The following is a 139,113-nucleotide window of genomic DNA, read 5'->3' on the forward strand; positions in this document are numbered from 1 at the left end:
CTAAACATCCTCATCCACTCTTTATCCTTCATTCAGGCAACCAAAAGTCATCATCAGAATCCAAGGACACATTCCTGCTAGGCAAAAACATCCAAGGAGCATGTGAAGCAGGACCAGTGAGAGGTGTGGCTGGGGAGGGGTGAGGTTGGCAAGAGCCAAACCAAAGCAGGACCACATTCAGCCCCTGCACCTAAGATTCCGAACCATTTAACTGAATGCTGCAGAGATCATTCTCCCCAACTCACAGGTACGTATATTTCAAAATGAAAGGTGCACCCTCATTTGTAGAATTTGCACCTGTATTGTGCTTGAAATTGTTTTAACCTATGAAATTGTGTCTATTTATGACATGGTGTTTAGGGACGCGGGTGGCGCTGTGGGTTAAACCACAGAGCCTAGGACTTGCCAATCAGAAGGTCAGCGGTTTGAATCGCCGCAATGGGGTGAGCTCCCGTTGCTCGGTCCCAGCTCCTGCCAACCTAGCAGTTTGAAAGCACGTCAAAGTGCAAGTAGATAAATAGGTACCGCTCCGGCGGGAAGGTAAATGGTGTTTCCGTGTGCTGCTCTGGTTCACCAGAAATGGCTTAGTCATGCTGGCCACATGACCCGGAACCTGTACGCCGGCTTCCTCAGCAAATAAAGCGAGATGAGCACCGCAACCCCAGAGTCAGCAACAACGGGACCTAACGGCCAGGGGTCCCTTTACCTATGACATGGTGTTTATGACATTGTTTTTTGTTTTTATTGTTAAGTCACTTTAAGATGTTTTATTGGATGTGATTGGAAGGAAATAAAATAAAATAAAATGTATGAACAAGAGGCCTACATCTGTGTGACCAGGTGAAATATGAGAGGTTGTCAGCTGTGGCAACATGATCCTCTTTTTGTTCAATAAAATATTGTCATGCTGCCAAATTTCCTCTAATAGCACTTGTGTGCTTTGCAAAGAAGGATTGATTCTTGATGGGAAAGGACAGTTTTCCCTTGCTCTTTTAGAAAATCAGTTTCCTTGACATGCAGCAGAGACCAGCAGCCAGCAAGGGAGAAAGTTGTCATCTGCAGCAAGTCTTGTGAAATGGGCAGTTACCCAACAGAACAGTTATTATCACCTCCAATTTTGCACAGGCCACTAAGCAGCCAAAGGAAGTCACTAGGGATGATTTCTTCATGTACTCTGCTTTGGATAATACCCATGGATCTGTCACGTAGCTTAATGCTCTGCTCAGCCAAAATAAACTTCGTGGCAACTACCACTTGGAATGCTTCTCACCACATAAGAGAAAGGAAGCAAACTTTCCAGCTGAAGAATTCTGCAGTAGTTTATATGCTCACCATGTAAAAAACAACAACATTGTTGTATTCCTGGTGGGATTGATTGCATTTAAATTCAAACCTCGATCCTATAATTCGGGTCCTTTTCCAGGTTTGCCTGCCATCTGGGGAATAGAGAGAGGGCCACCGTGAGGATGCTGAATTAAATGGGGCACTACTTACATTCTTATGAACTAGGCCTGTGTCCATAGAGGAAAATCTGAAGGCTCAGTTGAGAACATTAAAATTTCAAAGAGTTCATAGCCAGTGAGCTAGCAGATCCAATTCAAGGTGTTTGTACTAGCGTATAAAGCCTTAAATGGCTTGAGACCCAAGTTCCTAAAAGACTGCCTTTCCCAGTATCAGCCACATTGAACTCTACAATTGACAGGTGAAGTCTTGTTGGTGGCACTACATGCCGACCCATGACAGAGCCTTTTCAGTGGTGGTTCCTCAGTTGTAGAAATGCCCTCCCTAGTGAGGTGAACCTACTGACTTTCAGGAGTGATTTGAAAACGTTTACCCTGACATTTGGTGGCTGAAACATACTGTTCCTGGCAACCACAAGATCACCAGATGGAATAATGCTTTTAACTGAAATTGCTTTTAGAATGTTTTGACTGTTTTAAAATGTTTCTGTTTTGTTTCTGTTTTAAATTGCACATCCATTTGCCACCCTGGACTATTTTGGTGGGGCTGGGATATAAAATAAATAAATAAATTGTGAATTACCAATTCATTTGCAGGTGGGATTTGTTGTGCTCAGAGACCAGATTCACACATAATGCTAAGCTATACCATGGCTTAGTCCTGGATAGTATTACAGTAGTAGAACTGGGCCATGGACTTCTCTGGGAACATGAAACATTTGCTCATTTCCACTAAACCTTGGTTTGGCTTAGCATTCTGTGGAAACTGAACCAGAGTAAATTGCAGGCTTCAGAATATTGGAACAGGAGACTGGACCAGATTTCAAACAAGTGATTTTGAATGTTATTGAATACTTAATCAGGGGGAAATATAAGTACATAAGAAGAGCCCTGCTGGATCCTGAATTTGTCAAATCCTCTTTTAATGCAGTTCAAAACTATCCCCTTTTAAAACAAGGCAAGCTCTGTTTCAGATATACGCTGGTCTTTATGAACAGAAACAAAGGAGAAAATATTTGGATTTCCAACTGAACAAGCACAGTTTAGTTTGTAGAATGGACACAGTTGAAGACAGGTGAGGAGGAGAAGCCACATAGATAAGGACAGATCTCCCAGAACATTCTGTCTCCAGGAATTGAATCGCGTCGTGATCAAAGGGCTAGATGTGAATAATTTGCTTCCCATGCACTTTCCAGAACAAAGACCATCTCTGTCTGAATATTTAACCTTTGGCAGTTATAAGCTCGGCATTTTCTATATACAGAAACAGCTATGTTTCCTCCCCCCCTCCATAAACATCATACAGGGCAAAGAGGCATTGGGTGAGATAATGGGATCAGTGCGGCATGTCCCCAAACTCAATGCCCAACGAGGCCTCTAGATCATAGCTGTCAACTTTTCCCTTTTCTTGCGAGGAATCCTATTCGGAATAAGCGAATTTCCCTTAAAAAATGGACAACGTTGACAGCTATGCTCTAGATTGAAAAGAACATGTTCAGGGGCTGCCACTGTGAGGCATCTATAACATATGAAAGCTACACCAATAAGCTGAACAACAACTGGTTTTATTTCTTGGCTTCTGTTGCGCAGTTTTTAGTCTGGCATCCATCTTGGAACCACAGGATTCGAGCTTGCAGAATTCCACCTTTACTCAAGAAACACTGCTGCCTTTTGGTCACTAGGTGGCAGCCACACAAACACATCTGCAGGCGCCTGCACTACAATGGAGGAGGTACAGTCCATTGTCAGACACCAGCACTGTGGCCCCTACTATTCTTTTAATTCTTCACCTTTCCTAGCCAAGCAGGTGACAAAAGCAAGGAAAGAGCATAAAAGCTCAAGGAGGAGACCTGTTCAGCCAAAGGCCCAACACACTCAGCAGGGCGGCACCAAAATACGGGCCTCCCAATTTTCATCAGGGGATTGTTGCAGGGGCATGGGTGGCACTGTGGGTTAAGCCACAGAGCCTAGGATTTGCTGATCAGAAGGTCGGTGGTTCGAATCCCCACGACGGGGTGAGCTCCCGTTGCTCGGTCCCTGCTCCTGCCAACCTATCAGTTCCAAAGCACGTCAAAGTGCAAGTAGATAAATAGGTACCATTCCGGCGGGAAGGTAAACGGTGCTTCCATGTGCTGCTCTGGTTTGCCAGAAGTGGCTTAGTCATGCTGGCCACATGACCCGGAAGCTGTACGCCGGCTCCCTCGGCCAATAAAGCAAGATGAGCGCCACAACCCCAGAGTCGGCCATGACTGGAGCTAATAGCCAGGGGTCCCTTTACCTTTACCTTTACCAGAGAGCATTCTTGATCAAGGGCCCTCCACAATCTGGACACGGGGACATGTTGTCATCTAACAACAACAACAAGCAGAGCAATAAGCCTGCATGAAATTTCTCTGCACCCAAATAACAGTGACAGCAAAATTGGGAGAGCACCTGTAGCCACCAGTTTCAATGCTAGATTAAGAGAGAGCAAAGGAGGACATGTGCCCCTAACAGCAGATTGGGAGACAGTGGGCAGCAAGCAGCACCCTGCTCTGACCTTTGTGGGTGACAAAGTGATAGTCCTGCAAAGCAGATTCTCTCCCTCTGAGTACAGACCTTTCTCACCAATCCTAAGTCAAGTCTTCTATATCCTGTGCCTCCCTCCCCAAGGCATACTGCTAGGGACTGTAGATTTCACCCTAAGCCTGAGTCACCTTCCTACTTCCCCATCTATCATTATGGGCTGGGCCCATTGCAATTCCTTTTAGCATCAGTTCAATAGACTACGTATGAAGCTTCCCCACTCTGCAGCAGCAGCAGCACCTTTTGCCCTGTTGTCGACTTGAAAGTACTAGCCTCCCTCTAGGAGAAATACGAAAACAAAAACTGAAAAACCCCTGATGACATGAACAACTCACATCTGTGTCAATTTGTAGAAGCATAAAATCCTTCAGAATAAATCAAGAGTGGAATACTCTTAGCTGACAGCTCAGTCAAGCTTGCTAGATGGGTAGTTATATTGATTCCCCAGCAGTTACAAATAATGCTGTTTAAAGATCTCTGCAGTGCATCTGTCAAGTCTGAAAGAAAATCACAGATATATTTCAATTGAAGGGTCTTACACCTGAGCATGCATCCCCCCTACTTTTCAGTCTCCTTAAAAGGTAAAGGTAAAGGACCCCTGACAGTTAAGTCCAGTCGCGAACGACTCTGGGGTTGTGGCGCTCATCTCACTTTACTGGCCGAGGGAGCAGACGTTTGTCTACACACAGTTTTTCCAGGTCATGTGGCCAGCATGACTAAGCTGCTTCTGGCGAACCAGAGCAGCGCACGGAAACACCGTTTACCTTCCCCCCGGAGCAGTACCTATTTATCTACCTGCACTTTGACGTGCTTTCAAACTGCTCGGTTGGCAAGAGCTGGGACCGAGCAATGGGAGCTCACCCTGTCATGGGGATTCGAACCGCCAACCTTCTGATGAGCAAGCCGCAGGCTCAGTGGTTTAGACCACAACGCCACCCGCATCCCTTTCAGTCTCCTTAGCTCTTTGCAATTCTGAATCCACTCAACAGCTTTTGTACCAACAAAAACAATCTTCTTTAATATAAATATAAATATATGTATAAAATCAAGGAGAGAGAGAGAAAAATAAATTTGCTAATTTGTTTAGACATTGTCAGGAAAAAGTGCCCATTGGAGTGAAAAGTTGTTTTATTAGGCTTTCGTGACCGTGTGTAATTATGGAGTACTAGAAAATGAATAAAGATGAAAATGTGGGATGAATAAATCTCACTGTGTGTATTTTGGGCCTGTAATGAGTTATTAAATTTCTTGAAGGTTCTAAAGCCAAAGCAGAGGGTTCATCCAGACATTCCCATGCCCTGCTGCCTTCTCCCAGGAAACCTCAATCTTTACTGCTGAATTGGAACAAACATCAATCAAGTTTTACCCAGATTATCATTTGCTCCAATTTAATACTAAAGAGCAGGTTTTCCTGGGGAAAGCATGGGGCAAGAGAAAAACCAATCAGACCCATGCTTTGTAGGCATGGGACAAGCAGAAGTCTGCGATTTGCAGACATTTAACTTTGTCTACAAGCTGGGGATGGTCACATATTACTCAACAAATGTATAGTCTCTGTACACAATAGAAGAGCTGCACAAATGAACAAGCATACGCTTTCACACAGTGTGCAGAGACCGTTTGACAAGAATCCATTGCCTAGTAAATTATGACCTTGTAAGAATTCCCATGCTGTGTCAAACCATAGTCTTGTTTAGTTCATCAGTCTGCTTCCATTTTCTTTTCTTTTTAAAAGTTGCATCCCTCTGAAACATTGCAGACCTGCCTCCCGCAAATTGGTGCCTTCCAGATGGCTTGGACTACAACTCCTCATCTGATGGGATTTGTATTCTAAAAGATCTGGATGGACCAACTTGGAGGAGAGCCTGATGTAGACATACAGGGCTGAATCCAGAGGAAGTTATGGGCCAATCCTAAAAGGGAGAGAGAGTTAGGGAGCCGATCATTCACCAGTTCCAAAGCCTTCTTGGTTTGTTGTGACCAGGAACTCAGTGCAATCATGGTTCCTGATCACAGCAAGACTGGTAAGTATGTTCAGGGCTCGCTGCTGAAACATGGCATGATTGGTGATGGAGTAAGTGGGTTCTGCCTCCCATATATTTGCACGTTAATGATACCTGAAGGGACTTTAGCCACCTGTAGATCCTCTTGTTGACATTTTTTTCTTCTGCTTGATGCCTTTGATCCTCACAGAACTGACTCTGAAAGCTCCATTTTTCAGACCATTTCCCCGGCAAAGGCTTGGAAAAGTCAACAATTCCCTGATCTGTGAAAGTATTCATACTTAGGGCCACCCATGCTTGGCATTATGCAAGGGCTTGGTGGTTTCCAAGTGATAAGAGAAGGGTGGCATGTTACAGGGTGGAGGAGGGGAAGCGCAAGGAGATGAATAGAAGAATTGTCATCTGCGTGAACACAGAAGAGCATTTGTCCTCTAGCTGTTAAGGACACCCCCAATCAAAATTCGGATATAACAAACGAATGCTTTATCTCATCACTTAAACGCTTTCTTTGGGTCATGGCAAGGCCAAACCTCATTTGCTTTAAAAAAAGGAAAAGGAAAAAGAATCCTAGAAACCTTCAATTTGCTCAAATTGTTTTATTTTTCACTATCTTTTAGCCGCTGTTGGTTTAAAAATCAGAAAGTGGCAATGAGCAGCGCCATGTTAAGATCACAATAAAACCAACATCTACTTTAACCATTTAAAAAGAGAATAAAAGGGAGGACAGGAAAATATATTGCTAATGGCATGCTTACCAGTGCCAGCTCCAGGTTTCAGGAGTTGAGTGTCTGTCATCCCTGTGTAGGTCCCCCGCTTCCTCTAGGGATGAGGAGGAATTTGTTACATTCACGTTTTAAACTGAACTCCCCCAATTTGCATTTCTCAGACTAGGAGAAAATTGGTTCCATTCACGTACCTAATTCACTCTTCTCAAAACAAGATACTAACCAAAATGGCCCTATCCTTTAAAAACCACACTTCTTGGCATTTTGTGATGCAGTTCTCCAGCCATAAATGTGTACAAAGATACATCTATTAGGGGAAATATGCACAGAAATGCAAATATGGGTGAAAATAGCATACAAAAATGCATTATGTTAAGGAACATTCATTGCATGCACATATGTATATGTATATGTATATGGCAAAATCATGCATAAACATGTTCACAAAAATACTAGTGAATTTTCTTGAGGACTTTAAAAACAAACAAACCACCAACTGGTGCATACTTGGAGTGAACTGAATTTTAAGGCTGGAAAAATGAGAAACTGAATTTGATGAATCCATCCATCTCTACCCCAGACCTAGAGATTTGCAAATGGCTTCTAATGTCTCATCAGAGAAGATGCTCCCTGTGCCAATCCCATTAGTGTCAGCAGATACACAACTTCAGATGAAATATGGGGAAATCAAGCCCAATTTCTTTTTTGGTTTTATTTCCCTTTTCTGACTCACCGTTAACAAGGGACTTTTGAAGTTTTGGCATGGAAGGAAATAGTCCCATTAACTAAAACTGACAAAAGGAACGGGTGTGCATTCACTTGGGGGTATGACTCAAACTTCTGCCTTCTTAACAGCTGCTGTAATATGATTTGAGAAGTGGAGATGATCAGAAACATACAGAAAATTGTGTTCTTTTTTTCCCCTAGTGAAGATTAAATACAGGAAAATATTGCAGCTGCATACAGTCTGTTCAGTTCTAAAAGAAATAACCTGGAACAAATAAGAGGCAAACAATGTGGAAATGCTAATCTAACCAGTCTTCTTGGACTTGCTCCTTTTGGTCAGATCCCCCCCCCCCCCAGGCTCCATATGAGAATATAAGAAGGGCCTGCTGAATCGACACATCTAGACTGAATTTACATGGCAGTTTATTCTATTTTCATGACTTTCCCCTAAAGTTCCACATAATATTTGAGCTTTCACATGATGCAAAAAGCCACTTCTGGAACTACAGTGAAATCTATTTGTTTCTTTATTGTTGCATTTGCAGCCCATTATGTTCTCCAGGAGCTCAAGGAGGCACACATGGTTCTCCTCTAATTCCCACAACAACCCTTTGAGGTAATTTTAACCCAGAGAATTTCTAAAACTGACTTCCAGTTGGCACAAGTGGAACCTCCCACACTTGTAAGTTTCCATCTTATTTCTTACAAACAAGCATTAGTGGGTGTGTACGTTAATGAACAACACAGCCCCTTGGTGCCCTTTTTTTACACTGCGATTGAATCAGCATACGGACTGGTGTACAATGCTAAACTGTAAGGAGAGATAAAAAGGAACACATTGAAAACCCTTTGTAAAGTGCACACATGGTGTTCTGGATGGGCAGAATTTTGTGCACATTCATACTCAATATCCAGTCTAACTGATAGGTGTGATTTGCCTCCCAGAATAAGTTTTTAGACAAATGGCAGCTTTCATTGCTCTAAGGAGGGAGCCACTGTGAATAACAGGGAATAACTGGGTTCTCAGCTACAGTAGTGCAGACTGGAGAAACTTCCCCCACAATTAAAGGGCTGAGCTGTCATCATTCAGAAGGAAGACGTTCCTGTAGAAACACTTAGATTCTTGCTGTAATTTTAGCACCTTTGCTGTCAAAGCGAGATTTCCACTTAACAGCTTTTCTCCCTCTCAATGGATATAATGAATTGTTCAACTCCGATTCTGTGAGCTAACAATTTTCCTCTTGATATTCAGCTGTGATGTGCATTTTTCTCCAGCTTTGGATGGCTTATGCAGGGGGATCTAGGTTATTATCTGGTCTACAGTTTAGGTATTTATAGGCTGTGTCCATCTCTTTTTCTACTTCTAGATGGAAGAGTTCTACAACTGAATATTATGTAAGTTCACTTAAAATTCTGGTTGTTGTATATGAGCAAAGCCAAAGAAACCCACATCTTTCCCCGGTGAGACTTACTGCTGCCTTCTACTTCTGACTTTCTGCTTAATATTAGCTGATCTTTTGTGTCTCTTTTGTAACCTCATTATACACAGCTTAAACACTATGTTGTTAAGTGGTATATATAAACTGTTGAAATAAAATAGAGCTTTAGGAAAAGTAGGGGAAAGGTAAAAGTCTTAGAAGTGTAAACGAGTACTTTAATGCCTACAATCTAGATATGCTAAAATCTGACTCATTCAACAACTGCTGTCCACACCCAACTTATGTGATGCTTGCTTAGATTTCTTGTGCATTCTGATTCTTGGTTTTTCTCTCAGGTACTCCCAGGAATTTCCACGGCTCTCATTGGTTCCCACAGATGTCCTGAAGGACTCATGGAGGGATTATAGGAAAGAAACCGCTGTACCTGCTACATATTATAATGCACTTTATATGTGTAGCCATTTGAACAGGTGTTCTGTGCATAATATTCTCCATCTTTCCCACTAGGTGGCCTTGCAGAATCATTCAGCACCTCAGTAGCTCATCTACTGTATACCAGGCATGTCCAACTCCCAAGAGACTGCGATTTACTCCCAGTATATTAAAAAATTGTCATTGGAGGGAGAAGGAGTGTGCATGGGGTGGTTGGATTGCCCAGAGTTATTGAGCTCTTCAGGGAAGGATTGCACAGAGGGTTTTTTGCTTTCCCCCATAACTTTTCGTACACAATAAGGATCCCGCGATCTACCAGGATCAGCCAGGGATCTACCAGTAGATTGCAATCTACTGGTTGGACATCCCTGCTGTATACAATAGACCTTGACCACATAAGAATAGCCTGCTGGATCAGGCCAACGGCCCATCTAGTAACCTCACCTCAAAAAGAATATTGTTTCCGTACACCCATGTACAGCCCATGTCTTTAGCGCCTGCATGGGCTGGGTGACGGGTGCACCTTCTCTGACTTTCAGTTAAGAACTGTGTGGAAATAAATTACTAACCAAGGACATAGCTTGTGGGAACATCAGGAGCAATGAAAGTTCTTTATGACGCAGTTATGGAGAGAGATTTACTGCGGCAGGCCTGCCCACAGGAGGATCAGGGGGAGGAGGACCATGGCTTGTTATTATATCAGAATGTGAGTCAGACCTGGCAGGGCTCCCTGAGAAAATTGATGAGAGACAGGCAGGCCTGTGGAAATCAATGGACAGATTGGGAATGTTTGGTACGGAGGTGCGGAAATGGCGTCTGTCTATTTTTGATATGGCTCTTGGACGAGTGTAAAATCCACACAGGATATAACAACGTTTGTTTTCAACCCGCTTGTGGAAACTATCAGAGATCACAAAGAAAGGAATATATGATAACAACAAGAAGATGAGGAAAACAACAAAGAGAAGATTGAATAGAACTGTGAATATTATTTGGACAGAACTGTGTACATTAAAGCAGCAGCAAGAGAGATGTTTGGGTCCATTTTGGATCTCGAAGCATGGGTACCCCCAACAAAAATTTAAAAATTTGGCTGTGTAATTTGGAACTTTTTCTACTTCTAGATGGAAGAGTTCTACAACTGAATATTATGTAAGTTCACTTAAAATTCTGGTTGTTGTATATGAGCAAAGCCAAAGAAACCCACATCTTTCCCCGGTGAGACTTACTGCTGCCTTCTACTTCTGACTTTCTGCTTAATATTAGCTGATCTTTTGTGTCTCTTTTGTAACCTCATTATACACAGCTTAAACACTATGTTGTTAAGTGGTATATATAAACTGTTGAAATAAAATAGAGCTTTAGGAAAAGTAGGGGAAAGGTAAAAGTCTTAGAAGTGTAAACGAGTACTTTAATGCCTACAATCTAGATATGCTAAAATCTGACTCATTCAACAACTGCTGTCCACACCCAACTTATGTGATGCTTGCTTAGATTTCTTGTGCATTCTGATTCTTGGTTTTTCTCTCAGGTACTCCCAGGAATTTCCACGGCTCTCATTGGTTCCCACAGATGTCCTGAAGGACTCATGGAGGGATTATAGGAAAGAAACCGCTGTACCTGCTACATATTATAATGCACTTTATATGTGTAGCCATTTGAACAGGTGTTCTGTGCATAATATTCTCCATCTTTCCCACTAGGTGGCCTTGCAGAATCATTCAGCACCTCAGTAGCTCATCTACTGTATACCAGGCATGTCCAACTCCCAAGAGACTGCGATTTACTCCCAGTATATTAAAAAATTGTCATTGGAGGGAGAAGGAGTGTGCATGGGGTGGTTGGATTGCCCAGAGTTATTGAGCTCTTCAGGGAAGGATTGCACAGAGGGTTTTTTGCTTTCCCCCATAACTTTTCGTACACAATAAGGATCCCGCGATCTACCAGGATCAGCCAGGGATCTACCAGTAGATTGCAATCTACTGGTTGGACATCCCTGCTGTATACAATAGACCTTGACCACATAAGAATAGCCTGCTGGATCAGGCCAACGGCCCATCTAGTAACCTCACCTCAAAAAGAATATTGTTTCCGTACACCCATGTACAGCCCATGTCTTTAGCGCCTGCATGGGCTGGGTGACGGGTGCACCTTCTCTGACTTTCAGATCACAGGAACGTAGGAACAGCAACACAGCATTCCCGATGAATAGGTCCTGGTGCAGTGGACTCACATTTGCTCATGTGAGCACCTCAAATGCAGCAGAGCAATGGAAGCAAAGCTGTGGAGGTTTTGTTGCATACCTAATTTATTTCTTCTAATTAACCAAATAAAAGAACATAACTGTGGCGTTTGTATGGAGCCCCCAGTCGTCTCACAGACTATTGACCTGTGCACCACTAATCCGCTGCCACCAACCAGGTCCTCCCCAGTAAATCACTTCGTCTTTGTCAGGTTCTCAAGTTAACCAAGAAGAGTGTAGTTTATTTCAGACACAAACAAACTTTAACTGCATTCCAAACGTTGTTACTCCTTCTTAATCTTATTTTATCCTGTCTCTATCTCTTCTACCGCCCCTCACACAAGAACCAACTGTACTAACTGCCTCTCTATTTCCAACTGCCTGCCAACTGCTTTTCCTTTTTTTTTTTATCTTTTTATTGAATTCTTGAAAACAACATCAAAGAGCACAAAGACATTTAAAAAAGTAATAGATAAAAGAGAAAAAAAATAGTGTCAGCAGAGAAGAAAAACTGAAGTAACACATATAGACATAAAACAAACAAACTTACAAACGCCACTCAATTGACTTCCTTCCATCTCAGTTTAGGCTAGGTAAACTCGTAACCTTTCTGCAGTTGTATTATATCAGTTCTATACATAGCAGGTTTTAAATTCTGCCCACTGTGATTTTGGTAATACCCAAATTAACTTCAATGTAACTTAAAAATTTATTCCAATCATTCATGAGCTTTACATTTTTTTGATGCCTGATCTTTTGTCATTCTCGCTAATTCTATATACTCGAATAGTTTCATTTGCTATTCTCTGACGGTGGGGATATTAGAGGTTTTCCAGTTTTGCGCTAATAAAATCCTGGCGGCCACCATTGCGTATTGAAAGAATGTTTGGTCTTCATTTTTGATCTCCTCTCCGATCATACTTAAAAGGAACGCTTCAGGTTTTTTGGGGAAGGTATATTTCAGTATTTTTTTAATTCATCATAAATTTGTCCCCAAAATCTTTTCACTTCATCACAGGTCCACTACATGTGGAAGAAATTACCCTCTTTAATTTTACATTTCCAGCATGTGCTGTCTCCGGTCTTATACATCTTCCCCAGTTTTGCCGGGGTGATGTACCAACGATACATCATTTTCTCCATATTTTCTTGGAGAACTGGGTTCGTGTCTCCACTCCTCCACATGCAGCTGCTGGGTGAACTTGGGCTAGTTACACTTCTTTGAAGTCTCTCAGCCCCACTCACCTCACAGAGTGTGGGGGAGGAAAGGAAAGGAGAATGTTAGCCGCTTTGAGACTCCTTCAGGTAGTGATAAAGTGGGATATCAAATCCAAAACTCCTCCTCATCCTCCTCCCCCAGGAGGCAGTGATGGCCCCTGACTTGGATGGCTTCCAAAGAGGATTAGACAAACCCATGGAGGAGAAGGTAAAAGGTGAAGGTAAATGACCCCTGGACGGTTAAGTCCAGTCAAAGGCAACTATGGGGTGCGGCACTCATCTCACTTTTCAGGCCAAGGGAGCCGGTGTTTGTCCACAGACAGCTTTCTGGGTCATGTGGCCAGCATAGCTAAACTGGTTCCAGCGCAAGGGAACACCGTGACAGAACCAGAACGCACGGGCTATCAATGGCTACTAGCCGTGATGGCTATGCTCTGTCTCCACAGCTGGAGGCAGCAATGCTTCCAAATACCAGTTGCTGGAAACCATGGGAGGGGAGAATGCTCCTGTCCTCGTGTTTCTGCTCCCTGGTTTCCCACAGCCATCTCATCAGCCACTGTGAGAACAGGATGCTGGACTAGATGGGCCATCAGGTATTACTCTGCTTGGAGCATTGCATGATATAATAAAACAAAAGGGTTAAAGATTAAAGAAAAGTAGGGAGAAGATAAAAGTCCTAGAAGTAGAAATATGATGTGCTAAATCTAAATATTTAATCTAGATATGCTAAAATCTGACTCACTAACTCTTCAGCAACTGCTGTCCACACCCAACTTATGTGATACTTGCTTAGATTTCTCCATCATTTTGGTTCTTGGCTTTTCTCCCAGGAGTACTGTACTCCAAATATGGTTGCACCATAGATTTGTATTACAGCATTATGGTATTGGCAGTTTTATTTTCAGTTCATTTTCTAATGATCCCTAGCATGGAATTTGCCTTTTTCACAGCTGCCACACTGGGTCAACATGCTCACTGAGTTACCGTATTTTTACATGTATAACATGCCCCCCCCATGTATAAGACACCCCCTATTTTGGGGGACTCAAAATTAATAAAATGAAGGGAGATTTCCCACAGATGTTGAGCTTGGGGGGGGGTTAACAAAAATTGCTCATGCACATCACATAGGCCTTAAATCGTCTGCCCGCTCGCAACCAGCAGCCGCCAGTCACCAGCCCAACTGCCAAAGCACCAGCCAATCAACAGCAGCCCTTGTCACTGCCACCAATCAACTGCACAATCATCGCTGAAAATCTCCTGCTCACAGCAGAAACCAATCACCCATCCCCACTCTGCACTACTCATGTATAAGACGACCCCCAATTTTAGAGATTATTTTATCAGAAATTAGAGGCTTCCAGAGGCGGCGCCAACGGCAATGGCGGTCTCCTTCTAATCTGGAAGGAGAAGCTCCGCGGAAAGTGGGTCTGTCCGCTACGGCGAAGCGGAGACCCTTTTGAAAATCACAGGCAGGAGAAGCCTGTGAACGTGGGACTCGGCGGGCACCTTTAGCGCCCCCCGAATTGGCGAAGGAACCCCGCAAGGGGCTCCGGAGCGTAACGGGAGCTTGGCGCGGTGCTGAGAGTCAATTGCTCCTTCTGTGGGGTGAAGCCGCACAGCTGTTGCCGGAGAGCGCTGACCTTTTTCCTGTGACAATTCGGCTGCTAAACAACTACCCGTGAGTAGGTGAAGCTTAAGAAATTGGGACTAAAGGAAGAAAAAAGGGATTAATTTGGCACTGAAGCGGGAAGGCGTAAACAGGAAGTCCGCCTTCCGTTTCTGTACACAGATCAAAGCAAAGACGTTTGTAAGCTAAGACCTGGAGAGCGGTGCTTTTAAAGCTCTAAATCTGAACGTCAAAGTGAAAGAACCCCCCCCCCAGGTTAGTGGAGGGGGGGGGGAAAGAGGGAAAAGTGACTTTTTTTTCTTCTGGGAAAAATAGAGACAATTATTTAACTCCTGGGAACAGACTGCCAGGTTCACTAGAACTGTTGCATTGAGAGTCGCACTATTTATAGACATTGTAACTTTTTAATGGTTAACTCTGCAAACGAGATACTTGTTGAAGGTCTTCTCTGGACTTGAAACTGTTGCTTGTTTTTTTGAGGGGACCTAGGAAAGTGGGAAAAGATTCTTTATTGTAACTTTAATGACTGCTACAGTGTCCCCCTAGAGGAACATTGAAGCTGTACACCCAGCTGGGGGATTTTTCCATTCTGGACTTTGGGGATTTTCCACGGCAAGACTTGACCGTGGGACCGACCTTGATTCATAGACAAAAGTGTGATGACTGATAGGACAACAAGATCGGGCAAGGCCAGAGTGCAGCAGCCCAGTACAGTTTCCCAACAACGTAGATCATCTGTTCCCGGCCCTCCTGTGACACAGGGGGAAGATTTTGCACAAGCTGGGACAAAAGGAATGGCTTCAGAAGGGAATTTTACTTCTGTGTTAAATAAAATTTATGAAAAATTGGAAGGCCTAAGCAAACAAGTTACGGAACAATCAACTAAAATAGACAGGAATACTGCCAGCATTAATAATCTGGGACAGAAGGTGAACTCCAATACAGAATCTATTGAAAAATTGCTGGAAGAATCTGCGTCTAATCGAAAAATAGCTGAGGAAGCAAAAGAAAAAGCAGTGGCTGTAGAGGAAGAAATAAAACCTATGCGCAAACAGATTGGGGATCATCAGTCACTTCTGTCTATGATTGAACTGAGGGAGAAACAGACCAATCTGAGGATCAGGGCAGTACCGGAACTTGAAAAAGATAACCTAAGTGACTACCTTACGCAGGAATTTGGAAAATTTTGGAATTTGGAGCTGGAGAAAGACTTTAAGATAGTAAGTGCGTTCAGACTCGGAAGAGGATGGAGAAAAAACAGCGTGAGAGACTGTTTGGTTACCCTCTGAACGAAAGAAGAGAGAGATAAAATACTGAGTGCGCACTTCCAGAAGACTTTGGAGATCAACGACTCGAGAGTGGAGATTTTTAAGGATATACCGAAACATCTATTGGGTCTTAGAACCAACTACGGAGATCTGGTGGCCCTACTGAGAAGAAACAGAATTGTTTTAAGGTGGGAATTCCCCCAGGGACTATCTTTTACCTTTAAAGGGGAAAAGTTCAAAATAAGATCAGTGGAAGATAAGGAAAATTTTTTGAGAGACCACGAAGAAGACCTGCAAAAAGAAGTACTAGAAGAGCCAAGAGCTTTAAGATCAGGAGTACTAGACATAGTACCACCACCTTTGGGACTGGACAAACAAAAAAAAGTGATACCACCGTCAGAACAAGAAGAACTTTTGAGAGCAGTTGGAGGAAAATAGAATAACCACACCATGTCTCTGCAATTATTAAGCTGGAAAATTCATGGATTTAATTCCCCGGAGAAGAGGAAGAAAGTCTTTCATTTATTGAAAAAGGAACAATTGGACTTAATTTGTTTACAGGAAACTCATGTGATAAGGCTTCACAGGAAAGTACTGATTAATAAAAGATTGGGTCAAGAGTTTATTTCATCGGACAAGGTTAAAAAGAGAGGAGTTGTCATTTATGCCAAAGAGAGCCTATCACCGAAATTTGTTTTTAAAGATGAACAAGGAAGATTTGTGGCAATTGAGATTCAATCACAAGGAGAAAAATTTCTGATTGTAGGAGTTTATGCACCAAATGAGGGGAAATCTGAATTCTTCAGGAAATTGCATGAGACATTGCTTGACTACATGGACTACAACATTATTATGATGGGAGATATGAATGGAGTGGTATCTACAAATATGGATAAGTCGCAGAGACAGGTTGTAACTAAAGATGGCAGACTACCAAAAACCTTTTTTGAACTGACTGACAATATGGACTTGATTGACATTTGGAGAACTAAGAACCCCCTTGGAAGAGAGGGAACATTCTTCTCTGAAGCCAAAATGACATGGACAAGAATTGACCAAATATGGATAACTAGAGGATTGGCACCTAAGACTCGAAAAGTGGAAATTTGCCCAAAAACTTGCTCCGACCATAATGCGGTGAAGATGGAGATGAAACTAACACCAATCGGTTCCTTCAGATGGAGGATGAATGACACCTTATTTAGAGATCAAGAGGTTACCAAGAAGGCCCAAAAAATCTTGAGAGATTATTTTGAGATAGATTTGAATACCACGGTTGAAAAAAGAGCAATCTGGGACGCAAGCAAAGCGGTTATGAGAGGGTTTCTGATTCAACAGGTCTCAATAAAGAAGAGAATTCAAAATGAGAAAAAAGATAAAATCTTGGAAAAAATAAAAGGAGAGAAGAAATTAAGAGTGAAACCAAAGTCGCAAGAGATTCTGAGAGAAATAAAGCTATATCAAGTACAATACATGAAAATGATAAATCAGGAAGTAGAATGGAAAATTAAGCAGATGAGACAAAAGACATTTGAATCGGCTAATAAATGCGGGAAACTGCTAGCCTGGCAGATGAAAAAAAGACAAAAATTAAACACCATCACAAATTTGGATGTGGAAGGAAAGAACATACAGAATCCATTGGAGATTAGAAAGTGCTTCCAGAGATATTTTAAACAACTATATACACAAGGGCCACAGAAAGAGACTGATTTAGACCAATTTTTAAGAACAAATGGATTACAAAAAATCTCTCAAGAAAATAAGATAATATTGAATCACAAAATTACAGAGGTTTTTTTCCTCAAACATGCATCACTTTACACTTGCTTACATTGAATTGCATTTGCCATTTTACTACCCATTCACTCAGTTTGGAGAGGTCTTTTTGAAGCTCTCTGCAATCTCTTTTTGTTTTTAACAACCCTGAACAATTTAGTGTCATCAGCAAACCTGGCCACTTCACTGTTCAGTCCTGACTCTAGATCATTTATCAACAAGTTAAAGAGCACAGGTCCCAATATCAATCCTTGTGGGACTCCATTTTCTACTTCTGTCCATGGAGCATTTTGATCAGGGGACAGTAGCACGTCCCCAGTACTAACTTACTATTGGGGCCCTGTATCGCTACTCACAATGATTCTGTGAAGGAGTCAGCCCCTTGTGAGATTTCTAGCTTGCTGGACTCATTACTGTCTTTGACGTACAGAATGACACCATCTTGGGTACATCCTTCTTTATCCTTTCTATAGCATTTATATCCTAAGATAACCATGTCCTGCTGGCTCTCTCTGTCCCATCAGGTTTCCATTATGCTCATTATATCAATGCCATCCTCAAAGACCAAGCACTCCAGTTCTCCCATCTTGACTCTGATGCTTCTAACATTGGCATATAAAAATTTGTATGCCATTTCTCTGTTCAAGTGCCTTTGGCACTCACATTTTGACTTGCAGTTCTTTGGTCTCTCTGTGTTGCTATCTTGCACCCCTGTACTTACAATGCCCAGTTCTCTGCAACTCCCGTTTGAATGTTTGAATTGATTTGAATCCCGTTTGAATTGATTGATTTTATCATCTGCATCCTGGGAGTGCATTCATACTGAACCAGAGCCTCCTCAGCTTCTGTTGGCTTTCTCCCCATAGTCAGTTTAAAAGCTGCTCTGCAACCTTTGTGAATTCAAGTGCCAGCAGTTTGGTTCCATCCTAGTTCAATTGGAGTCCATCCCTTCTGTACAGACCTTACCTGCCCCAGAATGTTCCCCAGTGCCTAACAAATTCAAACCCCTTCTCCCAACACCATCGCCTCATCCACACATTGAGCCCACAAAGCAGCGCCTGTCTTGCTGGCCCTGAGTGTAGAACCAGTAGCATTTCAGAGGAAGTTGTCTCGGGGGTCCTGGCTTTTGGCATCCTACCCAGCAGCCTAAATTTGGCATCCAGGACCTCATGAATACATTTCCCCATGTCATTGGTGCCAACATGTACCACAACCACTGACACCTCCCCAGCATTATCTACCAGCCTACCGAGGCAACAGCCACAATCCTCATGCCAGGCAGGCAGTTCACACCCACAATTTAATTGCCCACTACTATGATCCCACTGCCCACTAGAAAGGTATCCTCAGCATGTGAGGATACACTATCAACAGCCAAGGAATGGGTGCCTTCTAAGGGAATAGAAGGTGATGCTATCCTTTCTCTCTCTTTTTTTTTAAACTTCTTTTTATTAAGTTTCATGAAGAAGCCTGAAAGCGGGAGGGATGGAGGTCAATAGAGTGTAGAAGAATGATTTAAGTTCCTAAGATGCTATCCTTTCTCAAGACCTTCATTCTCCCTGACAGCAGGGGAGCTGTCATTGTGGGAAAGATATCCAGCTATCACATCCTTTGCTCACTTTTCCTCTCTAACACTTCCAGTTCCGCCAGGAGCTCATTGCACTTCTGACATGCTCACAACTTCTGCCCCAAGGAGAGACATATGGCAGAGGGAGCTAGGAGTGTTTTCCTAGTAGTGTAAGACCAATGACATCCTTATTTTGATCCCCTAATTTGCCAAGTAGTAAACTCTAATTTCACGTAATTGCAATATGTTGTTGCTGGTTATTAAGAAACATTACCACATACAGATTACAACAGACCTCTCAAGTGTTCTGACAGGGAGCATCTAAGCTTTAAAACCAATCAAAAATCCCATTGCATTGCCTCGCTTCCATGAAGGTGGTTGCTACAGTAGTCTTCCCTGATTGCCAAGTGATATTAAAAAAATGTTGGATGGACATCTTAACACAAATGGGACAAATTGGTCCCTCCCTTTGATGCAGGAGCTTTTCTCTAGGCAGGATGGAAGACTGGCACATCTTGGGGAACTATTGGGAGAAGTATTTAGGACATTATCTGTTAATCACAGTAACTTATATATTTGGATCCAGAGCCAGCTTGTGTGAAGTTCTGTTTGTGCGCTCTCCTTTATAGTTATAAAAGCATCAGTATAAAGTCTACCCAATGTAAAGTCTATGGATTAAGAGATATATAATAAAATATATTATATGTTAATTATTGGAAAATTATTATTTCTACTACTAATAAATTATTATCACTATGTTAATTATTAGGAAAGAAGAAAGGAGGCACATTGTTTCAATTGGCTCTGGAGATTGTAGAAATGTGGCTGAACAGTGTTGCTCTAAGAGCAGTTGGAGGAGATTCAGTTAGATCACTTATAAACTGAGGATTTAAGGAAACGTGGGAAATCCTTGGAATGTGATGAAAGGAAGTAGTCCATTTATAAATTGCAATAAGGTCCGTGTCTTATAGGGAAAGTAACAAGGGCATTAGCTACTGTAAGGCAGCATTTTGTCCTGTTTTATATAATCTGCTTGGTTTGGTCAATTTTCTGCAGAATGCTATTAAGCTGTTGCTCTTATTTAAAATGCTTCCTTGCTCAACAACCAGCAGTGCAAGGTGAAAATTGTTGGGGGGGCCGCTAGGGGCGCATTGGAAGATGGCCGACAATACCATCTCTCCGGCTCACACGAGGTAATTAAGAGGCTGTTATGGGAGTATGCAGCCTCCTTGTTACCCCAAGGGAATGGGGAACACTGCCTTGCCTGCTGTGGCCATAAATCACCCCCAGATTCGAAAGAAGGGGGTGAAGGCACTAGGCACAAAGCCCTTCTGTGGGTCCGGCTCTCCTGGACGCTGTCTCTGATTGCGCAGCTAGTTGCAGGGAGCTCAAAATAAACAATTAGAAAATAGCAAATGCACATACTTTGAGTGAAGATTGGGAGTCAAGAGTGCTAATTAAAGGGATCTCTGTGAAATGGAGCGACGGGCTGGATTTAACAATAAATCAAGAAGAAGACTTATCAAAGGATCGGTATGTCAGAGCGAAACTGAAAAGAGGGGGGGACTTTTCTTTTTTTTTGGTCTTATGTGAGTACCCAATAAACCCCCCCCCAAGAAAGAATCGTTGCAATTACTGATCGCAAGCAGGAGGGTTAAGAACTGTGTGGAAATAAATTACTAACCAAGGACATAGCTTGTGGGAACATCAGGAGCAATGAAAGTTCTTTATGACGCAGTTATGGAGAGAGATTTACTGCGGCAGGCCTGCCCACAGGAGGATCAGGGGGAGGAGGACCATGGCTTGTTATTATATCAGAATGTGAGTCAGACCTGGCAGGGCTCCCTGAGAAAATTGATGAGAGACAGGCAGGCCTGTGGAAATCAATGGACAGATTGGGAATGTTTGGTACGGAGGTGCGGAAATGGCGTCTGTCTATTTTTGATATGGCTCTTGGACGAGTGTAAAATCCACACAGGATATAACAACGTTTGTTTTCAACCCGCTTGTGGAAACTATCAGAGATCACAAAGAAAGGAATATATGATAACAACAAGAAGATGAGGAAAACAACAAAGAGAAGATTGAATAGAACTGTGAATATTATTTGGACAGAACTGTGTACATTAAAGCAGCAGCAAGAGAGATGTTTGGGTCCATTTTGGATCTCGAAGCATGGGTACCCCCAACAAAAATTTAAAAATTTGGCTGTGTAATTTGGAACTAATGTGATTTGGAATTAATGTGATTTGATTGGCCTGTTAATAAAAATTATTTTAAAAAAAAGAAAAAGAAAATTGTTGATCATCCCCATAACTACAATGGGGGAAAAGAATTGGCCAAGCCACACTGAATAAGCAATGATGTATTTTAAATACATCACCCTTTGGCTGCTATAACTGTGAGCATGGCAGGATGCTTAAAAGAAGTAACTTAAAGCATGAGTAGGCAACTTCTTCAACCTCAAAAGATTTCATAGAATCATAGAATCTTAGAGTTTGGTTTCATCTGCAAATTTGATGAGCATCCCCTCAATTCCTTCATCCAAGTCATTTATAAATATGTTAAACAACAACAGGCCCAGCACAGAACCCTGTGGCACCCCACTTGTCTCTTTTGTCCAGGATGATGAGGAACTCTTTGGGTTCAATCAGTCAACCAGCTACAAATCCACCTAACAGTTACCTCGTTCAACCCACATTTTACCAGTTTCCATGAGAGAATATCATGGGGGACTCTGCCAAAACCCTTACTGAAATCAAGATACACTACATCCACAGCATTTCCCTGATCCACCAAGTTTGATTTTGAATGTTTGGTAATCTGCTCTAGAAAGGCATCAAAGTCTTCAGTCTGGCTTGGCAGTCTATAGCAGACCCACACAGTAAGGTCACTGTTCCTTTCACCTACAATTTTTACCCATATGGTCTCTACACTACTCTATACAGTATCTTTGTCTATAGCATTATTATTATTATTATTATTATTATTATTATTATTATTATTATTATTATTATCTATACAGTTCTTCATCTGAGGATCATAGGACAGTTTACAGTATAAAAACACAAAAATATATAACATAGTAACAAACATGGATATAGCCAAGGGGAGGCAGGGGCAGCAGCTGCTTCCCCAAATCAATAAAATTCAATATAAATTTATTGCAAACTGAGGTTCTAACCCCCCCCCACCAAAAGGCCTGCCCCCCAATCAAAAGTCCTGGCTATGCCCACGGTAACAAACAAATACAACAGCCCCCTCAATAATCTATCTGACGACATCTGCAAGCTGATCTATGCTATGCTTTAGAACATAAAAATGTCAAAGAGTTCAAAGTTTCTAGGGCAAAAATGTGCAAGCTGATGGAAAAATGTGATTCATTTCTGCTCCAGTTAGAATTTGCTTGTGCTAATTGTTGAAGCGATGCATCTCTATAATGTGAACAATGGATTTAGGTAATTGTCTTGTTAGTTCTATTTCCTTCCTCCCCAGTCTGGAACTATGGGGATAGAAAACCTAGCATTAGCTGTGGAAATGTATGCAGCTGGATTTGTTACTAAATAAGTACCTTTGAAGCTCAGAAGGGCTGCTGTCCACATGGCGTAAAACTAGTGATTCAAGCTAGCACTGTTTGCTTGGTAAAGGTGGGCCCATTAGGGCTACTGGTGCACAGCCCTCCCAGTGGAAATTACAAGCATTCTTTTTAATACCCTCAAAATCTCAAAACCACTCACTCTTTCCTGTCCCCGTTTTATACTTCTATTCGAACTCACAGAAGCTCTGCAAACATTTCTGTCAATCTGTTGTTCTCTGGCCAATCAGCAATCTTTACCACTCAGCCGATCCTAATCCAAAAGTACAGCTATGGCAAAAAAAGGTCCCTCCTATATGGTTCTAAGCAGAAAAAACATGTGACTGATCAGACGACCTGAAATCTAGCCCCTCATGGAATGCTCTGTCTCTTGTTATGAGGCCTGTCCAGGCCTCGATTCTTGGCACGCTTGACAGGCGGACACCCAGGCAGTGATGGCATCGTCCATGTTAGGCCACCAGACGGAACACCGAGCCAATGGCTTCATTTTGACGATTCCCGGGTGGCCAACGTGCAGAGCCTCCAGGACGCGTTGACGGAGCCTTTGGGGAATCACGACGTGGTCTCCCCACAGCAGACAGCCGCGATGAGCCGAGAGTTCATGTTGTCTGGTTGCGAACGGTTGGAACTCCGATGTAAACGGCCCTTGTGGCCACCCCCTCCACACCCAGTTGAGCACACTGCTGATGGTGCGATCCTGGGCAGATGTGGAGGCCACAGTGGCAGCCGATACAGGCGCTGCCGGAAGATCCTCAATCAGGAGGAGCGATGAAGCTGGAGCCAGGTCTTCCACAAACGCTGGAAGAGGGCAACGGCTGAGGGCATTGGCATGGCTCATCGATTTCCCCGGGCGATGGACGAGCCGGTAGTGGTAGGCAGCCAGGAAAACAGTCCATCTCAGCATGCGTGGCGAGAGGACCGGTGGAGTTGGACGATCACCGGCAAGGAGGCCCAGGAGCGGCTTGTGGTCAGTGATGAGGTCAAAAGTCCTGCCATAGAGATATTCATGGAACCTCTTCACTCCAGCCACAAGTGCCAGTGCCTCCTTGTCTAGCTGGCTGTAATTCCGTTCAGTCAGAGATAGCTTCCTGGAAAAGTAGGCGAGCAATGCTTCTCTTCCGTCTGGAAAACGGTGACTAAGGACAGCGCCGATGCCAAAAGGTGAGGCGTCACAGGGAAGGACCAGTGGCCTGGCTTCACTGTACTGTACCAGCACACTGTCCGATGAAAGGAGAGCCTTGACCGCGTTGAAGGCCGCCGTCTCCCAATGACCCCAGGACCAAGGCATCTTTGTGCTGAGGAGTCGGTGAAGAGGCTCAGCCACTGTGGCTTTGTGGGGCAGGAACATGTTATAAAAGTTCAGCAGCCCCAGGAACGCCTGCAACTCTGTCTTGTTCTTTGGGATGGGGGCCTGCTGGATAGCGCGGATCTTGGATGTGGTAGGGTGAAGGCCGGAGGCGTCGATAAGATAGCCCAGGAACTCCACCTGTGGAACAGCGATCTGGCACTTCTCCCTCTTTACCTTGAGCCCAGCCTCTTGGAACCTGGTCAGCACGGCACGGAGGCGCTCGAACAGCTGCTGGTGTGAGTCTGTGGACACCAAGATGTCATCAAAATATGGTACCACGCCCGGAAGCCCTTGCAGGAGACGCTCCATAAGGCTTTGGAAGATGCCAGGAGCCACACTCACCCCGAACTGCAACCGGCGGCAACGGAATGCCCCTCAGTGGGTGATAATCGTCTGGGCTTCAGCAGTGGCATCATCGACGGGCAGTTGTTGATAGGCTTGGGCAAGGTCCAGCTTAGCGAAGACCTTGCCCTCACCCAGGGAATGCAGCAGGTGTTGGACAACAGGAACCGGATAAGCGTGCTGCTGAAGTGCCTTGTTGATTGTGCACTTGTAGTCAGCGCAGATTCTGTCTGGCTTGACAGGCGTGACGATGGGGGTTTCCCACTTGGCGTGGTCAAACGGCTCCAAAACTCCTTGGGCGATCAGCTTGTCCAGTTGTTCATCCACCTTAGCCTTGAGAGCAAAGGGAACCCGGCGTGGCTTTAGCTTGATGGGGGCGACTTGTGGATCAAGGCTAAAGGAGATGGGCGTACCTGTATATTGCCCCAAAGTGCCGTCAAAAACCTCGGCAAAGTCTTTGACCAGACCCTCAGTCTCTGCGTTAGAGATGCTGTTGATGCTGGTGACTTCCAGGCCGAGGGCATCAAACCAGTCTAGCCCTAGGAGGCTTGGCCGCTGACCTTCGACCACCACCAGTCGGAGCAGGCCCGAAAAATCCTTGAAGGCAATCCGGAACCGGCCAACGCCTACCACGGGAACGTCGTTTCCCTGGTAGTCTCTCAGGTGTACGCAATGAGAGTCGAGTTGCCTTTTGGACACTCTGGGTACCAGTCTTTTGATGGTGCTCCAAGACACGATGGACAGGGCGGACCCGGTGTCGATCTCCATGTCACATGGAGCTCCTTCAATGAGCACCGTGACGTTCAGCTTGCATCGCGTAGGCGAGTCGGTTTGGCCAATCGTGGTTCCAGATGGGCAGCGGCAGTTGGTGAGAGCGAAACAGCTTTCCTTGGCAGACTGGAGTGAAGACTTGGACTTGCGAGTCGGTGAAGGGGGGGTGTCAGACGGAGCCGATCGGCAGACCTTAGCGATGTGGCCCCTTCTGGAACACGTTTGACAGATGGCATCTCTGAATTGACACTTGGCACGGGAATGGTTGCCTCCACAGCCGGCGCATTTCGGTTGGCCCTTGGACTTCTGTTGGAACTTCCTGCGCTCCCGCTTTGTCTGGTGCACATCATCATCTTCACTGGAGGATGCCTCATCACTGCTGGCCTCTTCGTGATGCACTGGAACTGGCTCCCTAGCAAGACGCGGGCTGCTGGCCTTGCGGATCTCCTGGGTGGAGCGTTCAGCAGCTTCCGAGGCCACAGCCTCCTCAATGGCTTTCTGCAGCGTGAGGTCTGGCTTGGTGAGGAGACGCCGTTGCAGATGGATGTCCCGGACCCCGCAGACGATTCGATCCATCAGGGCATCGTCTAAGACTCGGAACTCGCAGTGCATTGCAGCCTGTCGCAGGGTGGTGGTGTAGTTATTGATTCACTCCCCCTCTGCCTGGTTCCGGTGGTAAAACGCATGGCGGGCAGCAATCTTGGATGGCTTTGGTGCATAGTGGTTGCGGAGCTTCTCTTGGATCGTGTCCCACGGTGTTGCCTGGACTGCTTCAGGTGCAACCAATGCTCGGGCCGTCTCAAACACCTCAGGCCCTGCTTCCGCTCCTTTGATACTTCTGTCAGCTCGTTGGCTTGGAGGTAGCAGTCGAACCGAGCGAGGTAGGAGTCCCATGATTCAGAGGCTGGCGCAAACGGCGGTAGAGGCACAAGTGAAGCCATGATTCCGATGCCGGCGAGAAGGGCGATGGATGGAACACCATGCTCTAGCCAGAACAGTCAGCTCTGAATTGGTTCTGTTCAGTGATTTTGCTCAGTGATTCAGCTCTGCTCAGAGGGTGGCTGCATCTGGCTGTGCTCTGATGTCCATCGATCCCATCCTCGTCGCCAGTGTTAAGTTGTGGGCGAACATGTCAGACGACACAGCAATTCTTTAAACAGCTCTTCTTTATTCAGATGCCAGAACAGAACTAGGCTGAGGAGCTCAGTAAGTCTGCTTATATAGAGCTCCAGAACAATGCAACTGTTGCCATTTTCTAAAACTATCCAATCACTGAACGTCACTTTTCAATCCTTCATTTGCATACAAAACTATCCAATCACTGAACGTCACTTTTCAATCCTTCATTTGCATAACTATCTACAGTATCCCCCTGCTGGCCCAGGGTGAGAACTTCAGTACATAACACTTCCCATAGCCACAGCTTTGGATTTAAGCAGAAACCAAGCGTGGCTCTATCTCTTTAGCTTTTGTTTGCTTCTAGCTTGTAACTCACACAAAACTCTGCTCTGGTTTTTGTCCTTCTAACTACCAGCCAGGCGAGGGAGAGAAAGAGGTCTCCATGCATTTGCCCTCTGGGGGTAACTTTTATCTTCTTTATCTGAAAATGCAAAAATTATTAAACTTGCTTTGGCACTTCTTTTGAATGCGTGTTAAGCAGTCTCTGGTACTTTTAAAACAGTCACTTGAAGGACTTTATGGATGACACAGTAGTTTATAAATATAAATAAAAGTAAGGCTAAACCAAACTATCTTTAATAAACCTCGCATCATGCAGGATTGCTAGATGACCACTTTAGCTATGTAATTCTTATTTCTGAGATCCTGTATAAAAGGGGTGATACCTTCACTTTCTGAGAGACAGTAAAGGTATCACCCCCTTTATACAGGATTTTAGGAATTTTGCTACCATTAACAATGGCCTCAAACCTTAAAGGAGAATGGAATGTGGCTGGTTTTAGTTTATACCATTATAACTGAGATCAGGATCTGCCTATCATTCTTCATTCGCCATTACACTCCCCATTAATATTTTTTATTGGGTGATTAATCATGTGGCGTCATGAGGTGCAGAAAGTTATCAAGCTCTAAACTGCAAATTAAATTTTTCATAAGCAGATTTTACTTAGTCCACAATCATAGATGGATTTCATAATAAAAACCAAAAGTTCTTGCATAAATTGACATGAAAGGACGGCGAGATAGATGGTTTTTCTGCATCAGTGGTCTATCGTGCACTAATGCTTGTTTCATATGAGTTTAGCACATCTCTCACTTGCAGCATTTACCCTATGCCCAGACAAAAATTTGTACAAACTAGGCATTTTGGCCCTCATCCAGCTCCAGTTATGGGCACCTAGTCATGCAGAACAACTATAAGCCCCAGATGGAAACACAAATTCCCAGCTACATCAAATTCCCAGCTAGTTCAAAGGACTCTAGATAAATGCTGTGCTGTGTATGAGTGCTGGATGTGCTGCTGAAAACATGCCAGTTCTGTATACAGAAACTTTCTTCTGCTTGCACATTTCCCTTGCTAGATTGGGGCACTTGTTTCCGAAAAGAATGGTGTAGCACAATGAAGGTGTTCCTGCTATAGGATTAGGGACAATGAAATGTAGAGAATATTTCCAGGACTTTGTTTATTGTAGCAGAGTCATTGAGGTGGATCTCTTTTTACCTTCTTTGTTCCTTATATTCTTTTCTAGGTACTAGCACCCAGTGGGAGTCTTTCTGTTTTTATTTTAGAAAATGGGAGTTAGGGGAGATGATCGAAATTGCTTAAGAAATAGTGGCACAGAATATACATAGGGTTTATGGTTGTGTACACACCTTACATTTAAAGCACATGTGTACACACCTTACATTTAAAGGACATTTAAAGCATATTTTCTCCTCCTAGAGAATCCTGGGAACTGCAGTATGTCAAGGTTGCTGGGAATTGTAGCTCCATAAAGGATAAAGTAAAGTTTCCATGAATGTTTGGGAGAGAGAAATGTGTGTTAAATGCATGGTGTGTACACAGCCTAAGGATTTATGAGAAGTATCCAGAGTTCCCATGAGTTGTACTTCACTCATGGGACATTGTTGAGGTTGGGAGGCAGTTTTTTTTTGCCAGTCCCTCTTTTCCCTGAGGCCCTCTGTGCCAACTGAAAAGCCAATTGGAAGGTTTGGGGGACACTCTGTAATGATGTGGGAGGAGATATGAGGAGTGGCATAGAAACTTACCTCTTTCTGCTTCCACAAGCAGAAATTTCTGCTGGATCTCAGTGCCTTCCAAAAACTGAAGGCGTGTTTTCACTCTCAGAAGAGACACTCTGGATCTAACCCAATATATTGTGTTAGTTATGTAAATAAGATTAATGATATTAAAATTAATGAGGACTGTAAGGGAAATATACTGTTGGCCGGGGTTAAGTCAATATTGACACTGAACAAAGCAGGAAGATTATTGCTATCCTATTTTACCAATACAAGAATTTTCAAAATACTGCTATCTCTCATGACATTGCCTAATCCACCGCTAAAGCCATCTAAAGCCCTCTCAGTTTAGTGCTTAGAGTTCTGGGAAACTAGGGTTCAAATCACCACTCACCCATGAAGCTCACTGGGTGACCTTGGGCCAGTCCCAGTCTCTCTCAGCCTAACTTACCTCACAGGTTGTTGTGAAGATACAAAATGGGAAAAGAAGGGAACGATGTACACCACCTTCCTGGCAGGAAAGGCAAGATATAAACATAACAATAAATAACATAAATAACATTTGCCTGAAGGCATGAGGGTTAATGTCAAGGCTTTGGGAAAGCTATTCCTCCCCTGGTTGCAGCAAGAGCAGAGAAAACAAGGTAGAGTCCTTTTTTTAATGAGTTTTACTGAATCCTAATAGCAAGAGACAAAAGAATGCAACCAGCCTCAACAATGGCGTTGCTCCAAACTGGGCTCCTCCTTCCTAGCAACAGCATCTTCCCTACGGTGGCCACTCATGGTCAAATGTCTTTGAGTCCTTTGTTCCTGTACTCTTAACGAACGTCGCATTCTGGGAGAAGGGGGATCAGAAATACTTTCCAGTGACAACGTGTCATCTAGCTGCCCTGCTGCAGTCCACCCCCCTTTTTCTAACACGTCCCAACTTTTCTGTTTGTCTCTCTCTGAGCTGTGACTTTCCTTAAACCCCTCAAACCCTTGTTGTAAATCAAAGCTGTCTCCTTGCAGCATCAGGAGAAGGGAAGGGGATGATCTCCACCATCCCTCCTCCTCCTCCTCGCCCTCTTGAGTTCAGTCCCTGATATTTGCAGAGGATCGTGGTGTGCATACAAGCCCCATCCCATGGCTCCCATCTGCTCAGACTTTCTTGCTCCGATCAATGTTTCTAAAGAGGGTTTCTAATTGCATTCAATCTGGATCTAGTTAGGAACCTCGGTGCAACCAGAAGCCCTGCAGTATCAAGGAGGCTCATTACCACATTCAGACCTTTCTTTGAGTGCCTCATGTTCAGGGAAGGAGATGCATCCAAAGTTCATGGGAGGTCGAGATAGTACACTTAAGCTCAGCCACCTATACACATTTAGTGTTCAAGTACGGTAATCAGGTGAAGGGTTGAAGTCTGTGACCATAACCCCATCCTATTGAGGCTTCCAAGTAACAGTGACAAATTTAGGGTGGTGCAAGCAATTTCCACACACAAGGTGCCAATTTTTGTCCTTGCTCAAGGTTCCATATTACAAAAGTCTGCCCCTTCCAAATAGCTATTAAGATAATAATTGTTCGCACAGAGTATATGATAGCCTCATAGTTGCAAAGGAATTATGATGAAAGGTTTAAGTCAGACTAGCTCTAATCCAAAGGGTTGCAGATATCTCAGCATATGAAACTTGGTGAAAGAGAACCATGGGCCACTACTGTATACCCAGCCAGATGGGCAAGGTATAAATATTGAAGTTATCATCATCATCATCAGTGAGAATCTAGGCACAGCAGTGGATCACAGAGCACTTCATGGCTGTGCATTTGTACAATGAAATTGGCCTTAAAAACAAATCTGTGATGTTCCCCACAAGTAAAATTGTGTGGTTTTCATTCTTCTGCCAAACCATGCATACATAGTGGGCTAAGTTGATAATAGCACTGACTGACCCAGCACAATGATCTTCTTTTCCTGGATCCACACATATCATCTCCATGACAAGCTCCTATTCACTTGGGTGATCCTAGCTTTGATATTTGGCCTGAATGCTCTGAGGTGTTTTCACAGGAGTGAAGAATGTGATTCATAGAACTAGCCAGAACTGCTGTTGACATTCAGATTCCTGTTGGTTTGAAATGAACAAATATGGTACTTTGGTAGGTCAGGTAGTGATAATGTGTTATATGACTGTCCATAAATAATGACCACAAGGAAACATAACAGCGACATCTTGAATTAAATGGCTGCAATCCTGAACACACTAAGGAGAAGGCCCAGTGATCAGTGCATCTTGAGAGAGCATCAGCACATATCGAGGAAGTATTTTCTTCTGTTTCTAATCTATATGTAATGATTTCTGATAGAAATGCACTTGCTTGGCAGAATATCACTCACCTAAATGGAGGTAGTTTTCTCCCCATGTGGTGGACCTACATGGTAAATAAAGCACAATTCTGTTTAAACGGGAATGGCAGATTACATCAATAAATTGAAAACAAAACAGCATAATTTTAAATTTTCACAGCACTCGGGAAATATAAAATGTTCCATCTCTATCTCAGTTTCTGTCAAAACTCTTGTGAATCTTTTTGCACATCTTAGTAAATGGTATTGTTTGAAAGCCGAAGGAATATTTCACCCAAAGTACTTAGGCGGAATGGTTGCAGTCCATGCACACTTATCTGGGAGAAAGCCCCATTGAATATGGCGGGGTAAACGTGTGGTGTTACTGCCAGCACTATATAAAAAACATGATGCAATACTAGAACGTTGGAACACCATTATTAGCAGATAAAATAGCTGTGTTGCATGAAATACAGGCATGGAAGAATCTGTCCATTTTGGCAGGGATGGTAGAAGAGCAGAGCAGTACTTCTCATTTCACCTCAACCAACAAAATGGGACACACCACTCCTGCTACCCTGAATCTGTTGGTCTATAACACTGTCCAGCTGCAAATACTGTTTTCCTTGCAGATATTGATAATCTGGATTCATTCCAATCAGATTCAGGCCTAGTTTCAGAATTGAATAGGTCACAGTGATCCTTCATTAACAGACAAAGGAAGTGCAGCAACCACCCATGGTACCTCCATCTAATCCAGATTTATCTTCAATTTGTAGGACTGCCTACACCCAGTCCATACACCTCCAGACATCAATTCAAGAGCTTTCCTTCTGACACTAATGAAACAGGAAAACGGAGCTGGGTGTCATCAGTACATTGTTAGAACTTGACCCCAAATCACCTGATGACTGTTCCCAGTATTGGCAACAAACCATTACCAAAAAATGAGCCCATTAGGCAGAATTGCATAGAAACATGGGCACATTTATTATTTCTTAGCATTCTTTATTAAATTCCTATACCACCCTTCATCCAAAGATCACGGGGCAGTGTACAATATAAAAACACAAAAATACAGAGCATAACAACAAACAAAAACAATACTCACATGCAGTTTAAAAGGCCATACAGTGGTACCTCAGGTTAAGTAGTACTTAATTCGTTCCGGAGGTCCATTCTTAACCTGAAACTGTTCTTAACCTGAAGCACCACTTTAGCTAATGGGGCCTCCCGCTGCCGCCGCGCCGTCGGAGCACAATTTCTGTTCTCATCCTGAAGCAAAGTTCTTAACCTGAAACACTATTTCTGGGTTAGCGGAGTCTGTAACCTGAAGCGTATGTAACCCAAGGTACCACTGTAGATTGATTAATTAGCCAAAGGCCTGGGATAAGAGGAATGTTTTTGCCTCACACTAAACTGTTGACACAGTTGCAAATGTTTTGCAGACATGTGGCAATCAAAACTGAATAGAAAGAGAAAGTGAGAGGAGCCAAAAGTGGGAGATCCTTCTGAAGAGGGCTAGGGTCACATGCATCAAAAACTCAAAGCTCTGGGTTTTTGCTCTCCTGGCACTAAATTGTATAGATTTATTTGAAATGTAGAAAGCAGTACCTGACCAGAATTTCCTTTTATGTTCTACTCTCTACAGCTTCCAGATGGTGCAGCAGAACTAATGAACCTGTGCTTCAGTGCTGCCTAGTGCCAAAGCAGGTGCCTCAAAGTGGAGGAACAGCTTTTTGCCTGCTATTCATCACTTTCTCCAGAATTAGTACAGTGCATGAACCAAGAGAACAGCAGCAAAAAACTTTTGTCCTCATACCTTTCTCCTCCCTTCCCTCCATTCCTCTCTTAAGGAGGGAGAGCCAGCCCATTGCTCATTTCAGCAATGTGTTTACATTTGCACTTCTCTTCCATGTTCCTCTCATTCATTGCTCACTCACCCTTGAAAGGGCAAGTGAACAGGCAGCAGCGGCGAGGAGGACAAGCAGCAGTGCATGGGATCCCTGTTGGGAACTTGGCGTGTGCCCAGCAATGCTGGGGTCTGGCGCGGACACTGTGTCCATCAGACACAGATTCAAGGGCTGCTGGGCTGTGCGCAGGAATGGGCAGATCTGTCCGTTTCTGTTTCTTTCAGTTTCTCCTTTTTCCTTCTTGAGGTCAGTTATCCAGGTTTATGCATTAGTTTGCTTTAAAAAGCAAACTGCAAGATCTCATGAAAATACATCAGCATTTTAGTACAATTTTCTCCTAAGATACACCTCTATCTATGCAATATCCCCCCCCCCCCGATATACATATATTTGCAAATAATGTTTCCAACTAAAATGCATTTATTTTCACTAATATATGCATTTTTATGGACACTTTGCACCAGTATATGCATTTTTACAGACATTACCTGGCTGGAGAACTGCATTGCAAGTGCATATTTTGTTTCAGAAAGTGCAGATTAGGTAACTTTGCCTTTAAACCAATGTGATGTAGTGGTAAGTGTCAGACTAGGCCCTGAGAGAAACCAGGGTTGTAGTCCTCACTCAACTATGAAGCTCACAGTCTATCAGTCACCCTCAGCCTGCCCTACCACACAAGGTTGTTGTGAGGATAAAATACTTTATAATAACAAAACATATAATTTTTAATTTAAAAAAATCCATGTGTGACCCTCAATAAAGTAGCAGCAACAGCTCAATAAAAGTCAACATCATCATAGTCTATCAAATGCCTGGGGAAAGAGTAAAGGTTTTAGCAGATGTTTGTGATGTCTCCAGTTGGAGCTCACTGGGGAGACCATTCCATAAACAGGGAGCCACAACTGAAAAGGCCCTGGTGAGCGCTGGTGAGTTATGAGTTCCTGAAGGGCCCTTGCGAAACTACCAGGTGCACCGAGTGCTTCTTTTCCACCAGGCTTATGAAGATCAGCCTTGATTTATAATACTTGTGACAGATGGAGAAGCAGACGGAGAAGCATATGGGGTGTACTGCAGTCATGGAAAAACTTACTTGTCATCAGCATGTGCTGCAGGGAACCACAGAGCTTGAGGATTGTGTGGATATTGGGTGGACCTTTACGACGTATCTTAAGAGTCGCCCCTATCTCAATATAGTCCCTGCAAAGTATGAATTCATATGGCAGTACCTTTAACTAGTATTTTCCCCCATTTAGCTTCCTCACCCATTATTTACCTAGTCTGTCTATTTTTTCAAATATTCTTTTCCTTATAATTAGATGTCAATGCTCTTTGAATTACACACACACACACACAGAGAGAGAGAGAGAGAGAAAGAGGGAGGAGAGAGAGAGAGAGAGAGAGAGAGAGAGAGAGAGAGAGAGAGAATTATAAAACGAGAGAGTGGGGTCCTGCCCCTGCCCCACCACATAAGATAATGCAGAGGATGGGTATTGATAAGTGTTAGTGGAACTTCCATGATGCGGGTGACGCTGTGGTCTAAACATTGAAATGCTGCCATTTTTAGGAATTCAGGTAGTATTTACAAAATTTCCATGAACTCTGAATGTTGACTATTGAATGACCTATGTGAATCAAAAGAGATTAACCAACAGTGCTAATTCTATATCTTTATATCACATTTATTTAATAACAATATTTATAAGTCCCATTAACAAAACGTTCTCTGGGTATAAGTAATACAGATTTGAGAAATGGTAAGAAAGGAGGGTCCTTTTGCACTCAGGTCCTTCTTGCAGGTCCTTCAGGTCCTTTCTATCTTCATCTGTGAGATCAGTATGCTGGACAGCATGAGCCACTGGCCTGATCCAGCAGGGCTCTTATGCTCATAAAGCTCAAAAATAAAGCATAAACATGAAATCTAAAACCAACTAGAAGAAGAAGAAGAGTTTGGATTTGATATCCCGCTTTATCACTACCCGAAGGAGTCTCATAGCGGCTAACATTCTCCTTTCCCTTCTTCCCCCACAACAAACACTCTGTGAGGTGAGTGGGGCTGAGAGACTTCAAAGAAGTGTGACTAGCCCAAGGTCACCCAGCAGCTGCATGTGGAGGAGCGGAGACGCGAACCCGGATCCCCAGATTACGAGTCTGTCGCTCTTAACTACTACACCACACTGGCTCTCAGAAACAGCAGAAGTTATCAGTATGGAGTTATCCGACCCCCAAGCCATCTGAAGTTAGCCCAGTATAGGATTTTTAAAAAATGTTTAATGTTTTAATATGTTTTTATATATGTTGGAAGCTGCCCCAAGTGGCCGGAACAACCCAGTTAGATGGGTGGGGTATACATAGTAAAATTATTATGATTATGATTACTACTACTATTGAATAGGGGGTACCTATTTTCATTGGAGAAATGTTGGAGGGTGTGTACTACTTGAAAAGCAAACGAGCTGAAGAGTCTGGGGAAAACATCTTCACTCAGTGCCAGAAAGGACCACCATGCAGATGCTAGCCAAGGTACCACTGTAATCTCAAAACAAACAGTAATAATCACAACATTAATTGGGGGGAGCAACACCCAAAACATTCTAATCCACTTGAATGGTGAAACTTCTACTTTAATCTTCAAGTGAATTAGGAAAGCTGATTCACTGTTGCTGAGAACCTAGTTTGACTGCATAGTGAACGTAGTGAAACCAGCATGGGACAGGAGAGAATGACACTTTAATTCTATGTGGGCACCCAATCTTTGTATCTTGAGCAGCTCACCCAGTGTTTGGAGAGAGAGAAAAGACGATGAGAATGCTCAAAGGCCCAGTTCTCATTATTATTGGTCTGATATTCCTTAACTGCTTGTTTAGGCATGCAGGTAAGAGTCTTGAGACACATGTAAAACTGGAGATGCTAAGCTCTGGAAATTGCACTTGCCATATTGTCATCACTGATGTAAATGACGCCTGAAAATTTTGCTTAAGGGGAAGCAGGTTCTACCAGTTTAAAGCATGCTTTATGCACAGATCAGATGTGTTGGTTGCCTGGAACATCACAAAAACAGTCTAGATTTGCCTTACAGCAAATCAAATTATATTATTATTATTATTATTATTATTATTATTATTATTATTATTATTATTAAAATTTCAATACCAACCTTCATCCAAAAATCACAGAGTGGTTTGCAAGATAAAAACCACAAATATACATATCATAATAACAACAAAAACAATTTGGCCATCTTGCCCACTCATTTCTGATTGCTCAGATTGGCAGGGGACATCCAGGTTCTCAAGGAGAGATTTTCCCCAGCACCTTCTATCTCAGAAGAGGCTGGTAGGATTACCTAGTGGGGCACTAAGAGGCAAGGGGGCACTGAAGGTGAAAATGACAAGAGATCACTGGATGAAGTTCCTCAATTTTGCTGAAGTAGTTAAACTATTTAGTCTTAATGGGATTTTGAATAAATATGCAATTAATTGCAACTATTTTGAATTTCATTATGTTATTATCTTCCTTAGTGGGTTGTGCAAACCACTATTCTGAATACAGTAATGCTTTTTATAGGGCAGAGCATACTGTGGATGAGTTTATAGAACCAAGGAGACGATGGCCTGGAAAAGTTTGGGAACCCCTGTTCTGATTCTTCTAAGACGAGATGTCAAGGATTAAACCTTGGTCTTTCTGCAAAGAGCTCTAAGCTGTTGTTGCTGTCTCATACAAACAGCAGTTCAAGAGGACTCAAAAGAGGGTTCTGTTAACCCATCGGAAGAGATGGGGAGCAGCAAAACTGGAAAGGAAATCTGCACTCACTGAATAGGCAGAAATATGTGCCATTTGAAGAGCAAAGGCCTGAGGGAATCTGGAAGACCCTCATGCAAGCTCCTCTTCAATGTGTATCTGTTCTGTGCACACTGTAAACACCTCTTGGGTAGAGATATTTGATGAAGGGATGGGGGAACCTTCAAGCCTAGATAGTTCCTGATGTGTGTATGTGTGAGATTTTGCAGGGGGTTCTGCATCTGTTAGAAACAAGACAGTGAGTGTCTAAGAAACAGCGAAGAAATCTGATTCAGAAAAGAAAGCCTGAATTTATTACAGAGCAAATGTTTTGGAATAGAGTACGTAGAGAGTAATCACACATACCACTCTGTTGAGAATGTATGACTCTGCATGTTCTTTTATTTTATTTTTGGTTCCATTTCAAATAAAGCCGAATTTCAAAAGCTATATATTTTATTCATTGTTGTAACACAATCCTATACATTAGAAGAGTTGTCGTTTTGCGGTACACCCTACATTTTGCATGTAGAATATCCCAAGTCCATTGCCCTGCATCCCAGGTCCACCTCCCTTACCTCTCGCAGGTAAGGTTGGCAGACACCACAGTCTGAAATCCTGGACAGCCACAGCCAGTCAGTGTAAACAATACTGAGCTGGGTGGACCAATAGCCTCACTCTGTGTAAGGCAGCTTCCTGTTTCATTTGAAGTTCACTGCTTTGAGTGGGATTTACTAGCTAGTGTATCTAGTATTGCAGTCTACATTTGCTTACTAAGAATTCCAATAAATCTGTGGGATTTCTCTTTTAAAAGGGCCTTCTCGGTGGTTGTTCCCAGGCCCTGGAATGTCCTCCCTGGAGAACATAGACCGGTTTCCCCTTGTTGTCCTTCAACTGGCAGGTGTGAAGACCTTCTTGTTCCTACAGGTTTTTTTGGGAATTGACTGCTTTTAATGAAAGTGCTGGTGCTGTGTTGTTTTTATTGTAATTACTGGTATGTTTTAAACAGATTATATACCGTATATGTTTGTAGTTTTAGTTCTATCAGTGTTTAGTTGTTTTTTAATGATGGGGTTTTTTCTGGGGTTTTTTTTAGCGATTCTTGTTTTTAACTGTAAGCCACCATGAGTCCTATGAGGGGAAAAGGCAGTATACTGTATAAATAAACTAATAATGCTAACACTAATACTACTAATAATAATGTTTTGGGTCAGGCCGTTATTGTGACAAAGAAAGCTTGAAGTGATGGAAATGCAACAGTAAACTACATTTAACATACTAGTTAAACTGGAATGATAGGATCTACAGTGGTTCAGCTGCATTGAGGAAACTGGCTTAAAGCCAAGCAATCTTGTTCAACTGGTTTGAGGATTTGCAACCTTAGCCTATGGAAGCTGAAAACTTGTAATGAGAAAGTAATATACTGTTGCATGCCACCCCAATCTGAAAGCAGTGCGAGATTCCAGAGCTTCCAGGTGCTTACCCTTCAGCGTGAGAGACAGCGGAGATTGTAGTGTCTTTATGGTATATGGTCTATTTACACATACAGTGGTACCTCGGGTTACATACGCTTCAGGTTACATACGCTTCAGGTTACAGACTCCACTAACCCAGAAATAGTACCTCGGGTTAAGAACTTTGCTTCAGGATGAGAACAGAAATCATGCTCTGGTGGCGCGGCAGCAGCAGGAGGCCCCATTAGCTAAAGTGGTGCTTCAGGTTAATAACAGTTTCAGGTTAAGAACGGACCTCCGGAACGAATTAAGTTCTTTTTTTAAAAAAAAGATATTTATTAAAATTTTCAAATTTTTTATGCAAACAAAAAACAAACAAAAAAATTAAAAAGACATATAGTTCATAATACTTAATTTTCAATAACATATTTCTCTGACCTCCTCATACCTCCCCTTCTTGTATTCCATTTCAAATTATTTGTTCAGCAAATCCTTAACTCAAAGCATTACAGCTTATAAAAACACCTTATTTTCTATCCAACATCTTAAGTTATTATAACCTTAAATTTTTACTTATAAAGAACCATTTTTTCATATTCCTTTATACCATTACAGCTAGAAACCACTCAATTTCAATCCAGCATCATTCAACATTCCTTAATTTTACAATATTTCTGTAAGTAGTCCTTAAATTTTTTCCAATCTTCTTCTGCCGACTCTTCTCCCTGGTCACGGATTCTGCCAGTCATTTCTGCCAATCCCATACAGTCAATCAGTTTCATCTGCCATTCTTCCAGAGTGGGTAAATCTTGCGTCTTCCAATACTTTGCGATGAGTATTCTTGCTGCTGTTGTGGCATACATAAAAAACGTTCTATCCTTCTTTGACACCAATTGGCCGACCATGCCCAGGAGAAAGGCCTCTGGTTTCTTCAAGAAGGTATATTTAAATACCTTTTTCAACTCATTATATATCATTTCCCAGAAAGCCTTAATCCTAGGGCACGTCCACCAAAGGTGAAAGAATGTACCTTCATTTTCTTTACATTTCCAACATTTATTATCGGGCAAATGATAGATTTTTGCGAGCTTGACTGGGGTCATGTACCACCTATCCATCATTTTCATAATATTCTCTCTTAAGGCATTGCATGCCGTAAATTTAATCCCAGTGGTCCACAACTGCGGAACGAATTAAGTTCTTAGCCCGAGGTACCACTGCTTATACAACCTGAGCCTATGATGGATTGGTTCACAACACTAACACCCAAGAGGGTCTTGCTTCTCCCATGGCCACAGCCTTGGATTCCAACAGAAATCGGGCATAGCTGTGTCTCCCAGGAGCCCAGCCTGCACACTTCCAGCTTTTAGCTCACATAACTCCACTCTGCCCTTTGTCTTTCTAACTGCCAGCAAGGTGAGAGGGAGACATCCTTTGTTATTTGCCACAGAACCACTTCCTTTGTTACCTTAATGGCCCGTACATAGAGGGCCATTACCTCACCAGGAAACTAGCCTGGCTATTCCAAGAATTGAATCCAACCTGAAGGGGGCTCAAGCATATAGCATACCCCCCACACAAAAAACCACAATACTAACATTAGCTGATCACCAAAGTGAGATGAAACATCTTGCCCATGATAGGGCGAGATAGGGCTGGCTATTGGCCAGAAAAGAAACCTAGCCAGCCAGGTCTGTGCTCTTTCTACTTTGACATGGATTTGCTATGCATAAATCAACAGGTGAAGCTCTGCATGTCATGAAGGGAAAGCGCCATCGCCTTTGGCAGAAGTACGATGTACATGTGTCAGTGTTCTTTAAAGCGATTTTCCTCGGGGGTGTATGGGTGGGTAGTAAGGATGAGTAGTTAAAGCTGCAAGACTAAAATGCAAACGCCTTTGGAAATCTATGCCACTGGAATGCTGCTGTTGTTGTTCAGCTGGTGGTGATCTGGCGCTGGTAGGCTCACCTGCAAAAAAGATATTTATTTACTTAAGCTGCCGCACATCGGATGATTGGCCAAGGACACGCCTACAGCTCGTGGGCCGGCATAATGGCGAAGCGCCCCCTCCGCCGCGCTACTCTCCCTCTTGCTCCGCGCTCTGCCTCTTTCGCGGGCATTCGGCTGGGCGTGACGTCATTTCATTCATACCGCCAGTTTGCAGAACAATCTAGACCCTGGGCTCGTTCGAAGTGAGACAAAGGTGAGGGGGAAGCTGGACCGCCCAACTTCTCTCGCCGGTTTTTAAATGCCTCGATACCGGTTGCTTGAGTTCGGCGCGCGCCCCTGAGCTAAGTCGGTCCCCCTGCAGCGGATTATTTTTTTAAAAAAAAAATCTCTTCCACTTACTCATGTTTCGGCACTGTGGATTCAGTGCATCCGCATATCTTTCATATAGATAATGTTTAAAAAGTCTCTATCTCTCTCTTTCCCCCCGCCCCTTGCCAGCTCTCGGTGGTGCAGTCCATTGTGACATTCCGCTAGGGAACCTGTCGGCTTCGCCAACTGCAGACCACGAGGGCGCTCCTGGGTCTTAAAGCACGCGAAGTGTAGTTTGCTAAGATTTCGTCTTATCTAGGGAAGGAAAGTGCGTTCCTCGAACCTAACAGTGAAAGCTTTCCTCTGTTGCCTCTGAGGAAGATATTGGAACGATAAACTTGGTTGCCTCGCTGAATTGCTGAGAGACAGTATGGTGTAGTGGTTAGAGTGTCAGATTAGGACCCGGGGGAGAGCAGGATTCTAGTGCCAACTTGGCCACGAGGCTCACTCCGTCACTTTGAGCCAGGCAGTCACTCAGCCAAACCTACCTCACAGGGTTGTTGTCAGGATAAAATGTCACTATGGGGTGGGGAGAGAACTATAAACACCACCTTAAGCTCCTTTGATGAAAAATAGGGTGTAAAAGAATTAAGTGACTAGGCTGCAATTTGTATCCATTAGCTGGGAGTGAACATCTATCTTAGTATTCTGCATAGCTATTCAAAGGCAAATTCCACTGAGGTCAATTGGGCTTACTCCTAGGAAGTTGGGCATGGGATTGCTCTTTCGCTCTCCCATTGACATCAATTAAAATACCTAACTTTTGAAAGAGGGAAGGCCAAAAGGAGGGCAAACTGTTTCTGTAGATGGACATGTAAAAATTAAATCACTGTCCATTGTTATTTATTTAAGGCATTTATACTGCATAATCATTAGCATTTCTAGGCAGTGTATATAAAAATAAACCACACAGAGAAGAAAACAATAAATGTTCATCATAAAACCAAACTTAAGCTGGAGCATTACCTTAAAATGTCTGTGCCATGTGCCTGAAGTTCAGCAAGCAGAGTGCTTGTCTGATCTCAGGAGGGAATTCCACAGACATGTTCCCATAACACTGAATGCATGTCTTCTAGTTGTTACAAGATGTGCATGGGGGACCCACATACAGAGAGCAAGGTGCTTAAGAGGTTGGTGGCAGTCCAGCTTCAGGAATGCTTGGAAGAAACTGAATATATCTAAATCCATTTCAGTCTGGCTTCAGGCCTGGTCATGGCACTGGAACTGCCTTGGTTGCCCTGGTTGATGACATTTACTGGGAGAGAGATGGGGGCAGTTAAGCCCCACTCTTTCTTCTTGACCTCTTTCAATACATTAACCATTATCCTTCTGGTGCAGCTCAAGGAGTTGTAGGTACTGCACTTCAGTGTTTCCTCTTAGCTCCAGGGCCATTTCCATAAAGTTGTTATGGAAAGTCACTGTTCAGTGCCACAAGAGCTTGCCATCTTCTCCCGCATGCTATTTAACTTGTATATGAAGCCTCTGGGAAGTCATCAGGAATGTCACCAATATGCAGATGACACCCAGCTCTATCTGTCCCTCTGTTCCATCTGAATCTGGCTTGCAGGTGTTTGGTGGCAGTGATGGGCTGGATGTGGACCAGGAAATTGAAATTGAATCCTAATAGACAGAGGAGTTATGTGTTCCAAGTTCTCAAATCCAGGAGGTGAGAAGATGGCCTGTTGTAGACAGGGTTGCACTCCCCTGGAAGGGGCAGGTTTATCATTTGGGGGTATTCCTGGATCCAGTATTGTCACTTGAGATCCAGGTTCATGGTCCTTTCTGTATCCTAGCACAGAACCTTCAATCAGTCAACCAAGGTTATCTGTGTCCCAAAACCAAATCAAAAGTGGCAGAAAAGGATCAAAATATCCTCCTCCAAGAATCTCTGGAGCTGGGTTGCCACAATATGCTCCAATATATTCCTCAAGTAGACCATTTGTCTAAAGTTAATAGGGTTAGCCAAATCATATGTGGGCTTTTTAAAGAGAAACAATGTCATCTAACCACAGTCCTCTTCAGGTTTATGGGAACCACCTTCTCCATTGTGTAGGCATTTGCTACCCTCCTGGTCCAGTTGCTTAGTCTTCTTGTAGCAAATATAATCCAGGAATAGATAAAGATCAAGAGTGCTAGTTGTGGCTCTCACCCCTTCAAGAATCTTGTCCATGTCCTCTGGTTGCAGAAACTGGAAGGCAGAACAGAACACGAAAAGAACAAATGGAACCAGGACAAGTGGATCAGAGCCTTTCTCAACTAGGTGTAATCCAGATGTTTTGAATGACATCAGCCCCAGCCCACACATATGATTTAATACGTATTTAAGCAATGCCCAATAATTTGATTATCATTTGCGGTAAACACAAATCAGAAGGTGTATCACATTAAGAGTCAAATCAGGATAAGCTGGACATGCCTAAAGAGATATTAAGAAAACACCAATATTTATGCATGGAACAGTGCTATTCAGCCATCAAATGCCTGACTAAACAGGATGTTTTCAAATTTATCCTGATAATAATGATGGAGACAGGTGCACCTCACTAGGGAGCACATTACACAACCAGGGATCCACCACTGGGGCCTTCTCAACTCAGGCCCTGCCAACTGTGCAGTCCCTTGTAGCAGCAGCACAAACGAGGCCTCACTTGCTGAACACAGGGCCCAAAGTGGTTGGGAAAGGTGTTCTTTTTGGTATTTGGGTCCTAAGCCTTTTAGGGTTTTATATGCTAGTACTAGCACCTTGATTTGGGCCCAGTAGTTCACTGGAAGACAGGACATTGCTTTCAGGACTGGTGTCACAGGGTTGCCCACATGCAGCAGCCTCCAGACAATCTTCAAGGGCAGCCCCACGTAGGCTACATAGCAGTAGTCCAAGTGGAAGGTCACTAGAGCATGAACAACTGAAGCCAGGCTATCCCTGACCCAGAATGGCCATAACTGGCAAACCAGCCTAAGCTGGGGGTAAGCACTCCTACCCACAAAAGTCATTTGAGACTCCAGTGACAAGTTGGAATCCAGGAGTACTCCCAGATTATGAACCTGATCCTTCAGTTGGAGTGTAGCATCCCTCAAAACAGGATATACATCTAACTTCCAAAATATAAGGTACACATGGGAACCACCCACACACTGTCTTAGCCCTCATGGTTGGATGAAGAACTCAAACGCCTCGTTTGGTTTCTGCTGAAGTCTTTAATCCACAAATCTGATGGGTGCATAGGCAAGGGACAGGTTACAAGACTCAGCAGGTGCATAAAGATAAAGATACATGTTGCTGTTGTTGGCATCCATTTGTCTTGAGAGACAATGGTCAAACGGCTGTGCTGGCAGCACCATGGTGACTTCCCTGGGTAGCAGCTGGGGCAGTGCGTATGGAGGTCCTGGGCTGCCCAGATGACAAGAACCCCCTCTCAGCCTCACTGTTGTGGTCCGAAGGAAAGCAGAACAATACATTTGGCACCAGCTTGGCTATAGGAGTTGCCAGAAGGAGGTGTACGAGATGCCATGCAAACGCCTTAGGGACTCCATCCTTGTGAAGGATTTAATCCTTAGCCTTTTCTTCTCCCAGAGATATCCTACAAAGCAGCAGAGGTTATGGGTCAGATTTTTCCTTCTCCTAGATGGACTACGTTCCCAGGTTGATAAGCCCCACCTGCCCTTCACTCCCCCCTACAGCATGCACATAAACCACCTTCTTGACAACTGGGCCCGCTCATGCACTCAATCCCCCAGAGCCTGTCTTCACATGCTGGGCAAATCCCTAACTCAAGCTAAGATATTTATCCAACAAGCAACATAACCCCTGCACCTTCCTTTTTGAAGGACAGGGCAGGCAGAGAGCACAGTGTGGCAAGCAGGTAGAGTCCTGGGACTGGGCAAGCAGATGGACACTCCTTCAAGTGAGTTGAGCTTACAAAGTTTGTTTGCACTGGTGCTGGGGTCCCCATGACCTTGGAGACAGAGGCGGGACATCCAATTTCCTCTCCTCACTGGCAGGAGGCACTGAGGAGCAGCTCCACAACAGGAGGTATCTGATATGGGGTGTCTGGTTCCACAGGGGCAGTACACTCCTCTGCCAACCTGTTTGGTCCCTCCCCTAGATCCAGCTCTCTATTCCCTGTAAATACTTGCACCCTCCCTGAGCTCAGACACTTCTTGGGGTCCCAATTGCATCTCCCCCCATGCTAGTATCCTCCCTGGGGTTATTCAGATCCAACTCTTTATTTCACACAGTTAAGGTAACTGAAATGGAATCCCACGCACAGATTTTCTTTAGATTAGCATTTGTGAAGTTGAAACAATGTTTCTAATCCACCTTTTTTTTGTTTGTAATCACAGGCGGACTGATTGGAACTGGAGAACCAATTAACAGATTCCTGATAAGTGCTATAAGCATGCTCTGAAAACAATGGCTAACAGAACATTGCTTAAAATGTCCTAAAGGTTGGCTAACCTAGCTACTACAGTGCCTGCGGACTGGCGATTCTCACCTAGTACTGATGACCAAAACAAACTAACAAGACACAATCTATTTCTAGATAGGAAAGGATACAATTGTAGGCACTTGGTGCAGCTTGGAAACTGAGCAGGATTCCTTAGATGCAAACCTGAGTTCAGTGGTTCCCCAGTAAAATGTGCAGCTACCTAGTTAAACAAGACAAAATTAGGCAAATTTGTGGAGCCTAAGGCTACCAGCATCTACTAGGCATGATGTCTATCTATGTATCCTCCACTTTCAGAGGCATTACATCCGTGAACACCAGTTGCTAAGAATCGAAGGTGAGCAGAGTGGCATCTGGTTGGCCGCTCTGAGAACAGGATGCTGGACTAGATGTGCCACTGGCCTGATCAAGCAGTGATCTCCTTATGTAGCTCCCTAGACAGTATTTGCTGTGAATGCAGTGCTGAACATATGGCGGAAATAAGGGGAAACTGTGGGTCTTTTTTTGTTCATTCTGGATATTTCCCCTTCATCCTTTTGCCCATAACAGAGTAGGCTTGGCCCAAGCTGTATGATGACATCATTTTTTAAAAAAGAAGAGACAAGACAAAATAAAGAGTCACTACTGCATTTGTATAGGGCAGTGAGGAAGAATACAAAGGACAATAATTTTATTTATTTTTCACAAAATTTAGATACTGATTGGTTGTTAAAAAACAACAACAACCCTCAAAGTGGTTAACAAAAAGAATAAAACAATGAAATTATCAGTAAAACACAGTTAAAAGCAACAATTAAAAACCTTCAAAAAGAATATGGTTTGTTGTTGTTGGTTTTGCTAAAAACGAGATTAAAATACATGTCAGCATAACCACATGTCTGGATAGACTTGCCTAAACAGAATTTTTTTGTAGCAGTCTCCAGAATGTACCTGCCTGATGTGAATAAGCAGTGTGCTCCAAAGTATGGGTGCCTCCACGTCAAAATATTTTCTTTACGAATGCCATGAGCAGGGCCAGCACAAGACATTTTGACACATGAGGCAAACCACAAAATGGCACCACCTCACCAGGGAAGGAGGGTTGAGTAAAGATCTACACAACAAGATCAAGCTGGGGATAAAGATCTACACTGGGAACAAGGGGGGGGGGGATAAAATGAACCCCAGCTGATGTTTGAAGGAATGGGAGGGGAAAAGGTGGATGCAGAATCCAGGAGACCCCTAAGGGTGGGAGGAGACCAGAAATGCCTCCCATTGGCTGAGAGGCCCCTATAGAGGGGGGCCTGCTGAGGAGGGGGCAGATCAGGCCTCTAAGGAGTGTGTCACTGCTGTCACTGCCACTGCAGTAGCAGCTGTGGGCAAAACATTACCTGGAGGCTGGATCTGCTGCCCCTGTGGATCCTGCCGCCTAAGGCAGTTGCCTCACCTTGCCTCAAGAGTGGGCCTGCCCTGGCCAGGAGCATTATGTGGCACCTGTAGCAATGCCAGTGACGCCGAAGGAAGATATTCCGCAGAGACTCTTACTCAAATCTATTCCCCAAATAGATCTTGCTCAATTGGTTCTTCCTAGCACTGGTGCATTCTTACTTGTTGGCATCCGCCCATCTCAAGAAACAGTGGAGTGCACCTCCAGGGGTGAAGATGAACTGCTGTGTTAGCAGCACTGAAATGACCTCCCTGGGGTGCAAGCCTGAGCAGTGTGCGTGGAGGTCCTGGGCTGCCCAGACAACAAGACTCCCCTCTCAGCCTCACTGATGTGGTCCAAAGGAAAGAAGAGTAATATGTTTGTCACCAGCTTGGCTGCAGGAGTTCCTGGAAGGAGGGCAAACAAGGTGCCATCCAATTGTCTTAGGGACTTAGGGTTTACTCCTTAGCCTTTTTTTCTCCTGAAGGTGTCCCACAATCAACATTTTAATGAAGTTATGGGAATGATAGGAATCAAGGAAGGCTTGGAGAGGAAAGACAAGTTTAAAACACATCCCTAAAAAGTGTGTTGCTGCCAAACTTTGAAGGCCAGGTTGAAGGTGTTATCTGATGTGCAAACTGAGCAGAAGAGGTCCTTCACGGTATGGAAGCGTGGGAATCGCCTGCATGTGTCACTCAGCATGGTTAGGAAAGCAAAACCTTCGCACTGCTGCAAGCCCCGCCTCACCGCCCCTCCACCCGTTTCTTTTCTACCCACACTTGGAAGCTTGCCTAGTTAGGAAAGCCAACAGGAATGAATGGACTTGGGGAGGCTCTGAACGAGGGTTGGGCACTAAGACCGCCGCGGCTCCCTTTCCGCCCAGGGTGGATTGCAGAAGCGGAGAGGAGGAGAGATCTCCAGACACGAGAGGAGGTTATAGGAAGAGGATAAAAGCAATGCTACAACAAGGATATAGCTGAGAGAGAGAAAGAGGGGCGAAGAAGAAAAGGAGAAGGTGGTGGATGAGGCCGTGTGGTGGGGATACCTGACGAGACGCTGAGCGGGGGGGAAAGGGGGGCCTTTCGCAGACCTTGTATTGTCAGCCAGGCGTAAGGAAGCTTCCCCTCCAAGATCGTTCCAATGAACATGTCAGTGTTGACTCTGCAAGAATACGAATTCGAGAAGCAGTTCAACGAGAATGAAGCGATTCAATGGATGCAAGAGAACTGGTGAGTGATGATGGTGGTGGTGGCGGCGGCGGCGGCAGCTCCGGGCGAGCCGGTGCTCTCTGGCTGGGAGCAAAGCGTGTGCGTCTCCGGGTGATGCTCTCGCTCCCTCCCTCCTGCCGTGGCAAGGATTACAAGCGAAGGAGGGAGGGAGCGGGGCGAGCGGTGGCGGAGGGGAGAGAATGCAGATCGCCCAATGTGCCCAAGACGCCTCTGTGCGTCCGGGGCGCGCGCGCGCGCGTGTGCGCCACAGAGTGCATTATTGGCGTGTGGGTCGGCGCGCATCGCGTGTAGGTAACGCTTTCCGTGAATGGGTCTAGTGTTGGGAACCCTCCCAGGCTGGAACAAGAACACCACTGTCTTCTGGGGAAGACAGTGTTCCTGTTGTTTATTTGGATGCCTATACTGTATATAGATATATTATATAATAGAGCACATCTCCCACATTGTTCCTCGTCCTTAGAAACCATCTGCTTCTCCAGCACCACCGTTTTGCATTAGGCCCTCGCTCTGTTTCACCCATTGCGCCCCATGCGTCTTTAATTCGCACCCTCTCTTCTGTTGTGACTCCTAATTTTACTCGGGGTCCTTTACCTCCCCCCACCCCTCACCGTGCATGTTTCCTCCCCCCCCCCCTTTTGTATGTGTGTAGGAGGTGAATACAGGCTTGTTTCGATCCATGCAAAAATAAAAAAAGCCTCCTCGCTTCGTTGCTGATAAAGAAGCCCCCGCTCCCAGCATCTCTCGGTGGGGCTGGGATCACTTTTGCGTTATAGCCGTGCATGTAAGCGCGGGGTAGATTTCTGTGGATGGGTTTGGAGAGGATGATGAGAGGAGGGGTTCCTCTTCCTGCCGCCGGTTGCCTGGAAGGCAGAGAGGGGCTGGGAACTTGGGAGCCGAGAAGTAGTGAGGCTGGTCACATTCAGCATTCAGGTAAAGCAATAGTAAGAAGGGGAGAGGGGCAAATGTAAAATTATACGCATTTGCCGCTGACGAAGTGGCCTGCATCTTCTCTGACTCTGCCGTAGGAGGGAGTTTCTGCTCACAGCTAGACTTTAGGCTAGACTCGTCAGGTGCTTTTTTTATTTTATGGCGGTTTCTCCCTCCCTGCTGCCGCGATCCCAAATCTGATCTCCATCGAGATCTCTTGCTACAATAAAAGTCTCGGATACAATGTCCTTGGCTTAAAAGTGCCTTTGATCCTGACAACCTTCTCCAAGTAAACTTTGACGTGCCACCCCAAGAGGACTGAAAAATGCATCCTTTTTTTTCCATTTTGAGGATGATGGTCCGCATCGGAGGGAGGAAAATGGAGGGGGGAAGCTTTCCAGACAGAGGCTCATAGCACCCCCCCCCCCGGATCTAGCCTGAGCCGGCCAGCGAGACTGTGTGTGTATGCGCGCGCGCCTTTCCTCAAACAAGCACATGCCGTTGTGGGCGAATCAGTGGGGAGACGGAGAGGGGAAATGAGGTGACGCCATGGGAGCCGCTGCGCGGACAGGGCTTAATTTTGAATCCGGGCTCGGTCCCTGAACCTATTTTTGAAACGCCGGGACCATGCAAATCAAGTCGGAGAGTGGCCAGTTCCTCCGCGCATGAGCAGAGCGCGCTCCCACGGAGTGACCCAGGCCGCCGGCACACCGTGGGAGGGGAGGGGCCGGGTTAGGTTGAGGCCTGGCATCTGTTGTCTTAGAAATTTCGCTTTGGAAAGAGATGGGTGGAGAAGGCAACCCTTTTCCCTGCATGGAGGGAGAAGGATGGAGCTGATCGTGTGTGTGTGTGTCCCCTCTTGTACTCCTGGCCTGCTTCTGCCGCTGCGACCTGCGGGGAGCCGCCATCCTTCCAGACACAAACACGTGCCTGCCCCTAGCCAGTTCACGCTCTCTCAGGTTTAAATCTGCCATCCCGCTCCGCCCCTTCTTCCTCCCTTAAGTAGGCCGGGCCTGCTGCTTTGGCAAGCCTGCAGCTGGCGAGCGGCGAGCGCGCTTGCCAGGTAGCAGATTCGTCCTGGCGCGCCCCGCGTGCAAAATCTCTCCACCCCTCTCTCTTTCTCTCGGTCGTCACGCAGCATTCGCCTGTCCTCACCTGAACAGCAGCCACATGAGGGAGGTCAGCAGATCGGTGGGGTGAAGTGTCTGGGCCCTCCAAGAGCCAAGGAGGGCACCGTTGCACAACGGTGCCACGAGGTAGTCATCCCTGCTGTAGTGAGGTGACCAGTCTGTGTGCTGATCAGGTTGGCATGCAGGCAAGTGCGCGGCTCGCTACGATGCTCCTTTCCACACCTGGCACAGATCTGCTAGACGATCGATTTGGAACTCTTCTCAGACGAGGTTGCCAAATGTCTAGATTTGTCTGTTTGCATGTTTCATTCTTGGCCCCATTTCACGGCGGTTTGACCTGCAGCAGTCATCAGGTGAGACTTGGGGGCGGCGGGGGATAGAGCCAGACGTGATCACCTGATGATTGCTGCAGGTCAAACCGCTGTCAAAGGGGACATGCCAAAAAAAGAGATACTCTTTGTCTGGCAGCTTAAATATTCTCCCTGTCTCTCCCCCTGTCCTCCTCTACTCTGTGCAAACTTTTGACTTTTAGTCAACTTTTGTACTTCTTTCAGCCAGCAAACATTTGTTGCGTGAGCTGTGGCCCTCTCACTTTCAAGTAGTGAGGCAACCTTTGCCAACCTGGTGCCCTCCATTTGTTTTGGACTACAGTTCCCATCAGTCCCAGGCCAAATTCATAGAATCATAGAGTTGGAAGGGACCCCAAGGATCATGTAGTCCAACCCTCTGCAATGCAGGAATATGCAGCTGTCCCTGACAGGGATTGAACCTGCAACCTTGGTGTTATCAGCACCCTGCTCTAACCAACTGAGCTATGCATACATTTAAAGTGCTATAAGGTAAAGGTAAAGGGACCCCTGACCATTAGGTCCAGTTGTGGCCGACTCTAGGGTTGTGGCGCTCATCTCGCTTTATTGGCCGAGGGAGCTTCCAGGTACAGCTTCCGGGTCATGTGGCCAGCATGACTAAGCCGCTTCTGGCGAACCAGAGCATTACACGGAAATGCCGTTTACCTTCCCACTGGAGCGGTACCTATTTATCTACTTGCACTTTGACGTGCTTTCGAACTGCTAGGTTGGCAGGAGCAGGGACAGAGCAACGGGAGCTCACCCTGTCGCGGGGATTCGAACCGCTGACCTTCTGATTGGCAAGTCCTAGGCTCTGTGGTTTAACCCACAGCACCACCCGGGTCTATAATACTGCACTAAAAAAGCACAGGTCCCCCCAAAGTATTCTGGGAGCTGTAGTTTGTCAACAGTACTTAGTTGTTAGGAGATGCCTTCTCCCCTCACAAGCAGTCCCCAGTGCTCCATGTGAAGATTGACTTATTGTAAAAACCACTCTGGGAACCAGCTGTGGGAGGTGAATGTGGGTCTCCAAACAACTCTCAGCACCCTTAAGAAACTAGCTCCCAGAATTCTTTGGGGAAAGCCTTAAAATACTTTAAACGTTATCATAGTGCTTTAAATGCATGGCATGAATGCGGCTTCAACATGATGGGAGTTGTAGTCTGTCTGGAGGGCACTAGGATGGCAAATGTTGGTGTAAGGCTTGGCCCTTCTATACGTTCTCTTCTCACCCCCAGCCCTGCAAAAACCCCTGGTTCTTAGATTTCTTTGCTCCATTACTTTTCTTCAGCAGCACTGCTCACTAAAAAAAAAGCTGAGAAAGGGGGGTGCATCTCCTTTTCCCACTGTCTATTGCTAGAGGGTTCTTCCACAATAAATTTATTCATTAAATTTATATCACACATCTTCAACACACTCAAAAGTTCCCAGGGCAGCAAACAATATGAATGCAATAATAACAAAAGTACAAGCATAAAAAATCTTGCAAAAAAAAAAAAGAAAAGCCATCTATCAAAACCAGTACAAGCAGCTCTTCTCAGCAGTTTGAAAGGATAGAAAATCTAGGAAGAAAATCTAGGAATTGACCATAAGAATGCTCTTTTAACAGTAAACTGTTGGGGGCACTGAGGACCTTCAGCACATCATATTGCAAGCTCTTTCTTGATGGCTGTACTGAAGACTGTGACAGTATTATATTGAGCGATCTAAATTTTAATGTCTTTAGAACATTCATATCCCTCCTTTAATTTTTTTGAAAAATGAATTTTAAAATGAATTCTCATATCCATCTGTCTCCCCAACAGTTTCCCTGGTGGGGGTGGTACTGGTTTCACATCCTGTGCCCCCCTCATCTGTAGCAGCTCAGAATTTCATTGACCACCTCCTTGACCACCATGGGCCTGTCTCAGTTGATCATGTGATGTCACACATGTTTGATGTGGTCCATCTGGGATAGGATGGTGGTGATCTGGGGATGACAATTACACTTAATTGTAATTAATTATCTTTAACTGGTAGCTTCTAGGCTTCCTGAGATGCCTAACCTCTGCAGGGGCAAAGGGCCAATTAAAATGGTCTGTCTGCAGACACTGATGGATTCCTGACTGCTCTGGAGGATGAAGTTGTGGCTGGGGCTTCATTCCCAATACCTCAAGCACCCTCTCCTGCCTGCAAGTCCTCCTGCTCTTTGGTTTACTGAAATGACTGAAGATGGCTTAGGGTGATGGTAGTTTGATTTGTATTCCAGGTAACCTTTGGGATTGTGCTGGTATGACATTGATTTTTGCCTATGCTGCCTTGTGTACTTTTGTAGAAAGGCAGGACTTAAATACATTATTATTATTATTATTATTAGGATGAAGATTTTTGATACATCAAACACAAGCTTTAGATAATTTTAGAGACCACTTTATAGTTATGATGGCAGAAAAGAAATCTGAATCCTCTGCTACCATCGCATCAGTACAGTGCCAGCCAGCAGAGCTTTTTCCAGTGGTTAGGGCCTTATTTCATCTGGAGCTAACAAACTTTTGAAAACCCGCTTTGAGCAATTATTTTTTAAAACCCAACACTTTGCTGATAAAGTTGCCCATATCCACTCCAACTTCACTCTGCATTTAAGTCATGAGCAATGTATGTGCCCTTGATACCAGCTTGACATATTCTGATGGCCACATTTCAGTTTCTTCAACCTGTGGATGTGGACAAGTTGCTTGGAGCTTTGAGACCAAACCTGTTACTGTTGACCTTGTCCATCCTGGCTGGTGAAAACCACTAGCAGAGCAAGATGGCAAGATTGGTTAAATCTTACCTTTTGCAGAAGGTACAGCACCATCTACTTTAAAGCAAGCAGTAGTAAGACCTCAGTGGACCTTGCCACTTTAGACAATTTAAGCCAGTCTCTCATTTTTTTCATTTCATAGCAAAGTGCTCCAATGAGTGGCAATGACTCATCTCCAGGCTTCCTTGGTCAAAGCTGATTATTGGGATAATTTGTAATCTGAATTGAGGCCTGATTTTGGAACTGAAACTGCCTTGGTCACCTTGGTGGGTGACCTTCACTGGGAATTGACTTGGTGGGTGACCTTCACTGGGAATTGACTAGGGCAGGGGTGGGGAACCTGTGGTTCTCCAGATGTGGCTGGATTGTAACTCCTATAATCTCTGACCATTGACGATGCTGGCTGGGGCTGATGAGAACTGAAGTCCAACAACATCTGGAGGATCACAGGTTCCCCCACCCTCTGGTTAGGGAGAGTGTAGTCCTGGTTTTTGATACCACTGTATACAAATATATGTGCCAGGGCACATCACTTTCCAAAAATGGGCCTCACATTAGGAACTCTAAGCTGAATTAAAAATCTGGTTCTTCTACTGACACTGAAAGCCTAACTGAAGAAAAAAAATGGTATGATCAAATCATCAAATAGATTCGAGGCACTTCTCTTTCAACAGGAAACACCTTTATAGAAATGGCATCAATGTACCACCTTCCTGTTAACTACTGAAAACAGATGGAATTTAGCTCAGTTTATGCCCTCAGGCCCTTCTCCACAACTCCATCCACATCCTTTCCCTCTCTTTTCTGGATGCCACTGTGTCACCTCCCGCTTTTGTCACCCACTATCTTTTACTTCTTCAGCTTGTGTCTGTTGGCAGCTTCATACATGTTCCCCAGGTAGCGTGCCACCTTGCAGTCTGTTGCTTATCTTCTGTACCCCACATATCATCATTGCTAGCACACCTATGCTCCATTCTGTGTCTTATTTTCGGCATCTGCTTTGTACCTCACTCTTTCAAGTAGTCATCACTGGACTAGATGACCCTCAGGTTGCCTTCCAACGCTACATTTCTATGATTCTATGTATTCTAGTTTATGGCCTTTCTATAGTACTTTGCCTGATTGTTTGCAATGAGCTATCCTGTTCAACCCATCTATGCTTTTTTATCTGTTGCACCAACAAGCTCTCTAATTGTTTTATCCATTTGGGAGGGAAGGGATAAGTTATTACCCCCATCACTGATTTACACACAAAATTTTGTCCAGATGTCTTTCTCCTATATCTATAGTAAGCATTTTATCCCATTCTCACTATAACAGTAGCAGAATGGCTGAGAGCTGGACAAGTATCAATGCCCAACTCTCATTTTTTACTCACTATGCCAAACAAACCTGTACTCTGTTAGGTGAATGTTGGGTGACACCTGGCTTGAGAGCAGTACATGTGAAAAGGATCTAGGAGTCTTGGTTGACCACAAACTTGACATGAGCCAACAGTGTGACGCGGCAGCTAAAAAAGCCAATGCAATTCTGGGCTGCATCAATAGGAGTATAGCATCTAGATCAAGGGAAGTAATAGTGCCACTGTATTCTGCTCTGGTCAGACCTCACCTGGAGTACTGTGTCCAGTTCTGGGCGCCACAGTTCAAGAAGGACACTGACAAACTGGAACGTGTCCAGAGGAGGGCAACCAAAATGGTCAAAGGCCTGGAAACGATGCCTTATGAGGAACGGCTAAGGGAGCTGGGCATGTTTAGCCTGGAGAAGAGGAGGTTAAGGGGTGATATGATAGTCATGTTCAAATATATAAAAGGATGTCACATAGAGGAGGGAGAAAGGTTGTTTTCTGCTGCTCCAGAGAAGCGGACACGGAGCAATGGATCCAAACTGCAGGAAAGAAGATTCCGCCTAAACATTAGGAAGAACTTCCTGACAGTAAGAGCTGTTCGACAGTGGAATTTGCTGCCAAGGAGTGTGGTGGAGTCTCCTTCTCTGGAGGTCTTTAAGCAGAGGCTTGACAACCATATGTCAGGAGTGCTCTGATGGTGTTTCCTGCTTGGCATAGGGTTGGACGCAATGGCCCTTGTGGTCTCTTCCAACTCTATGATTCTATGAATCTTCAGAATTTTCTGTGTGACCTTTGAAATTTATTGGAAAGTAACACAAAAGAAGTCATGTGTGGATGCTTCTTCTGTCTCCTATGAGGAAGGGTAGCATTGAAAGGTTGAAAATTGTCTGGTTTTGAAACAGATAGTTTCTGTTGCCTCTGGTAAGTTTCTTGGAGCTTTGTAGGGCTGGGAGCAATATATGTTGAGCTTCATGTTTCTCACTAAAGGGGAAAATGAAACATTTCAAACTTGTGCAATAATTATATGTGATGCTGATGCTTATTGTCAGATGATATTTGCTGCTAATCTTTAGTGATTGCTTACATTGTAATGAGCTTGTGCTTTAGCTTCCCAGACATTTCCTTAGGTGTAGTAGTCAAATTCAAGGTGTGTGCAGGTTCAGTTAAAGAATTACACCAGGTATCTTTCAATTACTTACGATATGTGTTTCATAGTAAATATTATTGATATTGATTTGCAACATGGTGTATCTAAGGATTGGGAAAACCAGGTGCCAGAAATCTGTAAATTTATTATTTATACCCCGCCCATCTGGCTGAGTTTCCCCAGCCACTCTGGGCGGCTCCCAATCAGTGTTAAAAACAGTACAGCGTTACATATTAAAAACTTCCCTGAACAGGGCTGCCTTAAGATGTCTTCTGAATGTCAGGTAATTATTTATCTCTTTGACATCTGATGGGAGGGCGTTCCACAGGGCGGGCGCCACTACCGAGAAGGCCCTCTGTCTGGTTCCCTGTAGCCTCACTTCTCGCAATGAGGGAACCGCCAGAAGGCCCTCGGCGCTGGATCTCAGTGTCCGGGCTGAATGATGGGGGTGGAGACGCTCCTTCAGGTATACAGGACCGAGGCCGTTTAGGGCTTTAAAGGTCAGCACCAACACTTTGAATCGTGCTCGGAAACGTACTGGGAGCCAATGCAGATCTCTTAGAACCGGTGTTATGTGGTCCCGGCGGCCACTCCCAGTCACCAGTCTAGCTGCCGCATTCTGGATTAATTGCAGTTTCCGGGTCACCTTCAAAGGTAGCCCCACGTAGAGCGCGTTGCAGTAGTCCAAGCGTGAGATAACTAGAGCATGCACCACTCTGGCGAGACAGTTCGCGGGCAGGTAGGGTCTTAGCCTGCGTACCAGGTGGAGCTGGTAGACAGCTGCCCTGGACACAGAGTTAACCTGCGCCTCCATGGACAGCTGTGAGTCCAAAATGACTCCCAGGCTGTGCACCTGGTCCTTCAGGGGCACAGTTACCCCATTCAAGACCAGGGAATCCCCCACACCAACCCGCTCCCTGTTCCCCAAAAACAGTACTTCTGTCTTGTCAGGATTCAACCTCAATCTGTTAGCTGCCATCCATCCTCCAACCGCCTCCAGGCACTCACACAGGACCTTCACCGCCTTCACTGGTTCTGATTTAAAGGAGAGGTAGAGCTGGGTGTCATCTGCATACTGATGAACACCCAGTCCATCTCCCCCTGGAACTCTCTGCGAACAGGGAAAATGAAGAATGTGGTGTTGTGTATTAATAAAGAAGAAACCACAACCCTCATTATGAAATCCCTTGGGTTATCTTAATTCGCTGCAGAAGTTTACCTGCTGGGATCTCAATAATAGCAAGCTCTCACTGTTTTGCCTCATGGGGGAACTTAGTGTTTTTACACTGATTCCTTCCAGTTTCAGGTATTAGATCAACTGCAAGTCTGTATCAAATGTGTGACTCTGCGTACTGTGTTAAAGGGCTCCAGTGAAGCAAACCCTTAAGCTTAATTTCATAATGCTTTAGGATGGGGTAGAAAATGGAATGGAACCGAGACTCGGGAGATGTTTACTAAATTCCTTGAAAATACTGGAAAGATTGAGGAGGGTGCACAGGAAACTGGTCCATCTACCTCAGTGGTGTTTACACTTAGGACTGCAGAAAGGTTTCTCCCGGGTTTTGGGTTGGTCTTTTCCAGCCCTACCTGGAGATTCCAGGGATCAAACCCAGAACTTTCTGCAAGCAAATGTTTCCTACATTTCTAGGGACTGCTTATTTTCAAGATATCCAGTTTCCACTTCCACCACCATCCCGCAATAAAGAAAAAAGATTGCATTATTAGCAAGGGGTTGGAATTCTAGGCATGTTTGCTGGGAGATGAGCACTATTGAAATTGATGGAATTTATGTATGCAAGGTGAGAGGTAGGATTGTACAGGAAAGCTATTATTGCCATCCATGCATCATGGGGTGGGGGGCTCTCAAGAGATGAGGTTGCTCTAGGCATTTAGCCTCTCCCCATGGTGTGAAAAGCTGATTGTGCTGGGTTCAAAATCATAGCATGTAGAGCATGCTTCCCTCTTCTAACTCCCAAAGCAAGGGTGGCAGGGGGCACAGCTGTTGAGGACTGGATGGCAGGACCAGTTTTACATGAGCCTTAATGCCCTTGCAATATTCTGTTGCCTTATTCCTCCTCCTTGCAGCCCAATGCCCACAGATCCCTGGCACTAGACCCTCCCCTTTCTTGCCAATCCTCATGCAGTACAGAGCTGTTCCAGTCTATGGGACCTTTGCAAGAATTGCCTTCCCCCAAACTAAACTTACAGCAGCTGATCCACATTTCATCATGACTTTGCTCCAAGGAGCTCGGTAGTATGTACGATTCTCCCTGGACAAACACTTTGAGCTCACAACAACCCAGTTAGGCAGATAAATAATGACTGGTCCATGGTCACCCATTCATAGCTGAGAGAGATTTACACATGAGTCTCCTTAATTTAACAGTTTCACTACCCTGCTCTCATAATCAGACGCTTCATATTTTAAATTCTCTTGCCTTGTGGCCTGGCTAGTTAGTTTTAACATTAGAGTGAGGGGGGGCCAATTCTCTCCCCTTTCCCCAGCTACCACTATAGAGTTTAATTCCAAAACACAAAGTTCTTTCCCACCACTGAGTATATTATTTTTAGCTTTATCAGTACTTTGTCAAGGTCATGGGTCGGCAAACTAAGGGCCGTGGGCCGAATCAGGCCCAATTGTCTTCTAGATCTGGCCTGTGGACAGTCCGGGAATTGCTAGTGCATGCATTCTTTCCCTCTCCCTCCCTTTCCCTCACATGGTGGCGCTTTTCTCCTCAGTTGATGGAGCAATCTTATCCCACACCAGGCACCCTCAACAGCAGGAGTTGGCTCACCTGTCTACCCACCTCAGCAAGGCAGCACTGTGAAGGGGGCGTGTGATGCCAGCTGCAGGCTCCTGCGGCATTTTCCTCCTGCTCCTCCTCCCTCTCCCTCAGTCCGCCCTTCCTGGTGATGCCCCAGTTCCCCTATCTCCATCCATGGCTCCTCTTCCAGGGCTGCTGCTTCTGTCTTCGCCGGCTAACGCAGCCTCCTACCCTGCCATAGCACCTGGCTGGCTGGAGAAGCCCAACTGCGGCTTTTGGGACAACAACTGGGACAGGTAAAGTGAAGCATCTTCAGGCCTCTTTGCAGGTAGACAAAAATTGTTCATTTTCTCTCTCTTCAAAATATAGTCTTGCCCCCCCCCCCAAGGTCTGAGGGACAGTGGACCGGCTCCCTGCTGAAAAAGTTTGGTGACACCTGGCCAAGGTCATAGACTCAGTAGAGGAAGACTATTTTTCAAACCTAATCCCTCTCCCACATTTCTCACAAATCTCAGTTTTTAACAATTAAATGTTCAAATCTTTGAATCCATTCACATCAAAATAATTATAAGATCCAACATAGTAATATTAAATAGTTTTCAATTGCTAAAAGCTTTCCTTTCCACAATCATAAGTCTTCTTCTTCTTTGGCGATCACTCATAGCCGAGTAAGCTTGTCTTCCATAAACATAGTTTTAACAATGAGTCCATAAGTGATTGTGGACGACAAGGTGATGATCCAGCAAGTGGGACAACCATAAGTAAAAGGTTTAAGACAGTGGTGTTGGGACTCTGTGATGTTCCCAGGAATCTGGCACCACCTTCCCTTTTCTGTCTCTCAACACTGCGTAGTAGCCGCTTTTAAAATCTCCTGATATTAACAATCAGTGAAGAGAATATAGTAAATCAATGTTATTAAATTTATTTTAGTCAGTGTTCACAGTGAATAATCTTGTCCTCTTCTTTTGATCTTGATTTTTAGCCAGAAAATGCCTTTTAAGTACATAGTTGTAAATCCGTTAATTTTGACATCATCAGAGTAAATCCCAAAGTACTTTACCAGAAGTAAAATAGTTTCCAGAGAGTCAATCTGTGGGCCATCAGTGAGTCTGCAGGACCCTGAGACACCTCAATGCTCCTCTTGTGGTTTTTGGGGGAGGCATGTCACCCTCTCGCTCTTCCCCTCGCTCTACGGAGCCAAATCTTATAGAGCCATCAGATTCCCAGTCCAATCACCATGTTGCAAAGTCCTCTCCATTGTCATTGTCAAAATAATAACTAGCTGTCAGTCTTGTCAGCATCTGCATGGGGATTTGTGGGTGAGGAGCAGGGAAGGGAATTATCTTGCAATTTCAGGCTCCCTCCCTGGCTATTCGGCAACAAATGGAAGCTACTTTAAAGCCACAGTGGATTGCATACTACCATTGTACAACCAACACAAGTATGTTAGCATACCATTAATCCTGCTTAAGTAAAGGTGGAGTCAAACATGGAGTCAAACATTCCATAACACGCCATTGACCTTACTGAGGTCATGTTTTGAAATTAATCCAAAGTTTCAGGTAGACTTCAGAAGAGCGTAAGAAGAGCCTGCTGGATCAGGCCAATGGCCCTTGTAGTCTAGCATCTTGTTCTCACAGTGGACAACCCGTTGCCTGAGGGAAACCAGCAAGCAAGACCCGAGCACAAGAACACTCTCCTCTACCATGATTTCCAGCAACTGGGGTTCAGAAGCGTTGCTGTCTCCAACTGTGACAGCAGAGCAGAGCTATCGTATCCAGTAGCCATTGATATCCCAGTCCTATGAATCTGTCTGATCCTATATCAAAGTCACCCACGTTACTGGCCATCACTGCCTCCCATGGGAATGAAGGCTATACCTGCTTTATAATTGTAATGGTGTTATCTGTTTTCACAATTGAATTTTCTGTTGCAATCCACCCTGGGACTTTGGGATGAAGGTAAGAATTGTTTTTCCCCAACATAAATACAGTGGTACCTTGGGTTACATACGCTTCAGGTTATATATGCTTCAGGTTACAGACTCCGCTAACCCAGAAATAGTACCTCGGGTTAAGAACTTTACTTCAGGATGAGAACAGAAATCGTGCTCCAGTGGCACGGCAGCAACAGGAGGCCCCATTAGCTAAAGTAGTGCTTTAGGTTAAGAACAGTTTCAGGTTAAGAACGGACCTCCAGAACGAATTAAGTACTTAACCCGAGGTACCACTGTAGATACATAAAAAATACTAATCTAATTTTACCAATTGGAAGTAGCTCCTATTGATGATGTTCAGTGGAGTCAGAGGATAGAAATGAGCTCAAACACACAGCCTTTTCAAAAATGTGGAACATTCCCAAATGCGTTTTGAAAAACAACAGCAGCAGAACATAATCCTATTTACCAGTATTTTGTTTATACGCTCCCTTCTGAAAATGACATGCCTGTGATCCCAGTGAGGTTTATACACATGACACCTGAGACAAAGCTTTGCAGTGTGGAGTGCTCCTGTTTAGGGTTCCATGTCCTCTTCCAGAATATTCCAATTCTTCCCCTCCCCACCCCTGGTCTTCTACCTGTGCGAAATGGAATTGTGTGCAATAGTGTGATTATGCTTTAAAATATGGGCGGCATCTGCAGGGCTGTCCCTACCATTAGGCAGAGTGAGGCAGTTGGTTGCCTCAGGTGGAAGCTGGAGTGTGTTACCAGGAGTCATTCATCATGCCAGGCATATTAAGCTAGCCAAGTCTTATTTTCCTCTTTTGGATCTGCAAACCCTGCGGCTTCTCCACACCTACTGACACCTTCCTCTGTCTTGTCTATGGGTAGTGTTGTTTTCGCCTTCATAAAGATAAATAGATAGATAAATAGATAGTTGGGTGGATAGATTCCAAACTGCTGCCATTGCCTTGTGGTCAAAGCTTTAGGACCTGAATGGAGCAAATCAAACTGTTTTCTTGGGGTGGGGTGGGGATTTTTAATGTACAGTGGACCCTTTAGTTACATACCACTCTGGATACATAACTTTCGGGTTACAAACGTTTTGCCATGCGTGCATGTGCAGAAGCGCTCTGTGCACCATGCACATGCACAGAAATGGCACCTCTGCCTACGGACTTTACGGGTTGCGGACGGATCCCTGGAATGAATATAATTTGTATCCGGAGGGTCCACTGTATTATCTATGGAACATGCTCCCCCAGGAGGCAGTGATGGCCACCAACTTGGATGACTTTGGAAGAGGACTAGACAAATTCATGGAGGAGAGGGCTTTCAATGGCTACTAGCCGTGATGGCTATGCTCTGTCTCCACAGTTGGAGGCAGCAATGCTTCCAAATACCAGTTGCTGGAAACCATGGGAGGGGAGAATGCTCCTGTGCTCATGTTTCTGCTCCCTGGTTTCCCACAGCCATCTTAGCAGCCACTGTGAGAACAGGATGCTGGAGTAGATGGGCCATTGTCCTGATCCAGCAGGAATGCCAGCACCTGTTGCTATCAATTCAGATAGGTGGAATGGCGCTGGGTGTGAAAAGGGGAAAGGAGCACCTGTCCACCTGCGGAGGCTCGTATTCAGTGCTATCTCATGGTCTGCCCTTTCCTCCACTTGCCACAGCTCCTCCTTTCTCAGATTCCAAACCTGCAGCCAACGAGCTTATCTACTTTCTCTTTTCACAACACCTGGTTGCTGCACAGACATAATTGGCTATTATTGCATTTTGAGAAATGGGTGAGTAATTGGCTGACAAAGTAAATCCAACACCTCGTCAATACTGCACTAGCTCACACTTCCTACTCCAGGTTTTTGACACTCTTTAGTTGACCTGGTATAAGGTCATTAACATAAGCACCACCATCACCATGATGATCACCATTATCATATATTTATACCCCACCTTTTCCCATAATAGGATTCAAGGTGGCTTACAGGTAAAAACAAGAACCGCCAAAAACATAGAAAAAAACAATCCTTCAATATATATATAGAATTAAAACTATATACTTATATAAAATCTCTTAAAACCAGACAAATAATTACAATAATGCAGCACAGTACCAGCCTTTCCATTAAAAGCAGTCAGTTCCCAAAATCTTGTTGAGCAGAGACCTGGGCATTCATACTCAGGGCTGAGTGTAGAAGCACACCCAGTCTGTGTTTTCAGAGGGAGTGTTACCCCATACAGCGCAGGCCGAATCTCTATTCCCTGTTGTGCCTTCTGACTGACCTGGATTGTCTGGATTAAGTTTCAGCTTGTTCACCCTCATCCAGGCCATTACTGATGATAGACACCAGTTTAGAACTGAGACAGCTTCCTTGGATTTAGGTGGAAAGGAGAAAAGGAGCATGCAGAACCCTGAAACTCTGGATAGCCTTTCCCAGCACTTTCATGTAAACGGTAAATAGCATGGGGGATGGAACAGAACCCTCTGTCCAGTTCCTGGCTTAGGTCAACCACCAAGATGATCAAAGCCATCTCTGTCCCATAAACAGGCCTGAAACCAGATTGAAATTGATCTAGATCAGGGTTTCCCAAACTTGGGTCCCCAGCTGTTTTTGGACTACAATTCCCATCATGTCTATCTGGCAGAAGCAGTGGTCAGGGATGATGGAATTGTAGTACAAAAACAGCTGAAGATCCAAGTTTGCGAAACCCTGATCTAGATAATCCATCTGCTCCAGAAACTCTTGGAGCTGAGATGCCACCACACGCTCCCGTACCTTGCCCAAAAATGGGATGTTGGAGATGGTCTGATAGCTATCCAGTATGGTGGGATTCAAGAAGGGCTTCTTCAATAGAGGTCCTTTAGGCACACTGGAATTATGTTTTGGGGTTGCTAGCACAAGTACACAGGACACCTCAGATTTTTCCTTTGCAGTCTTTAATCAAACATTCAGCAGAGCAAACTCCTGTGCAGAACAACCGTCTTCTCTAAGGAGGCATATAATTATACCCAAAAGTTCAGCCATGCAGTTGATCCGATTGCACTTCTTGCAAAAGATGAGTTACACAGAGTTTGCATTACAATAAACTTAACACCATCCTAGTTGAAAGGGTCTGTAAAATAAATTTTGAAGCTGCTATTCAGACAAAACAGCTGCAGAAGTATCAAAAATTGGTCGGTGACTGTAGAATTAGTTTGTTTTCTTTCTTTTTTAAAAAAAGGAAACCAAGCGAACCACTGAGCAAGCAACAACACCCCACTTTTCCTTTCATTTGTACAGACTGTCAGCTTTAGGCTATCAGCAGTAAATGACAGTTACCTCCCTTGTAATGGTCCATCCAGTAATATTTGTCTTCTGATGTCTGCTGATGCAGGGAACACCAATAGGAACTCAGGAAGTCTGTGCTGACCGCTCAGAGAGAATTGAGTGAGGTTATGTCATCAGAAGGGGAGGGGGTTGGTTTGAAATGCCATCAAAACTTGACTCTTCTCTTCTCAGAACATCCATGAAGCATTCAGTATAGTTTTGCCCTGTAATGCTGTATTTTTAAAGACTCATTTGGATTTGGATTGGTTTTGGATTTGGATTTGTTACAGCTCTGAATCTGGCTGCAGTTTCCTTCTCTCTCTCTCTCTCTCTCTCTCTCTCTCTCTCTCTCTCTCTCTCTCTCTCTCACACACACACACACACACACACACACACACACACACACTTAACATTAGATCAGAGTTATTGTGACAAACAATTCTCTTTACAAAGTGATGTGGAAACTTCCTTATGTGTTTTCTAGGAAAGCTCGTTCCACAACAACAGCCAATAGATTTTGTTTTAAAAGAGGCAGTGTTTCAATAATAAAAAACACATTTGATTAAAAAGCCTAGGCTAAGTTTATAGTGCTCTTTATAAACAGGCATGCGAGCTTACTCCCTGTAGCAGTTTGAAACCAAGTAGTCCTAGCAAGAAAAAAATATAGCTTTAAAAATTTGAGTATTACTAATTGGAGTATTAATGTAACAGAAAAGTGGTGCATAAAAAAGAAATAGAAATATTAAAAAGGAATGTTCTTGTTTTTATGTGCGCAGGTGGAAAAAATATGAAACTAAAGAGATATTTGAATAGATATCAAAAATTTATATTTGCATTTATTTTTCTCTGTGCAACAGAGCAATCTCTCTAATGCCCTTTTCCTCAGCTTTCTAGATCAATAGCAGAAATGTCAAATCTTTCCAACTCTCCACACACAGAGTTGCAACAATTTATGCTGTTAAGTGAAAAAGCCATTTTTACTTTGATTGTGTAGCTGGTGACAGCCAATCTTGGATACAAATTAGGGCAACTTCCAGAGGGCTCTAATTTAGATCATTATCAGCCAAATCCAAGCCAAAGCTCTTCCAGGATGAGAAAATTTGAATTCAACGGATCTTGAACTCAGCCAGGGCTATGTTAGTGTAATTCCCTCACCCTGGCTCAGCCAGGCCTCAGGCAGTGGAACTTATGTTGCAGTTAGTCCCCAAAAGAGGTGTTCTGGAAGGAGGTAAGAAGAGACACCTATTCCAAATCCTATTCAGCTCAGCAATGTGATCCAGGGCCTGATCCTCAACAATTGGGCCCACACTCACCTGCATGCTCAGTCAACAGTAGCTCCTCCCAAATGCTCCTGAATGGAGTTTGGGTAACTTAGGTCAGCCTAAGTTACACCATCTTTTATAATAAGTTTTGCTCAATGTGCTTATTTATCAGTACAATTTGTAAGGTCCCAGGGAAGGAATAAATATATAATTAAAACAATAATTAAATATCCATAAAAAAAATATGTCACCATCTGCTGCCACCCTGCCCCAGAGTGAAGAGCACTGCAAGATTAGCAGCACGCAATATTCAGTTGACTTGCCTTTTGTAACTCGCCAATCTTATGGCAATAACTGATGACAGTCTTCTGTAATTGCAACTCAGTTCTCAGGACCAGAAGACTTACTACTGCTTCCAGAGTAGAATTATTGTAACATACAGGGTGAACAAGAATAGAGATAGGCAGGGAACAGGACACCTACAGAACTCTTCACTCAGATTCATCACTTAGCTATTTTCTGACACTTATTTTTGGACAAAAGTGGCTCAATTGTCTGCTCAGATCACTGTTTGGAGGACTGGAAATATGTTGGATATGTTGTCCATTTGAGCTTTTCCTCCCCTCCCCTTCTCTTCTTGCACATACTGGTTACTTCTTCCAATTTCTGGTTTCCTCTAAACCAGGTATCTTCAACCTTTTCTGACCCAGGACTGACTTTTAACCCAAACATGCATTTGGGGACCCATTCTTAATCTTTCCCTATATATTTGCATGGCGGTGATGCTCTTGTTGTGACCCACCTTTGATCAGGCCATGACTTACTAGTGACCCTCATCCACATGTTGAAGATCAGTACTTTGCTATGACATTCAAATCAAGCAATCTGTGGTGAGTGCTAAACCCAAACCATAGTTTGGAGGCAAGTGCTAACTGCAGCTGTCCAATTTATTTTAACAATGCCTAAACTGTCCTGTATCCAAAAATGAATTTCAAGGCAGTGTACAAGAAAATTTAAAATCTCCAGGTGCAACATAAAACATAACCAGTAATGCAGTAAAATTAAGAAGAAGAAAACCAGCTAGCCAGCTAAAAATATCATAATTTAAAATGCCTGGGCAACTAAAGGTTTTAACCTTTTACAAATGTCACAACAAATTATAGTTAGAGAAACCTGAAAATGGTGGAGGAAATAGACTTGTGAAGGGAATGAAGGTGTACATGAATCTGCTTAATTATTTAGAAAAGCCATCTAAATCAATGACTGTTGCAGCTTGTGGCAATGCATCTCATAAACTAATATTGTGTTGAGCAAAGAAGTACTTTTGGTTTGGTTTGCCTTGAACCTACTTCCAATTAGCTTTTGTGTTATTGTATATGTCAGTCAGCATATCAGCAACATGCTTTTCCTATAGGGAACATGCTTAGAGGTGATAGTTGTGATTTGTGTATCATGAATTTTCCCTTATGTTGTGTCAGCCTTGGTGCTCTCCAGATGTTTTGAGCTACAGCTTCCATCAGCTCAACCAGCTAGCACAGCTGGCTAGGGTTGATGGGAGTTATAGCCCAAACATTTGGAGGATACCAGGTTAGCGATGGCTGTTGCAACTTGTTGAATCCCAGTGGGACATGGAAGGCCTTCTGCCCAGATTTTCTAGTTGCTTCCATTTCTATGAGACAAATGAAAATTCTATTTTCATAACATGCTGTGATTAGCATTAACTTTGTATTTATGATCCCCAGTATTATTAATTGATTAATTGCTTACAGCTAACCACTGGTGATGTTCAAACTCTGGGTTTCCTGCATTAAGCAGGAAGTAGGACTAGACCTCTTCCAACTCTGAGATTCTACATATCCCACAGGGTCATGAACTCTAAGGAATTTACAACAAGATGCAGAAAGTTAAATGGATCAAGTAATGAAATCAAAATACTGTACTGTATCCAGCACCAAAATAAATAGCAAGGCCCAGAATTGACAAGTAAAAGCTCCAGCCTATAAACTCACTCATGTCAAAGGTTGTGAGCCACCAAGTACTTAGGACAGAACATTGTTACAACATCTCATTGCAGTATAGGACATTTTGTTGTCATTAAAGGATTGTGTTGTTGGTTTCAGGCACACCCACCACTATGCATTTTTTTTTTTTACTTGGTGTGTCCATAGCTTATCTGGTTATACACTGCTTGTATTTACATAAGAGGAGCAATCCTATATCAGTGAAACTCCCACAGGGAAAAAGTCCATTGTTTTCAGAGTTTTAAGATTGTGTAAATACAGAGTTTGATTGTTGCTTCCATTTCCCCACCTCCTTTCTTTTTGATTCCTGGACTCCTGCGCCTTTCGCCAGCTGTGCTTACAAGCTGAAATTTTTCGGGATTTTCTCACGAAGGTGCAGTGATAGGCAAAGCATCACCTGTTGCCCTTGTGTTTGTCAGCTAGTTTATGAAAGCTCGGGAGTCTTCCTAGAAAAACGGGGACATCCTAAGATAGAGAATAATCAAAATTATGCATTTGTATGTCATTCCTAATAGAGCTGGGTGATATATTGTTTAGTTATCTGAGACTGGTATGACGTTCAGATCATGATACTGGTTTCATACATTTTGAGCTGGCAACATATTGTGCCAGCTCAAACTGCCTGCAGATGGCAAAGGTGCAGACAGGCAAATAATTAGCCTCAATTTCCCCATCATGGCATGGTACCCATTATGATCAATGTACTCCTACATATCCATTTTTAGACTGCTGTTGCAAATCTTTTAATGGAGCCATCTCCCATGGCCTCTGTTTCCCAATGCTTGCAGTTGGCAAATGGTTACCAGAAGTCCCACACAGCTCCCTTTCCCACCCCAGAAGCTACATGCACTCCATAAACTTACAGCTGCAACCATGCTCTGTTGAAACGGCATCTAGATTTTGCTCTGGCCTCAGAGATTGCAAAGAAAACTGCAGTTCAGCCTTGCTTAAAGTATTATTGAAACAAATAGATCCTGCTGCAGAAGAGGAGGTCTTAATAGGGAGGCTGATGTATTGTCTCATTCAGCAGAGCCGGATGGAAGTATGATTGCACGCATTGATCTTAATAGTCAGAAATGCTTGTCAATCGAACAGATTAAGGCAATCTGCTGAGTCACGGTTCCACTGCTCCCCCACCTCTGGCATAATTTGATGTTATCTTTACTTGTGTGGTGGTGCTCAGCAGCTGTAATCTAACTACTGCCTCTGCTACTATTTTAAAATGCAATTAGCTCTGACAGTGCACTAGGCATTGAATCCCAGGATGCTCTTGTTTGTCCTGCATGCACACTCTAGTAAGAGTTGTCAATATGCCCATTAAAATGCTTTGTGTGTTCCTTGAAGCCAGACTCCAATGGCCTCAAATATTAAAGTTCCTCACCCTCTGCCTACTAAACACTACCATCCCCGAATGCTAGGAAGGATGTCATCTACTTATTGTTACTATGCTTGCCATATAAATGCTCCTGACAAATGCGTATATTAATTGCAAATATCACATTTTAAATAATGAATTTCACAGAAACTACCTAACCTAGAGGGTAGGGTTAAGTGTGTGTGTGTGTTTATGTGGAACAAAGGAAGCTACATTATTCAGATCATTGAACCATTTAGATCAGTATTGGCTACACTGGCCTTCAAAAAACCTGTTGCCTTCCAGATATTTTGGACTATATTTCCCATCAGCCCCAGCCCAATGTTTGAAACTCCCATTGTTCTAGGCGCATTTTGCAACAGGGAGTTACATTAGCGCAAGCAGCTTCTGTGCTCTGGGTACAGTACCGCACCTAAGATTTCAGATTAAAACAGTGGAGTGGAGTGGAAGGAAAGGAAGACCTTTTCCTGCTTCCCCACTTCCAGCTACTCTCTGAAGACTGTAGAAGAGACCCTCTTAAGAATATTAGGGGGGTGGGCAGGGGAAGGACCAGACCATGTATAAAATGAACATAATATTTTAGCTGCAGTTCATTCATTTGCAGCTTTGTTATATATATAAAAAAGCATGCCTAGACATTCCATTGTTGTGCCCATAACCTAGGTTTAAGGTGCCATCTAGCTCCTAGCTTTCATATCTCCATTTTTAACACTGCCTCAGCCACCATGGCCAATGATCAAGCATTATGGAATCTGTAGTCTAAAACATCTGGAGAACTTCAGGGAAGGGACGGCTGGTCCATGCAGGTCAGCAGTGGTTCTCCAGGGTTTCCATGAGGGCTCGATCCCCTTCCCAGCTAGAGATAACAGGGATTCAAAGCATGTTCTCTAACTCTGGCTCTTGACACTTCCCCTATGGAGAAGACTAAATATTACATCACCAATACCAAAGTGCTGGGGCTTTTGTTTTCATCTTTACAGTACACATCTGTGCGATCCAAACCTCTGGCCATGCATTGTGGGTGGCTGGGTTTTTGTAATCCCAGAAATTGGCAAAACCAGGAGTATTTTTTGGCTCTGGCATAGGGATTCCAAAGTGTTAATTGGTCTTCGTTTACTGGAGTAGCAAGCTTAAGGGCATTATAGGAAAAACAAGGCAGGGCGTACTTTTACTGTTAAGTCTGCAGATCAGTCCAGTGTTTCGATGCCTGTTAATGGTTCAGTGTTGGTGTCTGTAATTTTTCTGAGGGTCTCAGCTACAAAATGGCCCTATGGGCATTAAGCTCTTTTCTGGTGGGTGTGTAGGAAGCACACCTCACAGTCCCCATGGCGAACCTTTGAGCAACTGGGTTGAAGCATTCTGACTATGGCCCCTTGAGCTTAAGTTACATTCTGGTAATTTGTTCTTCCATTTTTAGAGAACTGCAGATTTGCTTGTCAGTGCCATTCTTCAGGCAATCACGTTGCAATGCATTGAGGAGATGGTTGTGAAAGGTGTCCTCAACCCCCCACCTCCTCTGAAGACTCTTCTGTAGAAATACACGGTGTAGGCTTTGATATGTAAAAGAACGGAGCCTTATTCATTTTCATCTTTCTTACACCAGACTGTGAGACAGAGATGTGAGCACACAGCTGTTCTTCCTTGCCTCACCCAACCAGGTGAAACTGATTTCATTTACATTAGCAAGATGCAATAGAGTTGCAGATATAAGGTGTTTTCTGTGAGTTGCCTGAGGATATTAGCTAACAGGGTGCAAGAGAGATGGGAGACTTAGAGCACTGCTATTTGTTTATTTTTAAATTTCTAACCTGTCTTTTCTCTGAAAGTAGCCCAGAGCAGAAAACACAACAGCAAAACAATACCAATTTTTAAAGTGCTTAAAAACAGTCACAGCTAATAATTTCAAGTGCAGTTTATTTCAGATGGCAAATGCCAGGGAGAATTGGAATGTTTTAAAATTCTTCCTGAATGTTAATGATGAAAGAGGGAGACACCTCAGGCTGGAGGGAATTCCATAAATGGGGAACCACTATCAAGACCTTTGCTACATACCCTACTGTCCCAAGAAGTTCAGGGTTGTGCAACAGGTTGAGAACATGAGATCCCTGATGGACCAGACTAAGACCCATTTAGTCCAGTATTCTGTTCCTTCCATAGTCGGCCATAGACCTATCAGAAGCCCACAAGCAAGACATGAGTGCAATATTTGAGCATATCCTGGCCTGACTGCACTGGCTGCCAGTTAGCTTCCAGGCTCAATTCAAAGTGCAGTTTCTGACCTGTAAAGCCTTAAACAGCTCAGGACCACAATACAGTACCTCAAAGAATGCCTCTACCCATATAAACTGTCCCAGACCCTGCATTTATCATCTGATGCCCTTCTTCGTGTGCCTCCTCTTACCTCCACATGAGGGTGACAACATGAAAACGGGCCTTCTCTGTAGTTGCTTCCTGTTTGTGGAATGCTCTCCCCAGGGAGGCTAGCCTTACACCTTCATTATATATATTTTAGGCACCAGTCAAGAACATTCCTTTACAATCAGGCTTTTGGTTGATTACTATTCTACAGCCTTTCAAATATGTGTCTGTAGGAAGATGGGGCTATTGTTTTGCTGTTTTGCTTAATTATTTACTTGTTTTAATCCTATATTTTAGTCTGTGAACTGCCCTGAGACTTTATGATGAAGGGTGGTAAACAAATCAAATAAAGGATAATAATATTTCTGTAACTTTTATTTGGGTAAGAGAGCACTTCAGATTAATGGCACCTGTGTAATGTTTAATTACAATGTACAGTGTTTAATTACAAACATGGGGAAGCACCTTCATAACCAAATAACTCCTACCGTACGGAACTTGCATCACTGTCCCTGGATGAACAGCATACCGGTAATCCTGCCAGAGCTCCTTTACCAGTCCAGCTACACCTACAAACTATTATCTCTTTCCATCTGTCTGTGACCAAATCCAAGCTTGAAGCAACTGCTTCACTGCCCCTCCTTTGGTGGGAAGAGTAGAACCTTCTAAAGGCTGGAGAAAGGTTGTAAAACATGGTTATACAATGACATTAAGCTTTTTGTGTGATCCCTGACTGGGTAGGATTACAGCTGGATGATGCCCGCTTGGAACTGAAGTACTGTAATAGATCAGCTGTGAATAGGAAGCAGATAAGGAGTGAAAAGTGCAGCGACACTTTTAGCTCCTCCTAACACACACACACACACACACACACACACACACCCCGCCACAGATTTTAGGGAAGAGAAGATTTGCACAACCAGTGTAGACTTTTTTCCATTTAAATTGCAACGAAGTCTTGTTTCACTCCTTGAGCTGCTCCAGACTGTGCATTGTTGTTGTTTTGCAACATGGCATTGATGCAATAGTAGAGGATTAGTGGTAGATTTATAACAGATCATCCACACATTATTCTGCCTTATTAGTTGTTCTGCAATACTTTCCCAATGCTGCTCCATTATTGCCATCAGGAAGGGCACTATAACCTGCACAATAGGTTAGCAAAAGCAGGACAACGCAACATTTGTCTACCCTGGCTGGCAGCTCACAGTTTAGATCTTCCATATCGCCTGAGATTGAAATTAGGCCTTTTGCAATTGAAGGCATGGGCTCCCTGAGTTATGATCCCTTCTGATATGGAAAGAAGTCATGCTTCTCACTTTGGCACTGTTTCTGAGCAGCACCTGGTTTGTGTGGGCACTTCCCTGGAAGTTCTTGTACCCTCTTCTAACTTCCAACCATCCTACACATTTGCACTGGCTTCAGATGTAAAGCATGGCATGCAATTAGCCATGGAAAGGGCAAATGAAGAAAGAGAGTTTCTTGCAAGAAAATAGACCTGCCCCATTTTCTGGATTTCTATTTCTGTTGTGAGAAAAACATATTCCATGCCACCTATTTTAAGGCAGGGAGAACATCAATCGACATCACTTCCATTTCTTTTGTACATCAGATATCATCCAGAAACTGAAAGGGGGGAGAACTTAAATTGTTCTAGGAACTGTAAACTGGACAAGAGCACATTTTTGCATCCTGGTTCTGTCATAAAAAAGCAAAACAAATGTTCTGGGTATATACCTGGCACTGTGCCATAAGGTAAGATGAAACTTTGAGTTCTTAGGCAAATGAGCTCCCCTTTTCCCTACACTCTGTGACACCCACACTTGTATTTTGCTTATATAGGCTTTGCTGCTGTGGCAGAATGAATTATTCAGAATGTAGCTGTCTAGCACAGTGCAAAGAAAAGGAATCTCTCATAAGCGGGTGCCGAACAGCATTCAGTTGCATTGGTCAGGATCCATTCCCTTCTTCTGTGTGATCAAGAATACAATTGGTAAGGCTGGAGGACATGGACAAGAAGTTTAGTTTGGTCATCGTGACCACTTGCTCTTAGGACCCTTGCCCATCTTGGCTAATGAAAAGTAGAAGGTAGTTGACAGCTGGCTGGGCCATGGAGGTGACTAGTGCCTCATTGTGAGATGGGCTGGTCCCTGTCTGCTTGAAGAAGGCAGTGGTAAAACTACTCCTAAAGAAATCCTCCGTGGATTCAGAAAATCATAAGTACCATAATTCCTGGTGAGTTGCCAGTCTCCCCTTATTGGGCAATGTTCTTGAGAGGGTAGTTGCATATAAAAAGATTAAGGCCTTGGAAGTCTTTTAAAACTTCCCCCTGGGTGAGAGGCAGGAACGCGTTGTCTGACTCCTTTGGCATCCCATGATGAGTGATCAAAGAACTACATTAGAACCCTATGGTGTGGGAGGGTCACATGAGATTTCTCAGTACTATAATGTCCAGCAGGCACAAAGATGGAAGGGGGAGCTGGAGAGAGGGCTGCAACAAGACAGGGTTTTCGCAGCTGTATTTCACCACAGATACTGATAAGGAATAATGATTTGAGGGGCAGTGCTTCCTACAACTAACTGCTATCATTTGCCCCACTACATAATGGAACATTTGAGGAATGTGTATATAATTTGCGATTCGAGAATTAAATTAGAAACTAATTGATGTAAAAAATAAAAATTACTGCACCCAAACAAGGCAACTTTATTTGGTTTTGACTGACCAGAATGAGTTGCAATTTTCTGTTTGCTTTTTGCTGGGATAGCAGAGTTTAGCCTGAGGTTACAGCATTTAAAGAATAAAATAGTTTGAAAATTTGTGATGCTGAAGAAGCATTCAAGGATGCTGTGGTGTCAGTTTTGAACTGTGTGACTGGCCAAGAGACCTGAAAGATGTATTTTGTGGCATCCCTAGGGAGAAATATATTGCTTCTTGTATTGTGTGATGAATTGTCTGCATCAAGGCATTCTCTTCTTCCAAACAGGACCTCAATATGTCCCCTGCATGAGGCAGAAATATAATTTATTTGGACTTTCTATTGTTTGTTGCAAAACAACAGCAACAACCCCACTTTGGATATGATCCTTCCCTACTCTGGGACTCACACAATTTGATTGTGCTAGAAGGAGAGAGCTAGAGTATTTCTTATTTCCAAAAATTGCCTTACTACAGTGGCTACACACGTGCCCAAGTGTAGCCAACTGAGCAGGGCAGCTAGAAATGGTTGAGTTTGTAGGGATCTCTCTGCACATGTACTCTTGTATCCACAGGAGGAAATAAGTATCACACGCATGCTAGAAGAATTGTAGATGTTAATGCATGTTAAGATTTCCTGATCTACATTTGTTCCAGTGCAAGATTGAGTAAATGTAATTACAGTGGTACCTTGGGTTAAGTACTTAATTCGTTCCGGAGGTCCGTTCTTAACCTGAAACTGTTCTTAACCTGAAGCACCACTTTAGCTAATGGGGCATCCTGCTGCCGCTGCACCGCCGGAGCATGATTTCTGTTCTTATCCTGAAGCAAAGTTCTTAACCTGAAGCACTATTTCTGGGATAGTGGAGTGTGTAACCTGAAGTGTATGTAACCTGAGGTACCACTGTACTGAAATCACAGCAAAGTCATCAGTAATGAATGTCTTTACTGAATAACAGAATTCATATAGCAATTAATAACATTACTTACTGCATTATCAGTTGTTGGAATCCAGCTCAGCAGCATTATACTAGGAATTATTTTGTCCTAGTCCTGTCCATGTGTACTTCAATGTACACAACAAAATCCCACGGAAATGTTCGATGAACAACACTATCCGAACTTTTCAAAACTGGGTGGTTCAAACACAGAGGACTCACCACTTACATAGGAGTTATGTTCTGGTGCCCTGCGCACACAAGTGAAAAATCGCGTAATGTGGGGGGGGGGCACTCTCTAAACACCCTTTAAATGCCCTCTCTCTTCAATCCATACCAAAAATACTGTATCAAAAAATATCCACAGCTAGAACTGAAGTTCTGGAGCTGGTGGGAGGCTGGAGGATACACAGCAAAGCACAGCTGTTGCTGCTGCACTACCCTGCACATCAGCTGTTAGGTGGGGAGGCTGAGCAGCATAAACAAAGCTCTGCTGCACCTCTAGACTCTTTGGGGCTCCATCCTCTTCAGGCTCTGGGGAGGGTCTCCTCGTGAGCCCCTAAGACTCTCCAGCTTGCTCCTGCCATTTCCAGGTATGAATCAAATTGTTAATTCATTTCCCGGCACTGCATATATATGTGGCCACACGCAAGTTGATCACACGCAAATGGGGGGGGGGGAATGACTGTGGTCACAAACAAGGTGCTAGGCCTTTAATGGGGCTATAGCATTTCAGTCTTCATGTTCTGCTGTTGAAAATCACACTTGGTTGAAAATTTAGCCCTACAATCAGAAACTTGTCTGCTCAGAATGGAGACAGGAGACCATTAAAAAGCTTAGCGGTAATGAGAAGGAACACCCCAGTCCACCTGCCAACTTGTTGCATAGGAAGAAGGGGAAAGTCAACTGCAGGAATGGTTGCCAGTTCCACCCTGTGGTGTTTCAAGGGCAGCTCACTGGGCTGTATAAGTGTTGTTACATACTAATGAATAATAGCTATTGCTCAACATGTATGCCTAAGGTACAGATACTGGCATGAGTAGAGAAAAGCATATTGGACCTTGAACAGCAAGATCAGATATATAAGCTAGGTGCCAAATGGCTCCTTTAACCAGACTTATAGTCACCAAAATGGGCGACACCTGGCTTGAGAGCAGTACAGGGCGACACCTGGCTTGAGAGCAGTACATGTGAAAAGGATCTAGGAGTCTTGGTTGACCACAAACTTGACATGAGCCAACAGTGTGACGCGGCAGCTAAAAAAGCCAATGCAATTCTGGGCTGCATCAATAGGAGTATAGCATCTAGATCAAGGGAAGTAATAGTGCCACTGTATTCTGCTCTGGTCAGACCTCACCTGGAGTACTGTGTCCAGTTCTGGGCACCACACTTCAAGAAGGACACTGACAAACTGGAATGTGTCCAGAGGAGGGCAACCAAAATGGTCAAAGGCCTGGAAACGATGCCTTATGAGGAACGGCTAAGGAAGCTGGGCATGTTTAGCCTGGAGAAGAGGAGGTTAAGGGGTGATATGATAGTCATGTTCAAATATATAAAAGGATGTCACATAGAGGAGGGAGAAAGGTTGTTTTCTGCTGCTCCAGAGAAGCAGACACGGAGCAATGGATTCAAACTGCAGGAAAGAAGATTCCACCTAAAAATTAGGAAGAACTTCCTGACAGTAAGAGCTGTTCGACGGTGGAATTTGCTGCCAAGGAGTGTGGTGGAGTCTCCTTCTTTGGAGGTCTTTAAGCAGAGGCTTGACAACCATATGTCAGGAGTGCTCTGATGGTGTTTCCTTTTGGCAGGGGGTTGGACTCGATGGCCCTTGTGGTCTCTTCCAACTCTATGATTCTATGATTCTATGAATGTCTAGTTGCCATTTGGGGGCCAGACAGTTCAAACATTGTATTTTTCAATACAATGTTTTGGTTCCTGAAATGCGTTCTGATTGTGCAGATCAAATTGAATTCTCCAGGATATGTCAGGTGCGCCAAGTTGGGCCCAACATTGGGGGACAGGGAGCTGTCACACATGCATGACATCACATGTGCAACATCCCCCCCCCATTAGGCCACGTCTGTCAGGATGTGCAGGCACCTGCCAGGATGCTCTGGCAACCATGGCAGGGAACACGGAGGGCGAAGATTGCCCTCCAACCCTCCCACCCCTGCCTGGTGCATGCCCGGGGGCAGCAGGGGATGGTGGCCCTCTCAATCGGGGTGGGGGGCTCAGCCCCCTGCCTCAAAATATTGAGGGGGCTGAAGCCCCTTTTGCCCCCTATAGCCGGCACCTGTGGTTTGTGTTACTAGTGTGTGAAAACAGTCAAGATCCAAGGATTTTAATGTATTTTTACATGTTGGAAGCCGCCCAGAGTTATTATTATTATAGATAGATATAGATAGATAGATAGATAGATAGATATAGATATTATTATTACTATTTTTATTATTATTATTATTAGGATCCCCAGGCATGCACCTCCAGATGGTGAAGATATCAGACACTATTCTGTCACCTGGGCATCTTCTCTTTGTAGCAAATGGCTGGTATCCAGGTGCAAAATGTGCCAGACGAACAGGTGTAACAGTGAATAGAAATGTTACCTTTGTCTCTCTACACCCCCACAACCCTCTTTAACCTCCATCCAGGCAAGCGAGAAGTTTGAGGTCCCCCACCCTTCTGTAATTGGTGCCTCTGGTGAAATGTGCCACACGGAGAGAACTGCCATGGGGAAAGCAATTAAAACAGCCTTCCTGTGGCAGCTTCTCCATTTGAACTGGCTGTTACTTTTCTTGACTTAAGTTAAAAAGGTAAACAAAGGGAGATGAGATGGCAGGTGGTAAAAACAAACTAAAGAAGAAAAGGAAATGCACAAATAACGCACCGCATTCCGATTGCACAGGAGCGCCCAGGGCTGCCTTGCACAAGCATGCAGACAGGAATGTAACCAACTGCTTTATGCAGAGTCAGGGACCGCTGGCCCATCAGGCTCAATGATTTTGACACTGGCTGACAGCAGCTCTCTAGAATTTCTGAGCCCTACCTGGAGATACAGGGAATTAAAGCCAGAATCTTCTGCATACAGCACATGTGTACTACTGAGCTATATAGCATGCCTGGATCTGCCTGGGTGGGGAAGGGCTGGGAGTTTTCTGTTTGCAGGTGGTGATAGTCAACAACATAGCTGATAAATATGGAAATTCCTGGCACTGCTGCCTGCACAGTTGAGAACTGTGTGACTCATAAGGTTGTGGATTTTTTTAAAAAAAGTATTGGCTGCATGACACTTACATTGATCAAAATGAAACACCAATGAGCACCACATCTGAGGGCAGGGCAGGAAGTTAAGGTAGGGTGCAGGGCGGATCATATGGCACCTGCCACTCAGTCCTCTGAACACCCCGTCACCGCTCCCCAACCTCCAATATCTGCTGCCTGAGACTACTGCCTCCCTTTGCTTACTGGTTGGGCTGGCCCTGGGTTTATTCATGTCTCATCCTTCTGATTATGGTCCACATATTGGGGTGGAAAACCTTCCCCCGCTCGCCATAATCTGCAAAGGGGAGCAATGGCTGGCTTCACGATTTCCCCCATGAAGTGATGTGTGTAAGTAAGCTTCATATGCGCTAAAACTTGCTGTATCGTCAACATGTGCATGCACATGAAAGCTTATACCCAAAACAAACTTAGCTGGTCTCTAAGGTGCTACTAGGCAATTTTTTTTACTTATTTCGACTGCGTCAGACCAACACAGCTACCTGCCTGAATCTATACAACCGAAGGATGCTCTTTAGATAAAGGTCAGTGTTGTTTTCACGTTCATGCCAGTGCCTAAAAGAATGGCTGAAGAAAAAGCAGGCTGAACAGTAATATATACCAGGGGAGGAAAGGCCAACTAATGCCTAGAGCTCTGCACATATTTGCAATCTCAATTTTAGTTGATTGGGCATTGGATTGTCTTTTTGTGGAAGGGGTGGGAAATCCATTGGGCCAGCAGCTATGCAAAAGCATGTTGACTGCAGCTGCTAAGCTCCCTTCTTGTTCACAACTGTGGAGGAATTACTGCAACCTGTTAATGGAGCAGGGAAGAACAATGGTACTGGTGACAAGCACAGGTAATGCCAGCGAGGCTGAGTGTGGTACAGCCTCAGATGCTAGCTTGGTTCAGGGGAAACACTGATTCAGGCTAGCAAGAGGATTTGAGCAAAAGGAGTGAAGGCAAGTGCCATCTCATGGCTTACAGTGTTTGGATTATGTGATCCATTGCTTTTAAAACTGCTGCTTTTAATTTTTTTACTGCTGCTTGTTTGGGTGTTTAGTTTGTTCTGTTTTTAGGTTTCATTTTGCGCCATGTTGGTTTTGTGTAAGCCTCTATATGCACTTTTGGATAAAGGTATGGCATACATTGGGACGTGAGTAGCGCTGTGGGTTAAACCACAGAGCCTAGGACTTGCTGATCAGAAGGTCGGTGGTTCGAATCCCCATGACGGGGTGAGTTCCCATTGCTCAGTCCCTGCTCCTGCCAACCTAGCAGTTCAAAAGCACGTCAAAGTGCTAGTAGATAAAGAGGTACCGCTCCGGCGGGAAGGTCAACAGCGTTTCCGTGTGATGCTCTGGTTCGCCAGAAGCGGCTTAGTCATGCTGGCCACATGGCCCGGAAGCTGTACGCCGGCTCCCTTGGCCAGTAAAGCAAGATGAGCGCCACAACCCCAGAGTCGGCCACGACTGGACCTAATGGTCAGGGGTCCCTTTACCTTTACCTTTATGGCATACATTTATAATCAGTCATAATAATAACTTTGCACACATATACAGCTGTCCACATGAGGATGTAAATTAAAGAAACTGGATCTCTGACGCACTGGTTCCCAGAGTTAATATGTGAGTTTCATCTCTCCACACTCATTTGTGACTATGTTTTTTTAAAAAAACACAGAAATTGTAATTAAATGCATGACTTGCACAACTGTGTTTGTTTACACAGCACCACTATTTGGTAGAGCATGAGACTCTTAATCTCAGGTTCATGGGTTTGAGCCCCATCTTGGGACACAGATTCCTGCATTGCAGGGGTTGGACTAGATGCCCTTTGTGGCCCCTTCCAACTCTGCTATGCTATGATTCTATGATTCTAAAATCAGATTGTGCATATTTACATAGCTACCAAACACTTTCCCCAAGGCATCATCTTTTGTGTCTAGAAGATAATCTGACACTTATTTTGGTGAGCGAGTGAAGCAAAACAAATCCTGTCAAATATACTTATTTTTATTCATGATCCCCAGCATAATATATAGCACTGGTAAAACATGTCAGTACAGTAATTCCTCGAGGTAGACAGTGTCCCATGCAGCTCTGTGAGACTGAACAAACACACAAAATACTGTGGGTGAAAAGCCTAGGTAGAATTTAAAACAAATGACACTCCTAGTTATTCAAACTTCTGGTAATGACCTGTATACTTTGCATCTCTCCCAAGCTGTTCAGATGAATCAGGTTGTAGTGTGTTGGCAATCTGGGTGTGGATTTCAAGAGCAAAGGGAACTCTTTACATTAGAAATAGGGGGTACATATTCACAAGCTCTTCAAAATTGCTTCTACTGTTCCAATTCTGTCTCAGCTAACCTCCTCTGCTAACTGCCAGCACACCCCTCTTTTGAAGAATCGGATCATTCCTTCCAGGCAGTTAAGGAAGATCTGTAGCATTTTACTGTGTTGCAGGCCTCAGAGAGCCAGAATCACTGAAATATACACAGCATCTGATCTGCAGGGCTTTGTTTGTTTACAGATGTGTGTATATTGTGTGTGTGTGTGTGTGTGTGTGTGTGTGTGGGCACACACAACTAGTCTTAAAACAACAGATGTCCTGTTCATGAACTTAACTAGTCCAAATATATAATTTAGCAGGCAATGGGTAGCTAAGCTGGCAACATTATTATTCCTAACAATGTCCAGGGAATCCTTTGTGCAGGAGGATGTCAAAGTGCTGCTGTATTCCAGTCTCCTTTCTAGCTCACCCACATTCAGATTGCTCTGCTCAGCAAAGTGACCTCATGCTCTTTGTAGAGGGGGCGCTTCTCCATTGCAGGCTGATCCTGTGTAAACACAGCAGTGCCAATTGCCTCTTCCTGAAGTGGTGCCAGCCTTCAGGAAGTTGGATGCAGCATCTGTGCTTGATGATTATTCACCGAAAGGCAGGCAAAATACAGAAACAGTTGTAAAAATACTGCCAGCACTGAAACCACCAACACGCTTTGCTGTTTCTCAGAATGAAGACTCTCTCTTTGGACGAGAGCGTCAGTGTGGTAATGATTGGCAGCGTGCCTTGCTGTGATACGAAGGGGCAGAGCAGGTGCATGCTCTTCTTGCGCAGGGAGGATGTGTGTTTGACTGTATTGTCTTGGGAAGAATAGTATATGTTAGCTTGTCATGGAAGGAAAATATGCAGTTAGGTAAGCAGTGATGAGCTAAGCCTTCTTAAGCTGCTTACTTTGTATTAGAGAAGCTATAGTCAAGAGAAGACTCATTATTCTCTCTCTCTCCACAGTTATTTCAGGAATGCTATTGGAAGGTATCCTCAATGCTATTGGAAGGTATTCTCAAGTTCTGGCTTCTATTGTGCTTCCTTCTCAACTTTCAGAAGAAAATTGTCAGCATGCAAAGACGAAAGGTCCCCAGATTTACATCATAGATAAATGATTCATAGATGACATCACCCATGTAAAGAGATAGATGCATTGATTAGCATAGATCTTTGTTCATTCTAGGACAGGGGTCACCAACATTGTGCCCTCTAGATGTTATTTGACTCTATCAGCCCCTGTCAGAATGACCAGTATTCAAAGATGATGGGAGTTGGAATTCATACAACATCTGAAGGGCATCCATTGGGTATCCCTGTCTTAGGAATGACCAAAACATATCCATCTGTTATAACTAGTGAGTGAGAATGTTCCAAGACCTGTGAGAAGTATCAGGAAGCACAGTTGATTTAATGTTTGAAAGAGCAGCTAGCCAAGGGGCGACTGCAATTTTAGATGACAATGGTCTTTCAAGTTGGTATAAACTGGTTGCTTTGAGATCACTTTTCAGCCTCTGGTGCAACACTCCCAAACAATATGAATATAGCATTTTTTTAAAAGAAGGTCATTTCCTTTTATTTTTAAATGAAATGCATATTTCTTAGTCATTAAGTCTGTAATTCTTTGTGCATTTACTTTGCAAGAAGCTCTGCTAGAGAGACTTACTCCTGAATAAACATGCACAAGATTGTTCTACACGAGTAGGAATTGTGGGCCAAGTTTCAAAAGTGCAACCATGAACAGTATTTTCCAAGGTACAAAGTTTTGCTGATCAAGTTTTGGCAAAAACAGTATCCCTGCAATGGGATGTCTACACTGGAGGAGGGGGAAAGCGCACTGGGGGATCTTACATGAATCGTAAAAAAGACTAGAAGGGATAGACATTATATTGAAAGTACTGTTTACTGTAAATTGCTTTAAATTTACTTGCTGTGAATTGCTGTGCTTGAATAATTTGTGCATGGTCTGAAGACACACATGATACGGCCACCTTGCTGAAGCTTAGTAGGTTTGGGTCTGGTCAGCAAATGAATGGGAGAGCCCTGTTAGCTGCCACAACAAAATGTTAAACGAAATAATAAAGTTTGCAGTAGACTTGGAATGCTGCCTTTAGAGGAGGACATTGATTTGGTCAAGATCATGATGCTTGGAGTTCTGACAACAATAGCTGAATTGCACAGCTTAAATATCCTTCAGGCAAAAGTGACCCATGGTCACTGTAGACAGTGGACAGATTTGAACTAATGAACCAGAGGTAAATGGATCTAGATCCCATTACAAAGCCACTGTTCAGTCCCCCTCATTAACATTTGAGTGGCAGAAGCTCAAATGATTTATTTCATTAATAGTCATGAAACTAATTACACTGAAGTGCATCTGTTAGTAGCAGAAGAGGCTGATTTTGTCCTGCAAAATAAATTCTCTCTCATTAGGTAAATGTTACCTTTTTAAAAAGCAAAGAGAGACTAATTTCAAAAACAAAAGCTCATTGTAGTCCATGAAAGAGACAAGACTCATTTAAACATTGATCTGGAAGTGTGTTTTAAATATAGAGTGCCAGGTTTGAATTGCTTTTAATGCAATCATTTAAATAAATCATCAGAAATGTGTATGCAGATATAACACAGCTAGACCTTGCTTCATTTCATCCCCTGTTAGCATTTATAATTTACTCACAGACATAGCATAAAAATAGATGAGCTTTGGCCTTAAAGCTTAATTTAAAGAAAGAGTGAGAGGAGGGAAGGTTAATCATGAGGGCATGAGAAAGTGTAGTAGGTCAATACTTGATGGCGTGGGTATACGTTTTATACAGGACAGCCTGATTTTTGCTTTTTCCAGTAAATTGAAGGAGGAAGGTTGGCTGGGTATGATTGAAAATGTATTTTGAAACATTTGGAGGGCACCAGGTTGGCAAGGGTTAAGGCAGACTGATGTGCATGCTGACTGTGTTGTGTCTCGCTTGCCTTTTACTAATAGCAGAGCTGCTGCTCACTGAGAGAGCAAATTTAATTTGGGTAGGATGGGAAATGACACTGTTGCAAATGGGATAACTGTATCAGAAACAGGGGAGCAGTAACATTACATCCTGGTCAGTTTGCTACTGTAGCCATAGAAAGATACGCTTTGTTTTGTTTGACACACCATTCGGTCCCTCAGAAAGCTAAGGGTGAGGGGAAAGTAGTTACTGTAACCAAATATTTGCAACCCAGGCTGTTCATGGATCCCCTATCCATGCTATGATCCCCAGCCAATTACAGTGGTACCTCGGGTTAAGAACTTAATTCGTTCTGGAGGTCTGTTCTTAACCTGAAACTGTTCTTAACCTGAGGTACCACTTTAGCTAATGGGGCCTCCCACTGCTGCTGCGCCGCTGGAGCATGATTTCTGTTCTCATCCTGAAGCAAAGTTCTTAACCCAAGGTACTATTTCTGGGTTAGGGGAGTCTGTAACCCGAAGCATCTGTAACCTGAAGTGTCTGTAACCCAAGGTACCACTGTATACTGATTCGCCCTGTACTGCCTGGGGGCCAAGGCCCACTTAACCCCTCCTGGATCTGTTCCTGAAGCAGTTTGTGGGTAGGGGTCAGGGTGAGGGTTTCCAAAGCTTCTCCAGATTCAGAGGTTATGGAGAAATAGAGCTGAGTGTCTTCAGCATGCTGGTGGCATCTCACCCCAAAATGCCTCATGACAGCAAACAGCATTGGAGATAAGAAACAAACACCTATAATTAAAACAGTAAAAGAACCTATTTAATAAAATAAAATACAAATACCCATAATTAAAATATGGGGGAAAGTCCAATTAAGTCAACAAAGCAATTAAAACAGGAGACTTGGGTTAAGAGATTTTTCATCCTTTGAAAAATCATCCTCAGATGAAATCTATGCCAGTGCAGATGAAAGATCCATGATGATAATGTATCCCTCCGTGAATCGCTCTTGGGCTGGATTTGGATGACACAGTAAGCTAGACGTAGCCAGTGTGGGTGTTGTTAGACTCCAACTCTCATCATTGCTGTCCTTTGGCAAAGCTGGTTGGGGCTGGTTGGAGTTGTTGTCCATCAATATCTGAAGGGTACCATGTTTGCTACCCATCTGGTAAGCCATAAACCATGGCTTGCCATGAATAAGCAGTGTGCTAGTGTGTGTTCATTCCCGCTTACTGAGGTGTCTGAACCCTGACTCGTGGTTTGCGTCCCTGAACAAACCACAAACTATAAGCTCTGATTTGATTGCCCTGATGAGCCAGGGTTTGTGGTGTGCTGCTTTTGCTAATGTTAGAAGAGGAGGGCAGCAGGAGTGAATCATCAGTATGCACTGGGCATGCTGCTCCTTCGCAGCAAACCATAGTTTGTGGCTTACCATATCATCTGAATGCAGATTCTGTCCAATATCTGACTTGGGTGATCCAGTTCTGATGTAGGATATCTAGCCTGAAAAATCAAACCACTGGAACACTGAAGCAGTTATGACTGTGCAAACTTTTTATAACCTCACAATCTCAAAAGATGCATGAATGTGAAAAACAGGGGTAATCCCTCAATTGGATTGGTCCCTTCTGGAGACTGTTTAGAGAGAAACTGAATAGTATCTCTTTTACAGCTAGACACATCCCTGGCACTTGGCCTACACAGGTAATAGGAGCTGAGTCGCTGTGATTTCCAATGAACACAATGAGCATCAGTCTCCCCTGAGAACACAGTCAATAATTTGGAGATATCCCTTAACACTGTTTGGCTAGCACCGTTTTACTTGTTGCATAGTTTAAGCAGAACACAATTGGAAATGCAGGGTTCCCCTGTCTGTAACATTATATTCTTTGATATAGTGGTATATAAACTAGAACCTGCCCAGAAGCTCCACTGTTAAATTTTTCATGGAATTTTGTGTGGTCTTTGGGAAGGGGCTCTGAAAAAGCAATACATCCTCAGAGACGGGAGAAGTTATGATTTTTTTGCAACAGTTTTACCTGAAAAGCTGCTGTTTCTGTTTTTTAAAAATAACATATTTTTTTAATTCAATCAATCTTTGTTGTTACAATCACAGATCAGCCACTAAATGACAATCAAACAAATACCGTTTTACAGTGTATAAGAGAGCAAAAGACAATTTGGAATTAACTGCACGGCAAAGAGCTAGGATATGTGTGCATGGTGTCATACATTCACATTCACACTAGAATGAGGCTGTTGAGTGCTAGGTAGCAGCACTCCACCAGAACAACAACCATGCCTTCTATAAACCCCCTTCTATGGGGGTTATGTTCTGGACCCCCACATGCGTCAGCGTTCCTCCCTTTTAGCAACATTTTAGTGATGTTTTTTGGTCACTTCCGGGTTCAGCACATGCACAGTCACACATCAGACGTGTAAATCAGTTGTTGCCTATAACACACAACTCAAACACATTTAACTTGTGTGCATTCAAGTTTACATGCTTAGCAAATATAAATGGAAAGGGAGTGGGCGTCCAGGGGGAAAGGCTTTGGCAACCCCACCTGCCATTGCACCCAATGTGTTTTGTCTTTATGCAATTTCGGCTTTATGCACTATCCCTGGAATGTAGCCCCCCACATAAGTTGAGAGTCACCTGTAGGATCATTTCTGGGTGGCTTGTTGAAGGGAAAAATGGTCACGGGGAGGTGGTTGGACAGACAGATAATGAGAAGAAACTGCCATCACTGTTTTTGGCCCCCTCATATCTACAAACGTGTGCATATAGGAAGCTGCCTCATACCAAATAAGACTCTCAGTCCATCCAGCTCAATATTGTCTACATTGAGTAGCAGTAGCTTTGCAGAGTTTCAGGCAGGGGTCTTACCCAGCCCTACCTGAAGATGCCAGGGACTGGAATGGAGATTTTATTTATGCAAAGCAAATACTCCACCACTGCTCTGCAGCCCTCCACAAAATGTGTTTGAGAAATTCAAGGCCACCTCTGCAGCAGCCAGCCCCATTGTGTATGTGTAAGGGGGGGGAGGAGAGAAACTTCTCAGGAAGCAGTGGAACCACCCCAGTTTTCTTGGTCGGATCCTGCAAGCACCTTGAAGTGGCCCAAGTGATGCCAAGGAGATAGGAAGTGTTAATAGTAAGCTAAGTCAGGATAGGGCAGAACTGAGCATGACACAGCTCTGCTGTGGCATGAAGAGATCATTGATGCGATAACTCCAAAAACTCCTACATTGCCTGCGGGGCTGACAAGTAATTGTTCAGTCATCCAAGTTTCTGTGTTCCTGCAGCAACCCTCTAGGTTTGGACTGTTAACTTGCACATTTTCCACCTCACCTCGATGCGTGTAAATACACAAGCGTACAGAAAAAGCTCTGTGAGGTTAGGTTGCAGCTAAATATATTTGGAAATGATGTGAACTGTATATGTAAAGCCATGTGTATGTACTTGTAGTCATGACCTAGAGTGACCTGACCTAAGGGTGAATGAATAGTTCCTTTAATTTTTCTTTCTGTAGTCTTTTGTGATTACTGAACGGTACATTGCCCAGAGACTTCCCTGCAACATTCAGCTAGAATATTATACCTTACCAGAGGACACATTTTTATGATAGTTCATACTAAGAGCAGCTGGGGACATCAGATGAGAGAGATTACATAGCCAGCCTCCAAACCTTCCAGCCTGCAGTTAACACTCAAGTCTTGAAATAACTTTCCCATGGAAAAAAATTGGGACATATTCAAAATAAAGCAAACATGAACATCATGAACTGAACAAATCTGTGGCCGGTCATATACTTTATCCATTGCAGCCCATTTGAACATATAGTTAGGGTTTTTCATGCTCAGCTAAACAAGTTCTCTGGATAATACACTTACAGGTGCTATTCAAGCTTCTTTGTAAAACACATTGCAGACAACCTTTTCGTCATGAGCTTGAGGCTGCCAGGAGCAACCAGGTGCACCAACCTTCTCTCAGCCTTGAGACCAAGAGCAATAATGCCTTTAAAGAGGGCAGATCTGCACCAGAGAAATGCCCAGCCACTGCAGCCCAGTACCACCAGAGTTGCCACTATAAGGGCCACCACTCTCATCTAACAGCACTCTTGCCCTCAGTTGAAAATAATGGTCTGTGAGCTGAGTTACATAATAATAAATCAAACAGCTTTATATTTTGTCCCTTAATTGCACCTCTACTACAATCTCTGCATAGCCAAAAACATTTGGGCAGTCTTCTTTAAAGAGTATAGGGTATAAATTGCAGTCTTCTTTAAAGAGTGACTATTTTTCTGCTTTTTTATATAATGGAGCTTAAATATCACCTTAGTGTTGTGTGTCTTGGGCTTTTACCTTTCTTCATCTAGGCACCAAGGACATGTTAAACCTTCACAGCTGTGGGAACATGACTTACAGGAACTTTCTGTTGCTGGGAAGAAATTGTAAGTGGGATGAGGGAAGCAATGAGTTGCATCACCGCTTCACCCTGAAGAATGCGCCACACCTAACTGTTAGGGCAAGAACAGTTATGTCATTCTTATTTATGTTTGAAATATCTGGAGAGCACCAGGTTGGGGAAGTGGAAGTAGTTCTTGTACTTAAACTTGCAATTCAAATACAGTTTGTCATTAAACTTGCTATTCAAATACAGTTGATTAGTTATTTTGGAGTGGAAACTAAAATGTATGGGTGTGTGTCATATTTGGATGAATCCTGTGTCAAGGCCTTGGAGGGATTTTGGACTTGTCAGAGGTGAAACACGTTCAGTACAAGCCTGCATGAGTCAAAACAGGGGTCTTTGAAGGGCATTGTAGTACCTCAATGATCCAGGCATCTTAAAAAATGCTGCTGACAACACTCTGCTAAATGCAAAAGTGATGTCTCTAAGCTTACTATACAGTGAATGATGTTGGAGTAGAGTGTTAGCGGAGGGGAGAACAAACACCAATGTGGGAAGAGGGAAAGCTCTGTTGTGATTGACAGGTAAAATTTTATTTAAGGGGAGTGGTTTTATTCAGAAGAAAAATCCCCTTTGGTTCTTCCCTTCAAAAATCAGCTTCAAAGGTGCCATGGCTTTTTGTCTGTGACTTGGCTGGTTCCTTACCCAGCACACCTCTCTCATGTCTACAATTTTCAGAGCAATTGCCAACTAAACACTGGGGGAAATTAAGTGATACATTTCTTATTTACCCCCAAACTGAATTGACTACCCTTGCAGAAAAGCCACTACAGCTATCCTTCTCAAAGCCAGCAAGACACATGACCTCAGAAGAGTGACCTTGCCAGCAAATTTTATCCAATTCTGTCCCTTTCCTCAAAAAGCAATTATTTCCTCAAAATGGGTATAGGGCTGTCCCTTTCTCCGCTCCCCCCCAAACACCCAAACTTTAAGGGGCCTACCACAAAAGAGCCAGGACCTATTTGCCTGTAGATTGGAGGGGCTACTATGCCTTCAAATTTCATCAATTTCTGTAAAAAGAAAAGTAAACCATTGTTTTGATCTCCCAATAGCTCAGGGCATGAAGCAGACTCAGATGGGGCCAAATTGGGCAGCCTACAAAGCCTCTCAGGCTGGGGCAGGCTATTTTCCAAAGCACCAGATTAGGGTATGAACAGTTTCTTGTGGTCAGTGCACAGCCCCACATTGTTCCTGCCTCACCATCACACTTCATAACCACTACCCCCTTTTCACCTATTTTACTTGTGTCTGCATACGTGTTTGGCATCTACAAGTATATCCAGCTCCAGGAGAGCAGCAAATGAAGTTGCAGCTTTAATTTTCTTTGCTGAAGTTGATACATATGGCAATTTGCCTTTGCTCACCAGAAGCCCTCAGAAATAAGCAGCAGCAGATATATTAGGTGCAATTGCAATTTTACTTGCTTAAAGGTACAGAATGCCAGCAGGGAAAAATGTTAATCACTTTTACAAACTACTGAGGCAAGCTGCCTAGGCATGGAAACAGCAAGCATGCAGTGCCAATCATTTGTGTGAATGGGGGAAGTGATGGAGGATTTTCATCACTCCTTTGGGTCTGGTAAATGTTCCTCTTATGAGACCTATACCCAAGGTTTTCCATGAGCATTATGGGCATCACAGATTCCTGCACAGTTATGTAGCAGTGAATTTTGAAAAGCAGAAACTCCCCATCACCCTAGCCAGACTCCCAATAAGACTTCAGAAATGCAAGCTGCTGTGTTTATCTGTCACACACACATGCATCTCAAATAGTAGTAGTACATAGCACAATGCCAAAAATGACTACAGTCCTATACAGTGGTACCTCGGATTACAGACACTTCAGGTTACAGATTCCGCTAACCCAGAAATAGTACCTCAGGTTAAGAACTTTGCTTCAGGATGAGAACAGAAATTGTGCAGCGGAAGCGTGGCAGCAGCAGGAGGCCCAATTAGCTAAAGTAGTGCTTCAGGTTAAGAACAGTTTCAGGTTAAGAACGGACCTCCAGAATGAATTAAGTTCTTAACACGAGGTACCAGTGTACACGGTCACCTGGGGAAAGATCTCAGTGGTGATTATTCCTGAATATGTGGGTGCAATTTGTCAAACACAGAGAACTTTAACAAAGTATCTACTGCTAGTTGAAATGCAACCGACTTCCTCTATGTTAGGTCCCATCTGCACTCTGCATTTAAAGCAGTATCATATCACTTCAAAGAGTCATGGCTTCCCTCAAAGAATCCTGGGAACAATAGTTTGTTAAGAGTGCTGAGAGTTGTTAGGGGACCCCTAGTCCCACCCAAAAAAGTCACAATTCCCAGAGTTCCCTGGGAAGAGGTATTGTTAAACCATTCTGGAAATTGCAGCTCTGTGATGAGCATATGAGTCTCTTATTCCAACTTGGAAACAAACTTGAAAGCCTCATTATCACTTCATTCACTTCCCAGAACAAAATGGGTTCATATATTTCTCTGGTGCTTTGACAAATGACCTCATCACTCCTGCTCTTCAGTAAGTCTTGGAGCCATGCTCACCTGCTCCCCAGCCCCACTACAGCACTGGACCTATGTAAAGCCACAGAGTGTGGGCTTCAGAGTCTGAATACAGATTTGCTAAATGGTCACTTATCTGTAGGTTTGTTGAGAAGACTATCCCCATCACTTTTTTTAAAAAAAATCTTTGCCATCACAAAAACACACACACACACACACACACAGAGAGAGAGAGAGAGAGAGAGAGAGAGAGAGAGAGAGAGAGAGAGAGACTTGATTCATGGTGTGGTCAATAGTGTCAAGTAATATGGACAGGCTAGGTTGGTAGTTTAGGGACATAGAAAGCTTCCTTATAACAAACCGGATCATTGGTCCATCTGAGTATTTGGAAGATAAGGCTATCAATGCTCTGCCTTCATGTTTGAAGGCAGTAATGCATACCAGTTGCTGGAAACCACAGGAGAGTGCTGTTGTGTTCAGGTCCTGCTTGAGAATTTCCCACGGGCATCTGGGTGGTCACTGTGAGAACAAGATGTTAGACTAGATGCATCATTGACATAATAATAATAATAATAATAATAATAATAATAATAATAATAATAATAATTTATTTATTATTTATACGCTGCCCATCTGACTGTGTTTCCCCAGCCACTCTGGGCGGCTTCCAACAAAATATTAAAACACAGTGGTCTGTTAAACATTAAAAGCTTCCCTAAACAGGGCTGCCTTCAGATGTCTTCTAAAAGTCTGGTAGTTGTTCTTGTCTTTGATATTTGGTGGGAGGGCATTCCACAGTGTGGGTGCAACTACCGAGAAGGCCCTCTGCCTGGTTCCCTGTAACTTGGCTTCTCGCAGTGAGGGAACCGCCAGAAAGCCCTCGGAGCTGGAGCTCAGCGTTCGGGCAGAACGATGGGGGTGGAGATGCTCCTCCTCCTCCTTCTGCTTTTACGTCTACAGTGGCTGGCTGCCCTGCCCCTATGTGGAGAAGCTGGAGATTACGCCAAAGATATTTTGCCTGCCACATATATGCTTGGGATTTTCATAAACCCAAAAAGCTTCTCTTGTCTTTATAGTTTCATTTGTTTGTTTTCTTGGCTTAATGCTATTAAAAGAGTTAACATGGAGTCCTGATTTTATCTTCCAGTTGTGGCTCATTTCAAGGTGATTTGGGGACTTGTAATAACCATACATAACAACGTACCCACGCTGGTCTGTTTCTTCAGAAACAACAGAGAGCCCTGTGGCACCTGAAAGACTGATTTTACCGTGACACAAGCTTTCATAGCCCTTTCTGGACATGCCCTTCCTGGACTCTGCAGCATAGGATGTAATTAAGGAGGTCATTTGTGCTATGTAGTTGTACAGGGTTTCCCCCTATTATATATTCTCATTGCTGCAGGGTTCAAGGAAGTGCTTGACTTTTCCCCCCCATATGGGTAAATGTTTACATAGTAAGCTGCCTTGCACTGAATCATACCATTGCCCTACATAGCTCAGTACAGTGGTACCTTGGTTCTCAAATGCCTTGGTACTCAAACAACTTGGAACCCAAACACTGCAAACCTGGAAGTAAGTGTTCCAGTTTGCGAACTTTTTCTGGAAGCCGAACGTGCTCCGTTTTGAGTGTTACGCTTCCGATTTGAGTACCACACTTCCGTTTTGAGTGTTACGCCGAGGTCTGTTTGTATTTGCTATTTATTTTGCGTTTTTGTTTTTGCGGCTTTTTTGTTTTGTTTTTGTGGAGCCCAGTTCAGCTACTGATTTGATTAATTGATTGATTGATTGTGTGACTGCAGTAATTGTTTATTGCTTTCATTTTATGGATCAATAGTCTCGTTAGACAGTAAAATTCACGTTAAATTGCTGTTTTAGGGGTTGTTTTTAAAAAGTCTGGAATGGATTGATCCATTTTGCATTACTTTCTATGGGAAAGCGTGCCTTCGTTTTGGAACGCTTTGGTTTTGGATTGGACTTCTGGAATGGATTAAGTTTGAGATCCAAGGTACCACTGTACTGTCTACGTTGACTGGAAGCAGTACTCTGGAGTTTGAAATGGGGTTATTCCCAGCCCTACATGAGAGTTGTTGAAGATTGTACTGTACCTGGAACCTTTTGCATGTTAACAAGACTCTCTGTCTTTGAACTATGACCCTTACGCCACTTCCTTCCATCTTTTAGAAGCATGCCAAAATGTTGGTGTCTATAATATGAACTTGAATGAATTGGCTTTCTGCCATCTGAAGCTGGTTTTTTCTTTTCTGACAAATCTTAGTGTGTAGGATTGTTGCCACATTCCATGTTGCTACAGCACCTTTCTTATTGCAGCCTTTCTTTTCTTTTTTCCGTTTAGGTCACTCTGCCTCAACCTAGTGCCCTCCAGCTGTTTTAGACTTCAATTCCATTAGCCAGTGCTGGAGGAGCTGGTGGGAGTTGTATTCCAAAACAGCTGGAGGGCACCAGCTTGGGGAAGGTGCACCACAAACATAATCAGAAAAGTTCAAGTTAGCCTAATGCATCAGCAGCCAACGTCATGCCCTACAGATGTTGTTGGATGAGCAAGGGATGATGGCAGTTGTAGGTCAACAACATCTGGAGGGTATACCTTGACTCACCTTCCCAAGTTTTGGATAATTCCCCTTTTCCGTTCCTTTTATTCCAAATGAGAGGTGGATTTTGACAGGGCAGAAAGCAAGTTCCAGGTTTAAAGGTTTAGATTTTATATGCAACAAATAATATAGCAAGCAACAACCAATCACTGCCTTCTCCTATTAGTGTAAATGTGCTCCTTGTTTTTCAGTTCCCATGACTCAAATTGGCCTATTGGCTCAGACTGTCTGCAACTATCCCAGTGGGCTTAACTCTGCCCCAGATGGGCCCACTCTGTGTTGTTTCCGTTGTTTCAACAGTGTCCTGGAACCCTGCTGGCTACTCCAGTTCTGTAGAACTGTGTTGCTGTCTGTAAGCCAATTACAGTAACCACAGCCTCTTTTAGGTTCAGCTGAACAGACTAGGTCAAGAGTTCACGAATTAATCAGTTTGTTTAAGCACATTAGCATAACGCATTTAGCAATAAGAAGCTAATAAAAGCACATACAAAGCAAACTATACCTCTCATGTAGATCATTGTCTCTCTGGGTTAGGCAGATTGTCTGGATTTTTTTACTCCAGGAGCAGAGAACATTGATGGATCAGGTCTTCTCAGACATCCAAGGTCCTCTTTGCTCTTCATGTTCACAGTGGTGGAGACAGCAGAGCACAGCCATCCTTGCTTCTTCTTTTTTATGATGATGGCTCCTCTGTGTGCCTTTGGCTCTCTGTCCTGGGCTCCAGGCTTGGTGAGTTCCTGTAGACAACAAAAGAAAAATCTCATATAGTCCAATGTAAACGTGTACAAAAATCAGCAGCAATTTCCCCTTGTAACAGGTTTCACAGTTGAGACTGAGCAGTGACTGGGTAGCTTTTGCCATCCTGGTTGTCCAAGGCATGTGCCTTGGCACATTTCTTTGTACTTTCCACATGTACTTTTCAACTACAGGCATTTATTCATGAATTAGCTAAAGCATCCAAGTTAACTCAGGTGTTTCCTGCAGAGGGGTGCTATGAGAATGGACCTCGTACCTTTGATAGTTTAACCACAAATTTAACTTAACTTGCTACAACATCATACCTGTAGTCCAGCATGCAGAAAGCAGGCCATCATACCTCAGAGGATTTCCCCATCCCCAGAGTTCTACATGGTCATTTATGCTTAGAACCATGTTTTCAGATCCTGGGGATTTGTGGGTTCCAGAATCATTGCGCCCCTTTCCAGTTTTTCTTGAAATAAATTAAACATGCTTTTTAAAAATAGTTTTTAGGAGGCAGTTCCACTCATCACAAGCTTTCTGAGTGTGAAGGAACCCATGCTGCAGACTTCACCAAGGGTTACTCTGACATTTTATGCTGTTTGAAGCTTGTGGGCCAATGGTTGCACACACTATCCAAGCAGTGTTCTTCTGGTTGTCTGCCACAATCATTGTTCTTGGTCGTCATGTCATTTGGCAGCTCCTTGGACATTTTTTAAAGGCTAATAATTAGAACTGGTAACTGAGTAGCTGACAAGGTAAAGTGGTACCTCTAGTTACAAACTTAATTCGTTCCGAAGGTCTGTTCTTAACCTGAAACAGTTCTTAACTAGAGGCGTGCTTTCGCTAATGGTGCCTCTTGCTGCCGCTGTGCCGCTGGCACACGATTTCCATTCTCATCCTGAGGCAAAGTCCTCAACTCGAGGTAACTCTTCCAGGTTAGCGGAGTTTGTAACTTGAAGCATTTGTAACCTAAGGCAATTGTAACTTGAGGTACCACTGTATTCACATTTTGCCACTGGTTCTGAAATGGAGCTAATGAGTATAAACAAGGTTGTAGGCAGGGGCGTAGCTAGCTGCTCCGGCACCCTGAACAGTGGGGTCAGCGTGGCAAGCTGCCCACGGAGTCTGCCTGATGGACGCAAGCCCCATGCTGCCGTTTCAGGCATCATGGGGCCCTGAGCTACCACGTCACTCCCAGGAGAGAAGTGTGGCTTGGGTGCTCTTCCGGCCAGGCCCTGCAGTAAGTGCCGCCCCCCATGGTGTGCCATTTTGGTCACCTCCCCTCAAGGATGGCACCGGGGGCAGACTGCAACCCCACCCCACCCTTTCCTATGTCCCTGGTTATAGTTCTCTCTGGGAGACTTGATAAGTACAGGGTTCCCCCACACACTTCAGACTTTCACCCTAAAAACTTGTGGAGAACTGTAAATGGTGTGAAAGTGATGGGTAGGAGCATGGCAGTGTGCCTCAGATCCCCCTCATGTTTTTGTTTCCACGTGGAGAGATTTGGGTTTACACCCAAAAAGGACAAAAGAATAATGTGGTGTAATGAATTTACTTCATTCCCTCTTAACTTCACAACAGCCACACTAGAAATGACATTATTTTAGTATTGCTGTATTTATACACAAAATGTAAACGGTAGCATTGCTTGCCCATGAAGAAAATTCCAGAATCCATATTTGAACAATACCTTAATAAGATTAACCAAAATGTCACCAGGCTTGATTGTAAAGGGATAGCACCGGGGGCTGGGGTTGGGAGGGGTGTTGGTTACGTAAATGTTGGAGCCATGACAACTGCATTTGTTCATTTATAATAGTTGCATTCCAAGATGGAATATGGGAGGAGCTAGCAAACATTCAAATGAGGCTCTTTCCGTGCCTCCCTTACTCTGTTCATCTAGCCCAGGTGTGGACAATCTGTGGTCCTCCAGATGTTGAGCTACAACTCCCATCAGCCCGAGTAAGTGTAGTCAGTGCCCAGGGATGATGGCAGATATACAGCAACATTTGAAGAGCCCAATGTTCCTCACACCTGATTTAGCCTGATGAAGAATTTTGGACAACTCAAAAGTTTATGCACCATCTTATGACATTTTTGGTCATTGGCATTTCCAGGATAGCTACAAATAAATAAAAACAATTTTAAAAATCTAACAACACTTTAAAGGTCAAGGAATTGTTTTTAAACAATCATTGCAGTTGGGAATCATGTAATAATGGCATCTTGTCATGATGCCAATGAAATTACTTGCCTAAGTAAAATGTACAGATTCATCAGTCTTCCTTTTTAAGGCACATTATGTGATACAATTAGTACAGCAGGAGCATTTGACCTCACAAGCTCTTATTTAAAGCTATTAACTAGTTATATGCTTAAAGGTAAAGGTAAAGGTACCCCTGCCCGTACGGGCCAGTCGTGTCCGACTCTAGGGTTGTGCGCCCATCTCACTTAAGAGGCTGGGGGCCAGCGCTGTCCGCAGACACTTCCGGGTCACGTGGCCAGTGTGACATCGCTGCTCTGGCGAGCCAGAGCAGCACACGGAATGCTGTTTACCTTCCTGCCGGAGCGGTCCCTATTTATCTACTTGCACCTGGGGGTGCTTTCGAACTGCTAGGTTGGCAGGCACTGGGACCAAACGGTGGGAGCGCATCCCGCCGCAGGGATTCGAACCGCCGACCTGACGATCGGCAAGTCCTAGGCGCTGAGGTTTTACCCACAGCGCCACCCGTGTCCCCGTAAGTTATATGCTTACTTTTCCTTTTAAAAAAACAGTATTGATTGAACAATAAAAACCAATAAAAATGAACTGTTAATTCAGTCAGTCATTTATTTGCTTAAAACCAAAGGTCAGCACTAAAATGCACAAGGCCCAGTTCCCAGTATAAAATATTAATATTATTAATTCATTGGACGAGAACCAGAAAATGCAAAAATTGCAAAAATACATTTAAACACTGTAAACAACATTCTATTAAAGAAATAAATAGAAGTCCACCATTAACAAAATATAGTGTTCCCAATGAAAGCGGCTTGTTCTGTGAGTAGAAAGCCAATTCCATACAAGTGGGGTTTTCCCCACCCCCAAATCTACATTTTCTTCTCCTGTTGCAGCCCCGCATACCATTCTGGAGGCCCCTAACCCTGACCATTAAAAACAGGATTTCAGAAGCCTACAGTTGGAGAAGGGGCAAGGAAGCCTTGTGTGAATAGAACTCTTCTGACAGGGTAATAAGGAGCAGGGCCTAACAAAATGATGAAAACTTTTAATCCAGGGCAGGATAATTATGGACCAATTTTGGGTAACATTAAAAAGTAACATTGATGTTATGACATGTCAATACTTTATGAACAGATGGAATTTTGTCACACAATATATCAATAAAGAATTATGAATATCAGGCATCGGAATAAACTATGTGTGATTTTTAAGTAAAGATGAATTAATTAGTAACTTGGTTACTGTTAAGCCCTCTTTTAGCGGTTATAAATAAATTTTTGACTCTCTTTCTAAACGACTATGCACTTGATAAATATAAATTTTACTGGTTGTATAAAGGAAAATATTATGTTTACATCATTTGCATATTCACCAGTTTATATATTTATTTACATACTTAAGATATTTATAATGTAGGCTCAATAATTAAAAAGACACTGACCTGTCTATTTGCTTTTGTCCTGTTTTTCTGCATTGCAGAATGCATTGCATTCCATTTGCATTGCAAAATTTACAACCATGGCTGTATTCACACCATACATTTAAAGCACATGACTTCCCCCCAAAGAATTCCGGAAACTGTAATTTGTTAAGGGCGTTGGAAGTTGTAACTTTGTGCAGGATAATTAAAGGTAATTTTTCTCATAACTTCTGCTCCTGAAGCTGGTTGGTTTCTTTTTTCTTTTTTACCATAGTGGTTTTCGTAGATCCAATAACGTCTTAAATTTATGCTCAGGTTTCTGTGCTACACAGCTATTTATTTAATTTTTGTTACATCTTCCTTTTCTTCTACAGTAGAATTCAATGCAGCTAACAACACAAAAGTATAAACAATTCAAGCAATCACAAATTTTATTGTTTGTCTGTCCATCCGACCGTCTGTTTTATTACATTTATAACCTATATTTTCTCCAAGGAGTTCGAGATGGCATACATATTTCTCCTCCTCCCCATTTTGTCCTCACAAGAACCCTGTGAGGTAGGTTAGGCAGAGAGTTTGTTACTCGCTCAAAATCACACAGTGAGCTTCATGGCTGAATGAAGATTTGAACCCTGGTCTCTCAGGGCCTTATCTGACAAAGAAAAGTTGGGGAAATGATAAAATGCTTCTGAAAATATAACATATTATTTTCAGTGCCGGAATTTATCTACTTTTCAAGCACAGCCTGTTTTGCACAGGCTGCATTGTTTATGTTGGCTATTATTTAAGTTATAGAGACTCTTATTATTTAACTTAAAACCCTGACATTAAGAGTCTCATGCTCTACCAATTGAACTATGGGGTGAGAAGTTATAGGGGCGTCTAGCCCCCTATGGAAGAGTCTTTCTTAACAAGATAAAGCCATCGTAGTGAAAGTCTCTATTAAGAAGAGTCGAGGAGCAAAGATATTTATTAGTCTTGCCTTAGGCACCTTCACTGACCTCATTCTAGGTGACATTGTCTTCCCCTCCAACATTGCTCTTTTCTGCAGTTTTTTTTGGGGGGGTAAGTTCCGCCTTAACCGTATTCCCCAGAGGCTTCTGTTTCAAGGCTTGTCTTACAACATTACTGTCTTATTCCTGAAGCAGCATGCAGGCAATTTTGGCTTCCTTTTTGCTCCCTTTTGCCTGGACCTGTGCAACTTGCTGAACCAACTGCTGCTCACAAGCAGTATCTTCTGGCCTGGCAAAAGGTTTCAGCTAAACCCCAAGGTTTTGGGTTCCCCACATTGGCAGGCAGGAAAAAAGAAGAAGAGAAGAGAAAGAAGTTTTATCAGGTTCTTTGTGGGCCCTAGAAAAAAGATCAGAACTTATCCAGCTTGTTATATAGTCAGCTTGTCCTCATTTGGTATATTTAGGTCTGTGAGGGTGGAACCCTGATTGACTCCAGCTACAAAAGCTGAGACTGCTGAACAGAATATTGGGCTGAGGTATTGTTTAGCGAGTGTTGTTGCTGTTAAATCTTTGGATCTTATGGTGTATGTGGAAAGTGTTCAGTTTGGTTGTGTACTTTTTGATGTTTGGTTTATTGTTTATCACTACTTTTGTTATTTTTGTAGCTACGTAATTTTTTATATGTTGTAAGCTGCCTTGAGCATGGTTTTATTTTGGAAACATGACATGCAAATAAAATGATTGATTGATTGTGCAGGTGCAGATGGACATACAAGTGCAGATTACAGTTTAATGCAGGGTTGCCATATTTCAGAAAGTGAAAATCCAGACAGAAAAGTGTCTTATGGGTTGCCATAGGTCTGAATTTCCCTGGACATTTCAGCTATGTCCAGGAAATTCTGGATGTATGGAGGCCCATAAGTCTATATTTTGGAGAATTTCCTAATGATTAGGAGTTTCAGGGGGGTACCATGGGCAGGGAAACCAAGAAGGTCTTGGGTTGAATATAACCCCTCTCCAATATGAACAACCCCATGCAAATGTTGCATGCAATTTATCAGGGGGAGTGACCTTGCTGCATTTTAAGCTTCTAGTGCAGGCATAGGTAAACTCGGCCCTCCAGATGTTTTGGGACTACAACTCCCATCATCCCTAGCTAACAGGACCAGTGGTCAGGGATGATGGGAATTGTAGTCCCAAAACATCTGAAGGGCCGAGTTTGCCTATGCCTGTTCTAGTGTGACTATACCCTTACTTTCTTTTTAAATGAAAGCTGAGAATCTGGAGTTTATGGTTCATCTGGGGCAACTATCCCCTTCCCCCATGAACAGCTATGCTTTCTGTTGAATGAAAATTAATGGTTCCAGGAGGCGAGGTACAGTTCACATGACTGTATGGAGGATGTCTTGTTAATTTCTAATTTTATCATCTTAGTCTTTGCCCATAATCTTCCCTGGGCAACAAAGTTCAGAAATCCTTATAGATAGACGTAGAAAATTGATTTGCCTTGACAATTGCTGGCTTTAGCACTAGGTTTGTACAAAATATGTTATATGTTTCCTAACTAATTCATCTAGGCATGGATTAATGCAGCTCCCTGTTGTACTGAAAGCTATTACCTTTATGGAATTACAGTTTTTGACATGTTTGTGGTGTTAGGAGATTCGAGTAGCAACATAACTTAATGTTTGCTGTATTGCTGGAACAGTGGTAGGCGAGGTAGAAATTCCCATTGAAAATACATTGCTTCTGACGTAGCTACAAAACAACAGCAATGATAAAATTGGAAATGTGATACTTTTATACTTTTGGTTTTACTTATGTCTGCAAGGATAATTCAACATTCAGTAATAGCTGGTGGTGGCTGGTGAATTTTGCAGTTGATGAGATTGCAATTAAACAACAATAAGTATATTTCTCCTTTCTCCCCAATATCCCCTTCACCCAGTTTAAACACAGTATTAAAATAAATCTGGTCAACTTGAGACCTACCTGGAACATGTGCATGATCTGGGGTAGAAGCGGGCAATGAATTTCAGCCAGGAAGTTTGAATCTTTTTGGTTAGGGAAGATGATGAATAGGAAACTCACATTTAAATTCTGTACATCTTTGACCATGGTTAGTAAAATTTTCTGCTGTGTTCCGGTTAGGTGAATTTCATCTTACATTTTACCTTCTCCCAGAACCATAGGAAGCATTGAATCATCCTATCTGAGGACAAAAAGAGAGTTCACATCACACACAGAGAGAGATAGTGTTCAGTGCTCTAGAGACAGACACTGTCTCTTTGCCTAACCTATCTTACAGGGGTGTTGTGAAGTTAAATGGGGAGGAAGAAAACCATGTACATCACTTGATGTCAGGGAGCCGACAAGGAGAACAGGGCGTTCGCAGATCACAGAAAGACAAAGAAACACGGGCTAACTTACAGTTAGTTTCTTTATTAAGAAAGCAGAACAGAGAACACACAAAGACTTCTAAGGCTTGCTCCTGTTTAGATGAAGCAGTTGCTCAGACTGCTTGTAACTGCCCCCTTCACTTCCTATTCCTCTGTGTCAGGCCCCTCCTTCTGCCTATGGCGAGCCCCAAGAGACCCTCCCTGTTTCTGCCTGGCTCTCTGCCCTTTAACATGTAATAGACACCTTGTTCGAGGTGGGGGGGGGGCTTCCAGACAGTCAGCAGAGAAGCTGTCAGGGTGGCTCTGTGGTAGAACTGCCAAGTCTGATTCCCTGGGCTGGGGCACCTTCCTGTTTCCTCCTCTTCTTCTTTCCTTCAAGCTCCCAGCCTCCAGTACTTCCCAGCTCTTCCCCTCCTCTGGGTTTTGCTGGTTTCCCACCACCCAGAGTCAGGATCCAACCCCTCCCCTTCTGTGCTTTCTGTGGGGGGTCTCTTGGTCAAGCAACTTCCACAACTCCTCATCCAGCCAGTCCCTGACACTTGAGCTCCTTGGAAGAAAGGAGGGCACATAAATGTAATAAATCCATAGTAGGAATTTTCAGCAGCCCTCTGGATAGTGGAGGAGTTTGAGGCTCCAAATGTGGACTTTGCTAGCAGGCCTTCAACACCTCCCCCAGATCTGGAATTCCTGTTTCTCTTATTCCTCTGCTGCCTCTTTTCAATTCTCATTTCTCCTCTTCCCTCCGTCTCTCTCCTTGGGTGGGGTCAGGGCTCTTATAGCCAGCTGACTAGGCCCTTCCCAAGATCCCTCCAACCCCCCTTGCCTGTTTAATCTTTCCCTGCCTTCCTGGGAGCCTCCCCCCAATGTTGGTTCTGTTGGACCATAGGTGCCCTCCTTCTGGCTCTGCAGTCCTTTTCTGTAGGTGCCCACCTCTCAAGGACCACAGAACCAAAATACACACGGTCCCATTTTGACCACAGAAAATATGCACAGCTGGATTTTCCCCTGTTACAGAGAAGACAGGTCTTTGATCCAAGACTACTGGAGCACAGCCAGCTCCAAGCATTTGTCTGATGTTGTCCAGCTCACTATGAGCTAATCAATCTGTGGATGGAGCAGGGAGGTAAATGAGATGGCTTTGCTGTCTGTTACAATCCGTTGCTGTGTTGTCAGTCCACTGTGGAGAAAGGCACAGAAGGGATTTCAAAGGGAAGCCATCACAATGGATGTTATGTGGTTTCTAATATATACAGCTCAGATGCTTATATTTGAAGCAACCCACAATCTTCCAAATATAATGTAAAAATATTTCTATGTATCTGTTATGCGGCTGGGACCATCTGTTCATTCAAACAAAATATACTTGAATAGAAAATATAAACCAATGTTGGTAGTCCACAGAAACACATTATTTCGCATGTGGTAGCCAAAGATTTTATTTCAGGGAGGAAAATGATATATCTCTGATACATTCCCATAAATGTTGACACATTTCCATACATTTTTGCTTTCCATTCATTTGCTCTTTAAGGTCAGTATCAGCGATGAGCCTGGCTTCTTAAACTAATCAGATTTTGTTATAAACTGCAGTCCCTGCTCTGGATAACAGAAGACACGAAGATTCAGAGAAAATGGAAATAAATATCTTTGAAGGCCTAATCCTGGCTTCAGGGCAGGAGGAGAAGAGAGGAGATGAGGAGCACATGGCTCACTCATGTTTGTGCATGTAATGCTAAACAATGGTTTAGCATGACACTGACCACAGCCAGCGCCTGGTCTAGTGTTTTTGGTACCAGTGCTATATGTTATGACATCCTTCTCCAACCTGGTGGCCTCTAGATTGGACTACAACTCCCATCATCCCTCCCATCATCCCTTACCATTGACCATATTGGCTGGGGCTGATGGGAGCTGGAATCCAACATCAACTGGTGGGGTTTTGGGGAAGACTGATTTATGAAATTAGCAGAGTGGTGGGTCCATAAATTTTCTCAGTATTTTACGAAGACTATAAATGAGACATTACTTCTGTATTCCCTCCCTTCCATCTGTTGTTTCGCCTGTGACACATATTAGTTTGTAAGAGGGCAGGGATCTGTGATTTTGTACTCCATGAACACACACTGATGGCACAGCATAAAGACCTTACCTTTATCTGTACTGTAGTATCACCCATTTTTTGTTTTATTTTTCCTTTTCCTGCTTTCAGTTCCTCTCTTTCATTTTAGGCCATTCTTTTTCCTCTTGCTTTTTTACTTTTCTGTGGTTCACTCAGGTTCATGACTCAGAAAAAGCATTCTGTTTTTTTTAAAAAATATATTTATTGAAATTTTACAGACAAAAGAGAATTACAGAATAAGAAAAGAAAAAGAAAAAGAAAAAAGATACAAAAATGCAAAGAAAAATACAAAATACATGAAGAAATAAAAAACAATTAAAAAACAAATCAATCTTTTCGTATCTTATATTTCATGTACTTGTTTCCTGACCTCCTCACACCTCCCTTTTTTGTATTCCAATTCACATAGTTAATTCAGCAAATCCTTTCCCTCTTTGTATTTATCTTAATTCTATATCTTAACATATTATAACTTTATATTTTCATCTAATTATCAGTCCATTTTTACATATTCTTTTTAACCTTATTGCTAAAGCCACTTCATTTCAATCCAACATCATTTTAGCATTCATTAATTTTACAATGTTTCTGCAAATAGTCTTTAAACGTCTTCCAATCTTCTTCCACCAACTCTTCTCTCTGGTCTCGGATTCTGCCAGTCAATTCCGCCAATTCCATATAGTCTATCACTTTCATCTGCCATTCTTCCAAGGTGGGTAGATCTTGTGTCTTCCAATAAGACACAATAAGATAAGAATTCTTGCTGCTGTTGTTGCATACATAAAGAAAGTTCTGTCCTTCTTTGGCACCAATTGGCCGACCATGCCCAGGAGAAAGGCCTCTGGTTTCTTCAGGAAGGTATATTTAAATACCTTTTTCATTTCATTATAGATCATCTCCCAGAAAGCCTTAATCCTTGGGCACGTCCACCAAAGGTGAAAGAATGTACCTTCATTTTCTTTACATTTCCAACACTTATTATCAGGCGAATGATATATTTTTGCAAGCTTGACTGGTGTCATATACCACCTATATATCATTTTCATAATATTCTCTCTTAAGGCATTACATGCCGTAAATTTCATACCGGTGGTCCACAACTATTCCCAGTCAGCAAACATAATGTTATGTCCAATATCTTGTGCCCATTTAATCATTGCAGATTTAACCGTTTCATCCTGCGTGTTCCATTTTAACAGCAAGTTATACATTCTTGAAAGTATCTTAGTTTTGGGATCTAACAGTTCTGTTTCCAATTTTGATTTTTCCACCTGGAAGCCATTTTTTTTGTCCAAATTATAGGCCTCTCTTATTTGATAATAATGAAGCCAGTCTCGCACTTTATCTTTTAATTTCTCAAAACTCTGCAATTTCAATGTCTCTCCAGGAAAAGCATTCTGATGGGTTGGTTTTTTACCACAATTCCCTGTTGCTCTTCAACTCTGCTTGGGTGTTCTGTTTGCACATAATCCTTACACACAAGCAGGGTGAGTAGAGACAAGCGGGGATGTTCCCTGTAGAGAGTGAGAAGTCTCCTCTACTCATAGAAGTCCCCTGCATGATTTAATGCCCTGCATAACTGGGGTTCTAAATCGTACAATGCAGGAATATGCAGTTGCCTCATACAGGGATCAAACCTATAACCTTTGAGATATCAGCACCATGCTCCAACCAGCTGAGCTATCCAGGTATGTGGGAGCATCTGCAAGCTCCCACTGCCCACTGAGGATGATGCCAAGGTAGAGTTTTGCATGCTTCTCCCAGCCTGCTCAACTCACGCACAGGGTTTACCCGAACCAAGTGGAATTTCAGGCTCTGCTACCCCATGTATTATTCTTGTATTGGTTGCTGTCTTTTCCTGCTCTCCTCACCTGTGAATGACAGTATGGATGACTGGATTACCAACCACTAGACACCCACACTTTGATGTGGTCTTCTGTGTTCACCATAACTCTTTGTGTTTCTTTTGCTCCTTTGAACGCCATCACTCCTTTGTTCCATAATGTCATTCCCCCCCAGATTTTAGGCCTCAATGGCCCATTTCTAGGGTCTGCTGTTTAAATATCTTGCCAGGGAAGCAAAACATTCATTTGACTGATCCCCAGCAATAACGCCTTCTGTAGATAATGTAGACAGGCAGATAATGTAGAATGTATGACCTTTAAAAGTCAGAAATAAGGAGCTAATTAAAAAGTTGTGAAGTGACCTAAGATATAATTATAGATGCTGACCTACTTAATACAGCTTGAACACAAAGTAATAGGGGTAATTTGGGTGCCATTTTCTGTTAAATAACTACATTGTGCCTATAAAAAAATCAAAGAACTGGGAGAGAGGTCAGGTTTCTCCAGTCTATTATCTTGCACTGATGTAAGTTCTATTGCATGAGGGTAGAAATGGTTTTGTAATTTTATTCTGCTCGATATACATTCACAACAGAGATAAAGAGCCAAAGAGCTGTTTAGCTACATGAAAGGATTTGAGTCTGTCCTGTAGTTTTAGATTTTAAATATGACCTGTAGGTAGTTTTACTCTGCCCATGGGCCCAGAGGATGCCATTGATTGGCTATAAACAAATCTGACTGCTTTTAATTGGCTTCCCTGGGGAAATGTAAGCATCGGCTAAACCTCAATGTTGTGGCACCCACCAGCAGCCTACCATCTTGCAAAGGCAGACACAAGAGATACCTCGTGGGGCTAAGAGAAAACAGACCAGCAGAGATCCAACTGTGTGGGAAGCAATCCTTCAAGGGTGCAGTCAAAAGAGAAAGGCAGCAGCCTTAAATGTCAGACTCCATCCCATCTTGTCTCTTCACGCCAACCCCCCCCCCCCCAATTCTTTGCTTTGAGTTTGAACTACAAATTAGCCCTTGGCCATGGCCTTACCATATGTCTGAAGCACCCTTATAGCACTTAGATAGCCCTGGCTTCCCCCAAGGAATTCTGGGAACTGTAGTTTGTCAAGGGTGCCAAGAGTTGTCAGGAGACCCCTATTCCTCTTGCAGAGCAACAGCTCCTAGAGTGGCTTTTTCAATGGTGATACTACAATATTTATTAAGAAAATTGGAATTGGTTTGTGGCAAAGATTCCAACAAGGTGATTTTATTTATTTTGACCGGAATGGTTCGGCCAGAATGGTGAGGGAGAATGAACTTCAGGTTGATAGCAGGTTGAGAGGAAAGTGGGATCCGGAACAAGCCTCCCCAACTCTGCACCCCATCCCCCAACCCCAGTTCCTAGAGTGGCTTTTTCAATGGTGATACTACAATATTTATTAAGAAATTTGGAATTGGTTTGTGGCAAAGATTCCAACAAGGTGATTTTATTTATTTTGACCGGAATGGTTTGGCCAGAATGGTGAGGGAGAATGAACTTCAGGTTGATAGCAGGTTGAGAGGAAAGTGGGATCCGGAACAAGCCTCCCCAACTCTGCACCCCGTCCCCCAACCCCAGTTCCTAGAGTGGCTTAACAATCAATCCCTCTTCCCAGGGCACTCTGGGAAATGTAGCTCTGTGAGGGGCTAATTAGGACTATGCTGGACAAGATGGTGTTTTCTCTCAGATGTGGAGGGGAAAATATGGGGGAGACTCGTACCTCCCACATCCCACTGGTGGAAAAGCAGCTGGGGAAGGATGGTAGCTCAGTGATAAAGCATTTGAACACAGGAAGCTGTGTTATATTGAGCCAGACTGTTGGCCCATCTTAATCAGTATTATCCATACGAGAGGAGGAGAATCTCAGGGCTGGTGGCCAGTGTGGCCCTTCAGTCCTGTCTATCTGGCCCTTGAGGCTTTCCCCAGGCCACCCCCCCTCTTTAGGCACATCTGCTGCTCTGCTTCATGCCCTCCTTGAGAGTTTTTGCCTGCTGGAATGTGTCCTTGGACTCTACTAATGCCCCTTGCTGGCCTGGAGGGAGGATAGAGAGGGATGTTTGTGCAGAAACTAGTCTGCTATAGAAAGGTAAAATCAACATCCATTGCTTCACCTACTTTTGCTCTGGTCCTGCCCATCACTGGTATGTGGTCCCTAGAAGATTGACCCTTGGGCTGAAAAGGGTTATTTATCCCTAGCCTACACTGACTAGCAGTAGCTTTCCAGGGTTTCAGGCAGAAGTTACCCCTCTTCCTCCAGCCCTAGCTATTACAGTGGTACCTCTGGATGTGAACAGAATCCGTTCCGGAGCCCCGTTCACATCCTGAGGCGAACGTAACATGCAACTGCGCATCTGCGCGTGTGCAGGTCGCGTTTCGCCGCTTCCACACATGCACGTGACATCATTTTGCGCGTCTGCGCATGCGTGAGCAGCAAAACCCAGAAGTAATGCGTTCCATTACTTCTGGTTTGCCGCGGAGTGCAATCCAAAAACGCTCAACCTGAAGCATATTCATCCCGAGGTATAACTGTATTATTATTATTATTATTATTATTATTATTATTATTATTATTAATTGAATTTATCTACCTCTCTATACCTGGAGGTCTCAGGGCAGTTCACAAAACACTGTGTCTAGCTGTGTTCAGGTTACAAACCAGTTTTCCTGGAGGGTAAAAGCTGGGCTTGGCTTTTCTTCCTGAATCTGCATGATATATGCTGCTTTAGAAACATGTGACAGGAACTTTTGAGATGTCACTCTGCTAGCTGCAGTGCCCTGAGGGAAGGCTGGAGTGAAGAACAGCAGGGCAGGGAACTAATAGCCGCCAGCTCCTGAAGCTTGGGAGAGAATATATTTTGTTTATTCTAATGTATTTTAAATTGTAAACCGCCTTGGGTTGACTTGGCAGAAGGGTGGCATATAAATGCAATATATAAATAAACTTAAATCCATTAAATTATGGGTTGTGGGTTGGCCTTTGTGTTGGTGAATTGCTTTTACTAGATTTTGGTTCAGGCTCTGTATGATGACTGCAAGTCTTTGCTGGAAAATAACTCAGAGGAGCAGATTTGGACAACATATGGCCTGTTGGTTACATGCAGCTCCTGAGGCACACTTGTACAGCCTGCGTGATCTGGATCATTTTTTTTATTAAAAAAAGAAAATAAAAACCCTTCTGCAACTAAAACAGGCAGATTTATCTACATGTGATTTATCAAGTCATGATGTATTTCTATTGTGCAAGAGAAACATTGGTCAGGTTCAGATGTAGAGATCTCTGTTGTATCTTTTTGTATCCTTATTCAACAGATTGTGATGTGAAGTAGCATATAAATTGCTGAAATAAATACATAACTAACTCAGACCAAGAAACTATGGGGTTTGTTTGTTTTTCAAACTGAGAACATTGTGAATGCTTCTTAAGTCTAGACAGGAAATCTGTGGTTAATGCTCTGGCGGCAAACTGGTCAAAGTTTATCAGCATGACCCAGGAATATACCTGCTTTGAGGGACAAAAGAATGTATTGTGTGAAACATCTCTACTAACTTGTTCAAAACCAAATGTGTTTCCCCAACCAACAGGGCAATCCCATGCAGGTCTAATCATTAGTAAGTCCCATTGAGTTTAATAGGTCTTACAGATATAGGGATCTGGGGTTGCAACCTTGATGATCTGTAAATGTGAAGGAGTGTCTCCACCCCCATCGTTCTACCCGGACACTGAGGTCCAGCGCCGAGGGCCTTCTGGCAGTTCCCTAACTGTGAGAAGCCAAGTTACAGGGAACCAGGCAGGGGGCCTTCTCGGTAGTGGCACCTGCCCTGTGGAATGCCCTACAGCAGATGTCAAAGAGAACAACAACTACCAGACTTTTAGAAGACATCTGAAGGCAGCCCTGTTTAGGGAAGCTTTTCATGTTTGATGCATTACTGTATTTTAATATTTTGTTGGAAGCCGCCCAGAGTAGCTGGGGAAGCCCAGCCAGATGGGCAGGGTATAAATAAATTATTATTTTATTATTATTATTATAATGATGATGATGATGATGCAGCTAAAAAGCTCACTGAATATCTTTTGGTGATTGTGGGTTTTGTGTTTTCCCCCCCAGGAAAAAATCTTTCCTGTTTTCAGCTCTTTATGCTGCCTTTATATTTGGTGGTCGACATCTAATGAACAAACGAGCAAAATTTGAACTGAGGAAACCACTAGTGCTCTGGTCGCTGTGCCTGGCAGTCTTCAGGTAAGTTGAGGAATATGACAAGAATGCCCCTTAATCAATATCCTGTAATGCAGCCTACCCCAAACTGATATCCTACATATGTTTTAGCCAACCACTCCCCTCAGTCCTGGACACCATGGCCAATGGTCAGTGATGGTGAGACATGCAGTTTAACTACATTATTATTATTTATTAAATTTATATACAGTCATACCTCGGGTTGAAGTAGCTTTGGGATGAATATTTTTGGGTTGCGCTTCATGGCGACCTGGAAGTAACAGAGCACATCACTTCCGGGTTTTGCCGCTTGCGAATACGCAGATGCTCAAAATGACGTCACGTGCATGCACAGAAGCGGCAAAACACGACACGCGCAGACGCGCAGTTACGTGTTACGTTCACTTCAGGATGCGAACAGGGCTCCAGAACGGATGCCGTTCGCATCCAGAGGTACCACTGTACCACCCTATACCCACAGGTCACAAGGCGGTTCACAGGATAAAAGGTACCAGGTTGAGGCCAGAGCAGTCTTTGGTCATATGGCACCTTGAGCAAGGATAAAATCCCCCCCCCATTTTCCCTTTCTTTCATGCCTTCCTGTGACTTGGACCCAGGTCACAGACCCACTTGACATGAGTTCAGTCGTGATGCACCCCCCACTTGACCTCTGCTCAGTTAGTCCTTAGTAGCAGGCAACACAAACCAGCTACTATGATAGTTCTAGAAGCTGTCAGTTCTTAGAAAAGCTAATTCTGTAACCTAGCAGCCTCTGTGGTTGGGAATTTTCACATTAAAAGTACAGACAGGAGGGAGGAGGTCCAGGCAGTGAGCTCACTCCCTCTCGCCTTCCATTCTGCGCCCCCTCAGTTCAGCGGCCTGTGTGAAGGAGCCACCTTAACAGCCCTAAATCTGGCCTTGGTGGGGGAAGGCTGCTTTAATTACTGCCGGTTTCTTAACCGCTTTCTCCAGCACACTACAAGCATTGTGACAGGAAGGAAGACAACAACCACAAGGCTAGGCAAAGTGTATGAACGAGAAAATTGCATTGTGCTACTGCCAGCTGCCCTAACATTGCAAACTTCGGCATTCAGTTGGTACCTGCACCAGGAACAGGCATTGAAAAGGCTGGATTGAAATAAATGAAAGGCATGCACACATGTTTCCAACATGGTGAAAGCACCCCCATGTGGCAAAAGTCTAGATTTCACATCCTGAAAAAGCATGCTTTCTGCATGGAACCTAATGGCTGTTGCAATAAAGTATGGTGTAAAAGAACAGTGTAACTTTCAATCAGGCCTGACATCAGTATGCAGCCATTTTTGTTACCACCGCTGATGCCTGATCTAGCCCCCCACCTTTAATATAAGCTAAAGCATTCCTCTATAGCCAGGCTGTTGGCCTTTAACAATCTGTGGCCTTTTAGAAGTGGGTGGGATGTTTTTCATGTATTTCTCTTTCCTCTTGGTTTTAACATATCTATGTGGGATTTGTTTGGTTGTAAGTTGCTTTGGGTTGCCTTGTGCAAGATATAGCAACTGACAAATATGATGATGATGATGATGATGATGATGATGATGATGTCTGGGGACTGCCATTTTAATTTCCCACAGTGCCCTGGTGTGCCAGTTAGCTGTAGGCTAAATTCAGGGTGATGGCACTGGTATACAAAACCCTACACATCTTGGGACCAGGATACCAAAAAAATCATATATAACATATATACCCAATGGATTGCTATGCTGTGTAGGGCAGCGCCTCCTGCAGATACTGTTCCATGTGTTTGGTAGAAGAATCAGAGATTTAATGAGGTGGCATTCCCTCCCTTTATTATTTATTTATTTATTTAGCCACAACTTGAAATACAAAACTGGGGGGGGGGCAGTTTAAAACAGCTTAGATCCTCCTACTGAAGACCTTTTCTTTTCACCGATTTATTATAATTGTATTAGAACTCAGCTTTTCCTTCCAGCCATCTGAAACTTTCCATGCCATTTATAATCTTCTTAAACTATTTTATAGTTTAGCCTTATTTGAGTTCATTTATTTGCCTCACGGCTTTCTTACTTTTTTCATTGTTTGCTCAGGATAATTTTCAACAGGCACATAGATACATACTTTTCAGGGCTAAGTATTCTAGTTGCTATAACAACTGGATACCTTTGATCTTGTAAGAACCTTAAAGAGTATCCTCTAGAAACAGGTATTCTGCCTTTTTGGATTACTGTTCAAATCTCCAGATTACTGCAGTATTTTCAGATTCTGTTTGGAGCCTAGCCCTCTCCCACCGACCCCAGTAACTTCACAGGGCTACATCCCTGAAGTATTCATTAAGGATTATTTCAGTGTTATACCATGCTTATGAATCCCTCCTGTGCCATCCTAAAGATTATTAAGTGGCTTCCTTAATTCCAATGAGATCTCTTGCCAAACAGAGTTTTAGCTAAAAACTGAGTATTGCCTTTGCATATAAAATCCAGAAGCTGTCCAGTCTTGTTAACTGTGAATGTGGCGGAACTAAGATATTTCCTTAATAAAAAAATTTATTGGTTATGCCCCAGTCTCCGCAAGGCCTTCGGCAGACTTTGGCATAATTATAGAAGCTTTGATATATTTATTTGTAAATGCTGAATTTACCCACAAATGTATTTGAGCGGATGAGTAATTTCAAAATAAAGGAATCTTACAAAAGCAAGGACACTCTGTCTTCTGTAGCAATGAAATTCAGTATTGATTAATTCTAGGGGGATACTTAGAAACTAGATGTGAAATGCTATGGAGAGGATATGGTGCTGCATATTTATTTCAAGAGTTCTGTTGCTCTAAGGCAGGGATAGGAAGCCTATGGACAACCAGATGTTGTTAGACTCCAACTTCCATCATATTGGACCACTGGCCATTGTTGACTGGCACTGATGGGAGTTAAGAGTCCAGCAACAACTGGAAGGCCCCTGCGCTAAACTGTATTGACTCACCAATCATCTTCCCAACTAGAAGCAGTGTCTCTCACACAGGAGACATGGAGGAAGTGTCCACTGTCTGTAAAGGGGTAGCCTTGAACTCCCACATGGATTCATAGAAGGGTATCACAAGGGTCATCTAGTCCAACCGACTGCAATGCAGGAATATTTCACCCAGGACCCTGAGATTAAGAGTCCCATACTCTACTGGCTGAGCTATCTGTATGATAAGCTCTATGTTGGAGAATAACCACTGTCCATGCTGGCTGGGACTGATGGAAGTTGGAGTCCAACAAAATCAAAGGAACGTGTTTCCAATAAATGTGTTTAATAGCAGCATCCTTAACTAAATTCTTCTGTGGGAACTTTTTATTTGAGTATTCAGAAAGGGTGCAGTCTTCCCATGAGCATCTGGTTGGCTGCTATAAGAACAAGTTGCTGAACTAGATGGGCCTTTGACCAGATCCAGCAGGACTCGTCTCATGTTCTTAAATGGAGGTCAGGATAGGCACAATGAAGGTACTTCCTGCTTCTTGCACTCAATATCTGGGCTCTCTAAGGATTTTGTCTTCTACTTTCTGATGATAACCGACTGCTCTTTGTTTTCTCTTTATGGTCATGAAGTATATTTGGTGCTGTTCGAACGGGTGCTTATATGGTGTACATTTTGATGACCAAAGGACTGAAGCAGTCAGTTTGTGACCAGAGTTTTTACAATGGACCTGTCAGCAAATTCTGGGCTTATGCATTTGTGCTAAGCAAAGCACCAGAACTAGGTGAGTGCCTTCTCTCCTTTCTCACTTCATGGGGTACATTTGGATCAAAAGGACAAAGGTGTGACAGGATTGCTCCATAGCAGTTCTCTTGTTTATGGTATATTTGTAAATCACCTTGATGTGCTTGAAAAAGGTGCTTGTTTGATTGCTTAATAACAGTGCTAGAAAAATGCCTTTAAAATTTTGCATTCAGTCAATATATTAATCACCCTACAACCACTTGTATTTGTGGTCTCAAATGAGTTTTCCTCAGTGGAGCAAAATTGTAATATAGTTAAGTCATTGTGGGTCACATTTGTGAAAAAAATAACAAATACAGATAGGAATAACATGAAGATGAAGAATATGTCAATGACAAAGAGACTCTCAAAATTCCAGATGGAATAGTTGTCCTTAACTCGTACTGTTTGGATTATTAAGGCTTGTGGGTTCTATATTTGCTTCTGTTCCTCAACTATCTTCCAAGAGCAAGAAAGTAGCTTTTTAGCAACCACACAAAGTAACCATTCACCAACCCAGTGAATGGCCAATGCAGCCAAAAAACCTTAACCCATTGGTGGCGCAGAGTCTACCTAACACAGATACGGTCATATATTGTTCATTCTGCAGTACTTCTACACCTATCAAAATATTGTATATAACCAACACGATCTTCTCAAGGGTCAAACTTCTCAAGGGCCAACAGAACAGCAAAAAACAACAATACAGAAATCAGTCATATATATGACTGCCTGCTCATATGCCTGCCAACAGGATGGTCTAACGAATTCCTCACCTAGATATAATGGCCAGACCTAGTCTCCCTTCATCCCTTAGTTTATGAAGATGTGTCTAAGCAGTTTCCTCACCAGCAGTTTTAAAAAGCTTGTAAGTAGCAAACCCATTTGCACATCTATGTTTGCTTATCCTGAAGTTTCTTAGGCAGATTCTAATTGGAAATAGGAAGCAGTGATTTGGCAGACGTTCCACAGCTTGTTTCTCAGGAAACCTCACAGGGCTTCTGACCCAACAAAACAATGATGACTATTAAGAATATGCTGTTTCAGTGCATTGCTGATTTTCAGCATCAGCCAGAAGGAGATATCCTTCATATTAACTTTATTGTGTATTCTGCCTTACTCTCCCCTTAGAACCCAGGGAACCTGTGTTTCCCAAGTGGTCTTTCATCTAAGCACTGACCAGAGCCAGACCTGCTTCACATTATTTAGAATGGTACCGCTTTGTACCCTTCAGACTGCTGTTGAGAATGTCCAGTGCTTTTTTCTAAAAAAACACACACGTTTAGGGGTACTCTCATTTTCCTACTCATATTGAAATACTGCCCCCCAATGAGGCCAAACTTAGATTCACAAAATGTTTAGGGAATGTCCCCCCCAGAATAAAAGCACTGTGGATGTGTGAAAACCTATTGTGAGTCCTGCAGTTGCTTATGGAAATGGGGCAGTGTTAGAAACTCGTGTATATATAAGCTAGGCACCAAATGTTTCCTTAAACCAGCATTACAGTTGCCAAAATGGAACGTCTAGTTGCCATTTGGGGGCCAGACCGCTCAAAAGTTGTATTTTTTCAATACGTTTTTTTGGTTCCTGAAATTCATTCTGATTGTGCAGATAAAATATAACTGATATAATTCCACAGGCTGTGCTATTAGTGTGTGAAAACAGTTAAGATCCAAGGATCCCCAGGCATGCACCTCCAGATGGTGGAGACGTCAGGTGCCATCCTGGTGCCCAGGCATCTTCACTTGGTCACAAGTGGCCAATAACCAGGTGCAAAATGACCTGGCGAAATAGGAACACTGATTTACTAATCAGCTTTACTGCTGATTTAGGTTACCATCTTAAGCCCACTTCATTGGAAGTTCGCACCCCCCCTTCCTCTTTGCAAGTAAACATGTATGGGGTTGGGTTACAGGTAATGAAGACACTGGTTCATATCCCTTACTAGTATTCTTTCGTTTGAGTTTTGAAGCAGGGGTGGCTGCAGGGCAGGGCAGTGATGTTACTGGCCTCCTGGAACCAGTGTCTCTGCAGCTTACCAGAGGGGTGAGGCAGTGGGAACGTTGGCACATTGCAAACACATTGGTGGGGGTGCCAGTTTGGCTCTGCTGGGGCATTAGTACCACACCAACCTCCCTCACAATATACAAAATGATCTTAGAAAGAATCATGGAATAACCGAGTTTGATAGGGCATTGTTTACTTGCAATCTTTTCCTCCCTAAACGTATCTAAAGAGATATGTTTAGATATTGATAGAGTTTTCCCATAGAGGCAATTTCAATGAGAACATCCCAACTGGAGGCTGTGTGGTGTTTCTATGAGAGAGCTGTGCCATTTTAGCTGGGGAGTGTCTCTTCGAGTAGAGCTAATCTTCTAAGTAGTGCGTTAAGAACTGAGTTGTGGGGAGATTTTCTGTCTTACGCTCTTTCTAAAGTCGTACATTGTTCAGAAAGCAATTTGTATCTCTATAGGTAAAATTCAGGGATTTGATTCCAGTTGCACAATATTTTTCATTTGCACAGTACTTTTCTTCTCCCTAAATGTAAAGTTAATTTGTGTTGGAACCTATTGACATGACTAAATGTAATGACTTCAGAGACCATAGTATAATTAGGGCTTGGATTGATATGCATTTTCTTCATCTATATTTAACTTCCATTTTCCTCAGGCTAATACAAGATAAATAGCCATTATCCATGCTTAGAAAGATAATAGGTTATTTCAAAAATGCATTTTAGTTTTTTTCTCAATAATATATTCTGTGAAATGTCTACCTTTGCTTAAATTTCATGCAAACCCAGTCATAAGCTGACTTTTGATTCTGTCACTGCAATCCTATACATGTCAACTGAAAAGTCCCATTTGAGTTCAATGGGACTGACTCCCAGGTCAGTGGGAGTAGAATTGCAGCATCAATCTCATTGAAAAATTGATCTTTGCAACTAAATTGGACAAAAAATTCCTAAATGACATTACATAGGTTTTGACAGTATAATCAACTGCAAATGTTCCTGGATGACACGGATGATCTACAATAGAACCACTTCAGTCTGGGTTTAGACCAGGTTATGGGACTGAATTGACTTTGCTCACCCCACTGGATGACCTGAATCAGGAGAGGTAGTGGGGGATTGCAACCCTGCCATGCTTACTTAATCTCTCAGCATCTTTTGTACCATTCACCATGGTGTCATCCTGGATCAATTGAATAGGAGAGGTACCAGAGATACTGTATTACATTAGTTCCATTCCTACCCAAGAAAATAACATTGGGCAAGTACTCTTGTGCTATGGGGTTCTGCAGGGCACCCTTTGGTCTCAAATGTTGCTTAACATCTGAAGCTACTAGGAGTGGCCATTAGAATTTTTGGAGCATGGTGCCGTTAGCATGCTGATGACACACAGCTCAATTTCTCTGTAACAGGGATGTCCAACAGGTCGATTGCGATCTACTGGTCAATCACAGGGCGTCCCTGGTCTATCCTGGTTGATCGTCAAGAAAGCTCAACATCTTTGGTCAATACAATTGGTAGATCACTGCCAGGTTTTTTTAGTGGGAGTAGATCACAGTCTCTTGGAAGTTGGACATCCCTGATCTATAACATCTGAATCAGAAGAGGCTGTGCAAATTCTGGACCAGGGCCAATAAACTGAGTTTGAACCCTGGGAAGATTGAAGTTTTGTGGTTTCCATGTCTGGAAGATAAGTAAGTTGCCTGTTTTGGATGGGCAGGTAAATGTCTAAATGGGCAGGTACATAGTTTGGGGGTAGTCCTGGTTGCATCTTTGTTATTAGAGGGCCAGGTGACCTCCGTGGCCAGGAGTGTCACCTAATTCACAAGTACACTTCAGGGTTCTAACATTTTTCTTATGTTTTTTCCTCCCCCCAGGAGATACAATATTTATTGTTCTTAGGAAACAGAAGCTTATCTTCCTCCATTGGTACCACCATATTACTGTACTGCTTTATTCTTGGTACTCATACAAGGACATGGTAGCTGGTGGTGGCTGGTTTATGACCATGAACTATGGAGTGCATGCACTCATGTACACTTACTACGCCTTGCGGGCTGCTGGCTTCAGAGTGTCCCGGAAGTTTGCCATGTTTATCACACTATCGCAGATCACACAGATGTTCGTGGGCTGCATCATCAACTACCTGGTCTTCGCGTGGATGCAACAAGGCCAGTGTCACTCACACATTTCCAACGTCTTCTGGTGTTCTCTTATGTACCTCAGCTACTTTGTGCTCTTCTGCCATTTCTTCTTTGACGCATATGTTAGCAGCACCAGAAAAACAAGGAAGGCCGAGTAAAGCTAGAAAGGAGAGAGAGAAAGAAGCAGCTGCTCAGGTCATCCACAAAATGGCAAACACAAAGAGGGGGAGAGAGAAAGAGAGGAGGGGGGGACAGAAATGGCACAAGAAGGAAACATTTATATATGGTGCAACTAAAACTCAGCAGCTAAGGGACAGCTAAGTTTGTTCAAAACCAGTAAGTTTATGATCCTGTCATGGTGAGGACTCACTGAATAATCTTGCATCTCAAAAGGCTGCTGTAAGACATCTTCCTTCTTAGACATCTTACTGCTCTTAAAAAAACCAACCACACTTTTTTTTAAGAAGGGGGGAAAGCAAAAGAAGATAATGATTTTGCAAAATAAAATGTTAAAATAAATGGTTTCCCTGAGCATAGATGACTTTTATTTTTAAAAAGCAAACTAATTATTTATATATACTTTCTAACTTGTTGTTTTTAAAAAACAAAACTTGAACAAGATTTGAGCAGAGGAAATACACAATCTGTGTCATATGAACATAGGACTTTGACCTGTCAGAGCTGCATCTAGCCCCATAGAGTCACCTCTGACTGGCAGCTGCCTTGCAAGGTCTCAGGCAGATGTTCTGCAACCTGACGGCCATTAAAAAATAAAAATAAAAACTCAAAGAGTCCCAGGATCAAACCTGCCATTTTCTGCATGCAAAGTACCTTCTCTCCCACTGAGCTCTGACCACCAACAACACCAGATTTTTGCAAAGTTAAAAGTTTTCTCCTTGAAAGAGTTGAACCCTAAAAGTTTCAATGTGAAAATGAAAGGTTAATCTTGAGTGCCTGCTATAGACAGCCGTTTAAGCTCAATTGAAGTAATAAATGGAGAGGAATTGGTTGGGTTTCTGTTTTGTTTTTAGTACTGTGTATTATGCTGTGAGAAGACCAGGTATGAGATATTGATTTGAGAATTAAATACTGTTGAGATGCAGTATCACAGAGAATGTGTTCCAGTGCATTGTCTGGTCAAAAGCAACGCGTATAGAAGAGCAGTTTAATATACAGTCAGTTATAATTAAATATGCTTGGGGCTAGTAATAAAGGAGAGCAGGGAAAAGGAATCCAGGAGCTAAGAAAAGGCAGAGTAGGCCAATCCTCAACGTGCCCTACAAAATACTGGTGAGAAGCGTTTGAGAGTCATAGTACAGTATATAAATTATTTTTCTGAAGTCCAATTCTCGCACAGGATGGCTCTGAGTGTGATTGCTGTGGGTGCATTTTGTTGGGAATATATCACCAACATCACTTGCCCAAAGTCAATTCCAGGGACTCCTCAAGCACAGGTTAAAGAGTAAGAACCATAACAAGGGAAAGAAGGAGTCTTGAGGTTGCCCAACCACAGCCAGCATTTGGGCAACAGACTGCCATTCTCACTAGAGTGAGAAGTATTATATTTCTCTTTAAATTTCAGCCATTATTTCCAAGTTGGCATCTATCTTTATAAAAAGAACATGCAGATTTTATGCTAACTGTGCCCTCTTGCTTGTCTTTTTTTTGGGGGGGGGCGGTGATTTCTTATTTTTCGGTGCTGTGCAAACGGCCACCCTACAGACAGATTCATTTCATGCGGTCTCTTTCAAGAAGCTGAATAGATTCTGATGTGACGCTTCCCTATGCGCACAGGGCCCATGAGGCGAGGTGAGGCAGTTGCCTCAAGGCAGCAGGCTCTGGAAAGCTGGGCGGGGCAGCTGATCCTGCCTCCATGAACCTAACATTGCCTATCCCTCCGCCAACCCAGGACCCTTAACAAATTCCAGTTCCTGGGGGTGCCATTTTCTGGTTCACCTCAGGCAGCAGAGTATATTGAGCTGGCCCTGTGTGCACACATCCACCACAGGAATTGTTCCAAAAGCCATCTTGCGAATACAAAACATTATGGTGGGACTGGTCTTTGGAACAGGAAATGGTACTTTAAAATATGCTGATTGTGGCAGCATCCATTTTGATTCTAGTGCTGCCCATGTTGGTTCCCACCACACGATCTGCAAAGTCATGTTCATGAAAGAAAAATTGTGATTTTTAAAATTATTATTATTTTTGAGGAGACGCATGCAAAACATCCGGTTCTGCTCCTAGCAAATAAATCCAAAATCCCAAGAACCATGAGCAAGCGATGAGCCATCATGGGCAGACGAGAACAGCAGCTGCTATAAACACAGAACAGCCCTGAAGTTACAGCAGTCAGTAAATGCAATTGGAGTGACAGGTGCAAAGACAAATGGAAAAACTAAATATCTTTAGAGAGGGTGTTAGTGTGGGATGGAAACTTCAGGAAAAAAACATCCCTGTGGTATGGTACATATTTTATATTTTTATGAACTTTGAAGAATAGATATCTGCAACCTTAATAGTGTTCTACAGGATTATATGTGACTTTAGGTAACACTGTGCTTCTGCATTTGCCTCACAAGCAATGCAAAGATGTTTAAAGTGCCCTCATCTGGTCACTTGGAGATACTACAGTAAAAGGCATAAGCTTGGCGTCATCACACTGCAAGTTTTAAATGGGAAGGGATTGAAAGCCTAAATGCAGTAATTGTGCTGCAACAAATTAACTCTAATGTCCAGAGAGAACTATTCTTAATTTTTTTAAAAAATGAAATCTGTAGAAAAATATACTGTAGCATCTTTGGTCGTTTAAAAAGACACCTGGTTCTTCAGTCAGCTGCAGATAAAAGGACAACCTCAGAGAATTAGCTGAAAAGAGCCATATTTTCTACAAGGAAAAGTAGATTGTATTATCTGTAAGATTTCAGTCCTTACAAAGCCAAATAAAATGTGTAAACGTTCCTAGTACTTCAAAGAAACAAGTGTGTAAACTTGATGTTATAACTGTGTTAACATAGTATTCTCAATCGTATCAGTTTGGTAGTTTTAACTAAACAGTTAGAAGAACTAGCGGAACTAATTAAGAACTGCTGTTCTACATAGAAAAATCATACATGCCTATAACTACAACCATAACACATATGTGAGCTGTCCAAAAATAAAAAAATTAAAACCTGAGTGGGGGCAAAATCTCCACCCTCCCCAGCTAATGCAAAATATTCTCAACTTCCCTGCTTTGAGACTGTACAATACCAAGTAATATTTCCCCTTATTTTTGCTTCAACTGTGCTGTCCACCATTCATGACAAAAAGCTGATGTAATATTCTGTTAGACATAACAAGGGCTTTTAGTGTTTCACCTTGTGTAGAAAAACTGCTGCATTCTATATTATATGAACAGTGTTTTAAGAAAAGAAAATTGGAAAGCTCTCTGGAGTTTAATCATAACTGTGAAAAATGGTGGGGAAAGTTTCTGTCTGTGTCATTTAAGTTATTAATGTTCTGACATTGTTATATGGTACAAACCCCCCCTCCCCAAGCAAATTGTTATGTTCAGTGAAACATATGACATGATCTTAAATTATAGACTCCTGTATAAATGGAAATATCAATTAAAATGTATAAAAAATTAATAATGTTATTTTACAGTTTTGGGAGTAGATTCTATTCCACAATGAGCCTTTTCTGACTAAGTATTTCTCCCCAGTTTCCAATATTTGAAGTAAACCAAAACCAGTTATTATAGAATAACAAAATTATTGGGCAGCAGTAGTGAGTAACTTTCAATGGTGCCATTCATTTTTGTGACTCTTGTTCCTCCTGTTGTGCTGACTGATCTGATGAATCAACACTTCCACAGATCTTAATCTTGAAATAAATGAAAAAGTATTTCATAAGGGAAGCCAATACTGCATTATAGTTTCTTTTCTCTATAAACCAAAGGAACAAACAACAGTAATCACAGCATACATAAGAAGCTAAAATCCTGGACATGTTCACCTGGGAGTAAGTCCTATTGAAATGAGTGGGGCTTACTTCTGAGTGGGCAGATATAGGATTGCTCTGCAAATTCTAAAATGTGTTTTTCTTCCACTTACACTCTTGCATAAATGGCAATGACACTTTAGACTCTAAAAGTTTAGAGGTGAAGAAAGGTGTTCTTAATATCACTTGTGAAAAATGCTTCAATTCTTTTACCATTATTAAACAGTGATTACTATTCTTGTTGTTGCTATTGCATTTAGTTATTCAGACTTTTTGTGTTCAAAAACCCAAATAAACATCACAAGAAACAAGCAAGCTATTGACAAAAAAAAGTATAGGATGTTTACAGAGGTAATAATTCTAAGAAATGTGTTCTCACTTACTTGGATGTAAGTGCCATTGAATTTAACGGTGCTTGCTTCTGAGTAGATGTGTATATTGTACTGTTATGTCCCATTAGGACTGCACTGTTCTATCCCATTATTTGAAATGTGAAAATGTAAACATAAGCTAACTTTCCCATTGAAACCAATGGTTCTTAAAAATGCTTAATTTTAACTTGATTGTGCCCATTTTCCTATGCTGATATGTGTAGTATTTTGAGACAAATGGACATTTTACGCCTCCTTTAGTTTAGACCTCCTCAAAATCTATGAAAACAATTATTAATAGCTCCATCCTGTCCACCACTTTTGGGTCAGTATCACATTGAATTCAGAAGGATTACTCATTCATGATTTTGAATTATGAGACTCAAAGTAATTCAGAAAAGCCCTTCAGAAACCAGTGGTACCTCAATCATTGAATCTCCATAAGGGGAAAGGGTCTTTGCTATCCAACTAAAAAATGCTCAGAGAACACCCACTGAAGGATGGGACTTTTCCACTGATTTTAATTGGTATACTCTAGGACAGGGGTCAGCAACCTTTTTCAGCCGTGGGCCAGTCCACCATCCCTCAGATCATGTGGTGGGCCAGACTATATATATTTTTTGGGGTGGGGGAGATGAACGAATTCCTATGCCCCACAAATAACCCAGAGATGCATTTTAAATTAAAGGACACATTCTCCTCATGTAAAAACACACTGATTCCTGGACCGTTCACGGGCCAGACTGAGAAGGCAATTGGGCCGCATCCGGCCCATGGGCCTTAGGTTGCCTACCCCTGCTCTAGGATATAGTTGTTTATTGCTCATAGATTCTTTAACCAGCTTCTAATGTGTAGTGCCTATTGTTTTAACTGTTCTGGGACTGCACGACATTATGGATAGGAGAGCTTTCCCACATGTGTTCATCTCTTGATTCAGATATGCAATGTAAAAGTAAATGATCTCTACACCTTAAGAACCCAAATTACCTGAAAACACTGCCAGCCAACACAACATCTGGAGCAACATATGAACAGCATATGCTCTCATTATTTCAATTAATTTTGATATTTATTTATTTATTGGCCATTGCTTATACAAATAGGTACCTCTTAGGTGTGGAAATTGTGGCACAAGTTAACAATAGTCAGGCTATTTAACTGGAAGTTTGCATTTAAAATGCATGTTTAAAAGTGGGTAGGATTTGTCTCGCAGACTCAGCAATATGGTGGGTAGTGGAACAAAGCATGTGTGAAGTGTTCTTTTCTGTAGAATGGCATACATAGCTCGCAAAACTGCAAAAGGCTCCAGCACACTTACTCATGAGTCAATCCTCCTGAAATCTGTGACATTTTGTCATGAATGATGGTTACTTAGGTGTGCGTGCCCTCCACTTGTTTTCCCGCTTTAGAATAATTTGAAGATCATTCCATTGATTTAGGGCAGATATCCCCCAGAAGATGAACTACAACTCCCATCATCCCTGGCCTGTGGTCATACTTACTAGGGCTAATGGAAGTTGTAGTTCACCAACATCTGGAATGCCAAAGGACACGAAGCATTTCTTAAAATGTTGCATATATTTGAAAGTAAGAAATTGTAGCTCAAAGCAAGAAAAAGAATCCCAGCAATTTTTTAAATGTTATGCAACACAGTATGTATGAAGCAGTATTTTTTAACTAACATTGAAATAGATATCTCAAATACTGTTTTCTGTAATGAGACTTGGTTCAAGCCAAAATCTCCAAAGTAGTAAATGGCTTGAAGCTATGGCTGACAGTTCTCTTTGCTTTATGTTGGTCAGAAATCCAGAATCTGGATCCTTCCTTCCCATCTCTCGTGGCTGGAACCCAATTTACATGAGCCACTTTTGGTATGTATAAAACATTTAGCTGCACAGGATTCCATTCTCCCTGGTGTTACATTTAAAGGGTTCTTAACTAGTGCAGCAGTCTCTATACGCATGACACCTGCATCCGTGAGCTATTATCTGGAGGAAAGCTGTGAATGCTCTTGATAACCACATGGGCTTAGAACTCCTTAACTGTGACTGCAGGTTTTATGGCATCCTGGGGACATAAGTATTTCACACACCTATATTATCATACTTAAATCAGGTGCAGAAAATCAAATGAAGACTCAAAAACATTATACAATGGGGGGGGGGACATATTTAGAGACTATTTCCCTAGCTTTTGGTCATAGGAGGTATCAATGTGACCTACAACAGAAGTGTAGAGTGCTCCTGTTCAGCATTCCAGCCTGCCAGGATACTCCATTCTATCCCCTGCCCCCAGGCAGCAACAGCCAGCATTCTATGGCCTCTGGGCATGGCTCAGTCCACATTGGGCTGTTTTTCCCTTTCCTTCATTTCTCACCCTCTCTCTCTCTCTCTCTCTCTCTGCAAATCATGGGCTTTCTCAAAATGTGCTGATAACTCACTCATGTGCATGGATAGTGCCATCTTGGCTGCATAAGCCTCCATGCTGAGGGAAGGAGTGTTTATTATTAGTGTATAGGAACAGTAATCTTTCAGCTGTGCACTTTACTTCGCTGTGGCCTGGGCAAGAGTTTCTTATGCCCAGTGCCACTTGTGCTACTGCTCAAATCACATTGGGTTGAGTGAGTTGTGAAGGTGCTCAGCCCCTTGCAGGCTACCAGGGAGATTACTTGTAGCAGTGGATATCTGCCCTCTAAAGTAAATGCATCCCTGAATTATGAGCCAATTAAGAAGAAATGTCCAGTTCTTTCTGTTAACAAGACTGCTTTAGGGGCAAACTAGATGGGATTGCATCAGTTCCATTTACTTCAATTAAAAGGATGTGGTGCTGTCTGATTTTAGCAGCAATGGGGACACGTGGATGGGAAAAGCAAACTCTGTGTGAGACTTACCTTTCTTCTTAGATAAGCTCCGATGCCAAAACTCAGCTGGGCAAAAAGAGCTCAGGGAGATGGATTCAGGGAGTAAGCGCATCACTTACTTGCCCCTTTTGCTCTTAAAACTAGTCATTTTTTAACACAAGTGGAGCAGTCCCAGTTTAAACAATCGCGCCATCACACTTAGTTTGACCCTTGGAAAAGCGCTAATGTATCTTGGACTCAGATGGATAAGGCTACAGATCTGTGAACAAGCCAAGTTTCTCTTCATTTTTACAAGGTCCGGTTGTCGATATTGTCTGCTCTGTCAATGTCTCTCCAGAGTCTCAGACAGAGGTCATTCTCAGCACCTTCATTCCTTTTCATTCCTTTAAAATGAAAAGACCTCTGCCTTGTAAAGGCCCTTGGCCATGTACAATAAAGCTGACTTACTGACACTGAAATTTAGGTGTCACAGCTATGCCCTCTACCACCGCATCACAGTCTTAGCCCAGTAAATGTCCACTGATGCCAATTTTACCCATTATTTTCATTTGATGCACATTACTTCTCTCACCATGAGTGAGTAGTCATAAAGAACGCTCAAGTCTGGTGCTCTAGGTCATAAGCAATTTCAGACCTTTCTGTCCACTGGGAGCAATTATTAGAAGTATTCACCATTTGGAAATTATGGGTAAAAGGTGTGACCCAGTCATCAAAAAGAAGCATGAGAGCTAGACCTTCTAAGGCAATTTGCTGCTTGTTTTCATAACATAATTAAGACTGCAACTCCATTTCTCTTCATCCTTTTTTGTTATAGAAGGTTGCCCCGATCTATTAAGGGCTATCCTCTTCCGCACAGGAAGCTGATGTTGAAGCACATCTGGATGCTGATATCCTGCACAATTCTTACCAGTACCCCCTTGAACTTGATCGACATGCCCAATAAGGTTGGGGGTGTCTCTTCAGCCAGGGCCATAGGTGTTGCAGGTGACAAAGCACAACTAGATAAAACTGGATCCCTGAGTCTAGTTATGGGTGCATGAAATAGTCAGTACAAAGTCCAGCAAACTCAGCAGCAGTTTCTCTAAGGCTGCAATGCTATATGCACACCTAGGAGGAAGTCCCATTGAATTCAATGGGATATACTTCTGAGTAGACCTGCTTGGTAGTGCTCTAATAGGTTGCTGTGGTGTTTTTAAAATTAGACACATTGCATTTCAAAGGCTCAAAAAACACACACAAAAACCACCCAGGGCATTAAAATAAAAACAATAGTAATTATTTTTTGATTTCCAATTCCATAATTAAATCCATCTCAGAGATTTACAGGAACCCAAGTCATGCTGTTGAACGCTTTGCTTTTGCAGACCAACTCTCAAAGTTGCAAAGTCCATGTATGTATATTTGATTCTGTTGTCAAAACAAGTAGTATGTTGTGTTCCTTGCTAAAGCAATTTAAACCACCTAGCAAAATCAGCAGAAGCTATTTGTCTCAGCTTAATTCCATCAGCTTTGCTGAGGGAGGCTACTTCCGACCAGCCCTTTGGATCAGCTTTAGCTATTGCAGCACAGATAATATTTTGTACCAAAGCAGCTAAAGTTATCCATGGGCAACTGGGAAGAGATGAAATGATCTGCTCTCACTTGTCAGAGTGCTTCCCATACTTGTGCAACAGAGTCTCTCTGAGCTGCAGCTGAGCTGTTGAGGTGCTGTATGGAACACCACCATAGTTCTGCTGATGACTGGACTGAGACATTCTGCGTAGGCTGGAGTCCCAGTGCCTCAGCATGTCCATTTCCAGGCATGAGCTGCCACCAGCATCCCAAGTGTTTAATTTTGTCTGAAGTCGTTCTTCCCATGTATCAAATATGGAGCCATTGACCCCATGTCCTCCCTGCAATGCTCTACATCAGCCATTGCCAACCTAGTGCCTCCGGATGTTTGCACTGCTGTTGTCGTCCTAAACATCTGGAGCGTGCTGGGCTGGCAAAGGCTGTTCTATTTGTTATGTGGGTTGCCACATGTAAGCCTTCTTGTTCTCACTCACTCGTCTGCTTTCTCCGAAGCCGTTCAGTGCTTTAGGCTCTTAAGTGTCTTAACGCTTGAGCTAGATGTACATTCAGATTCAAGTAGTTCTGTAAAATATCTATGAGATAATGACTAGGAACAGCTTTATTTTACCATTTTCAAAATATTGATATTTCACTACACAAAGGAAATTTCTGATTTTAATTTTATTTTTGGTATATGGATATTATAAATAAAATGTTGATTTTTGGTTTAAAATAGCACACGTTTCTGCGTCTTCTTACACTATCTCTCTATCTATCCCATACCCTCCAACATTTCTCCGATGAAACCAGGGACATCCTATTCCATACCCTCCAACATATCTCTGATGAAAATAGGGATGTCCTATGGAAAAGCAGGACATTCTGGAAACAAATCAAAAACTGGGACAGTTTCTGTAAACCTGAGACTGTCCCTGGAAAACAGTGACATTGCCTATCTATCAATATTCCATTGTGTAAGAATGGATGTGTGGATGCATATGGTTGCTAAGAGTGCAAATAAATAAATTGGAGGGCATCAAGTTAACTTCACCTGGACTCTTGTCTCAATTATCTTGGACTTTTTTCTGCTGTTTATAGCAATAGACACTGAGGCCCTAATGGTTTTACTCTCATGTAGGCTCATGGCTTGTACACTAAATACATCATTTCCTGTGCCCTTTCATGATTTGTGTGTTCAAAGGGAGCTGTGGGAGTGATACAAAACTCTGGAGGCCTTCATATCTTGCAACCATTGCAAGGTCAGATCAGAAGAATCTTTATTTGCATCAGCTACTAGCCACAGCAATAAACTAAAATGTACTGAAGATAGAGGTAAAAACTTAACTAGCATAGTGTAGTGGTTAAGAATGGTAGACTCGTAATCTGGTGAACTGGGTTCACGTCTCCACTCCTCCACATGCAGCTGCTGTGTGACCTTGGGCTAGTCACACTTCTTTGAAGTCTCTCAGCCTCACTCACCTCACAGAGTGTTTGTTGTGGGGGAGGAAGGGAAAGGAGAATGTTAGCTGCTTTGAGACTCCTTAGGGTAGTGATAAAGTGGGATATCAAATCCAAACTCCCCCTCTTCTTCTTCCACTACTACTACTATTACTATACAAAATACATTTTGGAGGTTTACATCAATATAATCAAATAATAGATATTATTCTAATTGCCCCAGCTAAAAACCTTGCAGTTTTTGCAAAATATTGATCCAACACGAGTATTCAGGGTATCTTTTAATTGCATTTTATATATACAAAGCACAGCACTTTTTTGCTTTTGATAAAAAGGTTATTAATGTTGTCACAGACACTGAATGCTGGGAACAGGGCATGTTATGCATAAACAAGGGGAACACTTAAAGCCTTTCATTGCTCAGTGTCCCGCTAGCTATTCCCTCTACTCGCCAACCTTTTTGATAAACTGAGATCACCAGTCAATGTTGTTTACCCCATTAACTGAGGAAATTGGACTAATTGCTAGAGCTGAGCAGCATATTTGATAAATAAATAAAGATTAATAGCTGTGCTGCCCTCTGCTGAAAAATGTTCTTTTTATAGGTTGGAAGAGAACTGAGCATTTATTATCCCTATTCATTTGCAGCCAGCAAGTCTCTCCATTGGATGTGTTTGTTACGAAACCAAAAGGTGTGTGGCAGGCAGCTCTATGTCATTTGGTGATTCATAGCTGCTTTTATGGGGCCACATCTGTAGCATACTATGCCAGTAAGAGAGCAAAGTTGAATGTGAATTTTCATAAAAGTATTCTTAAGAAAGGAAAGATGACTGAGTCCTCTTGCATCCTGTGTGCATACAAATTGGGCCTTTGGGGGATTTCTGCAAACCAAAGAAGCCTTGAGCTGAGCTCATACTGGTTCACTCCCAGTCCCTGCAACAGCAGCAGAGGACCATAATTAGGTCAGCAAGTTCAGCACATTGTGTTCTGCAGCTCTATCCATGCTCTGATGTTCTGTAAATAAGTGACTGGCTAGCTATCTCATTGGGCTAGTTCATACTCTCACACAGCATGTGTGTTAACTATGTTGCGCGGTGCATCATTGGGATTATGAACTGCATAAAAACACGTCTCCTCTGTTTCCTGATCTGGAGTTTCCAGTGTACAAGTTCCTCTCATTTTTCTTCCTTTCTGTCCCTTCTGCATGTCATTTTATCTCCAACTTTCCTATTGTCCCCCTTCCCCAACTCCTTTGTCAGCCTTTCCCTCTGGTCTGCATCTTCCACTCATCTTCACAGCTTCTCAGTCTGTTTTCTACTCTGCTATCCCAGGTGAACTCCATTGAGAGCCAGTGTGGTGTAGTGGTTAAGAGTAATCTGGTGAACCGGGTTCGCTTCCCCGCTCCTCCACATGCAGCTGCTGGGTGAACTTGGGCTAGTCACACTTCTCTGAAGTCTCTCAGCCCCACTCACCTCACAGAGTGTTTGTTGTGGGGGAGGAAGGGAAAGGAGAATGTTAGCTGCTTTGAGACTCCTTCTGGTAATGATAAAGCGAGATATCAAATCCAAACTCCTCCTCTTCTTCCATTTCCATTTAGACCCCCTGCACCCTGGACCTTTTCCCCACAGCTTCCCATTCCTCATCTGCTCTCCCTGTTGATGGTTGCTTGCACACTAGCTATTTTGTCTTGAAACTGACACCCTTCAATCAATCACTTTTATACAGGGAGAGTAGATGCTATCCAACCAGGGCCAGATTTAGGTTTGATGAGGCCCTAAACTACTGAAGGTAATGTCCCGCTATCCTTTATATGTCCCGCTATCCTTTGTCAACAACAAATTGTCACTGTTTTTTATGTTGAATATATGCTATGAGGTAATTTATGGACCTAATAGGTATCTAAAGCCATTTGCACAACACAAAATATGTATTTTATCAAAGTAATTGCATTTTTTTCCTTTAATTTTTTTCGGGTCCTCCAAGAGAGTGGGGCCCTAAGCTATAGCTTGTTTAGCCTATACATAAATCCGACACTCTATCCAATGCATTGAGTTCCACTGTTTTCTGTGTTGTCTACCTTTCCTGTCTCAGATCCAGCTTGTGGATTTACTTTCCACTTAAACAATTCAAATGTAAACAGGAAAAACATTAACAAGGTGTTTCAGGGCTACTGTACCTTTAATAAGCAGCTTTCTCCTTCAGGAAGAATACTTTCCTCTGCCTTTAATTGCTTTCTGTTCAGCATCAGGCAGAATTACAGGTGAATTGCCCCTTCATTATCCAATAATTAACCTGTTCCTGGTCTCCACGATCTAGACCCTAGATTCTAAGCTGATGGAACGATGGAAAATCAAACAGGCCTATAGACCACACAGCCTTTTCCAGACCCCTACAACCATTATCGAAATGCAGATGAACAAGCATATGAATGTACCTTAAAAGCTTATGAATATACTGGCTTTTTGACAGCATTTAAGAGTTACATTATTCATATAAGAAAAATGAAAATCATGTTGAAAAGATCTCCATTTGGCTAACACATCAAGTGTGTACCCTCCAGTCGTCTTGGACAGAGGGAAATAGATACACTCTTTACATTTTACATTAAGTGTATAAGGGATTTAAAGAATGACAAAGAGCAAGCCAAATGAGGGAGCCACTTCCATAGGGCTTGGCAGCATGCCCTGCCAAAAAATGTCTGAAATAATAACTTCAAAATGTACACTTTCCTACAACCAGGAATTCACAGCGTTTCACGCTCTCCGGTCATAAATTTGTGCATTGGCATTGTCAAAAGTTTTGTGACTCTCCAAATATATGCATTTTTATTTAATAGACTTACATCCCACCCGTCTTCCCAGGAGCTCAAGGTGACACATGCAGTTCCTTTCCACTACTTCTTTTACCCAAGCAAAAAACCTGTGAGGTTGGTTAGGCTGAGAAAGAAACACTTTCTTACAGGTCTCTCTTTGTCACGGTCCAGTCAACGGGCAATCAAAGTCCCTGCTGAGGACGTCGGGACCAGGGACAAGATGGCGGGGTGAGAGCAGGAACGAGAGCCCAGAAGTCAGGGGTCCGAGGATCAAGAAGCAAGGCGTCAAGGAGCTGAGGTCCGAGGATCAGGAAGCAAGGAGCCAAACGCAGCAAGCCAGGAAACTTGTTGCTGTGGCAAAGAGCTGAAAGGAAATGCTGACCTTATATCCCTTCCTTGCTCTTGCCACCAGGTGCAGTGAGTTACCAAGTGGCCTCATCTGTGCGGCTGCACATTGCCTCTCCAGAACAAACTTAGGAAGGTCCCAGTCCTGCAAAACCCTACTGGTCACAGGGCCTGGATCCTGCACGCACTCCTGACACTCTTGTTTTAAGACATAAATGCCATACAATCCACAAAGTATTTTCCTGACATTCTAGTTTTCCACATACAGGGATTATATTGGTTTGTGTTTTAGACAAGGTAGGGGTGTAAGTAAGCAACAATTTCTGTTCCTGCCACTTTTTGTCGAAATCAGCCCTGTTTCTATTCCACTAAAGTTCACTTTCCACCAAATTCTATGATATTCATCTCACTGTCTGTTATTTCTCGTTGCTTAAGCTACATAACTCTATCGGTAATGTATCTTACATTCATTTCAATGCAAAGGAAACATTAAAACTATTTTAAAAAGTAATTTGTTGGTTATCCTTTGCAGACTTAAAAAAAACAACGTGAACATGAATACTGATTGCATTTTGTTGACTGATTTCCATTCCTGACTACAGACGAACAATTGAACTGTAGCAATTTCTGCTTCCTTTTCCATTTTTGTCAGGATTCTCTGATGCTTGTACAAGAGGGGGCATTCAGATGTATGATCTCCCATGTGGGGTCTAGAGTGTCAAAGAAGACCTAAAAGTCACTTGTAATAAGATGACGAAGGTTAAAAAATGAAATATTAAGTTATAAGGTTTTAAGGACGTGTGTGAATGAGTATTAAACAAAGAAACCAAGAAGGGAAGGGGAGGGAAGTCAACCAAAATTATGGTTTAAAAATTTGTTGATGAAGCTTTAGTTGTTATTTTTGGAAAAATTAATAAAATATTATTTTTAAAAATAGAGAGAGCATTAAAGAAGACCTGAAGAAAGTGCTCTTTCTTCATGCTTAACTTGGCCCTGAGTATTCTCTGTCACGAATGTTCCAAGTGAAGAATCTCTAAGTCACATCAAGTGCCTCACAGCCTTTATTTTGAGGTCAGCATAAGAGATACAGAAAGCTTCCACCAAGATTTCTTTTGCTGCAAGATTTACTGTAATATTCATCTAAGATGACAGTCCTCCTGGGGATCCGCAGGGTGCTCTCATTCAATTCACTGCTTCCTTTGCCATTTATTTATCTCTAATGACAAATGGAAAGACAAAGTACTCTTATACAAAGATTGGACATATACCCAACGGTGCCGTAAAAGCACGACTTTGGGGGAGAATGAGCAGGGCGATTCTGGAATGCAGCAAGGCTGGGTTACCAAATATTGAAGTAGGTGGAGTAATGCATACTGCCATTTTAAAAGGGTAGAGGTGTTAACACCATCAGCCCAGAGTCTTGTTATTACTTAACTGCACAACTGCATAGACTTCCTCATTCTGTCCAAAGCTTTACACTGATCATTTCAACTGGATAAATTTAAAATGGGTGAAAATAATAATATGCCTGGAGAGAGAGAAATAACTTTACACTTGGTGCTGGGGTTCTTCCCAGTTCATCACATTTGCTGCAGTCAGGTCTGGTAGTTGGCCAGCTGTCAGCAAGAAATATTTAATTCTTCATTTTTATTTTATTAAATTTATATACCACCCTCCACCTGAAGATCACAGGGCAGTTTACAACATGAAACCAGAAAATAAAATCACAAGATACATAACATAATGACCAAAAAACACACCCCAAAACATTGAAAAGACCACAGGTTGTTCAGTCAGCCAAAGCCCTGGGAGATGAGGAATGCTTTTGCCTGGCATCTAAAGATATGTAAAGAGGGCACCAGGTGAGCCTCGCTGGGGAGAGCATTCTGCAAACAAGGAGCCACCACAGAAAAGGCTCTCATGTTGCCACCCTCCAGACCTCTTGTGGAGGGGACACACAAAGATGGAGCTCAGATGATGACCACAGGATCCAGGTTGGTTCATGTAAGGAGAAGCTATTTCCCAGTATGATGGAACTTGGATGACATCCGCACCATAGATTTAAAGCAGTCATATACTGATTTTACAGTCATGACTTCCCTGGAAGACTCCTGGGAACTATAGTTTGTTAAGAGTGCAAACCTCACAGATCTGCAATGCCCAGCACCCTTGACAAAATGCAGTTCCTAGATTCTCCATAACTATTAAAATGGCATACGAGTGCTTTAAATCATTGTCGCAAATGTGACCATTCAATGTACCACAAAGAGCAGAGTAATGCTGTTCTCATTTGCTGTGATAGTTACTCTTATATTTTTATTTGTTTACTTAAAAGCATGTATAAGCTGCTTAGCATTTTTGTAAAAAAAAATCTCTAACTACTGTACAATATAAGAAACAATATAATGAAAATAAAAACATGGCATAAAACTATAGTATAGAGCTTTGCTTAAAAAAAGAAAGTAAACAGGAATTTGGGGACTTCAAAAACATAAATCAGGATCTGATATTAAGGGTCAGTTAAAGCCATGGCAAAAAGAAGACATCTGTTGGTTTTACATATGGGAGAGGAAATGACATTGAATAGCACAGAAAGAATAGAAGAAAATACCTGCTATTGAGCAGAAATTCCCACAGTCTTCCAGATTAGTGGGGTTGGAAACAGATTATTTTCTGGAAGCAAGTAACATGGAAATGTGTACCAAACTTCTGGAAAACTAGAAGAATAAAGCAGTAGTGAAAGATAATATAACATGATGGGATTATCAGGTAAGGAAATGTCAGGGAAACAGAATAAAGTGCTGTCCGAATGCAACTTCATTGGGCCCAACATTTGATCCATGTGGCTTCAAAAAACAGATGCACAAATAGTAATTACTGCGTTACTGGGAATAATCTGTATTCACAAACAATACGGCCCCTTTCTCCTGACAGGACTTGTGCAATGAGATACAGAAACAAAAGACTTTCTTCTCTCTCTTTTTCTTCCAACCCCTTTGTTGCTGTTGTTGAAAATATAAGCAAAATTGGTTTCTAGTATCAAAGAACTACTTTGGCTAATTGAAAACTCACTTGAGCTTCCTCAGCCATTGAAATGCCAGTTCTTGCTTCAGTCTTCAAAGCAATCCCTCCCAGGTTGCTAAGGTGCTTCAGGTGTCAATAATTAAGCAGCCATCCTACCAAGGGGAGGTATGCCCTGCAGGGTACAGTGGATTGAAAAATGCCCTTTGTCCTAGGCTCCAGGGAATTCACAAATTATTCTGGGAATTGCTGGATGATCACCTCTGCTTTAACTTAGTTTCAGTTGGGGAACATGTGGGCCCTCCAGATGTTGTGATATTTAAAAAAAACAAAAACAGAAAAGTTGTTGAGCTTTATTAAAAAAATGGCCAAAGAAAATTGAAGTTTCAGCGATTCCCATCTGGACACAGTTTCCAGCAGCTGATTGCCACCTATGTCTGGGAAATTCCGGACATATGTCAACCCTAAATTAGACTTCCTTCATCCCTGACCAAGGGTGCTGGCAGCTGAAGTTCACAACAAGCTCCCCACTTCTGAATTAAATTATAAATGGGTCAATTTATATTGTTGTTGTTGTTTTTACCCTGCCTTTCCCCCCTGACAGGGACTTACAGATAAAATAAGGTAAAGGTAAAGGGACCCCTGACCATTAGGTCCAGTCGTGGCCAACTCTGGGGTTGCGGCGCTCATCTCGCTTTATTGGCCAAGTGAGCCGGCGTACAGCTTCCAGGTCATGTGGCCAGCATGACTAAGCTGCTTCTGGCGAACCAGAGCAGTGCACGGAAACACTGTTTACCTTCCCGCCAGAGCGGTACCTATTTATCTACTTGCACCTTGACATGCTTTCGAACTGCTAGGTTGGCAGGAGCAGGGACTGAGCAACGGGAGCTCACCCCGTCATGGGGATTCGAACCACGACCTTCCGATCGGCAATTCCTAGGCTCTGTGGTTTAACCCACAGCACCACCTGTGTCCCTACAGATAAAATAGGAGCAGCTAAAACATAGGAGGGATCATTAAAAAACAATTACACATTAACAGAATTAAAACTTTTATATATTTTATATGCAATCCATTAAAACATACAGATAATTACAATAAAAGCAACATGGCAAACAACAAAACAACAAAACATTTCAGGAGAATAAAACAATAATTTCTCACATTATACATAGTTTCGCCCTGAAATGCAATGCGGGAATATAAGTCCAAGGAAGATTGTGCAGTATTATTAAAAATGTCTAGAAAGATCTCAGCAAAGGCTATGAAACAACCAGCATTTCCCAGTTTGAGTTCTTTTTTCTTTTTCCTTTTTGGCCAGCTCTTAGCAACATAAAATGGGGAAAGCCTAATGGAATCTAGCAAAGTTTAGCCATGCCCTAAGAGGGTAAGACTTATGCATAATGCAGCAGTACAAATGTTAACGGACTCTTCCAAGAGCGTTTACATTTATTTTTTATGACCTTGAGAAATTGATCTGTAAAACGGTCCTGCTGGAGGGTGCATTTGGGCCCTGAACGATGCCCAGAGAGAGAAGCCTGTCTTCCTTCCATCGCATCTGCTATGAATTTACAGATCTCAGAAGAACAGGGGATTCGCATGTCCACTGCTGGGTTGTTACAGGCAAAAAGTGCTCCTCGTGTACAGAATTTGGGTTGTAAAACATCAGTTTGAGCAAGGTGTTCTCTTACTTCCCATCAATCTAAAGCACACCTCTGAGAAGCAAAACATGAATCCCATTACTAATAAAATAACAGTGCTGAGCATCTGTTTTTAGCCACACATTGTGAAAACAATTCATTCTCTTTTAATCCTGTCGTATCTCTCAGCACTGTTCCCATTCACTAGAAATGAGGGTGGAGAATTGTGTTTGTTTTTCTTTGTTTTGGAGAAAAACCCGAACAACCTTACTGGAAACTTGTGACAGTCATTGGTGTCTGTCTATCCACTTTTTATTAACAGAACTGAGAATCTAACCCGCAGCTCATTGGGAATTATGACAACCTTCCGTTTTGCCAGCAGAAGTCATGATCCCCAAGCCACTGAAGGCAGGTTACCTGGATTTCATCCAACAGCTACCCAGTTCACAGAATAGTTAAACTGGGGCATGTGGACTTAAGCTGATTTTGTTTAGTTAGCTTTACAGAGACTTTAACTAAAGTAACCTAAATCCATGGACTCTCTATGCTTCTTGGTGGTGGATCAGGTTGCCTGTTTCCCCAACGTAACTGGCAAAGAGCTCTCTTGCTGTTACTAAGCCACGTGTACAAATACTGCGGCTGTGATCTGGTCACTCTATTCCACACACTGAACCCCTCATGCACAAATGTTCCCCATTGTCCTCAGCAAGACAGACGTTGTAGGAAGCAAGAAGGACCTGCAACAAAATGGTGCCATCTGAAGCACTACTGGAATGTTCAGGGTTTGAACCAATCCTTTTCTAGGATACTCCAATACTCCTTCGCCAGCAGCCAATCAACATTCTGTGCCCACTGAGCATGCTCAGTCCTCACTGATCTATTTGGGATCCCTGCCTCCCTTTAAGGTTTCTTTCTAAAGGGCTTTGCCTTTTTACTTTTGCACATCTTGGGGTTCCCCATAGCCTGCTGTTCCCTCACTTATGTATGTGATTGGAGCTGCTTTGGATCTAGGGTGGTCTTCAAGGCAGAGGGCCTTCTCAGCAGTGGCCCCCACCCTGTGGAACACTCTCCCATCAGCTGTCAAAGAAAAAACAGGTATCTGGGGACTTCCGGGTTGGCGCCATTGTTTAATGGCGGATTCCCTCCGAGCTCCGGAGGGAATCGGCTCCATAGCGTCTGGGTCTGGCCGCTGCGGCGAAGCGGGGACCCTTAAAATCACAGGCGCGGATGCCTGTGAACACAGAGACTCGGCGGGCACCATTTGCGCCCCCCCAATCCGCGCCGGAGCCTTTTTAAAGGCTTCGGAACGGAGGCAGGGTGAGGCGTGGTGCTGAGAGTACTCCCTCGCCTACGGAGTGAAGCCGCAAGCCATGGACAGAGAGCGCCAACTTCTTCCAAGACCGACTGGACTCTAAAATATAAACCCGTGAGTAATACGGAGATTGGAACCCTAAAAAACTTAATTCTGGATTTGGAACGAGCGGGAAGGGGCTAAAAAGGAAGTCACCCCCCCCTCTTTGTAAACAATTTAAAGCAAAGGACTGGGCAACTAAGGTCGAGAGAACCTGTTTTTTAATGAAAAGATCTTGATTTCACGGTTTTGACATTATAAGGATTTACTGGAGGATAAAAAGAATTTGGGGACTGAAATTTCACCCCCCCCCCCCCGAGACCCGGGAACGTCCTAAGAGAAAGTCTGTTGCATGGAAGATTTTGACAGCTGTCAAGAGAGCTGCGAGTCAGCTAGTTGCCAGCTGGAAAAAGAGAACATTGTTTCTGCTGTTTTTGTTGTTTTATTTGAAAATAACGAGGGCTGATACAAATTAACTGGACTTTTGGTTTTGAGCTGAAAGGAATATTAAGGAACTAAAATCCCCCTAGAGGGGTAATAGGGATACTACATTACAAAAATGGCTGGAGTAAGTAAATTTCAAGCAGAACTGGATAGAACACTCGCTCTCTTGGGAAACTTGAAAGATGAATACAATGTTATGTCTACAAAGATATCACTACTACACTGGACAGTGAACAACAGTTTTGAGCCTGATAAGGACTTGAAACAGGAAGCCTACTTAACTGAACAAGTAAATGAAACTGAAAGCGCAGAAATGATGGAGCAAGGTGCTGTCTTTGAAGAAAATGAAGGAGAAGCAGGAGATGTGCAGGAGTTAAAGGAGAGTTACAATATGAGGCCTGACATGATGATAAAAAAGGACAATAAAAATTGGATGTGGAAAGCCTGGTCTGAATGGGAGATTATAAATCTGCGGAAGGTGAAAGTTGGAGCCTTGGGGACATCTGGATCTGTAAGAAATTTGAAACAAGAGTTGGAGCCCCCCATAGGCTTTGCGTTCAAGTATGGAAGACTGGCTGGAAGCAACAAGGATTCTGCTGGGCCGGAGTCCCTCCGAGACTTGGGGTTTAACATTAAGGACCATCAAAGAGGCCGGCAGAAAGGAACTGAGAGAGATAAAAGGGCCTCGGACGTGAGGTCTCCAGGCTAAATAAATAATATAAAGACTGATGGACATTGGTTGGGGACTGGAACCGGGAAAAAGGGCGGGTGGAGGTTGGGAATCCAAAGGGTACATAAGGATAATTTGTTTTTCTTTTTATTTTCAATTAGTGGTAAGGAAATTGGGTAAATCGTGGAAGGGAAATTTTGGTCGACATTAGGAAAAAGGTTTAAGAACAATTAATGAGGTATAAGTATTGATGCGTGTTTTTAATAAGGTAAAATTGGTTTCTTCCCTTTTAAATTAATTGAAAATAAGATTGTAAAAAATAAATGGAGGAAATGGAAAAAAGAAGCAAAGTAAAATAATGGTATGTTAGAATAAATGTATAAATTAAGGTAAAGAAATAAGTTAAGGACTTGCTGAACTGATAATTTAAATTGGAATGCAAGAAGGGGAGGTGTGAGGAGGTCTGAGAAATAAGGATAAGAACAATAAGTATGAATAATCTTATGTGTTTTTTTTTCTATTTTTTCCTTCTTTGTTGTTTAATTTTGTTATGTATTTTTGTATCTTTCTTTTGTTTTGTTTATTTTTTTGTTCTTGTTTAATTTTTGAAAATGCTAATAAATATTTAATAAAAAAAAAAAGAAAAAACAGGTATCTGATTTTTAGAAGACATCTGAAGGCAACCCTATTTAGGGAAGTTTTTAATGTTTGATGTTTTATCGTGTTTTTAATATTCTGTTGGGAGCAACCCAGAGTGGCTGGAGAAACCCAGCCAGATGGGTGGGGTATTATTATTATTATTATTATTATTATTATTATTCGACTAAGTTTGACTCAGAGTAGGCACACTGAAATTCATGAACATAACTAAGGTTCATTAACTTCAGTTGGTCTGCACTGAGTCACCTTGCATACAACCCCAGAAGCATCCATTCTCAGAGAGTGAATTTGCTATTAGCATTGTATGGGGCAGACCCCAGTCCCTGAGCAGTAAGAGGCTGCAAAGGTCTCCACACATACTGTGGGTTATTATCTCCACAGAATGAAGGTCATTTGAGATTCCAGTATCCTTGTCATATATACAGTTCTATTTGCACATATATAGAGAGGATAAGTGGTTCACAGCATTAGCACTCCAACAGGTACTGGTCCCCATTACATTTTGAGGGCCACAATCCCTCCTTTTTTCCCCAGATTCCAGTTACCAATCTGACTACTCCATCCACAGACCCACAACATCACCTTCAGCCTCTCTTTTAGCAGCCTCTCTTTCTGTAGAATCCAACCCCCTGCCTAAGAGATGGGGTGGGATTTGAGGGGACCCAGAATGACATCTAGAGACTATATAGGATATCTGTGGACCATTCTCATTTTCTCTAATATGAAATCCCTGAACGTGCAAATAATGTTTTTAGGTGACAGCAGATGACACACACTATTCTACAATAGCTTTCAGTGCAAATCCCAGTGCCTTGAGAAGTCTGCATGAACTTCTTTGAAATGCTGCCTTTAAAAACAGTGAATGGTTTTGTTTCACATATAAATCCTCCTGATTTTAGCTGGGTGACCTGCTGAAGAACAAGTGATGTTCAAATAAGTAACACAATCTGCATAGGAAAGGGAGAGAAGACGTGGCTTATAATTGAAAGAACTTGAAACGTATCCATTTTCTACAAATACATGTGGAAAGAGTAACATTTCACATTTTAAATCTCGGCTCCTTGTTGCTTTACATTCCAAGGATTGATCTTCCAATGGATCACCACAACCTTTTCTGCTCTGTCTGTTGGAAAGCTACTGCACTGCTATACCTGTTATTGGAAATATTTCATTAAAAGCAACTGTTTAAAGAGGTTATTCAGACCCAGGGCCTTTCTTTTAGTGAAGTGGGTGGTGTGTAATAATACAGCTACGAAGCCAAACTGTGGCACAACGTCTTGGGTGGTGGTGTGGGGAGATAAATGCCCCATTCTCAAGGTCACTAGAACAGTTCTTTAACTGGTAGGTTTCAACTGGATACTTTAGCATTGTTTACTTGGAACTGTATTCCAAAATATAGATGGGTGTGACACACAAAGAGAGAAAGATGAAAAATGATGCACTTATATAATCAGTCAATCAATCAGTCACCTGATAGCAGAGGAACAATGTAGGGCAAGTGGGCAAAGCTGGAGGGAAATGGCCATATGGGGCAAATTAGAGCCCCTACCAGGCTTTAGATTTCCAATGCCTGCTTCAGAACAACTAAACTTGGGAATCAATTCATCAACAGTTCCATTTATTTCAACAACATTTAAAGCAGATAAGTTGTACAAACGTTTTAGCATATATATGAGTGCTTTCAGCTATTGAACTGTAACATTTAAAATCCACAGTAGCGAAATATCTTTATCAGTACGAACAAAAAGATCACAAAAATAGCGAGCAAGCTTTTGAGTTGGGTAGCATTACCCAGTGGCTGGTGTTTGGAATAGGGGTAAATTACACCAGGATAATCTGCCCTAGGCACAAATTATGCTGGTTTCCTATAGCTTGGATTGCTCTGTAAGTCTCACTGACTTCAAAAGGATTTACTCCCAGGTAAGTGAGAACAGGTAAGTGAGAATAGGATTGCAGCCCAACTTTCCTAAATCTCTTAGTTTTAATTATGTCCTGAACTATAATCTGGAAATATATGTATGTAAATCATAAATATAAATCCTCTCCATTTTTATGCAATCTGTTTTGTAGATTTCACAGAGGCAATATAGATGAAGTAGCTCTATTCAAAATCAATTCCAAGATTGATTTTCCTCCAGTTTTAAAATAACCTTTTGTTGAAGGCACTGGAGCAGCCTTTTGCCATTCAACAGATCCCTATGGCCCCTTCTCTCTCTGGAGTGTGCATGATATATAGAACCAGAATTCCCAGCGTTGGCCTCAGAAAAGTGGTTCAAGCAGTTGCTGGAAGATAAATGGTTCCTTCCATTTCAGCCTGAATGTGCTTGATGAGTACAAGGCAGGGAGATGCCAGCCCTTCGCCTCCTAATCAATGCCATGTGATCAACTATGTATAGGGTTGATAAATGATAGTCGGGACAAGTACAAAAAGCTTTTCTAATATCTTCAGCTCAAAACCTCATATTCATTTCAATACGGCAGAGATGAAGAA

At 43.0% G+C, this 139,113-nt stretch overlaps 1 protein-coding gene and 1 long non-coding RNA gene across 2 annotated transcripts; one reads left to right on the plus strand and one right to left on the minus strand.

Annotated features, from left to right (window-relative positions):
* Nucleotides 1–39,480: 39,480 nt before the first annotated feature.
* Nucleotides 39,481–40,344, minus strand: LOC128421253 (uncharacterized). The gene is made up of 2 exons (XR_008332273.1): nucleotides 40,131–40,344; nucleotides 39,481–39,749 (listed from the first exon to the last, which is right to left on the minus strand). It is a non-coding gene; the product is annotated as an uncharacterized LOC128421253 (long non-coding RNA).
* A 6,461-nt stretch (nucleotides 40,345–46,805) lies between these two features.
* Nucleotides 46,806–119,997, plus strand: ELOVL6 (ELOVL fatty acid elongase 6). Its single transcript, XM_053403800.1, has 4 exons — nucleotides 46,806–47,179; nucleotides 107,455–107,586; nucleotides 111,147–111,298; nucleotides 115,189–119,997. Exons 1-4 carry the CDS (start codon nucleotides 47,091–47,093, stop codon nucleotides 115,611–115,613), a joined length of 798 nt encoding a protein of 265 aa, XP_053259775.1. The 5' UTR covers nucleotides 46,806–47,090; the 3' UTR covers nucleotides 115,614–119,997.
* The last annotated feature ends 19,116 nt before the right edge of the window (nucleotides 119,998–139,113 follow it).

Source organism: Podarcis raffonei, chromosome 9, assembly GCF_027172205.1.
Source record: "Podarcis raffonei isolate rPodRaf1 chromosome 9, rPodRaf1.pri, whole genome shotgun sequence".
NCBI classification, from domain to species: Eukaryota; Metazoa; Chordata; class Lepidosauria; order Squamata; family Lacertidae; genus Podarcis; species Podarcis raffonei.

Bases quoted from the DNA above. Each gene is read 5' to 3' on its own strand.
- ELOVL6 (XM_053403800.1), top strand. From the start codon at position 47,091: ATGAACATGTCAGTGTTGACTCTGCAAGAATACGAATTCGAGAAGCAG. The intron at 107,587-111,146 runs GTAAGTTGAGGA...ATGGTCATGAAG, and splicing joins CTGTGCCTGGCAGTCTTCAG to TATATTTGGTGCTGTTCGAA. The intron at 111,299-115,188 runs GTGAGTGCCTTC...TCCTCCCCCCAG, and splicing joins AAGCAAAGCACCAGAACTAG to GAGATACAATATTTATTGTT.